This window comes from Cibotium barometz, chromosome 17 (assembly GCF_041138505.1).
Source record: "Cibotium barometz isolate CiBa-2024 chromosome 17, ASM4113850v1, whole genome shotgun sequence".
Taxonomy (NCBI): Eukaryota; Viridiplantae; Streptophyta; class Polypodiopsida; order Cyatheales; family Cibotiaceae; genus Cibotium; species Cibotium barometz.
In genome coordinates, this window is record NC_141062.1 from 5439660 (window position 1) to 5583838 (window position 144179).

General features: G+C 43.0%; 2 protein-coding genes across 3 annotated transcripts; one reads left to right on the plus strand and one right to left on the minus strand.

Moving 5' to 3' along the window:
- Positions 1-14685: 14685 nt before the first annotated feature.
- On the plus strand, positions 14686-61900 carry LOC147629612 (uncharacterized). The gene is made up of 4 exons (XM_086811101.1): positions 14686-15822; positions 16373-16581; positions 60983-61129; positions 61281-61900. Exons 1-4 carry the CDS (start codon positions 14916-14918, stop codon positions 61707-61709), a joined length of 1692 nt encoding a protein of 563 aa, XP_086667227.1. The 5' UTR covers positions 14686-14915; the 3' UTR covers positions 61710-61900.
- A 63625-nt stretch (positions 61901-125525) lies between these two features.
- Positions 125526-142498, minus strand: LOC147629613 (BEL1-like homeodomain protein 1). 2 transcript variants are annotated; one of them, XM_086811102.1, is made up of 6 exons: positions 142061-142498; positions 141499-141547; positions 128448-129968; positions 127956-128326; positions 127292-127352; positions 125526-127186 (listed from the first exon to the last, which is right to left on the minus strand). In XM_086811102.1, the coding sequence occupies exons 3-6, from the start codon at positions 129636-129638 to the stop codon at positions 126332-126334; spliced, it is 2478 nt and encodes an 825-aa protein (XP_086667228.1). In that variant the 5' UTR covers positions 129639-129968; positions 141499-141547; positions 142061-142498; the 3' UTR covers positions 125526-126331. The 2 variants fall into 2 exon arrangements, with proteins under 2 accessions (XP_086667228.1, XP_086667229.1); XM_086811103.1 differs by having other exon boundaries at positions 140589-141547.
- Between the last annotated feature and the right edge of the window lie 1681 nt (positions 142499-144179).

Sequence of the window (144179 nt, forward strand, 5' to 3'; positions counted from 1 at the left end):
GGAGCATTTGAGTTGCTTGCTAAGACCCTTCATGAAGTAAGAATTTAGGATTTCTTCCGTGGGTCGATTGGTTGCATCCATCTGGCGGAGAAGATTCCTGAGTTTTGCAGCATAATCTTCCACTGTCATGCTCTTATGGTTCATCCTGCACAACTTATCCAGCACACGCATAGATGTCTTGTCTTCCTTGAACCATTGAAGGAAGGCATCACAAGTGGGGAAATGGTTGTACTCATACTGAGCAACCTAGAGAGTGGCACTCTTCTGGAGTGTCGGGACAAAAGCGGCCTTTTGAGGTGATGGTCCATCGAGCCAAGTACATTCACACGCCAAGCACTATTAAATAGCAGGATGTGAGCATCCGCATCCTCTAAGGATTTTCCAGAGATCTTAGGATACTTCACCAGTGACACCTAGTCACTGCAGCATGTTGTAGTCAAGGGGACGGGGCTGTGGGGGTGGTGGTAGTGGAGGTGGTATGAACAGTGGTGGGGTGGGATAGTAGGGGTGACTGGTTCTTCTTCTGATTGGGAGTTGGGTTGTTCTGGTTTGGATGCGGTGAGTTGCTCTTCGGGTCTGGCGAAAAGGAATTCCCGAGCTTGGTCGCATACTAGGTGTGATAAGGTGCACCAACTTGGTGTTAAGGAAGCGCCGTTCTTGTAATAAAGTACTCTAGCTAACATTCGCCTGCCCTGAGAACCTGGCCCTGATAATTGGCAGTACTGATATGCGGCTCTATGGCAAGGCAGCTGCCTAATTGCTTTGTGGCGGCTTTGGCCCGTGGCACAGGCTAGCCTACGGCCAACAAAGGTCTCCAAAAGATAAGTGAAAAACCAACATAGGTACTAGAGTACTATATATACAAGTGGTTCATAATGTTAACACACTATGTAGGTGAGATGGCAAGATAAGTATACCTTAACTCGGTTGGACTATAGGTAAGTGTAGTCTAGCTGTAGAATCACTGGCAACAATTTATCATGTTAGCCTACCAAATGCATTAGTGGTATAAAGATGGAACAATCACCCATGCATGTCATAAGTTTCAGCTTGTGTTGATCTTGACATCTCAACACTCCTCAAGATCAAATCCATCTCCAAGACTCCTAATTGTACTCACTCATCATCTCATGAGCACTCTTAAGCTCCATCCACCTTAGGCTTTGCTCTTGCTTGACTTATTCAACTCACTCCCTATCTCTTCCTTGTGCTCTTTGGCACCGCATGTCTTAAGACCCCCCCTTGGTACCAAATCTATGGGCTACTCAAGGTGGTTGGATGTCGGCTTTGCAACATATTTTCACCCCCCTCCATTCCTAACTTGGCTTTGTGAGGTGCTTGATTTCCCAGGTGTGTAACCCTTAATGAACCTTCCCATATTTAATGTCATGAGAGAGGGTCTTACCATGAGCTTGTGATAAGTCTTTATGGAGTGTCTATACCTCTCTTACAATAATAAGCTCTCATTTTTTGTACAATGACTGATGTGAAGCTAATGCAGATGATTTAGATGCAAACTATGTACTAAAATTGAATTGAATGTAGTGAAAAATGCTCAAATTGAGTAATGCAAATGGATGAGATGGACTTGGATGCAAGCGAGGGCTTCCCACTGTAGATTTACACCCTAATTTTATAATTTTGAACCTTAATTAACCTAATTTTTACTAATAATATACTAATGATAATGATTAGCCCCTAATCAAGGTGATTAGAGGTAACAAAATTTGGAGGCTAAAATTGAGCTTGTAGATGCAAGAATTGAAGGGGATTTTAGTATACCTTTCTCACCCTTGATGGATTGAAAAGATTTTAGCCCAAAGACCTAGCTCAAATTGCCCGAAAATTGTGAAATTTGGCTGGGAATCCCGACTGGTTTTTTCGCTCCAGGTGTCACATTACATGCACCAAATGCTCTAAGATTTAGTTTTTGGAGTCTACAAGTAGTAGGGAAGACTCCCTTAAGAGGGTTTATCCTATTATGAAGCAGACGTGATGAATTGTGAAATTTGGCTGGGAATCCCGACTGGTTTTTTTGCTCCAGCGTCAGATTGCATGCACCAAATGCTCTAAGATTTAGTTTTTGGAGTCTACAAGTAGTAGGGAAGACTCCTTTAAGAGGGTGTCACGTAGGCAGTAATGCCTTGACCGACGGCGGCAGACCGGATGGCCATATCCGGGGTTCAGTGGGGGAGAGGACGCCCATGCGGAGTCATGGGCGGCCAGGCTAGTGTGGACGGCAGGCCACACACTATATAGCCTGGGGGATGAGGGGCAATCCTCATTCTTCCTCTATGGCTGGGTGGTGAGCCAGAGGCCGTCCCCTCTCGTGGTAACGCCCGTAAGCGGCGTTACGGATATCTAACACTCCGTCCCCTCTCGTGGTAACGCCCGTAGTAGCGGTGTTAGGATATCTAACACTGGTATCAAAATGTCACGTAGGCTGTAATGCCTTGACCGACGGCAGACCGGATGGCCATATCCGGGGTTCAGTGGGAGAGGACGCCCATGCGGAGTCATGGGCGGCCAGGCTAGTGTGGACGGCAGGCCACACTAGCCTGGGCGGCCAGGCTAGTGTGGATGGCAGGCCACACACTATATAGCCTGGGGGATGAGGGGCAATCCTCATTCTGCCTCTATGGCTGGGTGGTGAGCCAGAGGCCGTCCCCTCTCGTGGTAACGCCCGTAGCGGCGTTACGGATATCTAACACTCCGTCCCCTCTCGTGGTAACGCCCGTAGCGGATATCTAACACTCCGTCCCCTCTCGTGGTAACGCCCGTAGCGGCGTTACGGATATCTAACACTGGTATCAGAGCATGGTTCGAGGGGATCGTGAGAGTCCGCGCGCGAACGGGGGACCCGAGCCCACTCGGTGGTTTTCATCCACAATCTCCTCACCCTTATCTCCACAAGGGAATGTGTGGAGGAAGGAGAGCCAAGACTTTTGAAGGGAAGAACTCTTTCTCTCTCTCTCTCTCATTCTCTCTCCCCGTCACACACAGCATCGAGGTAAGCAAAATTTGTTTTGTTTTCATTTTTCTTGTGTTTTTCTGCGTTGAATCGCTTCGCAATATTCTGCGTTGAAGGTTTTCAAAAGAAAAGCCTGTGTGGAGGTGGGGGGGCGCAGACCAACCCCCACAAAAAAAACCGTATGCATTAAGGGAGGCGCAGACCACCCCCACGACTAGGCCGTGTGTGTGTGGGGGCGAAGCTGCAACTCCGTGTGCAGAAGCGGCGAAGCACATATCTAGAGGGGATTCCCCACGACATGTGTAGAGGGCATTCCCCACGACGTGTGTAGAGGGGGGGAAGGCGCAGGCCGGCTCTGTAATGTCGCATAATGCGTGGAGGTGTGGGGGCGAACATTCTCAGCTCGCACCTCTCAAGCTATTTTTGTCTGCTCTCGATGCGCCGTGGCTATGGCGTTTCAAAGCAAGGAAAGGCCAAGCGCCTAGTAACTGAAAATGCGTGAGCGAAGAGGCGTACCTGTTGAAGTGGGGACGTGTAAAGGTGAGCGAGCTTGGGTGGTTGCAGCTCCTCCACGCAGTGGCTTAGGCGGCCAGCCCAAGCACCCAGGCCAGCCAGGCGGCGGCGCCGGCCAGCCAGGGGTGGCGGCCACCAAATCACAGCAGCCGGCGACAGACGCCCACCAGCGGCCCAGAAAAAAACATTTTAAAAAAATAAATTTCATTATTCATTTCTTAAAAATTAAAAATGAAAAATTCAAAGACTCTTTCTCTCTCGGCTAGGGAGGAGAATCATTCTCGCAAGAAATAATCCCGGCAAGGGATAAGTGTTTCCGGAGATTAATTTTTGTTATGAGTTACATGCATATTTTCTCGTGGATCGGAGCATCCCGAAAGCGTCCTTGTAGGGGCTCGCAACGCAACAAATCGACAGGCGACCGTAAAGGGGGGTGACTATTATTCTCTCTCCACCATTGCTCATTTTTATTAGCGTTTTTTTTAGTAATTTCTGAGTTCTCGCATTAATTTTTTTGCAAGAATTAAAAATGTCTGCTAGGCGTAGTGTGTCCCCACCGCCTTCTACTTCTCTAGGTTTTTCCAGTCTCTTGTCCTCGATCGCGGGTTTGACCCCGACCGAATTGTCAGGCCGTACACGCCCGACCGTTGTTCGGTCCGGAGCGCGCTTATCGATCACTCGTGATCCGCCAGCGCCCTCCTCGTCTATTGACCCTGCCTTAGGACCCAGTGAGCCTGCAGCAGCGGCCGCATTGGCTGATGACCCCTTTCTGGACGATGAGCCAGAGGACATGAACACTGACGTCGCCGAGGGGACCGAGGAGGACCTCTTGGATTATGACGACGATGACTATGACCTACTGGACCCTGCTGATGTCCTGACTGAGACGGAGCTCTCTAGTGGACTGTTTAAATATCTTAATGCCAAATTAAATACTATGGATAAAGTCCAGGCTGATTTAGTCACGATGCTACAGAGCATCTCCACACGGTTAGATGCACTGACAGCCGCCTCGGCTAATACTCCGACTCCTCGTGGTAGCCGAGCTCCAGCGGTAAGGGTGAGCGTAGCCTCGCCAGTGGTTGCAGGAGTACAGGCCGATGCGCCTGCGGGGCCGTCCGTAGCGACAGCTTTGTCGTTGTTAAAAGACTTAAAGCCGCCTAGTTTTGGTGGCGAGGAAAAGGAGAGAAACAAGGACTCAGTCAATATGCTTCTAGCGAAGTGGTCAGATTTGCATGTGCTGCGACAGCAGCCTAGCCGTATACAGCCCGTAGAGGCTAGCCTCTCTTTAACCGGCAAAGCGTACAAGTGGTGGATGAGTCTGACAACTCGCCCTGCCACTTGGACGGAATTTGAAACAATGTTTCGAAAAGAATTTTTGCCTGTTAATGAGGCAGAGAGAAGATGGGAGTTATGGGACAAGTGCTTGATGGAGAACAAATCCCTAACTCAGTACATCTCAAACTACAGGGAGATAGTACTCAAGTTAAAGGGAATCGATGCATTCCAGACATTGCGAGGCTTTAAGAGAGGCCTCAAAGATGATTACCTTGAGTACGTAGAACCTCTACAGCCTAAAGACTTAGCAGAGGCAATTCAATATGCACAGATATTCGATGACATCAAGCGCCGTAGTGCGCGTGGTGGTTCTAGCAGGGTCGAGGGTAGTGAAAAGAGGAGGTCAGGCCTCAAAAGAAAAGGGTTCCGCAGTGAGAAACAAGGGGATAGGACGGACCAGGAAGGACAGGGTGGTCATTGGTCTAAAAAACCGCGACCATCCAGAAAAAAAAGAGACACCGAAAACCAAAAGAAAGAGCAATATATTAAAGCGCGAAAGGAAAATCGCTGCTTTAATTGCAATGAAGTAGGACACACGAAGGCTGAGTGTCCAAAGCCTAAAGCCAGCACGAGTGGCAACGAGCCCAAAAAAGATGGTAAATCTTCTAGGCAGTTGCATACAGTGCAAAGACTCCCTCTCAGTTCCGCAGAGTTCAGAGAGGTGACAGTGTGTCATTGTGATGAGCATCACGCTTGTTCAGTGACACCAGCGATGTGGCAGCCTACTGTAGGTCCGCATGACATGGTGCGCATGTATGGCACCATAGGTGGCCGTAGAGTCACAGTTTTTATTGATGATGGAGCTAGTCACAACTTCTTGAACTACCGTTAGTCAAGAAATTGGGATTGACTGAGACCCGGAGTGATCATGAGTATACTGTTGGCCTAGCCAACGGATATGACAAAACGGTATGAAATACCGTAGTATTGGGGGTCCCATTATCTATGCAGGACTACAAGGCTCCGCTTGACTTTCAGGTCATGCACTTAGCCAGAGCAGACGTATATCTAGGCAGGGAGTGGCTGTATGGCTTGGGCCCTAGTCTAGCTCGGAATTACTTACATAATACGCTATGTTTTGAGCATGGAGGTAGAGTCATCACCCTGCAGGGCGACCGTACTGTCCCTGCCACACCACTTATTTCCTCCATGGAGCTGTGTACAGTGGTCCGCAGAGACCAGATAGCAGAGGTATATGCTTGTTACCCTCTTTTGAATTCTGTTTCCGTAGATGAAACGATAAATGATGTTTGCGTAGACAAACAAGAAAAACAAAATAACCTTGGACGAGACCCACTGTTTGAAAACCCTGTTTGGCATGCATGTGATTCAAACAAGAAAAAATCCAAGGTGAATGAGACATTAAAGAAAAAGTACGTAGATAATTTAACGAATTTATTAGAGGAATTTCAGGATGTTTTTCCTGATGATTTACCAGATGGTTTACCACCATCTAGGGAAGTAGACCATGGCATCGAAGTTATGCCAGGATCAAAACCTATAAGCAAACCTGCTTATAGATTAAGCCACTCCGAGGCACAGGAGGTGGAAAAACAATTAACAGAATATTTGAACAAAGGCTTTATTCAGCCTAGTTCAAGTCCGTGGGCATCGCCTATTCTTCTGGTAAAGAAGAAAGACGGATCTATGCGGATGTGCATAGACTATAGGGCTCTTAATCAAATAACAATTAAGAACAAGTATCCGATGCCACGCATGGATGAGTTGTTTGATCAACTCTATGGATCGAGATACTTCACAAAAATAGACCTGAGATCTGGGTATCATCAGGTTAGAATAAAAGCAGAAGATGTTGCGAAGACAGCATTTAGGACCCGTTTCAGGCATTTTGAGTTTTTGGTTATGCCATTTGGGCTAACCAATGCTCCAGCGACGTTTATGACGCTGATGGACAGTATTTTACGTCCATATCTGGGAAAATTCGTAGTAGTTTTCCTAGATGATATTCTTGTGTACAGTAAGACACAGAAAGAACACATAGAGCATTTGCGTCTAGTGTTCGAGTTGTTGCGAGAGCACAAACTATTTGCAAAGAAGAGCAAATGTGAATTTTTTGAAACAGAAATTCACTATCTTGGCCATATTATATCCACCGATGGTACGCGGATGGAGCCAGAAAAAGTAGAGGCTATTCTTAAATGGCCAGCGCCGAAGAATCTCGAGGAACTGCAGATTTTTCTTGGCATGTCGGGGTTCTACCGACAGTATGTGAAGGACTACACGATGATCGCAGTCCCGTTGTAGACTGACCAGTTACGGTCAAAAACAAAAAACATTAGTTGGGGGGACGCCCAACAGAAGAGCTTTGACAAGCTCAAGGTGACCATAGCAGCTGCACCTGTTTTGACAATTGTCGATCCAAATGAGCCGTTTGTTTTGGAAACAGACGCTAGTAATGAGGCCATTGGGGCCGTACTTATGCAAAGGGGACGCCCAATTGCATTTGAAAGTAAAAAGTTAGATCGTGCGCAGCGTAACTACTCGGCTTACGAGCGAGAGTTACTAGCGATAATTCATGCACTGAAAAAGTGGAGACACTATTTATATGGTGCCACTTTTGAGGTCCGGACGGACCATGAAAGTCTGAAATGGCTTTCAAGTCAAAATGAACTGAAGGGTAGAAAAGCTCGGTGGGCGGAGTTTCTACAGGAGTTTGACCTTCAGATACGTTACCAGAAAGGTAAGTATAACGTGGTGGCAGATGCACTTAGTCGCATGCCACAGATTAATGAACTTAGTTTCACAGTCTTCAAGAATGATTTCTTGAAGTCCCTACGTGGTTTATGTGAGCACGATCCATCTTTTACAGAGGTCTGGCGCGCTGTACGCGTACGCACTTCTTCACAGACGCGACCACCTCCCTCGTTGGCACGTATGGCTAGTCCGGAGAGACTGGCCGAAGGTGCAACGGGAAGGGAAGCGAGAGTTAGTCCGGAGAGACTAACCGTGTCTTCTGGGTATAGTTTGGAACCGGAGAGTTCTGACGTAGGCCCTTCATCACCTTTGACTGCCACGGCTTCAAAGGGGAGTGATAAACTTCGTCGGGGGGAGAAATATGCTAATTACTCCATTGACGACGAGTACTTACTCTACAAGGGTAGAATATGTGTACCAACTATTGGTGACTTTCGGGCCCAAATTCTTAAAGAAAGTCATGATAGTCCAAGTGCGGGTCATCCCGGGATTCAGAAGACCTATGCACTAGTAAAAAGACAGTTTTATTGGCCTAGTTTGTTTAAGGACGTCCAGACTTATGTGCTGAAATGCAATAAGTGCCAAGTCAATAAACATGAACGTCTTAAGGTTGGAGGACTACTCCATCCGCTGGAGATTCCTCAAGGGAAATGGGAAAGCATTTCCATGGATTTCATTACTGGTTTACCCACGAGTCGAGGGAATGACTCGGTGTGGGTGGTAGTGGACAGGTTAACTAAAATGGCAAAGTTTATTGCCACGAAGAAAACTGTTAAAACGCCAGAGTTGGCAAAACTCTTTATTGAACATCTCTACAAGCTATATGGCCTGCCCGCAGATATAGTGTCATATAGAGATAGAAAGTTCAACAGTCATTTTTGGAGGGAAGTCTTCAAAAAGCTGGATACTACTCTGAGTATGAGTACGGCAGATCATCCGGAGTCTGATGGTCAAACTGAAAGAGTTAACCAAATTCTAGAGGATATGTTGCGTTCTTATGTTAGTAAGAAGCAATCTAATTGGGAAGAGTACTTGCCCTTATTGGAGTTTGCCTATAACAGCTCCAAACACTCAGCGACGACTGGATTTACACCATTCATGTTAATGTATGGATTCCAGCCGAGATCTCCGATGGCTGTAGGCCTAGAAAAGGAGAAGATTCAATCTGTCAAGGATTTCCTTGAAGATATGAATGATATGCTCAAAGCCGCACGTGAGAGCATTCGTAGCGCTCAGGATCGCGCTAAAACTTATGCGGATAAAGGACGAAGAAAGGTGACCTTTGCAGAAGGTGACTTTGTATTCCTCAAGGTTCCTGCACAGTCAGAAACCATGAAAACGGGAAAGTGTGATAAACTTTCTCCGAGATATTGTGGTCCTTTTAAAATCCTTAAGAAGATTGGGGACGTAGCATATAAACTTGAGTTACCGGAGAGTTCTCAAGTCCATCCTGTCTTCCATGTCAGTAAACTGAAGAAATCAGTTCACGGGTTAGAGAACGCAGTTTCTCCAGAGATTTTGGTGGACTTGATAGAACCACCAAAGATACCACATAAACCTAAAAAGATTCTACAGTATCGTGATAGACAGACTCGACATAAAGTGTACCAGGAGGTACTTGTTAAATGGACAGATAGGGATGAGGAGGTAGCTACCTGGGAACGCCGTAGTGCAATTTCCAAAAGGTTTCCCCAATTTGTTTTCGAGGACGAAAACTCTTCTTAAGGGGGGGTAATGTCACGTAGGCTGTAATGCCTTGACCGACGGCGGCAGACCGGCGGATGGCCATATCCGGGGTTCAGTGGGAGAGGACGCCCATGCGGAGTCATGGGCGGCCAGGCTAGTGTGGACGGCAGGCCACACACTATATAGCCTGGGGGATGAGGGGCAATCCTCATTCTTCCTCTATGGCTGGGTGGTGAGCCAGAGGCCGTCCCCTCTCGTGGTAACGCCCGTAGCGGCGTTACGGATATCTAACACTCCGTCCCCTCTCGTGGTAACGCCCGTAGCGGCGTTACAGATATCTAACAGAGGGTTTATCCTATTGTGAAGCAGACGCGATGAATGTTTCAAAAGACCAGTCATGAGGGTGACGTCAAATTCATGCTGTAGAGGTGACTGTTTTTTCCCAAGATATTTGAGATGAAGGATCGTCTGTAGGAGAGGGAGAAGTTCCTAAGAAATATATAACAATGGTGCTATGTGTGAGGCGAATGAGCAGTTACAAATCTTGTCCACAAGAGGAGTGTGAGGATAAGGTTGAGATTAGTGGGTTAATTTGCATTAATGAGCATGAGTTAGCTAATGAATTTGAGAGGGATGAACTAAGTTTATAATGGAGCATCTCATGAGAAGAGGAGAGGCTCTGATACCATGTTAAGATTCATGATATCTCCTACACATAGTTATGGAGATTAAGGTTTATCTAATGACCTACTAATGACATATGATTAAGTTGATCTATGATGGATGGTACCTAAGTACACTTATGATGATGAGTGTATGCATGCAATAGACTCAAGCACAATTAGGTTACAAGATTAATAATTGTACTCATAAAGAGGCTTAAGATGTGTGCAAGTGCTATATTTTCATTGCTTAAACTGCTGCCCCCCTTTAAAATGAGGAGGTACACCCTTGGGCTTGTACATCAATGTGGGATAATTCCCTTTGTTCATGTGGCTTCATGCTAGACTTCGCTCTTTCTTGACTTAACTCACTCCCTATCTCTTTCTTCTGCTCTTTGGCACCACATTTCTCAACACAGTCCACACACAGCCCCAAATCTCCAAGTAACTGCTACCTGACATGCTACCATTGTCGCAACACCCCTCTACTTTGCCTCTGTACTACTTGACAAGGCAACTGCTTCTTGTTGCTCTATGTAATAGCACCACTCCCAAAGAAAAACATAAACCTGCTAGTTGATCTTATGTCCAAGATGCTATCAGCCCAATCTACATCACTATATCCATACACCTATAACTCTATACCAGCCTCATAGAAGAGGTCATAATCAACTGTGGACCTCACGTATAACATAGTGTGCACCTCACACTATCCAAATGTGTCTTCTAAGAAACCTGCATAAATTGGCTCTCCAACCCGATTGTGTAGTTTATATCTAGCATGGTGATCATCTTTGTTTGGTTATAGGCACTGAAAAGGCCGGATTTCACTTAAATGGTTATGTATTATATATTTTACATGAGCACTCACTAATTATCTATGAAAGACATGCCACGAGATAGCTTAATGAAGGCTAGGACTTAATTTTTAACTTTGACCACCTAAATGGTGTAAACCTAGAAACAAAAGAGATAAGGCAAAAGGAAAGCCAACCCCTCATTCTCTTGTATTCTCTTATTAAAAATCTAATTGTGCTCTTGCTCTCTACTCTCTCCCTCTTGCCTCTTTCTTGTTTGTATGCATGATTTAATCTCTCTAGCTACTTGTCTACGTGTGTGAGTGAGTAAGTTTTTATTTTTTAAGAATGGAGTAGAAATGAAATCCCAAAAAAGAATGTTTTTAATTTTACTGCATTGTTCTTTTTGTATGTTGCATTTTCTTGTTATGTTAAGAAATCTATGTTTAGTTTTCCTTGTTACCCTTAAACTGTGTCTTTTAATTTCTTCAATTCCTATTTTGGTCAATTTTTACGTTTTCTGTTTTTGTTCATTTTTTAATTTTGCACAAAAAAAAACAATAATGTGGGATTGAAATCAAATCAATTTGGTTAAATACACCTAAAAATTGGTTTCCAATTTATCACAATTTTGACTCCTTGTATGGAGAAATAGAGATGAAAACAAGGATTTGGGTAGGATTTGCAAAAAGGATTAATTTTTGTGTTTTGCATGTTTTTTACATTTTTACAGTAGTGCTAGTAACACATTTTATCCCCTTGTAATTTGGGCCACTAGTTGTTAGCCTTAGTTGGCTCGCTTCATTTAATGCATGTAGGCTTTTAGGTCCCAAGTCAAAGAGGGATTTTAGGAAAAAATCTGAAAATCTTGACAAAAAATCTTAAAAACTGAAACCAAAATCATAAAAAATAAAAAGCAAAAAGTAAAAAAGTAGTTTTTTTAAAGGAAAAGAAATAGTTATTGCTTATTGGCATGGCCAAACATAAAAAAGGTTATCGCACCCCTGCAAAACAGCCAAATCGTATGGGAAATTTTGGAAAAGCGCACGCATAAAATCTCTAGATACCCACTTTAGGATGTGGGGATCACGTTTGTACAACTTGTACACCCCCAAAATTTTTAAATTTGCTTAGAACTTACTATACAAACTAGCGCTTGGGCACCCCAAAAAAAAGTGCATGCAAAACCCTTCCCAAAGTGTTCAGAACTGTGTAAAACCCACTTTGGACAAGTTTCCCTAACACCAACAAAAAAAATAAAAAATTGATCAATCAATTCCTTGGCCCTCGACCAGCCCTAAGTCACGTGCACTTACGAGTTTAGAGGACAATGCATCCATTGACGTAGGGACATACTAGCCTACTCTAGACTCTAGACCTTCGGTTGGAACCCAATTTAGCATAGTACAGGGTCTTAGACTTGCCACCAGTGACACATCGTCTCTAAACTTGACACAATGAAAGGTTCTCAAGATTTAGGGAGAGAAATCCCTACCCTAACCACGTCAGCCTAGACTAGCTTCCAGCCTGTTTGGTCGTATGGTGAGTTATCTTAGAGGTTCGACTTTGGCTTCGACTGCCTACTACCTCTAAACCACTCTACAACACATACTAGCCCATCAATAGAGGAGTTGATGTTGACTTATAAGCATCCACGTTGATATTCCTAGCAAAGCAACTCCTATTGCACCTGCTGTTACTCTACCCATTGACCCACCTCCTGCACAAGTGCTTATGCTTGATGGCAGAACATTGGAAGAAGTATCCAAGGTCTTTTGCGGCATTACACTAAGTCCATTCAGAACGATGTTGAGTCCCCAATAGCCTTGCTTATGGCCTACACGGGAAAGACTACATTCAACATAGGTGGAACAACAATCCATTCAGTGTTACACTTACCATTGCTCACAAATACACCTACAAGTCTATCTTCAAAAAAACTCGATATGTTATCTACACATTACAAGAGTCTCAAATTGGATGTATTTGATGAGATTTCCCTTATTGGATCTATAACTCTTAGCCTTGTTGATAGTCGACTACGTTATATCAAGCACGTGCATAATAAACCATTTGGTGGCATTGATGTCATTATGTGTGGTGACCTTTTCCAAGCAAGTCATGTTCGTGATTCATGGATCTTCAAGCCATAATCACAATTGTTAGAAGCAATCGTGCATATGTATTGGCAAACAACACCAAAGTGCTATGAGCTAAAAACCACTATGAGACAACGCGATCCAACGTTCATTAAAATTCTCAATAGAATAAGAACAAAGCACTCATGTGGACACAGACTTACATTACCTAAATGCTTCATTTTGTAGAACACCTCCTCAACAAAATGATATAGCCCACCTCTTCTACACCAATGACGACAAAAATAAGCATAATGACAAAGTGTATCATCAAAATTTAGGAGAGCCTCATGTCCTTGTGGCAATCGACATACGACACCAAACATGCAATAGAAAAGTACAAATACCCCATGAACCTCAAGCAACTATAGGACTCCACCAAGTCCTCCAATTGAAGCTAAATATGACCATTGAGTTGTGTGCCAGAACCATGACATTGCAGATGGCCTTGTCAATGGTGCGGAGGGAAATTTCATGAGCTCAAACTTGCAAGCTTCACACCTACTTGTTTGGATTAAGTTCTCCTTTCGACAAATAGGACAAAAAGCGAGGTACGAGCCGAGCCACTTATACACACATGCAATACCTCCTACATGGACACCATTGCATGTTGCAAAAGAATTCCAAATAGGTGAAAATGCATTGAATGCAATCACAAGAAAGCAATTCCCAATATAGCTTGCATCAGCAAAGGACGATACACAGGTCTCAAGGGCTCACGATGGAAAGCTTGGCATTTAACCCCAAAAAAATTCACGGCCATGGATTGGTATACATAGCTCTCTCAAGAATCAAAGACCCAAGCAACTTATTCTTGTTAAAACTTATACAAGCCACACACATAAAGATTGACGAGAGCGTCTGGCTAGAAACTCAACGTTTGCAAGCCGAAAGAAGATGGGAATGCTTCTAGAATCAGTTGGACCTTTGTAAAGACATGCACATAATCATCCAATCCTTGAACACAGTCTCCTTAAGACAACATACTTTGCAACAAATCGTTGATGTCATCACACATTCTATGCTTCCAAGGAACAAGATTGCACGCAGGTGAAAGAATCAAGCTTGGAAATTTCAATGTAATCACCTCAACCGGTAGCCACGATCTTGCAATTTATTATGATCCAGTTTAGAAAAGTGAAATCATCCCATAACCAGGAACAAGACAACATCGAGGCACTTGGTGCTCATTTCATTGACCATACCAACAAACACTTTCAAATAGCAACAATTTACTGATCACCGACCTCATCTTCTCGCGCTCTTCATCGACCACTACAACCCATTCTCCAAAAATTTAGCACGCAGCACCAAATTGTCCTCACGGGCACTAAAGCCAACAAACACATATGCATCTCTCACATCTTTCTTGGCTTCTCACAACATGACACAACACATTACATTGCCAACCACATTGCACCAATCAACTATAGACCATATATGGACAAATAATAAGAGCATGAATGCAAACTTTGGAACCAACTACTGTCACTGGTCAGATCATTCAATTCTCTACATGCTCACACCAAATGAATTAGCACCCTCCTTGTAAACTTCATCCTACTACACTTGATTGGGCCTGCCATTCATCGCGTTGCAACTTCGCCATCCACCCCCCCCACCCTCAATCCCCAGCCCACCACCGGCCCTTCACCCCTTCGTGTAAGCCTACCCATCAGCCTCCAACAATCCTACAAGAAACACAATCGAGCCAACACAATCCTTTTTCCAAGCCCATCCACCATACCATGTAACTTCCCTTATAAAAACTCCTCTTCTAATATAATCTCATTTTTCTTTGGTCCATTTCCAAAACATTCTCATTTTACATGTTATGCCTTACATTCAGCACAAAGTGGTGGACGGCATTTAACACTAGTAGGACTTACGGGAAAGGGTTTAGCCGTCACTAGGGTTTTCACCTTCTCCGAGTTTTACCATAAACTCGAGCTCCTGTGCTATTCCTTTCTAGCTATGATCTTGTAAGCTTCCTTTTGATTTATTAAACCCCCCTTTTTCCAGCGCTACTTGAATCAGCTCTCCTCTGCCATAGCTCCGTCAGCCTCCAGTTAGGGTTTTTTGGTTCAGTTTGAGCATGGCGGGGAATGATGGCTCTGTTGCAGGGAATGATGGCTCTGTTGCAGAGACCGAACGGTTTGCGCCATCGATGGCCTGCAAGGAAGGTCCCGTGTTGAACATGATGAGTAAGCGCCTGCGGGCACTGAAGAAGAAGTACAACAAGATTCTGCAAATCGAGGAGAGCAAGGCGCAGGGAAAAATCATCAATAGGGAGCAGGAGGAGGTGATGAAAACGAAGATCGCTGTGGCTGCGCTTATCGACGAGTACGAGAAGCTGCGGCAGCCCCTGCTGGTGGCCGTGAAGGAGGAGCTAGCAGAGCGGGAGAAGGAACTCATGGCCGCGACCTTGCGCAGAGATGATGGAGAAGAAGAAAGCGCGATGGCCGCAGAGAAGGACGCAGAAGCTGACGAGGTAAGCAAACAGAAAATCCTAGCTGAGGTTCGCAAGGACTCAGAGTCTCAGGATTCAGCTGTCTGCAGCAGTGAAAACCCTAATCCTAACCCTAGCCCTAACCCTGAAAACCCTAAGCCAAGTCTGGAGCTTGCGCTTTCCCATGATACCAGCCATGGCTATGATCATCATCCACAGACAAGCAATGGCGCTGCTGGCAGAAACATAGCAGACCTTTTGACGTTTCTGTACTTTGCACAGCTCTTTGATGTTAGATCACATGGTGAAACTTCTTGGACCAAGGTCCACGAACGAAGCTCCTGCCTTTCCTATGACTGTGTGACAGAAGACTCTCCCAGCCCCCTCTTGGAGACTGACCTGGATGACCTTTCCCTCTTTGGTTTGCTGCTTACCTCCCGATCGCCCAATGCAACATTGTCGCACAGAGACGCCCTTCAACATTGTATCAAGCATGCTAACCTTTGGCTGCAGAATTCAGACGCTCTCATCACAGAGGACCTGGACCTAACCTGTATCCTTTTTTGATGCTCAGGAAATGTTTTCCTGCTTTACTTCAAGTGCCTTAGGTTTGTGAAGGCATGTACGATCCTTAACCAAGCCCAGTGTCCATTTTAAATCTCCATTTTAATCCACACGGGCATGCAACCTTTCTATGACCTGAGTAGGATACATAGCCAGCTGGAAGGTGGCTCATTCTGGAACGTGTATGTTAGTCCTCCTTTACACATAGCATTTCAATCTTCAATGTAGGCAGGAAAGAGGGACTTGAGGCAAATTTTAAATAATCTTGCTTAGGGTACTTACGAATGAGAGGGGTGCTAGTAGAGGAGAGTGGGAAGAGAAGGGGGCAGGCAGCTTGGCTCTAGTTAAAGTTGATGTTGCCTTTAGTCATAGTGATGGACAACTAGCATGATCAGCTTTGGAGGTCAAAGTAATCAAAGTCTACAAGCAGTCCTCGAGTTTAGGAGTATCAAAGCCTTATTCACATTGGCTATCTATGTGTTGGGTGCCTGCTGTGAACATCACTTTTATTTTTCTTCTTCTTTAAAGACCAATTACAGACTCCCATTTGAGGGAAAGATTAAACAGGATTTTGTCCTCGGAGTATTTTACCATGATTCCAGAATTGCAAACAGTCAGTCAACAAAAAGCAGCAGCTGCAGCCACTGCAACAGGGCAATATGCTTCGCAATTACTTATTCACGAAGCATCAATTGGTGGAGATGGTGTGCTAGGGCTGGAAGTTGCCCCAGTTTATTTCTCGCTGCAGGTAACTCATAAATGTGATGTGTTGAGCAGCTAGTTTTAGAATACTTAGTTAGTTGTAAAGGTTGAATGGGTGAGCTATATATGAACTGGCTTTGAGAAAGTGTTACTAGGTTGCCATGGTGGCCAATATTTCAAATGCATGGTCATAATATGCATGATGGTGAGCTGTGGCATATTGTTATGGTATGTACTTTTAGCCGTAGTTATTGCATAAATATCAAGGTCTCTCTTGTTGAGTTATACATTGAATTATCGCATTTGTGTGAGGAATTGGCCTTAATAAGATGTTGGTGATATCAGCTATTGTTGTTAGTGGCTAAAGGGTTTTTGAATGATAAAGCCCATGGTCTCATACTAGGGAAAGGGGTTACCTATGTCCATTGAGGGAAAAGCTGTGTGGAAACTACAATAAGACGGGATGGATCCTCTTGAGCTTAGGAAAGAGTATAATTTTACTTTTTAGCTGGGCTATCCTCTTTGCATTCCAGCCTACGTTATTGAATTAGTGTGCTTTACTTGCAGCCATTTCCATGCCATTCAACTGTCAAAATATGCAGCGGAAATGATAACCAAATCTGAGACCACAAGAGCAAGTAGAGTGCAGAAAATAGACAGCACAAGAGAAGGAGAGAGATAGGCGTATAACTCTTCTCTATACACAAGATCCCGAGGAAAACTGAATGAATACAATGTGGGGCAATGGGGCCTATTTATATGGCCCCATCATGCAGTCGGCCAGCGCTAGCATGCGCCGCCAGCCCTCACGACTGGGCACATCCAGTCAGCCAGCAGAAAAAAAACTCCACGACTACTTCTGATCAGGTCGGCCAGCCCACGTGTCCAAGAGTGCAGTCGGCCAGCATCAGAAGCTCCTGCCAGCCTGTGGCAGCCACCCACACCATGGAAAAAAATGGGGAAAAAATATGGGGAGTGAGGAAAAATGATAAAACACCTATACAGGGTGGGCACACCCACAACAGAGGCCTTGGTGTCTGATAAAGACAGGAGATGACTTCTAACACCCCCTCTCAGCTCCTGGCTGTGAAATCAACCCAAGGGAGTTGGAGTGCCGCCTGAGCGTAGCCTGAGGTAGAGACTTCGTGAAGAGGTGTGCCGCATTGTCCTCCGTCCAACAATAAAGTACCAAGATGTCACCAGCCAAGATCTTCTCATGTGCAAAGTGATATTGTATCTCTATGTGCTTGGTCCGGGCATGGAAGACCGGGTTTCGAGCAATAGCTATACAACTCTGGTTATCGCACTAGAGTGGAAACCCAATCTCGCATAGCAGTCTCCGCAACCACACAACCTCGCAAGCAGCACCACAAGCAGCATGGTACTCTGCCTCTGTCGAAGATAGGGCAATAGTTGGCTGCCTCTTACTGCTCCAAGAAACTGCTCTTGAGCCGAGGGTAAAACTGTAACCTGAAGTAGATCTCCTCGTGTTTGGATCTCCTCCCCAATCTGAGTCACTCCAACCTTGGAGTCTGACTTCATCCCCTCTTGTGTAAAAGAGTCCTAGATCCTTTGTACTTTGCAAATACCGCAAGATCCTCAATCCTGCGTCCCACAGAGGGCTTCCTTTACGAAAGTTGTCCCGCATAATGCGAGACATCAGAGCATAGTTTACGTGAAGAAGCTTCGCTGTATTGCTTTTGTCTCGGACTCTGTGTGATCTTCGAGGGCCGTCCTTTGTGGTCCACTCGGAGAGTAACTCCGTGACACCCGACTCCCGAAGGGTGTCCAACAACCACCTGGGTACTCGAACAGATCGAGAAGCCTCCTGTCGTTGCAGGGACTCCACTCCAGCTGAGGGCTCAACCTCCTGAACTGACTGAGGTTGATCAACTGGAGCAATGGTCAGGGAATCATCATCAGACTCCTCTGGATCTCCAAGAAGTGGCGGCTCCTCGACAGTGGATACTGGAACATGCTCATCAAAGACCACATCCCGGCTGACAACAATCTCGTTCTTGTCTGGATCATACAATCTGTATCCCTTGGAAAGAGAATTATACCCCACAAATATAAGCTTGTGGGACTTGGAGTCAAGCTTCCCCCTCTGCTTCTTCGGAATATGTACGTACGCATCACTCCCAAAAACACGGAAGTGCGAGACATCAGGTTTCCTGCCAAAGTATGCTTCAAACGGAGTCATATTAGGTACTGAAGTCGTTGGAGACCTGTTGAGGGTATGGACAGTCGTTGCCATAGCCTCTCCCCAAAGTTTACAAGGAAGATCACGATGCTCGAGCATGGTCCTCGCCATCTCCACCACAGTCCTGTTTTTGCGTTCTACAACTCCATTCCCTGAAGGCGATCTTGTATTGGCCAGTTTCCTCTCGATGCCATGATCTGCACAAAATCTGAGAAATACAGTTGAGGAGAATTCACCCCCTTTGTCAGCCTTGAGAGTCTTTACGTGCAATCCAGACTCTTTTTCCACCATCACATGCCAATCCTTGAACCGTGCAAAAGCTTGGTCCTTCTATGAAAGAAAGTAGACCCACATGAATCTGGTACAGTCATCAACAAGCAGCATAAAATAGAGAGATCCTCCCAATGATGGTGTCTGCTGAGGTCCACACAAGACAGTGTAAATCAACTCCAACGGTTTTGAAGCCCGCCTGGAAGCCTGCTTCGGAAAGGATTCCCTGTGCTGCTTACCACGTATGCAAGAACTGCAACGTCCTTGCCTACTACCAACATCTGGCAAGCCGACCACCATCTGGTCTCGGAAAGCTCGCCGCAGTGCATCCACATTTAAGTGGCCAAAACGAAAGTGCCACACATCTCCGACCCGAGAACCTGTCAACGAGGAGAGTGCAGAGAGCTTGTAGATACCATTCTCCACACCGCCTTCCCAAACAACCTGGCCAGTCTCACGGTCCTGTAGAGCAACTGAATGCTCCTCAAATTCCACCCGAAAGCCAGTCTTGCATACTTCATGCACTGGCAGAAGATGAAAACCCAGAGCAGGGATGTAAAGAACACGGGAAGCATGCTTGCCCCCCTTGCCGTCGGGAATAATCTCCATCCGGCCCTCACTGTGTATCGGAGTTGTCGCCAATAAAAATGCGACCTGACTGCCGTTTCAGATCCAAAAAGAAGTCACGGGACGGAGTCACCACTGTCAAGAATCCATTCTCGGGTATCCTTCGCGGTGAAGCCAACTGCCTCCTTGCTCGAAGACGATGAAGCATCGGAGTCCATCATCTCTAAGCGCACAAATGCAGGAGTCTTTGCAGTTGAGGCTGAAGAATCAACACTCTTCCCAGTCCGCTTAGGACACTTCCTCCAATAGTGGCCTTTCTCGCCACAATCATTGCAGGATCGTTCGGCCTTCAGCTTCTCTCGTTCTGTGTTGGGCTTCTTCTCAGAAGACTTCTCCGGTGAAGCCTTCCCTTTGCCCTTGTTATTCCGGCCTTTTGATCGTTGGGCAGTTAAGGCCTCCGAACGTCCGTTGTGAGGAGGGTTCGTGAAACGTTCCTCCTGGTCCAAGACCATGGGCACAAGCTCCTCCCAGGTAATGGTGCTGAGCTTGCCACTCGTAATCAAAGAGGAGTAGAAAGCGGAACACTGAGCAGGCAAGTGGGACAGTAAAGTAATGGCCATGTCTTCAGATGATAGCCTGGAGGACTTCATGCTGAAGGGCATGTAGCTTGTTAATGTGCTCCCGCATCGTCGATGACTTTGCAGGGTTCATAACCTGCATTTGCACTTCCAAGGAGATCCTCTTCATGGGTGATACCCTGTTATAAAGAGAAGCCAAGTGTTGCCATATGCCTTTGGCCAGCGTCATATGCTTTACGTGATTGATTACTTGTGGTGTGCAATTGAAGAAAATAAATGACCGGACCCTGGCGTTGACACGATCCCACATCTGTGCCTGTGCCTGTGCCTGTGCCTTGCGGTCCTTCTTCATTGACAGTAACTCCCCTTCCTCTGCTTCCGGCCGTGGAACCCCTAATGATGAAATCAGCAAGTCATATGGCTCCAGCACAGACTCCATCATAACCTTCCAGATGCCGTAATTGTTCCTGTCTAATTGACGGTCCACTGGGAATGTGGGGAGAGTCGGGATCTTCACATGCTTCTTAGCCATCTCTAACAAATCGGGATGTAATTGAAAAAGGGTGGGTGGGTGGGAAAAAAAAACTCTAAACTTGCAAGTGGCTGTCTAGCACCTTAGCCCGCCTTCCTCTTGCAACTTCTCTTCCCGAACAGTCCAAACAGTCCACCAATCAGCAACGTAACTATCCCCCTCTTGCTCAAAAAACTCCCAAGATCTTTTAAGAGCATAGGGCTCTGATACCATGTCAAAATATGTAGCGGAAATGATAACCAAATCTGAGACCACAAGAGGAAGTAGAGTGCAGAAAATAGGCAGCACAAGAGAAGGAGAGAGATAGGTGTATAACTCTTCTCTATACACAAGATCCGGAGGAAAACTGAATGAATACAATGTGGGGCAATGGGGCCTATTTATATGGCCCCATCATGTAGTCGACCAGCGCTAGCATGTGCCGCCAGCCCTCACGATTGGGCACATCCAGTCGGCCAGCAGAAAAAAAACTCCACGACTACTGATCAGGTCGGCCAGCCCACGTGTCCAAGATTGCAGTCGGCCAGCATCAGAAGCTCCTGCCAGCCTGTGGTAGCCACCCACACCATGGAAAAAATGGGGAAAAAATACGAGGAGTGAGGAAAAATGATAAAACACCTATACAAGGCGGGCACACCCACAACAGAGGCCTTGGTGTCTGATAAAGACAGGAGATGACTTCTAACATCAACTTGTCCAAATGGGCTATCATCATTGCATTCCAGCCTACCTTATTGAATTAGTGTGCTCTACTTGCAGTCATTTCCCATTCAACTTGTCCAGATGTCAGTAATCCTCTGTATAGGGAACAGATTATTCTTGATGGTAATCTTGTTAAGGGCTTTGTAATTCACACACTTAATCTTGTTAAGGGCTTTGTAATTCACACGCTTCAACAGTGCCAGGATGAAACTGGCCTTCAGAAATCTGACGGGCGGTGAAACAAACACTCGTACACAAAACACTTCATCACCCATGGGCACTTGGAAAAGGAAACAAACAGGGGGAGCTAGAGTGCTCCTGCAAATAGTACAAGGACACCGATTGGCCCCAAAACACAGTGGCGCCCCTTGCGGTATTTCTTTACTTGATCAAAATTTGAGTACAAAGTACAACTTGTCGAATCCTCTACCAATAGGATCCCTTTTAGCTTTTCACCCAGGACTTCCGAATAAGAACTCTCGTTATTACAGCAAAGCATTCCATAGAGAAAGCACACTTGTACGACACCTCCCTGCTTGAAAAGGTCTTCTCCATCGCTATAATGGATCCCACAACCCTTTCCCAAACAGCAGTAGGGCTGTACCAAACCACATGTCCTTCCTTATAGTCTCAGCTTGCATGTAACCTCGAGAAAACTATAACCTGTTTACATGAATCCAAAGACATGCTCTCCATATGAAACCAAAGACCTGTATCTGATAAACCATAGACCTGTATCCATAAACCATAAGCCTGTTCCTCGATACCAAAGTCCTGTTTCCTCTTGAAAACTAATGTCATGTTTCCATGACAGATAAACCCACATATGCACCATCCAATCACGGCGCCAAAAACCTAGAGAGAGAAAGATTGAGGACGTGTCAAGCCATCCCTGAATACACAAGTCCAAGATGAAAAGCAATAACACATCTCTTCCAAGAACATCATCCTGTGCATATGTAGCTTGATCCTTTGCATCCTAATCTCAAAAACAAAACCTGCTTGCGAAGAGAGAGAGAGAAAGAAAGAAAGAAAGAAAACTATATTAACGTCCTTTAGAGGCCACATCTGACCTATAGGACTAATCAGATACATCCATGTGATTACATTCCACTTCGGGGGCAACAAAATGAAAATAGAGATAAAACTAAAAATAGTTCAAATTCCCTACATGACCGTAGGAGAATCCTAGATAACATGAAGGATTTCTCTAGCAGCTACTCTTGTTTGGTTGTCCTGAAATCTGCAATAACAGCTCTACCTCTATGGTAGACTGCCCATTTTCCTTGTTTCCTTGCTTCGTATACTTTATTGAGTTCTTGTTTCCTGTTTTTTAGTTGTGGGGCTGGGAGTTCATCCGCCATCCACACCTTCGTTCCCTTCAGTGACCTTGTTTGCTTTATGACTTTAATTTTGTCTTTCATATCTGCGTACCTCAAAACCACATGTTTTCCTTTGATTGCCACTGAGGGATCTCCAATGTCGATGAAAGGGATAGCTCTGCATAGCTTTCTTTGTAGAATCTCGCATTCCGGGACATAAGTATCATTCGCAATCTCCTCGTCCTCCAATACCTCTACCTGTTCCCAACCCTCTGATAAACCACCCACCCTAATTTCTTTTGCAATCCATTGTTGCTCGTTCTCTTCATTAATCTGTGATATTACTTCTTTAATGAGAATTTCTTTAGGCTGTGGATCAAGTAAATTTACCTGTGTGATTTCCTCCCTGTTTTCTTTTTCGTGTTGTTGTTCCTTAATCTGTTTCTCCAGGGTTGAAAGATGTTGTTTTGTCTGATGTAGTTCATTTTGCAAGGCTGAATTTGTTTGCTGAAGATGTTGAATCATGCTCAGGAGGTACCGCTCCCATGGTGATGGTTTTTCATTGGGTTTGGTAGGAGGGGAGATAAGGGTTTCGGAGAAGGTTTTCTTGCTGGCCATGTCAAACTGCTGGACTGTTTGAGAGGTTGCTCTTCACGAACCCCACCCCCATGAGGTGCAAGCCCTTACCTGCTTGGAGGTGGGTTACAACCCTACCCTGCAACTAAGGTGCGTAGGTGGGCAATAGGTGCACAGGTGCGTATGTGAGTAGCAGGAGAGACGGGCAACGGGAAAGAGAGAGAGAGAGAGGGAGAGTTATGCTGCTGCCTTGGGGGCCTGAGCAAGCGCGGGTGGGAAAAGGGGGCCGAAGAGAGAGAGAGAGAGAGAGGCGAAAAGGGGGCGGGTGGGAAAAGGGGGCGAAGAGAGAGATGCGCACAGGTTCGAAATGGGGCAGGAGGCGGCGAACAGCGAAGCGAACAGTGAAGCGGGCGAGAGAGAGAGAGAGAGAGAGAGAGAGAGAGAGAGGGAGAGAGAAGCGAACAGGGGCGGGTGGGATACAGGGGCGCAGAGAGAGAGCGAGAGAGAGAGAGAGTCAAACGTGCTGTTCAGCCCTTGCGCCTCTGTGGCCGCCTGCAGTCCTTCTGGCTGCCCGACTGGCTGTAGAGAGTCTCCCGCCTTGCGCTCGTTGCTGGCTGAAGCCCATACGTGCAACCACCTGGCGTAGAGAGCCTCCACCTGATACCCGCCTGGCTGCCCTGACTGGCTGCAGCCCACCTGGCGCCCGTTAGCTGCCTGTAGCCCATGCGCACAGCAGCACCCTGTAGCCCATGCGCGCAGCAGCACCCTGTAGCCCATGTGCGCAGCACCTTTGCCTCCCTGTGTGCAGCAGCCGCCTGGTCTCCCTGTGTGCAGCAGCTGCCTGGCCCATGCGCGCAGCAGCCGCCTGGCCTCCCTGTGTGCAACAGCCTGCAGCCCATGCGCAGCAGCAGCACCCTGTAGCCTATGGGCAGCAGCCTGTAGTCCATGCGCAGCAAGGCCAGCCGCCTGTAGCCCAAGCGCTGCAGCACCCGCCGCCTGTAGACCATCCAGCAGCAGCGCTCAGCTGTGGCCCATGTGCGCAGCAGCGCCCTGGTAGGCGCACGCTCAGCAGCACCCGACTCCACATGGCGACCACCCCAAGGGGATGCGCCCTGTCACACGATGATGATCCACACATCAACCTTCGGCTTTTATAAACATGCGATTCAAATCGCTTTTCTCAAAAAGCGGAAAGCAGATGGCAAAAACGCATGCCATAAATATGTTATTATTATTTTTAAGCTACGCATGCCATAAATATGTTATTATTATTTTTAAGCTTTCCAAGGTTATTAAACCTTATAACTTTAAAATCCTTTTGTCCCCTTTCCCACTTGGGCTGGCCACCATATATGGGTTTCCTTTTCACATTCAATTGATGCCTGTACACACTGTCCATCCCGTGCCCGTGCCCACCTGCTTGTTGTCCAGAGGGAAAAACACAAGGTCGTAACACTGCAAGTGTTTTAACAATAAGAAAATGATGGTTAACACTTACTGAAAACTGAATATGCACAGAGTAGGGTTGAAAAGATATGCCAAGGAGAGTATTTGGTCCCATCTAACCCAAGGGCCCCCGCTGCTGTCTGGAGTATTTGCTTGATATATTGCTTGCAAGAGAATGTAGTACGATGAGTCATGACTTACTTGCCCCACAGGACTGCACTTGACTGAGATCTGTGGGGGACTTAATGGACCTGATTTTGGACTGAATTGACCATCCCTTCGCTGTGGGTTTTGCTGACCTGTGGACTATGCTGGCAGGACTGTGTGCCTTGTTGTGAGCCTCATTTGGGTGCCCTAAAGTTGCTGGTTGCTCCTGGATTCTGGCTGCCCTAAAGCTCTGTCAAATTCCCACCGGATCTCCTCGTGGAACGCTCCTGGTACGAGATTCGAAACCTGCAAACAAACAAACAACAAGGGGGTGCAGGCCTGACTCACCTCCCAACCATGACAGCCGTGGGCTAGCCCACAGTCTTGGTTGTCCCCACCGAGCCTCGAGCTGAGCTAACTAGGTTGACGTACCGACCAATCTCCTCCTCGTGACGTCCCATACCGCCACGAAGCTACCCTCGCGGGCCTCGAGATTGCTGCCGGCCTTGGTTGCATAAAGTAGGTGCACGTCTGCACTAGATCCAGGCTCCAGACCATAGAGCTCTCACAAATCACACGAGACTCTATATGACTAATGACTAGCCTTGGCCACCCTTTTATAGGCTCTTGGCCGGTCATCAGGCGTCCACACGTGGGCGCCCGTCCGTCCATACTTGAGTGCCCGCCCGTTAGTCTATCCCTACGCCAATCAGCCTGCCTAGCTCCAAGCTTCCCCAAAAACCTCGAAGCTAGTCTTGTGTGCGTGTAGCACACGGTAGATACACACTGTGCACATGACATACATGTCAAATCCCCACCGGATCTCCTCGTGGAACGCTCCTGGTACGAGACTAGAAACCTGCAAACAAACAAACAACAAGGGGGTGTAGGCCTGACTCACCTCCCAACCATGACAGCCGTGGGCTAGCTCACAGTCTTGGCTGTCCCCACCGAGCCACGAGCTGAGCTAACTAGGTTGACGTACCGACCAATCTCCTCCTCGCGACGTCCCATACCGCCACGAAGCTACCCTCGCGTGCCTCGAGATTGCTGCCGGCCTTGGCTGCGTAAAGTAGGTGCAGGTCTGCACTACATCCAGGCTCCAGACCATAGAGCTCTCACAAATCACGCGAGACTCTATATGACTAATGACTAACCTTGGCCACCCTTTTCGCCTAGCTCTAAGCTTCCCCAAAAACCTCGAAGCTAGTCTTGTGTGCGTGTAGCACCCGGTAGATACACACTGTGCACATGACATACATGTCAAATCCCCACCGGATCTCCTCGTGGAACGCTCCTGGTACGAGACTCGAAACCTGCAAACAAACAAACAACAAGGGGGTGCAGGCTTGACTCACCTCCCAACCATGACAGCCGTGGGCTAGCCCACAGTCTTGGCTGTCCCCACCGAGCCACGAGCTGAGCTAACTAGGTTGACGTACCGACCAATCTCCTCCTCGCGATGTCCCATACCGCCTCGCGGGCCTCGAGATTGCTGCCGGCCTCGGCTGCGTAAAGCAGGTGCACGTCTGCATTAGATCCAGGCTCCAGACCATAGAGCTCTCACAAATCACGCGAGACTCTATATGACTAATGACTAACCTTGGCCACCCTTTTATAGGCTCTTGGCCGGTCATCGAGCGTCCACACTTGGGCGCCCACCCATCCATACTTGGGTGCTTGCCCGTTAGTCTATCCCTAACTCAGCTCGCTAATCAGCCTGCCTAGCTCCAAGCTTTCCCAAACCTCAAAGCTAGTCTTGTGTGCGTGTAGCACACGGTAGATACACACTGTGCGCATGACAAGCTCATGAGATGTGCACCCCTTCCATTGTGCGTTTTGCTGAGGAGAGGGTTGCCCTTGATGCGTTTTCTTCAGCATGCTCATAGGCTAAATCTGGCTGCAGAATAGCAACTACATGATGTGTTAAAATCTCCTGATGGTTGCCCTCTTCACCCTTGTCCTGGTTGTCCCTTGATTGATGGTAATTTGGCTCTTCTTGCTTGAGAGTTGAAGTCCTTAGGGTTGTATGGCTGTTGTCACTAGCTTTTGTAACTTCTCCACTATACCAACTTCTTGGACTTGCGCATGTGTATTGATGGATTCTTTTGGAACAAGATGACATGGCAAGATTGTCTCTGAGGGATACGTATGACATGAATATTTGTCTCTGAGGGTATAGATGACAGGAATACTTGTCTCTGTGGATACAGATTCAGGAATGCTTCCTTGATATACATATATTTTTGATATCTTTAGGATTAGCATATTTTGTGCACACGGAACTCATCTAATGGATTAGTGTTACGTCTAGGACAGGGGCACACTAGCACGGGATCAAGCTGGAGGCCATGGGGAAGTGGGGAGATATCCCCAACATGGGAAGAGGCCTATAAGTGGAGGCATTGTAACGGGGAGGCGGACGCGTGTATTGGAATCGTATAAATGTGAACAAGATTCTGAGCACTTAACACTTGAGCATTACAACCACAAAGCTGAAAATGACAGTACACCACATACAGGGGCCGATGATAGGCTGACCCCCCCCCTTTAGGTTATATTACCAAAAGAGTCTGCAAAGTACAAGATTACGGGTGCCTGGGGATTCACCACCAGCCTGCACCTGATTCTTCCAAATACATCATGAATGAATACATTTCAAACAAGATAATCTGCAGGTACATCCGCCCTACACAAGCCTCTTCACAGGTACATCCGCCCTGCACAAGAGTATCACAATCCTCACAGGTACTCCGCCCTGCATAAGATGTAAATGGATCTTTAGGCCCTGTTTCCACGCGAGAAACTGATCCAGAAACCTGTGTTCTCCGCGAGCAAGTGTCCCCAATGCTTGCCCTAAGCACCTGTTATACCAGGAATCCTTGAGACACATCCATGCTCACATATTCCATTGCTGTCCGGCCTGTTTTGTGCAATAACCAGTCCAAAACAGTAACTTTCTATCGCGAGAAATCCACTTGTAAGGGGTCCTACAGCCCTGTGGAGGTCCCTAGAGCTGTCCTGTACTGTCCAAGTTGACTTTGGACACCTGTAACCAGAAATTACAGGTCTGAAATTTACCAACCAGCCCTTTAGAAGAGTGTGGGGATCGATTTCCAAGCTTGTGTGAGTCCGGGAAGCAAGCAACCAGCCCTGTAGCAACTCCCAAAGCTTCAACCAGCTCTCCAATGTGTTGAGTTATGAATAAAACAGCCCAAAAGGCCTCTTGAAGGAGGCGCCTTTCTCCAGTGCCACCTAAGGGGCTTGGTGGGTACACATACAGGCTGACAAGTGTCCCCATAAGGTGTCCAGCCCATAGTGCTCCATTTGTCCTGTTTGTATAAGTTTAGGTCCAACCAAATGGGAAATGGCCATAAGTTGTCCGGACTTCATTAATTTGGTCCAGCCAAATGCGAACGCATTATAAGTTGTCCGGCCACTTATTAATGAGTGTGGACCTGCAAACCAATAAACTTTAGTAGTAAATGAAATAAGCTGTAAATTGAGTGTGGACGCACTTACCACCTGCAAAACCCATAAGCCCACAGTTTTAGGCCCAAACAGGAGTGCACACACGCGTCCACAAGGTGCCCGGGCGTCCCCGGTCCCTCGAACTTCACAAGCCAAAATAACAAGCATTGTCCAGGCAGCAAGACAATGTCACACAAAGTAAAATAAAGTTATGGCATGCATCATTTATGCATTGTGCACATGTAAACTTGGAGAACCACCTATCATCATTCTTGTACTTGAAAATATTCCGCCTGCCATCATAACACACCATGTGTGCATGGCCGGAATCCACACGGGCACCGCCCGAAAGTCCACAAATATCCTGCCATGTCCTTGGACTCATATGCATCCACTCATATGATCCATACACATGCCCAGGTATAATACATACATGCATCCGCATGTTTCTAGGCCTGACACGCATCCGCATGTCCCTAGAATATTGGGATTTGTGACATCCCCGCGGCTTCTAATCAGTTGACCGCAACTGAAAAGCCTCCAGATAGGCCTTCAAAAGATCTGGGTAATCCTCGAAGTAGGCCTCATCCATCCATTTCGCATCCAAAGCTGAATAATTCTTGAACTTCACAAGGTACCTACGAACAAGTTTGCCTCCCGCAAGCTTTCGTTCCTTGTGAAAAACAATCTGTTCAGTTTGAAGAATCTCTTCCAGCTCATCCACCTCGGGTGGGTCTTCCAAAACCGGCTCAAACGGTGTCGGTCCCACATAAGGCCTCAATAGGCTCACATGAAAAGCATTATGCATGTTCCAATGATCTGGGAGTACAAGCCGAAATGCAACATCATTGATCTTCTCCAAGATCTGAAAAGGTCCATAATACCTGTTGGAAAGTTTAGGGTACTTTCCCTCTTTCCTTGGCCTCTTCCGAAGGCGTGCCTTTTCAAATTTCAGCAAGACCCAATCACCTTGTTTGAATTGTACATCCTTTCTATGCTTATCAGCTGCCTTTTTAATCTTGGTTTGAGACCTCTCTATGGCTGTCCGTACCTGTGCAAATGCAGTATCCAAGTCTCTGACATACTCATCTGCTGCAAAAATCTCATCCTTTGTACGAAGGATGGGTGGTAGTGCTACCTTGCCATAGATAATCTCAAAGGGCGCCTTGCCCGTAGAAGTATGTACCGTATTGTTGTAGGCAAACTCCACAAGTGGTAAATATTTCTCCCAATCCGATTTGCGGTCAGATACATAAGATTTCAGCAAGTCGAGGACGGCTGAATTTGCTATTTCACTTTGCCCATCTGTCTGTGGATGGTAAGCTGATGAGAAGTTCAGCTTTGTACCCATATTGTCAAACAATGCGCGCCAAAATAAGCTTGTGGTTCTAGGATCTCTATCCCCCACAATAGATTTAGGCATGCCATGGTGTTTGAATATCTGTGCCAAAAACATCCTAGCCATATGATCTGGCTTTATTGTCTTGCACACGGGAATGAAATGTGCCTGCTTGCTAAACCTGTCAATGATGGTCCAAATAGCATCATTTCCCTGTGGCGTCCTTGGCAAATCCATAATGAAATCCATAGCAATGCTTTCCCATGGTTCATTTAGTATAGGCAAGGGCTGAAGCGATCCAGGTGCTTTATGTCGATCAAACTTGACCTTTTGACACACCATACATTCACGTACATATGCTTCAATATCCTTGCGAATATGTGGCCAAAAGAAATACCTCTCCAAAGCTTGTGCTGTGGCCAAAATGCCTCTATGACCTGCATATGGAGGAGCATGGCACTCATCCATAACCTTATGGCGAAGGTTCTTTACCACACACATACGATTTTGCATCATGAGATATCCATCTCTTATGACATAAGATGGGACAGCAATACCCTCTTGCAAATCAGCCCATACATGTGCAAAATCCTCATCCAGATGATAAGTATTACGCATATCCGATAAGTCCTCATGGTATGCAACTGTAATAGCATGAACCTGTGGTCGTCTAGATAAGGCATCCGCCACCACATTCTTTTTCCCTGGAGTGTGTAAAATCTGAAAATGAAACATTGAGAGGAAATTGGCCCATCTCATATGCTTCTCTGAGAGCTTACTTTGAGTCAAAAAGTATCTCAAACTTTGATGATCAGTTTTGACCATAAAATCAGCCCCTAAAAGATAGTGTTTCCAAATAGTAAGGGCATGAATTACAGCCAACAATTCCTTCTCATAAACCTGTAAGTGAAGCTCTGCATGTTGCAAGCGTCTGCTCTCATAGGCAATGGCATGTCCTTCTTGGTTCAAAACAGCCCCTATGCAGTCCCCACATGCATCACATTCCACCACAAAAGGTTTGTGCAAATCCGGAATAATGAGTACCGGTCCCGAGATGATTGCACTCTTCAACTTTTGAAAGGCATCTCTCTCTTCTTGTGTCCATTTAAAGATTGCTTTCTTCTTCGTTAAGTCATGTAACGGAGCGGCAATGAAAGCAAAATGCTTGACGAACCTCCTGTAGTAAGCACATAAACCAAGGAAGCTCCTCACTTCATGGACTGATTTCAGCTCTGGCCATTCTTGCATGGCTTGTATCTTTGCGGGATCCATGCGCACACCATCCTTTGATACAATGTGACCAAGATAGTGAATCTCTGGGAGAAAGAATTCACTCTTTTTTGCATTTATGTAGAGCTGATTTTCCTTAAGCTCTTTAAACACAATAGCCGGGTGCTCACGATGTTGGGCTTCATTCTTTGAGAATACAATAATGTCATCAAAGAATATACCTGTGAACTTTCTATGTTTTCTGAACACCTTGTCCATCATCCTGTTGAAGGTAGCGGGTGCATTTGTAAGGCCAAAAGGTACCACCAAAAACTCATAAAGACCAAAGGCTGTCCTGAATGCAGTCTTGTGTACATCTTGAGGTGCCACTCTCACTTGATGATACCCACTCTTGAGGTCTATTCGGCTGAAACATGCCGAACCTTCAAGTTTGTCCAAGATGTCATCAATACGCGGAATGGGAAACCGATTCTTGATGGTTATCTTATTGAGGGCACGGTAATCAACACACATCCTGTAAGTACCATCCTTCTTTTGAACAAGAAGTACCGGCGAGCAATATGGCGAGGAGCTAGGCCGAACCAAACCCTTTTCCAAAAGTTCATTCACCTGTGCCATAATCTCTTCTTGTTGACTAGCACTCACCCTGTATGGTGGCCTATTAGGTGGAGAGCTACCGGGAATTAGATCTATGCAATGATCTTCCGGTCTCTCTGGTGGCAACCTTGCTGGCAAAGCATTTGCAAAACAATCTTTGAACTCATTCAAAAAGTTAAGCTTGTCTTGATCTAATGTACTAACATCAACACTAGAATGCTCAATGGTATCACGTACAAAAACCAAGTAAGAACAAGCTGATTTCTTTATTGCCTTATTAATTTGTACATGGCTTACAAGAGGTATGGTACTTCGAGTAGTACCAGCATCTATAGAGTGCTCACGGCCTCTATGTACAAAGCTGATTTTCTTCTCTTTGTAAGCCTTAACAAGCTCTAAACGGTGATGCCAGGGCATCCCCAACAAAACATCACAACCTGTAAGAGTAGCCACTAGAAAGCTCTCATAGTCGAGGTAGTCCTGTATTTGTACACGGAGCTTACCAATGACCGGAGCTACATCAACCTGTTTGCCCTCAAAGGCGGCATCTGCATTCATTTGCATTCCCATGTCTTCCACATTGAGACCTATGGCGGCAGCCATCTGTACGGATATAAGGTTATCTGTGGAAGCATCATCAAAAAGAAACAAAGCGGGCTGATCCTTCAATTTGCCCCAAGCCTTGCATATGACTCTACTCTTGGGCTCATGCCCTGTATTACCTTGCACATCGGGTACAACATTCACAAGAGGCTTTTGCACATTAGGCTCGCATTCTTAGGATTCTGTGGGCATTTAGGATATATATGATCTTTACTGCCACACTTAAAGCATTTTCCAGCCTTCCTGTACTCTTCCAATTGCTGTTTTGAGAGCCCAAAATTGTGGCGTTTACCCCCCGGCTTCTTTTCGGAGTCATCCTTTGCATCTCGGCCATCTTTGGGAGCATTCTTAGGTGGCTGTCCACCCTTTTTCTGGTCATAACCAGCCCTGAATTTGCTCTTGTTTTGACCTGCAAATGGCTTATTTGTGGGTGCTTTTATGTGCAAGTTCTCCGCAATCATAGCTGAGTGTATAAGCTCTTGTATGGTCTTATTTGGGTACACTCCCAAGCTTTGTTGGATGATGTGATGGAGCCCCGATTCAAACTTTCTCTTCTTCTCGTCCTCTCCAATCTTCATGAAGGGAGTAACCTTGAGAAGGACTTTCCAAAACTTTGCTATGTAAGAAGCAACGGACTCTCCCTCATCTTGGGACAGCCAATCCCACTCCTTGCGTACATCCTTTGCAAAGTTTGGTGGTAGGAATTGATCATAAAACTGAATTTTGAAAGAAGACCAAGTTGGGGCAACACTTCCATCAAGTATTTTTGCAAGCCACCAATCACTTGCCGTATCCTTGAGATGCATTCCCACATGCCTGAGCATAGACTTTTCCGAAAAGTCTTCATTGCAAAAAGCTATCTCAAACTGTCTGATGAAAGCAAGTGCTTTGGTAGAGTCCATCCGTCCCTGAAAGTTTTCAAACTTTACATCCTTGTCACCGGACTTGAACTCTCGAGGCTTCTTCCTTCTATATGCATCCCTATGTACATCCTGTTCATCTGCATGATGATGATGCTGCGATGAAGATTCACGATCCCTCTTCGTTCTCTCTTGAGCCACACTCTCCAGATGAGTTGAAAGCTCAACACGAGAACGGATATGTCTTCTTGGAGTAAAGCGGGAATGAGTAGAGGATCCCTCATCCTTACTCTTCTCTTGACCTGCATCAAGCCTAGCACCAGGGACTCTTGTCCTTTCAGCATTTGGCACTTGCTGTGCTCTTTCTGCTTGTTGTGCATCATATGCATCACCACGGGCCAAAACTACCATCTGCTTCAGTGTATACATCACCCTTAACCATTAGGTATGCAAGTGCAAGCTCTCGGGGTTTCTCAACATCCATTTCCTTTGCAATTGCTTCAAAGTGACTTCATGAACCGAAGCCTTTGCCTTCGCAGCCAACACCCTTTGTACATCCGGGTCATTTTTCAATGACCTAAGCTCTTCGGTTTCAGCCCTATAGCGTCGCACTTGACGCCTCAAAGATTCCAAATCAGAATGCATAGTGTCATGAGTACCTGCAGCTCCATAGACATCATTGCCTGCAGCATCTTTTGCATCCTTTGTACCATGAAATTCACGGTCCTGTGTGTTCTCCACACTGTCAGAAATGTGGCTGTCCATGACACTCAAATCAGGTCACCACTTATGATTCCAAGCCTCAGACCGTTTTCCAATGAGGAGAAAAACTGAGCTCTGATACCAATGTAACGGGGAGGCGGACGCGTGTATTGGAATCATATAAATGTGAACAAGATTTTGAGCACTTAACACTTGAGCATTACAACCACAAAGCTGAAAATGACAGTACACCACATAAAGGGGCCGATGATAGGCTGACCCCCCCCTTTAGGTTATATTACCAAAAGAGTCTGCAAAGTACAAGATTACGGGTGCCTGGGGATTCACCACCAGCCTGCACCTGATTCTTCCAAATACATCATGAATGAATACATTTCAAACAAGAGAATCTGTAGGTACATCCGCCCTACACAAGCCTCTTCACAGGTACATCTGCCCTGCACAAGAGTATCACAATCCTCACAGGTACTCCGCCCTGCACAAGATGTAAATGGATCTTTAGGCCCTGTTTCCACGCGAGAAACTGATCCAGAAACCTGTGTTCTCCGCGAGCAAGTGTCCCCAATGCTTGCCCTAAGCACCTGTTATACCAGGAATCCTTGAGACACATCCATGCTCACATATTCCATTGCTGTCCGGCCTGTTTTGTGCAATAACCAGTCCAAAACAGGAACTTTCTATCGCGAGAAATCCACCTGTAAGGGGTCCTACAGCCCTGTGGAGGTCCCTAGAGCTGTCCTGTACTGTCCAAGTTGACTTTGGACACCTGTAACCAGCCCAAAACTCGCAATAACCAGAAATTACAGGTCTGAAATTTACCAACCAGCCCTTTAGAAGAGTGTGGGGATCGATTTCCAAGCTTGTGTGAGTCCGGGAAGCAAGCAACCAGCCCTGTAGCAACTCCCAAAGCTTCAACCAGCTCTCCAATGTGTTGAGTTATGAATAAAACAGCCCAAAAGGCCTCTTGAAGGAGGCGCCTTTCTCCAGTGCCACCTAAGGGACTTGGTGGGTACACATACAGGCTGACAAGTGTCCCCATAAGGTGTCCAGGTAGGTGTCTAGCCCATAGTGCTCCATTTGTCCTGTTTGTATAAGTTTAGGTCCAACCAAATGGGAAATGGCCATAAGTTGTCCGGACTTCATTAATTTTGGTCCAACCAAATGCGAACGCATTATAAGTTGTCCGGCCACTTATTAATGAGTGTGGACCTGCAAACCAATAAACTTTAGTAGTAAATGAAATAAGCTGTAAATTGAGTGTGGACGCACTTACCACTTGCAAAACCCATAAGCCCACAGTTTTAGGCCCAAACAGGAGTGCACACACGCGTCCACAAGGTGCCCGGGCGTCCCCGGTCCCTCGGACTTCACAAGCCAAAATAACAAGCATTGTCCAGGCAGCAAGACAATGTCACACAAAGTAAAATAAAGTTATGGCATGCATCATTTATGCATTGTGCACATGTAAACTTGGAGAACCACCTATCATCATTCTTGTACTTGAAAATATTCCGCCTGCCATCATAACACACCATGTGTGCATGGTCGGAATCCACACGGGCACCGCCCGAAAGTCCACAAATATCCTGCCATGTCCTTGGACTCATATGCATCCACTCATATGATCCATACACATGCCCAGGTATAATACATACATGCATCCGCGTGTTTCTAGGCCTGACACGCATCCACATGTCCCTAGAATATAGGGATTTGTGACAGGCATAGTTATAAGTAATTATAGGGTTAAAAGCTTATAAAAGCATAAAGCCCAGTGGCCTATATAAGTGAAACTCTAGTGGCCTATATAAGTCAAACCTAGGCGCATAAGTTATTACAATCGTTCGGTTTGACATTGTTGAGCATGGCCCATTGGGGATGTTCATCGCGAAGACACGTGTATGGTGTGGCCTGGTGATATGGGACGCTAGGTCTTATCGCGGGGGAGGTTCTCCAAGGACGTGGCTATGGCTTGGAGAGTTCGGAGGACTCTATGGTTAGGAGGTGAGCCTTAAGCCTCGCTCCTATGTGGTTTCTTGTCAGATAGTTCTAGGGCTTGGTCAAGGAGGACCTTACGAGCCGGATGATGGGTGCAGGGTCTAGCTATCCCTAGCACATTTAACTTTTGAGTACATGGAATTGGAATATATGATTTATCTTCTGGAACATCTATTCATTCGTGCTTGGCTGGAATTTTTTATTTGCGTGCACATGTTTTAATGCTTGCGTGTGCATGGTTTTAAATGGAGACACCTCAGAAAGCCCAAGTATGGGAGTGCTGCATTAATCTTATGTTAGCGGGTGACTTTTATGAGTTTCGCAAGCTTAAGTATGATCCATGGTTAATATCATGCGTGTTCACATGTATGTGTAAGTGGGGCTAAACTTTAAAAAGCCGGACAAAGGGGCCTAACCTTTATAAAAGAGCCTGGCATTATTAAAGCATGTGAAGGAAAGCATGATATAAAAATTTCTATCAGAAAGCAAATTAAAAAAAAAGCAACTTGACCCATATAAACATGTGGCTTGGGTTATTACGGAATCATCAAGAGCAAGAAGCTCTCCACACCATTGTTGTATGGAGTGTTTCATTCTCTGCCTGATTACCTGTGCCATCACTGTACGGACAGTGGCCGCGTGATGCCATTGCTGTACTTTACAATCGCCTGTGTCATCATCGCCGTATGATTGCAGGTTAGCGATATTGTATTAAAGCTCCACGATCTACCCGGATGGCCAGTCCTTTTGATGCCTACTTGATGTTGCATGCGTGAAGCCTTTTGATACAGCCGTAAGTCTACTGATTAGAAACACTGATGCAAACGCAAAAAAGATGATTATGTCTATACAACTTTCATGGACTTTGGCCTTCCAAAAGAGGATTGAATTGTACACCGATTTTTTTTTTCGAAGGATTGACTATGAGCTGCTCCAAGAGTGGGATGATTGAATTGTGCCTTTCTATTTATAGGCTCTGGGAATTATCCCTGCAAACAGGCTGACTGTTGTCGGTCAGCAGAAACGAGAACAAAAATTCACAAAATATTATTAAATGCTGTTGAATGTGTCTGTTTGATGCTCTTGACTTGGTCGACTGATGTACTTACTGGAGCCTTTATTATGCATTGTACCTTGTTGCCTAATCAAGAGATTAGCTATGGGATTAGCCATGTCCATGGCTGTGCACGTGACATTCCCTCTGCTCAACTTGATGATGGGTTACTTGTTGTCATTCCTCCTTGGACTACGGACTCATAACACTAGTTAGGTGTGAACTGAAAGTATACAGCTCTGCACAAGATAACATTGCAAAGATAAGAGATTGCACAATATGCCACCATTGGGGCCGTGAATGGGCTGACCCCCCCCCCCATCAACACTGTTGTATATTATTGGAGTATTTAATCTGTGTACAAAGTTCCAAGGGCTTTCTAGCTGGATATTCCATGCAATGCAAATAAATACATGCTACCCAAACAATAGTGTGTCGGAGTCAAATGTCGATGCAATTTGACTCGTCAAAAGAGTCAAAGTGACCAGACCACCAACATCATGCACGTAGAGTGGAGTGAACATGAAACCACGCACGAACAAGCACTCTCGTACTATAGCTTGGCTCACTCCCTCATAGAGGCTGTTGTGTAGATCCTAGAAGCACAAGTACACGAACAGGTACTCATACTTGATAGGTACTCGTAGAAGAGCAAGTACTCAAGCAGGTACTAGGTGCTGCAGGTAGGAGCAGCTACTGTAGTGGATACAAAGGTGGTCCAGACTTGAACGCCCAAAGTGCCCAATAATCAAAAGGGCTAAACAAGATACTTACCAATGCCACAGACCCTATCAGAATACAGGGCATTCGCATGGTTCATGGATGGGTGTCCCTTGACTGTGAACTTGACACATCATAGCAAGCAGTCACACGAAAACACGTCATGCAAAATCAGTTTCAAGCAATCAGAGATGCTTGCACATGCATTATGCAAAGGATATATATCTTGTTCTTGGAACCTGGAGATAGTAGGTACGAAATTGGCTTAGTGGGAATCCTAAACACGGATCCTTGGCGATGGGTTTCACATCTTGGCCACACTACGGGTGATGTGAGGCTTGGCCTTCCGTAGGTGACGAGTCTTGGCCTTAGGTACGGGTGACACAAAGTTCTCTGGCCTCCTGCACCTTGGCACGAAATAGGGAAAGTCCATATGGGCGGTCAAATGATGACATCTCTCTTGGCACTGATGACGCTAGTGGGGATGTCGTAGTATCGAGTCCATACTATGCATAATGGAGTTGATAGTTATATAGTCTTGTGGGTTGACTACCATGAGTATATAACATGCATGTTCTTGAAAGGTGAATTTGGGCATGTTCTTGGATTCATCTAGGTATATATCTAAATATTGTTCTCAACTAAAAAGCCTCTAAATACGCCTGAAGAAGCTGTGGATAATTTATGGTTTAATCTTCATCAACCCATTTCGCGCTGATAGGCAAGTAGTTCTTGAACTTCACAAGGTATCGCTTGGAAAGCTTACCACTAGGTAGCTTTCTCTCTTATGAAACACAATTTGTTCAGGTTGGAGAACTTCATCTAGCTCATCAACCTTTGGTGACTCTTCAGTGACATGCTCTTCTAGCTTTGGCCTCACATACTTTTGCAATAGACTCATATGAAAGGCATTGTGAATCCTCCAATGATGATGCAACGCAATTTGGAAAGCAACCTCATTAATATGCTTGATCACCTTAAAAGGTCCATAATACTTGGTAGAGAGCTTAGGGCATGCTTCCTTCTTTCGTGGCCTTCTATGGAGTCTTGCTTTCTCATATTTCAGCAATACTCAATCAATCTCCACCTGTCTTCTATGCTCATCGGCAGCCCTCTTATGTTTATTCTGTGACGAGTAATGGCTGTCTGCACTTATGCAAAGGCAACATCAATATCTTTGACATACTCATCTGCTGCAAAGATCTCATCCTTAGTGCGAAGGATGTGTGGCAATATCACTTTGCCATATATAATCCCAAACGGGGCTTTCTCGTGGAAGCATGCACTATGTTGTTATATGCAAACTCTACTAGTGGTAGATACTTCTCCCAAGTTGTTTTCTGATCTGCAACACAGCATTTGAGAAGATCTAACATAGCTGAATTTGCAGCCTCACTTTGGCCATCCATCTAGGATAAGCTGGCGAGAAGTCCAGCTTAGTGCCCATATTGTCAAATAGAGCTCTCCAAAAGAGGTTCATAATCTTGGGATCTCTATCTCCCACAATGGACTTAGGCATACCATGGTGTTTGAACACTTGTGCTCCAAATATCTTGACCATATGTTCAGGTTTAATGGTTTTTCTGACTAGAAAGAAGAGTGCTTTCTTGTAAACTTGTCAATAATGGTCCAAATAGCATCATTGCCTTGCTGAGTTAGAGGTAAATCCATGAAAAGTCCATTGCAATACTTTTCCATGGATGTGAGGGAATAGGCAATGACTGAAGCAAATATGGTGTCAAAAGTGCGCAACGGAAAGCGTGAGACATAGGCATAGAGGGAAAGAAAACGAATATGCATAATGATGAAGAAGCAATGATACAAACAGCCCTGTGCAAGGGGTGGTCCTCGTAAGTGAGGGCATGATGAGCTACTCCCCTGAGGGAGGACCCGGGCGTGGAAGCCCTTGTCAAGATGTCTACAAATGAGTAAGAGCCTGACCCTATTGGAGCTGGCCGACTTGCTCTAAAAAAGACCCACGACTGGACAAAATAAACATGTGAAAAATGGGAGGCCAACCCTACAACCAAGGGCCATCTCCTCCGGTTGGGTTTTTGGGCCGAGGGGGCAACGGCTAGGAGTTGGGAGCCCAGCCACCGATGTTGCTCAGTGTCCTAGGGTGGTGTGCGTGTTGGTGCTGCGTGACTTTGACAATACATGCACGTACATTTGCCTCAATATCCATGCACATACTTGGCCAAAAGAAATAGTGCTCAATCATGCGTGTTGTAGGTATGATACCTCTACGTCTTGCATACGAAGGAGCATGGCACTCATCAATGACCTTTTGCCTCATGTTTGACACAATGCTTAGGCATTTATCTTTCACGAGATAGTCATCTTTGATCACATATGAGGGAGTTATCTTTCACGAGATAGTCATCGTTGATCACATACGAGGCATGTATACGACCAGCCATCAAATCAGCCCATATATGCCCAAATTCAACATCTATATGATACATTTCATGCATGGCAGATAAGTCTCCATGTCTGACATTGTAGCCACATATGGCTTTCTGGACAATGCATCTGCCACTACATTCTTCTTTCCCGTAGTATGCATAGTCTGAAAATGAAACATAGACAAGAAGTTTTCCATCCTCACATGCTTCTTTGAAAGCTTTGTTTGTGTTAGAAAGTACCTTAGGCTTTGATGATTTGTCTTGACCATAAATATAGCCCCAAGAAGATAGTGTTTCCATGTTACATGTGGAAGCTCTTAGAGTCTTCTTTCAGCCCTAAACACCATCTCGAACATGCTGATGCAAAAACGCAAAATAGAATGGAGAGAGAGAGAGAGAGAGAGAGAGAGAGAGAGAGAGAGAGAGAGAGAGCTGGAAATTCAGTATATCATATGGTACAGAAAGGTACATGAATCCTTGTAGCCATGGGCTGCCTTCTGGAAAAGGTAGAAAACCCTAACTCTAGTCCTATATCTAGACCCACACCCAAGAAGGAGTGAATGATCAAAACAATGAGCAAAGTGCCTTTTATAAGCCTTGGACCAACTAGAGAACTGGCCGAGTGTTGGTCGGCCAACCGCGTGGACACCAGTTTCATCATTGAAGTACCCGACCTGTTTTATTGCAGCCGACAGCCTCTTCATGCATTCCACTCAGCCGACAGGTCTTCTTGTCCACTCCAGTCCATCCCTTACCATAACTTGCACATCAATGCTCCAAAATCTTGGTTCTTAGTCCTTCTTTATTTGGCTGCACTCTAGGATTAGTTCTGAGATTAGCATGTACATTGTGAAGTTTTCGTCCAAGTTGCGGCCAGTTGATATTGTGCTTATTCTTTCTATCTTTAGCGGTGCATTTGCGCTTTGTGAGGTGGTTTGTCATCCTTCTTGAGTTTGATTTTGAAGTGGCAGTCCGAAAAGGAACAACTCATCTGAGGGCAGATCATTTGTCTCGAATCACCTCTGGAGAAACTCTTGTGGGTGTGGATGATGATATGTTAGATTCAACACTTTTCCTTGTAGAGACAGCTCCAAAATTGCCGTGCATCTCTGGAGGTTTGACAGAAACTCAGTACGAAGGGCTTTGTGTGAATATATGCTCGTGTGTGTGTGTGTGTGTGTGTGTGTGTGGAGTGTGTGTGTGAGAGCATATCTTGATATAGAGTTCTACACCTACTATTGGGCACTGATGACGTTAGTGGGGATGTCGTAGTATCTAGTCCATACTATGCATAATGGAGTTGATAGTTATATAGTCTTGTGGGTTGACTACCATGAGTATATAACATGCACGTTCCTAAAAGGTGAATTTGGGCATGTTCCTGGATTCATCTCGGTATATATATATGTACATGTGCATGCACATGACATCCCCCTCTACTAAACTTGATGATGGGATTCCAATTTGTCTTTCTTGGATGACTGTCATCATCCCATTCTATTCCCGGAGTCCCCTTGTCATCCTTTCTACACTGGCAACCTTTTCACTGAATACCCGGCCCAGTCTCCAAATGCACTCTAACTCTGAAGAAGATCTATGCATCTGTTCCATCCAGTCCCCATTCCATTCTTGCCCCGTCTCTGAACACTGTCTTGGTCTTCATTCTTGAGAAATGAGTCTGGCACTCTCACTCCACCCCTTGGAGGATCGTCCTCCCTTGGAACCGTTGCTTGAGAGCCTTTCCCGACTCACAAGATTGCCATTCCCTTTGGGCTTTGTGGAATACCACCAACCAACCTCTTGGGAGTTCTTCCCGGTCTTGTATACCTTGCCTTGGGCCTTGTACTTGTGCACTTTCCTGTACCTTGGACCTGTACACCTTCGTATGGGACTGAATTTGATGCTCTGATACCAACGTTACATGCGGAAGCTTTGAGAGTCTTCTTTCAGCCCTAAACACCATCTAGAACATGTTGATGCAAAAACGCAAACAGAATGGAGAGAGAGAGAGAGAGAGAGAGAGAGAGAGAGAGAGAGCTGGAAATTCAGTATATCATATGGTACAAAAAGGTACATGAATCCTTGTAGCCATGGGCTACGTTCTGGAAAAGGTAGAAAACCCTCACTCTAGTCGTATATCTAGGCCCACACCCAAGAGGGAGTGAATGATCAAAACAATGAGCAAAAGTGCCTTTTATAGGCCTTGGACCAACTAGAGAACTGGCCGACTGCTGGTCGGCCAGCTGCCTGGACACGAGTTTCATCATTGAAGTACCCGACCTGTTTTAGTGCAGCCGACAGCCTCTTCGTGCATTCCACTCAGCTGATAGGTCTTCTTGTCTACTCCAGTCCATCCCTGGACCCTTACCATAACTTGCACATCAATGCTCCAAAATCCTGGTTCTATTTGGTTCTTAATTCTTCTTTATCTGGCTGCACTCTAGGATTAGTCATGAGATTAGCATGTACATGTGCATGCACATGACATTCCGTATGGTCAAGGCATGAATTACTGTAACATGTGGAAGCTTATAGATAGGATTATAATTTCATCTTGGTTCTTGACGATTGCTCAATGTAGCATAGATAAGAGTGCAAGAAAGAAAGAAAGATATATTAAGCGTCTACTAAAGACCCAATGGACCTAGGAGACCAAAGTGATACAATAATGTCCATGGCATATCTCATCATGGAACAGAAAATAAAATAGAGACAAAACAAAGCTATCTCAATGGGGTGATACAAAACTGTCTACGTAATCTCATCATGGAATACTAGGTGTCATCATTTGGCCATTTATATGGTTTCTCCCAGTTTCTTGCACCCAAATGTGGCTAGTGTGTGGATCCGAGTGTTCTGGGTCCCAGTTTTCCGCTTTTCGATGCCAGATTCGTGCTTGGAAATGACAACGATGTACATGTTCCATGACCAAGAGATATGTCCATAAATCAAGTGCACATGCACACATGTTCGCATGCTTGACATTGTTTTCGTGTGACCTGTATTCGTGTGGTCGCTTGCAATGAATGTCCAGTTCACGGGCTTGGGATGCCTACCTGTGAACCGTGCGAGTGCTTTGTATTGTGACGTGTTTTGTGGCTTGTGAATAGGTGGTAAGTATGTCCAAAACCTTTGTTTATTTCATTTAAACCTCTTTGTAATGTTACAACCTTGGCAGGTTCACATTGGGAGTAAGTGAGTGCACATTTAATAAAATGTGTCCGAGTGTCAAATCCCCACGGATCTCCTCGTGATCGTTCTCGGTTCGAGACTCGAATCCTGCAAACAAACGAATAAACAAACAACAAGGGGGTGTAGGCCTGACTCACCTCCCAACCATGACAGCCGTGGGCAAGCCCACAGTCTTGGCTGTCCCCACCGAGCCACGAGCTGAGCTAACTAGGATGACGTACCGACCAATCTCCTCCTCGCGACGTCCCATACCGCTACGAAGCTGCCCTCACGGGCCTCGAGATCGTTGCCGGCCTCGGCTGCGTAAAGCAGGTGCACATCTGCACTAGATCCAGGCTCCAAGACCATAGAGCTCTCACAAACTCGCGAGACTCTCTATATCCTAATAACTAACCTTGGCCACCCTTTTATAGGCTCTTGGCCGGTCATCGGGCGTCCACACTTGGGCGCCCGCCCGTCCATACTTGGTTGCCCGCCCGTTAGTATATCCCTAATTCAGCTCGTCAATCAGCCTACCTAGTTCCAAGCTTCCCCAAGCCTCGAAACTAGTCTTGCGTGCGTGTAGTACACGGTAGATACACACTGTGTACATGACATACTCCCCTTCCTCTAAGAGCTCACTCCTGAGCTCACTAAAAAGCCAGGGTAATCTCTCTGAAGAGTAGTCAATGTCTCCCATGTAGCGTCCTCCTCAACACGATCCTTCCACTTGATCTTGTATTCCGTGATAAGCGTATTACACAATCTTCTTTCACGAAATCCAAGAATCTTTTCAGGTTCGTGCGGAACAAATGTCATGTCCTTGATATCTATAATTTCATGAGGAGTAACTAACTGATCTGCTCCACCCAGTACTTCCTTAAGTCTACTGACATGAAATACATGATGAACTTTCACATGAGAAGACAAATCCAATTCATATGCAACTGAACCAATCCGTCGTGTAACACGAAATGGTCCACAGTATCTAGGGGATAATTTCGGAGATCGACCTGTCCGTAAAGTCTCGGAATCTTTCGGAACTCGCAAATACACCATCGTTCCTTCAGAGAACTCTCTAGGTGAACGATGTCTATTAGAATAAAACCTGTCTCGATCTTGAGCACTTCTAATAGATTCCTTCGCAACTTGTAACATTTCCTGCATATCTTGCAAAAAATTACGTGCTGCATCATGCTGAAGTCCTGAGAATCCTACTGTAACAGGTGATCTAGGTTGAAAACCATACATAAGCATGAAAGGACTAAACCCTGTACTCGTATGCTTAGTACTATTATATGCAAATTCTAACATAGAAAGATAATCCTCCCATGAACTCTGTCTTTTGGATACATATGCCCGAAGCATATCCTCCAAAATCTGATTCACTCTTTCAGTCTGGCCATCAGATTGAGGATGATCTGAGGAACTCAAATTCAAAGTTGTTTTCAACTTCTCAAAAACAAGTTTCCCAAAATCCCTCGTAAACTTAGAGTCCCTATCACTGACTATGTCCTGCGGTAACCCGTACAGTCTAATCAATTGCTCGATAAACTGTCGAGCTAATTGCGTAGCTGTAATAGTCTTCCAGGTCGAGAAAAATCTAGCCATTTTTGTCAAGCGATCTACCACAACCCAAAAAGAATCGTGGCCTTGATGTGTTCTTGGTAATCCGGTAATAAAATACATGGAAATACTTTCCCATTTATTACCTGGGATTTGCAAAGGATGCAACAACCCAGCCTGTCTAAAGCATTCAGCTTTATTTGCCTGACAAATTTGACACTTGAGAACATAATCTTCTACATACCCTTTCATCTTTGGCCAATAAAAAGTGTGTTTCACTAACGATAGTGTCCTGTGTACCCTAGGGTGTCCAGCAGAAGGGGCGTCGTGACACTCCTTAAGAATCTTGGACCTAATGTCCGGGATCTGTGGTACACAAATTTTGTCATAACGGAATAGTAAACCATTCCGAATCATCCACTGGCCTCTTGCAGCCTGAATAGTAGACTGCTCAGTCATTGAGTCTTGGTCAATCAATGAGCTCCCGTGTCACCAATCGGCCGACCATTTGGTCCATCTCCAGTTTTTGCGTCTCGTTCACTTGAGGCCAGGCCGGTGTCTCATGTGAAGAGGCCAGTATTTTGCTGACATGGACGGGAGCCAGACTGGTGCCACCCGTGTGTTAGCAGGATGGTGTCGTATGGACGGGAGCCAGACTGGTGCCACCCGTGTGTTAGCAGGATGGTGTCGTATGGACGGGAGCCAGACCAGTGCCACCCGCTGGACTGTGTTCGACCCATGGGACTGTCACGCCATGGAAGAGCCAGTATTCGTGTCGTGTTTTGCCTATGGGACTGTCACACCATAGGGAAACTCGTGCCTGGAACTGTGTCTTACCTATGGGACTGTCACTCCATAGGAAGACCAGGTTTTTATGTTTTTATGTCATGCCAGTTTTGTGCCGACAGATATTTTGTACTTGTTCCATGAACGGGAGATATGTCCATGTTACTATTTGCACATGCACACATATTTTGCATGTTTGAAACTGTTTTCGCATGACATGTATTTGTGTGTTTGCCTGCTTGACGTGTTACTTACCGAGCGGGGACGCCTGCCAGTGAGTCGTGAAGTCTGCTCTGTATTCTGACGAGTCTTGGTGCATGTGAACAGGTGGTAAGTGTGTTACACATGTTGTTTTTAATATTTTATTCTAACCCCCTTTGTTTTATAAGGTTAGGTGTTCACATTCACTTAAATGTGGGCACTCCCTTTGGGCACCCACTTAGGGGCCAAGGTGGGGAGCCCCACTTAAGTGAGTGTGGGGGTGGGCATGGGCACCTACCCAAACTCCCCCACCCACATGCTCGCGTGGAGTAAACTCCACATTAATTTTATTAAAAAAAGGCTTCATCCATGAAGCGTAAGGGATCAATCGTTTCTCTCCTTCAAGCGTAAAAACATCATCGCTTCATCTTACGTAAAGGAACCGGCGACCACCTCTTCGCTGCTGCCTCCTCCAAGCAAAGCTGTGCATGCTGCTGTACGGCTGCTTCTCCCTCCTCTACCAGGCGACTGATATACTGCTGCACCCACAGGCGGCCATCTCTTCCATCGTGGCTGGTGGCTGTACACGCCTCAAGTGACTGCACGTATCCTCCAGCCGGCTGCTCCTCCAATAGGCGGCTGCCTTCCCTGCACGACGACTGCAGTACCCTCTGCTCTGCTGGCTGCGCCTACCTCTCTACAGGCGGTTGATTTTGCTGCAGGTGGGCTGCGCCTGTTTTCCAGCAGGTTGCCCTGGCTACAGCAGGCGCCTGCATCACTTCCTCTCCTACAGGTGGGCTGCACAGCGTAACTGAAGTACACATCCAGCAGGCTGCCCATCCTCTACCGGCTGCACCTCCCCATGCTCCCCTGCAAGCGACAGGCTACTATTCATGCTTTTCTACTGTCTATGCAAACTGCTGGCTGCGCATAAATTTCTACAAGGCGACTGTGCACACCATCTCCAATAAGGCAGGAGGCTGTGTGCTCTAACTCCAGCAAACTGCTCATTCTCCCCACGTTGCAGCCAGGCCGCTCCTCCCTTGCAAGTGGGCACTCCTACTCTCATAGCAGGCGGCTGTGCTTTTTGCGGGTGTACTTATCTTGGTGGCAGCACTAAGTTCACCACGAGGCAATTGTTTCTTCAACAAGGGTGGCTTCAGCATACCACAAGTATTGGTTTTCTATCAACCATCTACAAGTAAGTGATTTTCAGATTTGAGTAAAGTATTTTATGTTTAAATCTGATAAAGGATTCATCCCGCTCGGCCAACACCCGTTCGGTGCCGGGTTGTCCAAGCTATATTGGCGAACCTCGGTCCAAAGGTGCTGAGATCGGGAGAGCCAGGCGTTAGTACGAGAGTGCCTGTTTGTGCGTGGTCTCGGAACACCAGTGAGGCGCTCTCCGCGGAGTCTAGTGAAAGCAGAGGACCATAGAGATTGGACTACACTAGTGGTCGTTCTGCTTCGAGCTTCATCATCGAAATTCGAGCCTATTTGTTTGGTACTGTTTTCATAGGTACATGGACATTATCTGGTTCTTGGAACCCATGGAGCATTGTATTTATTAAATACTCCCAATAAATATATCATATATTGAGGGGGGGGGTCGGCCCGTTCCGGCCCCAGTGCTGGTGTCCATCTTTCCATTTCATTTCATTTAAATTTCAAGTTGTTTTAAGTTGTCCATTTCAAATTTGTGGTTTTAAAGTTGTGCTATTAAGCGTGTGGGTGTCCAACGGAGTCTTTCCCACTTGACGGGATCGGTTCCATCGGTATCAGAGCACGGTTGTTTCCCTCTTCCTAGTGGGGAAACGAACCTGTGTACTGGACATCCCGCTTTTAGCAAACTTAAAACACAATGGACAGCCAAGGCAACCCTTTGGAAGTGCCTAATTCGAGGGGTCCATCTAGTGCTTCTCGTGGGTCTGATGCCCTGCGTGGTAGGCACAAGCTCCTTGAAAGGGTTATGGATAGTGAATCCAAGGGTAAACTGTCTCCAGGAAAGACAGTTATGCTTGAACAAGAGCCTGATGCTATGAGGGCTGAAATGGAACATATGAGAAAACTTTTGCAGGCTCAAGAGCAAGAGTTAAAGTTTTTACATGAAGATCCCCATCTACAAAGTGCTATTAAAGCCAGGAAGGCTGATGCTATGGTTGATGTAACTTTTGAATCAATGGCTCGTGAAGTGGGCAAGAAACCAAGGGAGTTGGCACTTGCCTATCTCCTTCGCAAAGGTGATATCAAAGAGGGGGATGACGGAGAGCTGAAATTCAGAAATCCACCTCGTTTGAAGCATGGAGATCCCGCATCCCAAAGGCTGAAATCTTTTATGCAAAAGGAAGAGGTGACTGTCACCTCTCGACATGCATCCTCTCCCCAAGGCACTAAGCCTGACAGATATATGTATGCCAGTGCTCATGGAGGGCATGAAAGTCACATGCATGCAGGACATGTATCTCATGGTGACAGGTCTACTTCCAAAAAAATTTTGCCTTCTGAGTTGTCTCATGGAGAGACAATGAATGCCATATGCAGGTAAGTCACATGCATCTGAGTTTCGAGTTCGTGGAGCACATGCCACCGTGCCCCATGAAGCTTCTATGACGGCCCATGGAGCCCATGCAGACAGGGCTACCCCGTTGGATAAGGGAAAAAGAAAAAGAGAAGATCATGAGCCTCATGCTAGGAAGCTCAAGGAATTCAAAGCAGGTGATAAATCTGTCAAATTTGATGTCTTTCATGGTGAACATGATGCTTCTAAGGTGTTAGCATTTGTGGCACAGTTCGACATTGCTTTTAGCGATGAGGACTTTACAGAAAAATCAAAGGTGTGCCATGCTAGCATGTTTTTGAAAGGGATCGCTGCTCATTGGTGGATCACCGAAAAGATCACCAAGGATCCCATCTCTAATTGAAGGAATTCAAAGATAGATTTTATGCTCAGTTCTTGCCACCCAGTGCGGAGCAAACTCTCACTCAAAAGTGGGACAGGCTGGAACAAAAAGATAATGAGAGTGTGCAACAGTATGTTAACAAATTCTGGAAAGTGTTGCTGGAAGTCACTCCCTTCATGCAAATCACAGAGGATGAAAGAAAGAGGAAGTTTCGTTCTGGATTGCAACCAGCATATAGATCGGGTATTGAATTGCACTCGAAACATACGTTGCAACAACTCACAGCTTCTGCTCTTGCTACGGAGCAATTGGTGCTCAAGATCAAGCAGGATCAAGGAGGTTCCAAGGGGAAGGACAAGGCTGTCCCAAATCAGCAAAAGGGTGGACAGCCACCTAAAAAGAACTTCCGGGAGCCTTACAAGGGTGGTAAAGCTGAAAATAACACATCTAAAGAACAGGGCCCAAGAAAGAACAAATTCGGCTTAACCCCGGAACAAAGAGAGCAATATGCTAAGGATGGAAAATGCTTTTCTTGTGGTAGCAAAGACCACATGTTTCGGCAATGCCCAGATCGCAAATCAAAGCACGAGGACAAGCACACCAAAGCTAATGTACATGCAGTTTCTGATGTGCAAGGAAATACAGGTCATGATGCAAAAGAGCGAATGGTTTGCAAGGCTTGGGGGCAAATCAAGGATCAGCCCGCACTCTTCATGTTTGATGACTGTGCAACTGACAATTTCATCTCTATGCAAATGGCAGCTGCATTGGGTATTGAGGTTGAAAACATGGGACCTCAGATTGAAGCCGAAGCTGCATTTATTGGTAAAGAGGTGCAGGTTACCCCTTTGATAGGGAAGTTGCGCATCCATATACAGGGCTACCTTGATAATGAGCATTTTCTAGTTGCTCCACTGAATGGATGTGATGTATTGTTGGGCAAGCCGTGGCATCATAGGCTTGAGCCCCGTAAAGATTACAAGTCCAATATGATTTCTTTTATGCATAAAGGCCGCATGCATTTTATTGATGTTGGCAAAGAAGGGGATTCCATCCCAGTTGTATCACACATCCACATTAATAAAGCAATGAAAAAGAGTCTTTCAGCGTACTTGATTTTTGTGCGTGATAGTCTTGTGCCAAATCATCAAAATGTGGATGCTATATATAATGATAGGCTGAATTTTCTTAATGCATTCAACGATTGTTTTGCTGACTCATTGCCAGGTGAATTACCTCCCCAAAGGCCCGAAGATCACCGTATAGATCTTGTGCCAGGTAGTTCTCCACCTAACAAACCCGCATACCGAGTGAGTGCTGCACAACAAGAAGAAATTATGAAGCAGGTAAACGAGCTTTTAGAGAAAGGTTTGGTTCAGCCCAGTTCCTCACCTTACTGCTCTCCTGTGCTTCTTGTTCAAAAGAAGGACGGATCATTCCGTATGTGTGTGGACTATAGAGCTTTGAACAAGCTTACCATCAAGAACAGATTCCCAATTCCACGTATTGATGATATCTTAGATAAGCTTGATGGTTCAGCTTGCTTTAGAAGACTTGATTTAAAGAGTGGTTATCACCAGATACGCGTGGTGCCACAAGATGTCCATAAGGCTGCATTCAGGACAGCCTTCGGATTATATGAATTCTTGGTAATGCCTTTTGGTCTCACCAATGCTCTTGCTACTTTTAATCGTATGATGGATAGGATATTCCGACCCCATCGCAAGTTTACAGGAGTCTTCTTTGATGATATCTTGGTTTTCTCCAAGAATGAGCAGGAACACAGAACTCATTTGATCACAGTGTTCGAAGAGTTGCGGAAGCATAAACTTTTCGTCAATGCCAAGAAAAGTGAGTTTTTCCTTTCAGAGATTCATTATCTGGGTCATATTGTATCCAAAGATGGAGTTACAATGGATCCTGCAAAGATAGAGACTATTCGGAATTGGCCCGAATTGCAAAATGTACATCAAGTACGTAGTTTTCTGGGATTATGTTCGTATTACAGGCGTTTCATAAGGCATTTTGCTATGATTGCCACTCCTCTACATGATCTCACAAAGAAGAAAACTGCTTTCAAATGGACTTCAAAGGAACAGGATGCTTTCTTGCAGCTCAAGCATGCGATCATATGTGGTCCAGTATTGATTGTTCCTGACTTGCACAAGTCATTCGTGGTTGAATGTGATGCTTGTGGTGATTGCATAGGAGCTGTCCTAAATCAAGAAGGGCATGCAGTTGCATACGAGAGCCGTCGTTTGCATGATGCTGAGCTTCATATGGATATTTATGAGAAAGAGCTCTTGGCTGTAATTCACGCCTTAAAGATTTGGAAACATTACCTTCTTGGGGCTGAATTTGTAGTCAAGACAGATCATCAAAGCTTGAGATACTTTCTATCTCAAACCAAGCTTTCAGAGAAGCAGATGAGAATGGCAAACTTTCTTTCCATGTTTCATTTTCAGATTGTGCATACTCCAGGAAAGAAAAATGTGGTGGCCGATGCACTATCTAGGAGGCCTTATGTTGCTGCAGTCTCAGTGGCCTCTCATGGAGATCTATCTGCTATGAGAGATTTGTATCATTCGGATGCTGATTTTTGCCATATATGGACTGATTTGACGGCTGGTCATTCACATGCCTCTTATGTTATCAACGAGGGTTATCTAATGAAGGATAATTGCCTATGTGTGGTGAAGGATTTGCGTCCAAAGGTTATGGACGAATGTCACGCTCCACCTTATGCTGGTCATAGAGGTATTATGCCTACTACTCGCATGATTCAGAGGTATTTCTTTTGGCCAAGCATGCGTAAAGACATTGAGGCTTATGTGCGTGCATGTATTACTTGCCAAAAGGTGAAATTTGATAGGCAAAAGCCTCCAGGTTTGCTTCAGCCATTGCCTATTCCCTCGCAACCTTGGGAAAGTATCACGATGGATTTTATTATGGATTTGCCTAGATCCCAGCATGGGAATGATGCTATTTGGACTATTGTGGACAGGTTTAGCAAGCAAGCTCACTTCTTGTCCGTCAAGAAAACCATTAAAGCTGATCATATGGTAAAGCTTTTTCTTGCTAATATTTTCAAGCATCATGGTATGCCTAAATCCATTGTTGGGGATAGAGATCCCAGGACTACAAGCCTATTTTGGAGGGCTTTGTTTGATAATATGGGTACTAAGCTTGAGTTTTCATCAGCTTATCATCCCCAAACGGATGGCCAAAGTGAAGTTGCAAATTCAGCCGTGTTGGATTTATTGAAATGTTATGTGGCAGATCAAAAGAGTGCATGGGAGAAGTATCTTCCACTTGTTGAGTTTGCCTACAACAATATGATCCATGCTTCCACAGGAAAGGCTCCGTTTGAGATTATTTATGGCAGAGTGGTATTGCCACCCATCCTTCGTACTAAGGATGAGATTTTTGCAGCTGATGAATATGTTCGTGACTTGGATATTGCCTTTGGTCAGGTGCGGACAGCCATTGCAAGATCTCAGGATAAGTATAAAATGGCTGCTGACAAGCATAGAAGGGACATGGAAGTCAAAGAAGGTGATTGGGTATTGCTGAAATTTGAGAAGGCTAGGCTTCGGAAGAGGCCAGGACGAGAAGGATCATACCCTAAGCTTTCTCCTCGCTATTATGGACCCTTCAAGGTGATTCAGAAGATCAATGAAGTGTCCTACAGGCTTGCTCTACCTAGTCATTGGAAGATTCACAATGCTTTTCATGTGAGTCTATTTCGGAAATATGTGGGGTCAGATCCTGATGAGCCTGTCACACAGAAGATCCGCCAGAGATTGAAGAGCTTGAGGAGATCCTCCAGCCAGAACAGATTGTTTTTCACAAGGAGAGAGCCACCTGCAGGAAAGCTTTCCAGGAGATACCTTGTGAAGTTTAAGAATTATTTGCCTATTGATGCCAAGTGGGTAAATGAGGATTATTTTGCAGATTATCCGCAATTGTTGCAGGCATATCTTGAGGCTTTTCAGTTGAGGTCAACTCTTTAGAAGCCCGGGGGGATGTCACCAATTGGTCGACCATTTGGTCCATCTCCAGTTTTTGCGTCTCGTTCACTTGAGGCCAGGCCGGTGTCTCATGTGAAGAGGCCAGTATTTTGCTGACATGGACGGGAGCCAGACTGGTGCCACCCGTGTGTTAGCAGGATGGTGTCGTATGGACGGGAGCCAGACTGGTGCCACCCGTGTGTTAGCAGGATGGTGTCGTATGGACGGGAGCTAGACCAGTGCCACCCGTGTATGACCTGGATTGTGTTCGACCCATGGGACTGTCACGCCACGGAAGAGCTAGTATTCGTGCCGTGTTTTGCCTATGGGACTGTCACACCATAGGGAAACTCGTGCCTGGAACTGTGTCTTACCTATGGGACTGTCACTCCATAGGAAGACCAGGTTTTTATGTTTTTATGTCGTGCCAGTTTTGTGCCGACAGATATTTTGTACTTGTTCCATGAACGGGAGATATGTCCATGTTACTATTTGCACATGCACACATATTTTGCATGTTTGAAACTGTTTTCGCATGACATGTATTTGTGTGTTTGCCTGCTTGACGTGTTACTTACCGAGCGGGGCTGCCTGCCAGTGAGTCGTGAAGTCTGCTCTGTATTGTGACGAGTCTTGGTGCATGTGAACAGGTGGTAAGTATGTTACACATGTTGTTTTTAATATTTTATTCTAACCCCCTTTGTTTTATAAGGTTAGGTGTTCACATTCACTTAAATGTGGGCACTCCCTTTGGGCACCCACTTAGGGGCCAAGGTGGGGAGCCCCACTTAAGTGAGTGTGGGGGTGGGCATGGGCACCTACCCAAACTCCCCCACCCACATGCAAGCGTGGAGTAAACTCCACATTAATTTTATTAAAAAAAGGCTTCATCCATGAAGCGTAAGGGATCAATCGTTTCTCTCCTTCAAGCGTAAAAACATCATCGCTTCATCTTACGTAAAGGAACCGGCGACCACCTCTTCGCTGCTGCCTCCTCCAAGCAAAGCTGTGCATGCTGCTGTACGGCTGCTTCTCCCTCCTCTACCAGGCGACTGATATACTGCTGCACCCACAGGCGGCCATCTCTTCCATCGTGGCTGGTGGCTGTACACGCCTCAAGTGACTGCACGTATCCTCCAGCCGGCTGCTCCTCCAATAGGCGGCTGCCTTCCCTGCACGACGACTGCAGTACCCTCTGCTCTGCTGGCTGCGCCTACCTCTCTACAGGCGGTTGATTTTGCTGCAGGTGGCTGCGCCTGTTTTCCAGCAGGTTGCCCTGGCTACAGCAGGCGCCTGCATCACTTCCTCTCCTACAGGTGGGCTGCACAGCGTAACTGAAGTACACATCCAGCAGGCTGCCCATCCTCTACCGGCTGCACCTCCCCATGCTCCCCTGCAAGCGACAGGCTACTATTCATGCTTTTCTACTGTCTATGCAAACTGCTGGCTGCGCATAAATTTCTACAAGGCGACTGTGCACACCATCTCCAATAAGGCAGGAGGCTGTGTGCTCTAACTCCAGCAAACTGCTCATTCTCCCCACGTTGCAGCGATGCCACTCCTCCCTTGCAAGTGGGCACTCCTACTCTCATAGCAGGCGGCTGTGCTTTTTGCGGGTGTACTTATCTTGGTGGCAGCACTAAGTTCACCACGAGACAATTGTTTCTTCAACAAGGGTGGCTTCAGCATACCACAAGTATTGGTTTTCTATCAACCATCTACAAGTAAGTGATTTTCAGATTTGAGTAAAGTATTTTATGTTTAAATCTGATAAAGGATTCATCCCGCTCGGCCAACACCCGTTCGGTGCCGGGTTGTCCAAGCTATATTGGCGAACCTCGGTCCAAAGGTGCTGAGATCGGGAGAGCCAGGCGTTAGTACGAGAGTGCCTGTTTGTGCGTGGTCTCGGAACACCAGTGAGGCGCTCTCCGCGGAGTCCAGTGAAAGCACAGGACCGTAGAGATTGGACTACACTAGTGGTCGTTCTGCTTCGAGCTTCATCATCGAAATTCGAGCCTATTTGTTTGGTACTGTTTTCATATGTACATGGACATTATCTGGTTCTTGGAATCCATGGAGCATTGTATTTATTAAATACTCCCAATAAATATATCATATATTGAGGGGGGGGGTCGGCCCGTTCCGGCCCCAGTGCTGGTGTCCATCTTTCCATTTCATTTCATTTAAATTTCAAGTTGTTTTAAGTTGTCCATTTCAAATTTGTGGTTTTAAAGTTGTGCTATTAAGCGTGTGGGTGTCCAACGGAGTCTTTCCCACTTGACGGGATCGGTTTCACCCCGTCCTAGATCTTTTGCCAAAATGGACCAAAATAACTATCAGTTCTGCAAAGCCCTCTCAATGATTGAAATAAGTCAGTAGAAATCTCGGTGAATGACAAAGTATTCACCTCTCTAATCCGACTAAGTGCATCTGCAATACTATTCATGGACCCTTTCCGATAACGGATCTCGAAATCAAAATCTTGCATTAACTCTGCCCAACGAGCTTTCCTTCCTCTCAAATCGTATGCATCACACACATACTTGATTGACTGATGATCAGTCAATACCACAAACTTGGAGCCATATAAATAATGTCTCCAAACCTTGAGAGCATGAATCACAGCATAAAGCTCCTTCTCAAGGGTTGGCCAAGGAGATTGAGTGTCGTCTAGCTTTTTACTTTCAAAAGCAACCGGAAATAGAGTAGCCCCGATAGCATAGTCGCTGGCATCAGTTTCAAGAACATAAGGCCGACTAGGATCAGGTAATGCTAAGATAGGTGCTTCCTTGACTTTATCTTTCAAAAGTCTGAAGACCATATCCAAATCGTTATTCCAAGTGATAGGCTGATTTGACTTACGTCCACGACCTTTCAATAAGTCGGTTATCGGTAGTGTGAGCTGAGAGTACTCCCGTACAGATTTCTGAAGAAAAACTACAAAACCGAGAAAAGAACGAAGTTGTTTCACTGTTCGTGGTATAGGTCAGTCCAGAACCTTTTGAACTCGGTCATAGTCAATGCTCAATCCATCTCTAGTGATCTTGTGTCCCAAGTAAATGATGTCGGTCATAAAGAACTCACATTTACTTAACTTAGCATATTGTTGATTCTGTCTTAAAATAGATAAGACAATCGTGAGGTGTCTGACATGATCCTCAAGAGTACGACTATAAATCAAAATATCATCCAGGAACACCACCACAAATTTTCCCAAATGTTCACGAAAAAGATCGTTCATCATTTGCTAGAAAGTGGCTGGAGCATTGGTTAACCCAAAAGGTAATACGAGAAACTCGTAATGGCCATACCTAGTCCGAAAGGCGGTTCTTTCGACATGCCTTTCATGAATATGTATTTGGTGGTAGCTAGTACGTAAATCTATCTTCGTGAAATATTTCGCTCCTGCTAAGCGGTCAATCAGGTCATCTAATCTAGGGAGAGGATAACGGTTCTTAATGGTCAGCTTGTTCAATCACTTGGAATCTATACACATTCTCCAGGTATTGTCCTTCTTTCTCCTAAGCAACACAGGTGCACCCCAAGGTGATTTACTTGGACGGATCTGGTCCATCCTTAAATAATCTTCGAGTTGTTTAGCCAACTCATCTTTCTCGGCTTGGCTCATCCTGTAAGATGGAATACTAACAGGATGAGCACCAGGGATCAAGTCAATACGATGATCTACTGCCCGTTCATGTTGTAAACGTTCCTTAGGAAATACATCTTGAAACGAATCAAGTATCTTCTGTAATTCTTTGCTTTCAAACACACTTAATTCATTTACATCCATGGAAGGGATGAGAAAAGAAGAAAGTGGAATCAATACACAATGGAAAGCGGTATACAAAGAAGAATCCATTATATTTCCAAAATCAATTGTATTTACAAGAGGTCCCTTAGAGGAATGAATACAATTACCTAAAATACTTTACTTGGTGTCCTTATGCTGAAAAGAAAAAATATGACTAGACCAATCTATCTGGACTTCAAGAGTCTTAAACCACTCAATCCCTAATAACAAGTCTACATTTTCCAGATGCATTTCATAGCATTCCAGAGTATCTTTGTAGTCCTGAATCTGGATTGGAAGCATCTCCACCTTGCGATCCCAAACTTGTCTTCCCGCAGGTAGATGTACCTCATAGGTATGGTCGCTTAGTGTCGTATCAAGACTCAATTTCTGCACAAGTTTGTAGTTAACAAAGTTATGCGAACTGCCAGGGCCTAAAAGATGTGAACCTTCTGGCCATTCACTTCTCCATAAACTCGGAGAAGATCATGCAAGCCAAATACTTTAGAATTGAACAGACAATCAGAACAAGTACTAGGGCGAGAAAGTACAGTAATTGACGTACTTGTCAAAGACAACTGATGAGCTGCCTTTGGCTTGGGTCCTGCGTTTGTCTTGGTACCCTTTTGCTTTGGGCACTCGTTACGCATGTGTCCTTTTTCTTCGCAAATAAAACAACGTCCTTCCTTCTTGAGCTTTAAAGCCCTAAGGAGTCGTTTCTTCTTCGTTGGTGTCGTGAACTGGAACTCTTCGAAGGTTGGTCCGAAGACTTTCCTTCTGTCGTGTTAGCCATAGGTGTGGATAACTTTCTTTTATGCTTGTTCCCCTACTCGGTAACGGGTTTCGACTTGGAAGAGACCATTGTATCATCATGGATACGAGCTGAACGAAAAACCCCAAAGAGTAGTGGGATCCATCTTTGTAGCTTTCATCTGCAAGTCACGAAACTTCTGGAGGTAGACCTCATAAGTGAGGTGCTGCGAGGTCATGGTCAAAGCTGAAAACCGGGCAACAACATCATAATCATCCTCTTTCTTGAGGAATCCTTTCTTGAAAACGTCTTCAAATTGTGCCCAAGTTGTTGGCTTAGGGTTGAGTTCCTTCCACCAAAGCAAAGCTTTGCCGGACAGGAAACCTGCTGCTAACTGTATCTTCTTTCCATCATCATATGGATGAAACTGAAAGTGAACTTGCCACTTATGTAGCCACGTGTCCGCGATCTCCTTGGTTCGCTGCTTTTGCTCGCCCCAGAACGGTTCCGGAGTAATGTTGGGGCCTAAAGCTGAAGCCAAGGTATCCATACCCGAGAAAGTAGAGAGGGTAGTGGTCAATAGAGCGATGGAGTTCTGCAAAGCTTGCATCTGGGCTGCGATTTGTGCCTGACGTTCCGACGAAGAAGCTTCGAGAGCTACTTTGAACTCTTGGAAATCTGATTTTGACACAAAATCGTCAAAAAGATCGGCATCGGTACCTTCCGTAGCCGGCAAGCCTTCGCGTTCCACAAGGGGCTTCAACTCCGATTCTTGGGTCGACATCGTGAAGAGGGTACGTGGAGAGAGAATTCGATCTTTACACAACAAAAGTGTGAGTGAACTTGAGAGCTTGAGAGCTTGAAAACTTGAGAGATGCGAGGCAAGAAGCCCTCTTGAGGGGGTTTATAAAGGTTTCCCAAAAGCCAAAAATCTCCAAAAGCTAGGCTTAGCTTTTGCTTTGCTTTTGTGTTTTTTTTCTTGAATATATATATATAATATATATATATATAATATATAATATATATATATATATATATATATATATATATGGATATATATATTTTTTACTCTTAAAAAAAATTTAAAAAAAATAAACACTTTGAAACCTTGGAGGAGTTTTTAAACCTTAAAAAAAAATTTAAAACTCCAAAAAAAACGAAAGCCCAAAAAAACGTGGCTTTCCTTGTTTTTTTTCTCCTCCTCTTGGATTAGCTGCTGGTGTGCTACTGTTTGCCGACGTCAATGCTGCCGGCTGCTTTCTTGCCGTCGCTTGCTCGCTTGCCGTCGGATACTGAAAACCGGCATCTTCTCGCCAGCCTGCGCCTGCGATAGTCGATGTAAGTGTGGCCATAAGGCCACGTGGGCCTGGGCGCCTGCCTGCGTGGCCTGGGCCGCCTGCACTAGGCTGTGTAGGCTTGGCTATGTAGGCCTGGCCGCCTTGCTACGCAGGCCTGGCCGCCTTGCTACGCAGGCCTGGCCGCCTGTAGCTGCTGGTAGTCCACGCCTGCGCATACCTCAATACCCAGCCACCAGTACAACCGGCGTTCTCTCACGATCTCTCTCTTACGCGTTCAACCGAAAGCAAACCTGCTTTTTTTCTTTTTCTCTCTCTACAGTACATGCGACTGCACAAACGATTCAGGCCTCTTCTTCATGCAAATCAACGACCCTACTTAGACTACCACCTCCCATCAACATGGGTTTCTTTGATGAAGAAAAACACATACTGAAACTGAAAACTGCAGTATGCACAGAAAAAACAGCAAGCTTTTTAACACATACCTTTCTTCGACCTCTTCTTCTCTACCTACCGACTTGCTTGTTCACGAGGTATGCTCTGATACCACTGTCAAATCCCCACGGATCTCCTCGTGATCGTTCTCGGTTCGAGACTCGAATCCTGCAAACAAACGAACAAACAAACAACAAGGGGGTGCAGGCTTGACTCACCTCCCAACCATGACAGCCGTGGGCAAGCCCACAGTCTTGGCTGTCCCCACCGAGCCACGAGTTGAGCTAACTAGGATGACGTACCGACCAATCTCCTCCTCGCGACGTCCCAGCCCTTGCGGGCCTCGAGATCGCTGCCGGCCTCGGCTGCGTAAAGCAGGTGCACGTCTGCACTAGATCCAGGCTCCAAGACCATGGAGCTCTCACAAACTCGCGAGACTCTACTTGGGTGCCTGCCCGTTAGTATATCCCTAACTCAGCTCGTCAATCAGCCTGCCTAGTTCCAAGCTTCCCCAAGCCTCGAAACTAGTCTTGCGTGCGTGTAGCACACGGTAGATACACACGCACATGACACCGAGGCCCAAGCTGGTGGGCACCCCTTGGGCACTCAAACCATCAAGGCATATGGAGGAAGATTTTTACCACTATATTATCTGAACAATTTACGTGTAGGAAAGTTTGGCTGACGTTCGGGGCCGGGGTAGGGGCCGTCGGGCATGCTGGAATGTAGAGGCCTACTAGTCCGAGGTAACTCCTCTCGGGTGAGGTAGGTGCGGAGCTACCCAAGGTGGGTCCATAGGATCCACTGTATAGGTGTCCACGTCCTCATGGGTCCGGAAGAAGCTGGTGATGGTTGGCTGGTGAGGGAGGGGTTGGGGTGGTTGGGGCCGAAGCTCTCTCAAGAAAGTGCCACCGTGTCTGCGGAGCTCAAGTAGGAAGAGCCCTAGGCAATGTTGAAGGCCAAGTAGAGTTCATTTGTAGAGCATCTTCTCCCGGATGGGGCAGGTCATAGATAGGCTTTAGTTTATCTCTTTTGGAAGGCCAAAGGCTTTAGTTTATCTCTTTTGGAAGGCCAAAGGCCATACAATCTTTACACTTTTTTGTACCATATGAATATACTGAATACACAGCCATCTCTCTCTCCTCTGTGTATTTGTTGGTGATTTGCATCAGGGTTCCTATTCAGTTACTTAGGGTTGAAAGAAGGCACATAGAGCTTCTGCACATGTGACATTGGTATCAAAGATTCACGTTGATTCTGAGGCGGTGTTGCTGCCCATGTCCCACTCACCCTTACTGCATTGTGCATGGATGAAACCATCGCTGGTGTCTTGATCTCTTGGTGGTCTGCTGACCATGCAACATTGTATCAGCATCAGACTCAGCAATGCTAAGTGTTGAAAGTGTCCTAGAAGAAGGCAGGTCCAAGGAAAGCAACTCAGCATGTGTGAAGACCCCGAGAAGCTGGTTGGTGTCAGTCAAGACCCAAGGGAAGGGTTTCATAGAAGTGGGCAGTCATTTGGGGCTGCCAAGGAAGGCTTAAATGGAGCACAACTCCAAGGGATTGCTATCTCCCTCTCCATTCGTGTATGCTTTTTTTCTTTTTACATTATTGAATTAATAATTAGTAGTCAAATATTTTAACGTCCAAAAATTGCGTTAGTATTAATATAGGTAATTTAGTTACATGATGTACTTCATACTACAACAACTATCAATAAAACCGTAATGTATCGTGTTAATGAAATAAGTACAAAGAAAATCTATACTGATGTGTACAATTTTAAGAATTTAATAACATATATCACACTAATTACAAACACTAACATCGTACTGTCACATACATCTGATCCAACTTTAACATAATAAATTACAACAAGTTGATAAAATTATCCAGAGGCAGGCCTATGGTGAATCCTCCACTTGTTTCAATCAACGTTAATCATTGAGATCTAAGGGTGGAGCCTGTTACAGCTACTGGAGATAATAGACAGAAGGGATATCTATCATATTTTTGTTGTAGGTGTTCTTTCAAAGTTTGAAATGTTGTGCATTGAGCAGGAAGACCTTTTAGACAAAAATGAATTGGATTCAAAGTTTGAAATGTTGTGCATTCAGCAGTAAGACTTTAAAGACTTTTTGGACAAACAAGAAATGGATTCATCTTTGGAATGTATTCTGTGTAAAATGACAGGAGCAAGCAACAGCTCAACAACTGCCCTTTCAAATCGGGGAGCATTACATTGCCCAGCCAATGACAGCCAATGCCACTGCAGAGGCATCAGGAGCTGATTCCACAGTGATTTCATCTGAGATGAGTACTGGAGAAGAGATACTTAAGGTGTGACTTAAATTATTCTTGCTTTTTCCTGTGCAATGCCTTAAACAAATTAAGGATGTAAAGAAAACCACCAAGAAGCATTGGCACTTGTGTTCTTTTGAAGCTGTTTGTTGCAAGCTTTAGAGATTTATTGCCGTTGGTTTGTGACTAGGTTGATGCTCATGCAACACCTGGTGCTACACAGCCCTTCTCCGATGAAGTTCAACAGGAGCAGGAGATTGCTGCATCAGCAGATCCTTTACAGCAGGAGGAACTGCAGGAACCACAAGAGCAACAACAGCAATTACATGTTCCTAATGTAAGTGTAGGTCCAAGAGGCTATCAGGTTCCCAAGGGTGGTGGGCGGGTTTATAATCATGGAACAGGTGGCAGAGGAAGAGGCTATACAAATGGACGTGGTGGTGGCCGTAGTGGCTATGGAAATGGTCGCGGTGGCCACTATTATGATCAGGGAGGATATTACCCCAGAAACTACCATGGAAGAGGGGGTGGTGGTCGTGGTATGAGGGGTGGTAGCTCGACATATAATGGGCATATGAATGGGCAGGCTACTAGAGCCACAGGTAACATGCATGCTTGACTTACAATGGCTCTTAATCCCTAGTTTTTAGTGAAGGTGCGCATTACGGAGCTGATGGAAGCTTGAAGCCCATAGTTTTTGGAATTCGATTTGTACATCCTTTAAAAGGACTGTTTTTGTCATTTGGATGAAACGTCTTGTGATGGACTGTACAAGATTTTTATTTTTGGATGAAAGCCAATGTTTCCTTCTGTTCCGAGGTCATTCGAGTACAGCTGGCATCACAAAGTTGCCATTCCAAGTGGAGTAAATGAATTTATAGGAGCAGTTCTCAGCATAGTAGACCACCACTGTGCTTGCAAATCCCCAATTGTGTACTTTGACCACCATGATTGCACATTCTGTGGATGTGGCAATCTCTGTACAGTGTATTCATGGAATTATTGCATTTTCTGTGGATGTGGGCATCGCTGTACATTGTATTCATGGAATTATTGCCACTCGCACAGGTGGTAGTAAATGGTTTGCACTATGCTTTAGATGTAGCTGTGGGCTTGATGCATGCAAAAGCTTGTATCCCTTTTGTGGCTTGAAACGGCAGAAAATGTGACGTAGGGACAGAAGTGAGGCTTTAGTCTCTAACTATGAAACTCTTCAATTCCTTGAAAAAGAATTTAAGTCTAGCGAATGATCATGTGACCTAGACATTCGCTCCTTTACCCCTAAACTGGTCGAACACCAAGTATGCACCACCTGGGTTGTTGACTAACATGCAGAGCTTTGTGTAATGCATTTGCACAATTTAAAGTATATGACATCTGCCTTCCCTATGAGAACAGGATTTCTTGCCAATAATCATGCAATTTGTATCACATGTTTAAGGCCACATTTATATCTCTTATTGTGAGGGAAAAAAGATACAGAATATGTCTGTATACAAGGATGTGTGCACTTTCGGTCTAGCCACGAACTCAGCTCAATTGACCACCATCATGCAATATAGCTAGCACAAAGTAAGGTTCGCATTGCCGAGTGGAATGCTATGACGGGGTTTGAAAGGTTTACAATTACATGGCATACGAGACAATTGTTGCAAAGGCACGCTCAAAGAAAATGTGTCAAGTGGAGTTTTTTTGGAATTATACTTTGCTTGGATGTAAGTGAAAGAAAGCGAAGCAAATATAAAACACAGATGTAGGCCCAGGTACAAGACCTGTAAATGCTGGAAATTGATGTTTATTGCTGAAATCTGAGCACGAGGGAAGCCCATAGGTGGTGTACAATGATAAGCAGTAGCAGTTGCTAATGACCTCAATTGAATGCTGAAAAATGAGATGGACTGAGGGAAAGGGAGCTAGTTCTTATATACTACCTCAAGATGTTGGTCGGTCAGTTGTAACAAGCTGACAGCATGGTTGTAGCATTAAATGTTACATAAAATGCATAAAAAAATACAAAAATGGTAGAAAAATGTTGAATAATCTTTGCTAAGGTATGCCAATGCATAAATGGCCAATATAAGCATGAAAAAGATGTAGACCCTTTGGAGATGATATAATCCAACACCTCCTCTTCAGCGCCAGAGGGGCGATCCAATACCAGCACGTTGACGTAACACTTTCATAGTAGCTCTCAGAAGTGGTTTGGTGAAGAGATTAGCCACGTTGTCCTTGGTAGAACAATAGGCCAGTTGAAGAAGACCCAACATGATCTAGTCGCGTGCAAAATGATAATGCACTTCAGCATGCTTGGATTGTCCTTGTATCATAGGATTTTGTGCTAGAGCAATAGCACTTTGAGAATCCAAGAAAATAGTAACCGGGGGAGTATCGGCATAGCACAAATGCTCCAGAATCTAATGAATCCAAAGTGCCTCAGTAGAGGAGACAAGGTAGGATTTATACTCGGCCTCGGTGAAAGAAGCAAAATCAGTCCTCTGCTTTTGAGACCAAGAAACCAATCCAGAACCAAGCATAAAGTAATATCCAGATGTAGACATCTGAGTATCAATACAGCCTGCCTAATTAGAATTTGTGAAGCCAACCAAATCAGCACCACAAGAGTAGGTGATGCCATAATTTGAAGTACCTCCAAGATAACGAAGAACTCTCAAAGTTGCTTGCCAATGAGACCTTTGAGCGGCTGACGAGAACTGGTTGAGGACACTCATAGCATAGGAGATGTTTGGACGGGTGTTGGCAAGGTAAAGCAATGAGCCAACAATCTCTTTGTATTCTATGGAATCCACCAAGGCCTTGGATAACTTAGCATTGGGATCCATGGGACAAGAGAGTGGTGTACAATTTGACAACCCATGAAGTGTGAGCAGTTTTCTCACATACTTCTGCTGAGAAATGAAGATACAATCATCTTTTTGCCAAACCTCTAGTCCAAGAAAAATAATGTAGAAGGCCAAGTTCAGTCATCTTAAATGTCTCTGAAAGCTTGGATTGAACTTGTGTGACCAACCCAGTATTTGAACCAGACACAATGAGGTCATCAACATACAAAACAATGACAAATATCTCCATCAGAAAGAAGCACATAGAGATTGTTGTCAGCATATGCCCTCTCAAAGACGAGATAACAAGAAGGCATCAATCTTGTGATACCAAGCATGGGGTGCCTGTTTGAGACCATAAAGAGCCTTCTGCAGAAGATAAACATGAGTGTCCTGTCTCCTTGAATCACAAAACCAGGAGGTTGCTCAACATAAACTTCCTCCTCTAAATCTCCATTCAGAAAAGCGGATTTGACATCCATCTGGAACACGGGCCATCTGAAGTGTGCAGCCGGAGCCAAAATAATCCTGATGGTCGTATACCTAGTTGTAGGAGCAAATGTCTCATCAAAGTCTTCACCTGTCTTTTGAGCATATCTTCGTGCAATAAGGTGGGCTTTGTACTTGTCCAAAGTATCATTTGCATGAAATTTGACTTTGAAAATCCATTTCACCAATAACACGACGATAAGAAGGCCGTGGTACCAAAGACCAAGTGTTATTCCTCTCAATAGAGGCCATCTCTGCTTCCATGGCTTACCGCCACTACGGCTATGAAAGAGCCTCCTCTGGACTCTCATGCTCATCAATCTCCTAGAGAGCTCATGAGAGCATAATTCACTGTGATGAGATGTGGAAGCCCCAGATGAACGGCGATGTCCAAGGGTGGTGGTAGAGATCTGGTTATGGAGCTGTGCATCAGTGAGACCAAGATCTCTAAAGAGTTGCTAAACCCACTGAGGTAGGCCAGCCTTCCTCTCAAAGCGTGAAGAAGAAGATCTAGCTACAGTAGAGGACTCATCCGATACTGTTGGGAGTGGTGATGAGGTAAGCACTGGAAAGGGTAATCCCGGAGTCAAAGCAAGACTCGTAGAGGGACTGGGAACTGTAGAAGCTGATGCAACGGGAATGGGTGACTTAAAATGAGCAATTGGCACTAGGGTTGCAATAGGGGGAGGAGGAGGAGCTAGACGTGGAAGAGGTAAAAGATCACTAGCATCTGTCGGAAATGGATTATCCAGAAAGTGAAAACATGCATTAGGTGGAGAGGAATCAATGCCAAACAAGCTCTTGTCAAATTGAGCATCAGGAGAAATGATGATGTCATCAACCTTCGGATCCCAGAAGTGGTACCCTTTGGATCTAAGACTATAGCCTGTGAAGATCATCCTCTTTGACTTCGAGGTGAGTGTGGTCCTTTTCTTATTTGGGACATGCACATAAGCAACACAGCCGAAAACACGAGGATGAGATATAGAAGGCTTGTGTCCTGTAAAGGCCTCCTCCAGAGTCATCCCCTCAATCGCTTTTATGAGAGAGCGGTTAATAAGATAAACTGAAGTAGCCATAGCTTCACCCAAGAAAGCAGGAGGGAGACCTGCATGATGCAACAAAGCACGAGCCATCTCTTTGACGGTCCGGTTCTTTCGTTCCACAACTCCAATCCGTTGAGGAGTGTAAGGAATTGAAGTCTGTCAGTGAATGCCCTTTGAAGCAAGGAAGTCATCAAATGGTACAAACTCGCCACCATTATCAGTCCGGAGGAATGAAACTCTACCCCTAGATTGATTTTCCACCATCGCGATCCAAGTCCTAAAACTGGCAAAAGCATCTGACTTGCGAGCCAGAAAACATACCCAAACTCTGCGAGTGAATTCATCCACAAGAAGAAAATATCGAGCCCTCCCCCAAGAGACTCAACCTCCATAGGTTTTGCAAGATTTTCATGTATAAGCTCTAGTCTTCGGGTTGCTCAATGAGTGGCCTCCTCTGGAAATGCATCTCGATGATGCTTGCCCATGATGCAGGATGAGCAGATGTGTGAGAGAGACTTGAGTTGAGGTAGTCCGTTTTGACAACTTGCTTAGAATGGAACTTTTGTAAGGCAGCAATGGGTACATGATCGAAGCGAGAATGCCACAAAGAAGTATTTGCCTCAGAAACTAAAGCTAACACGAGTGAGAAAAGCTGATGAATATTGGAATCAGTGTGAGGGATCTGGGAAGAAAAATTGGTGATCTTGTACAGACCCCCATCATGGACTCCATTGGCAACAACCAAGAGAGTCATCTTGTTGATTACTTCGATGACCTCATCATCAAAGTACACACCAACTCCCTTCTGAGAAGCTTTGTATACTGAAAATAGATTTTTGAAAATTCGGGGTACATGCAGAACATCATGAAAGGTGGCAGAGGAACCCAAAGAAACATTACCAACACCGGTGATAGGAAGCGAAGAGTTGTCGTCGATACGAATTGAAGAAGAGATAGTCTGGTAGTCTTCCAAGATATGGGCCTGATTGGTCATGTGGGCAGAAGCACCACTATCACCAACCCATTCCACCGCTCTAGGTGTGACACTAACCTCTTCACAGGAGAAGTCATATCTATGATCACGAGGAATGAATCCTTTGAAGAAGTGAATGAATCTGTGACTGCCATGTATGCAACTTTGGCAAATACCTCCTCTGAAACGTTACCATGTATGCAACTTTGGCAAATACCTCCTCTGAAACTTTGCCTTTACCTTTGCTGTTGTTCTTGTCAGATGCTTTAGAAGCATCCTGGGCTTTATACTTGGCTTTTGCTGTTTGAGAATCATCACGACGAGCAAAGCAACGAGCCTCAGTATGACTTGTCCTGCCACAATAATCACATTGATTGCTCTTGTCCTTGGATTCCTTAGAATCTTGTTTACCCTTGCCTTTGCCTTTGTTTTTGTTTTTATTGTTGTTGTTGTTGAAGTTCCCTTTTTCGCCTTTGTCTTTGCCCTTGTTAGAGGCAACAAAAGAAGATTCCGACTTGCCTTTTCCCCGCAAAGCATGCACTTGTCGTGGAGATAACTCACGACTTCCTCAAAAGGGGGGAGAGGATCACATAAATAAATATTATCCCTGAAAGAATCAATAAGACGAGCCCGAGCATCTAATATGCTTCTCAAAGCAGGGTTCACCAAGTGAGGTGTGGAGATAACCATCCACACACCGGCTCCTTCCAACAACAATTGAGTGTAGAAAGACCAAGTATGATAGGTGGTTGCGGAAAGCTTCACGAAGTCACTGACTTGGGGAGGATTGTAGGATGGTATGTGGGTAGGGGTGGGAGCAAGACCTGGATGAGAGAAACTCAGAGAGGAAAGATTGGGAATAGGAACCACCTGTGGAGCAGTGGGAGCAGGAAATCCAGGCTGTGATGGTGCTGGAGAATCAACAGGAGAAGGAGCAGCAGTAGAGAAATCGTGTGAAGCCATGTTCTCTAACAAGAAACCTTCTCTGAAGAAAAGGGGCTGAAAAAAATCAGCAAGTCCTCCTCTCAAGCTGTGCACAGTAAGAAGAAAGGGAGGGAGGGTGGGAAACTGAAAGGAGAGGGAGAAGATCTCTCCAAGATGTAGTTCCCTGTCTTTAGCACCTAGAAGAGGGCTTCAGCAATCAGAAAAATCAGCAATCTTTGCTAAAAATTTAAAAATACAACAGTCCAAGTGTTAGATGAAGAAAACGCAGCACTCTTGAGGAAGCCTCTGCTCCTGGAAGAAAACACAGCACCTTCTACGCTGAAATCTGTAGAAAACACAGCAAACTATCGAAGCCTTTGCTCCAAAATAGAAAACACAGCTTTCTTCTACTCACAGGTTAGCATTTTTCTCTGATACCATGAAAGTAAGTGAAGCAAATATAAAACACAGATGTAAGCCCAGGTACAAGACCTGTAAATGCTAAAAACTGATGTTTCTTGCTAAAATATGAGCACGAGGGAAGACTGTAGGTGCTGTACAATGATGAGAAGCAGCAGCAACTGCTAATGACCTCAACTGAATGCTGAAAAATGAGATGGACTGAAGGAAAGGGAGCCAGCCCTTATATACTACCTCAGGATGCTGGTTGGCCAGCTGTAATAGGCCGACAACATGGCTGTAGCATTAAATGCTACATAATATGCCTAAAAATACCAAAAAATGGTAGAAAAATGCTGAATAATCTCTGCTAAGGTATGCCAATGCAGGGCCTTATAAATGGCCAATACAAGCATGAAAAAGATGATGTAGACCCTCTGGAGATGATATAATCCAATAGGAAGTCGCTCATTTCTTTTCATATGGGAACCTCATTAAACTTGAAGGTGATGGGAAAATTGATGGCAAAGGGCCAATTCCTTAGCTACACACCAAATGAAAGGGAGCTTGTTCAATGTACTGAAAACAAAGAAATCTAGTGCAAGGTTGATGCAAAAGCATCTTCATCAACAAGAATTTAGAAGGAGAGTAATCGTCTCTTCCTCATCATTCCTTACTTCACTCTCGTTCTCCAGACAAGGACTTTGTGGTTATGCCACATGGATAGACCCTATTCTCAAGCTCCATGTTCCTAGACCAGATCTAGAATGAAAGGCTTCCTAGATCCAAGTCCTTCTACTCTTAGGCTTGTTGGATTGAAGTCTCCAGATCTAGAATGAAAGGCTTCCTAGATCCAAGTCCTTCTACTCTTAGGCTTGTTGGATTGAAGTCTCCACATGGATAGACCCTATTCTCAAGCTCCATGTTCCTAGACCAGATCTAGAATGAAAGGCTTCCTAGATCCAAGTCCTTCTACTCTTAGGCTTGTTGGATTGTACATGGGCAATTGGATGAGTAGTGTCATCCCCAATTTCCACAAAACCTGGTCATTCCGGATTTTTCATCTCCTTGAACCACTCCCCATGACTTGTCATGTGGTTCGAAGTGCCTGAATCCACATACCATACATTATCTTTTTGTGCTGCGTCAACATTTTCAGACATGGCATTCACGACATGCTGCATAACAAACAACCTTTCATTATCCTCATTATTTCTGCGTGAGGAGGATGCATAGTTGTTTTGCTGCACTTTTCCATTTTGCATGTTAGCCTGTATTTTATAACATTCTGCCTGCACATGTCCAGGCTTACCACAATAATAGCATTCACGTGCATCATTATATTGCCTTTGCCAATTGCCACGGCCTCTTTGACTCCCCTTGCCTCTGAATTTGCCTCTTCCACCTGCGTGTTGTTGTTGTTGTTGATTCTGGGACTGTTGTTGTTGTTGCTGCTGCTGGCCATAATTCTGATTACCTGTTCGGCCACCTCCTTGACCGCGTTCACGGCCTCCTCTACCTCGTCCTCTTCCTGAACTCGTGTAGAAGGCCTGTTGCTCTGAACTGTTTTTGCTTTGTGAAGACTGTTGGTCTTCACCCAAGTTCTTCTCTTCGATAATCAGCAGACACCAAATCTATAAAGTTGGGAATGTTTTCCCGAGTCTGAATAGACGTCTTGAACGCCTTGTATTGTGGCTCGAGACCACGTAGACAGAGTTCCACCTTGTCATCATCATCTACTGACACACCAATAGATGCAAGAGATTCCACAATACCCTTTATCTTCAACGCCGCATAGTCATTCACAGACATGCTCTTTTTCTCCACAGTATGAAGTTCATTCTTCAACTGTATCTTACGTGCCTTGGTATTTGTTTCATAGAGCTTTACCAAGGTGTCCCACACCTCCTTGGGGGACTTGGCATCCTGAATGTGCCCAATCATGGTGTCCTGTATACTAATGGATAGCCAATACATAACCTTCCTGGCTCCTTGGTTCCAGTCTTTAAACTCTTTCACATCTGCAGCAGTCGGATTTATATCCGGTATCTCCGGTGCCTCTTCATGCTCACCTTCTATGTAGTCCCAATAGCCTTTTCCCATCAGGAAATTCGTCAACCTGAACCTCCAAGCATGGAAGTTATTGCCAATACATTCCCATTTGCCAGATACATGATTCTTTGTCAAATTTGTAACTATTTGCATCATACATTCACCACACTCAAGCTTCAAATGGAGAGCTTGCAAAACAAAAATTTATCTTTGCTCAAATCTGGCGTTGTTTGTGTTTTTGCACCTGCAATCCGCTCATGGATGTTTAGTAGTCCTTACCCAGTAGGCCAAGCTCTGAAATTTGATGGAAATTGGTGTGCTCCAAGCTTCACAGCTCCAATGGCAAGATTCACAGGATTTCTTCACAGCTTCTTCTCCCTCTTCTCTCACTCACTCATAAACCCTAATAGAGAGCACTAGGCTCTGATACCATGATGAAAAACAAGTAGAGGGAGAGAAGACACACACACAGGAGCAAACCCTAATGTATATTGCAAACCCTAACCATAGAGGGAAGCCATCTCCCTTCTCACACAATGCATAAAGCCATAATCCATAATCTACAACACACACTATGTGTTGTGTCCACACACTACTAACCCTAGCTAATGTCCACACAACTATGACCAGCTGGACGCGGTCATTTATGTCTCACACATGTTACTACCTAACATGCCAGCACATAGTGCAACTGGCACAAGCTGACATCAAGCTTGAATCTCAACAAATAAGAGCTAAGGCAAACGAATCTAAGGTGGTGATGACTCCAATTGATGGTCAAGACTCACCAAAAAGCCACAAAAAGAACAGTTGTGGATTAGGAACAATAGGAAAAAGTGAGAATCCAAACTGTAAAGGAAATAGAAAAAAGGGCAAGGCAAGCCAAAGGAGGATGACACAAGAGAAATCCCTGCAGATATTCCAGAAACAAGTGGAAGCAAGCATACAAAGCACTTTAACAAGGAATTCTGAGAAGAGAACCAGAGAGATACTGATTGGCTGCAATTAAATGTGGTATTTTGGATTATTTTATCCAAAGGGGGGTAAGTCACAGCTGCATGCTTTCAGTGATTCAGATTAGGCTGGATGTTATGACACACGAGTGTCCACTAATGGGTTTTGCTTTCGCCTTGGTGATTCATGTATATCATGGCTCAGCAAGAAAGCAACCTACAGTGGCCACTTCCTGTGAAGCTGAGTACCGGGTAGCTTTTACAGCTGCAGTTTAATTTTGTGGCTTAGACATCTTATGGCTAATTTGGGTGTTGGACAGTTGTCTAGTACTATGATTTTCACTGATAGAGCCAGATCACATTAGTAATTGCGAGAAACCCAGTGTTCATGCTCGCACTAAGCACATTGAGGTGCGTTGCCACTTTGTTGGGAAAAGACTCTCTGCAGCAGGCAGAGATCAGCTTGGTCTATTTGCCTACACATGACAACATAGCAGATTTATTCATGAATGTTGTTCCTCTCATGAAAAGTTTAAAGCTTTTCGTAAAGCTTTGGACTTACTGCCTTTTCAGGATTGATCGGCCATATCATGTACATGTTCACATCATCACTCCACGGGGGATTTGTAGCATTATATGGTAGTGATGTGTGTGAACACACTTAGGACTGCCGAGGCACTTTTTCTCTCACTAGGAGGTTTTTTCCCCCGTGAGTATGTACACCCTCTTATCTACTCATTTTGGGGTGTGTACTTATTTTTTGTATCTGGCACACATTTGTTCATTCTAATCTAGTGAGTTTGTGTGCTCTCAAGCTTCTCTATCTTAAGTGTATGCATTGTTGCAACCCTAACCCTAATTATAACCCTAACCCTAATTCCAACAGGACGAAGAAACACTACATAACAAAAAATTGTAAGAACAATCAACTTTTCAAGGAAAGTGCCTCCAAATGAAATGGTGCAAGTCCTAAGCATCCTCAAGAGGTGAGTTCGCCATTCCAGGTCCATTCATTGGCACTTATTTGAGTCACACCATCTTGGTGTTTGAGGATTCCAACTAAAGCAAAGACACTAGCACAGGTTAGGATGCCCCTGACTATTGTAAACCTACAAAGGCGAATCCTTAGATGGTCAGCCCATCGAGACTCATGCTCCAAACTCCCTAATCACATCACACAAAAGCTTTACTTCTCAATTCAAAGACTTTATCCTAGGGGGTACGTTTGCAATATCTTCAAAACCTAAGCCAGTGGGCAGAATGTTTACATTGAATAAAGACATGCCTAAAATGAGTGCTGCGATGTTTGCAAATGGTTCAGGAGTTGTTGCAGACACAGACATATGGCATAAAAGAATTGGACATGTAAATGTGCAGAGATTGAAGTCTATGCAGACAAAAGGAATTGTGACAGGGCTGCCAAAATTTAAAGTGGAAGGTATGCAGAAAATATGTGAAGCATGCCAATTTGGGAAGCAAACAAAGCATGTGTTTCCACGTAACATATATGTGAGCAGAAATGCACTAGATGTTGTGCATTCAGATGTATGGGGTCCTATGAAGACCATATCTATGGGAGGCTGTAGGTATTATGTGACTTTCATTGATGACCACACAAGGAAAGTGTGGGTATATTTCATGAAAGAGAAGAGTGAGGTGTTCACTCACTTTCAGAATTTCAGAGTTTTGGTTGAAAAGCAAACAGGGAAATATGTCAAGTGCCTAAGGTCATATGGAGGGGGAGAATGCTTCTCCAATGAGTTCTCTGAATTTTTGAAGAAGAATGGTATTTGGAGACAGTTTCTCTATAAAGACATGTATTTCGATGTTTTTACTGACATTTTCTTAGTGACATTTTTTTTTGACACGAGTATAGATGCTCGTGGGTTTTAAAGTGTAAGTGTTTTACGAAACGAAAAAAACATCGGTATTTTATTATCCTGTATTAGTGTAAGTGGAGGTTGGTGTACGGCCGTGGTGGCAACCGTGATGTTCTGAATGATACAGCCATGGGGCAAAGACAAAGGAGAATGGTACATCTGTGTGGTAAATAATTTTTAAATTTTAATAAAACATTTGGGCACCCTACAAATAGGTTTTGTACTCGTGGGGCTGTTGCTAGCACCCCATTGCGAGTTTTGTACTAACTACATGCCCAATTTGCCAAATGGAAGAGACGAGTTCCAATTAGGTGATGGTGAGGTTGGGATTTCCTTGGGGAGTTCAGAGGCTGGTAATGAGGGAGTATCAGAGAATGGAGAGGTTAAGGGCTAATTGGGAGTACTTCGAGGTAGCCTGACAATGACGGGTGGAGGAGTAGCCGACATTGAGGGTATATCTTTGGTATGGACTGTGGGCTGCTGTTGGGGGGGAAGGGTTCATCATGAAGCTTTTTCTTCCCTTTCTCCTGTGTAGTATTGGTGGCGGAGGCCACTTTGGGCGATTTCCCTTATAGTAATGTTGAGCCTAAAGTAGAGGTTTGGGGATCCACCGCTGGAAGGTTATTGTTGGGCAAGGTGTAGGGTGTGAGTGAGGATAGTTTGTGGCCTTGGTGTGCATTTTGGTCAGTGTTTAGCTTGTACCTTGTGGGCTTGGGGTTGTTGAATTGGTTTCTTGAAAGAAGGACGAGGAGCTTGGGTTGCCGGTATATGAGAATGGGAGGTGGATTGTCAGGGGATCCATAGAGTGGAAGTACCTTCATAATACCCTTGCACTGTTAGAAGCCTTTTAGGTGCCCATTGAAGGCGTACCTTGTGTGCATTTGTTAGTGTTGTTAGGAGGGTTAGTGTGGTTAGTTTTTTGTGGGGGGTCAACATCTTGGGTGGGTCAACATCTTGTGTGGTTAGTTTTTTGTGGGGGGGTCAACATCTTGGGTGGCAATTGTGAGTTGAAATAGGGCTGCTGCCAAGTGGGGTAGTGGAAACGATGGGGGAGGCAGTGGTGTGTTCATTAGGAATTTTTTGGACCCAAAAAGGGCCTCCGAAGGATTCCTAATTTTAAGGGATTAGAGCTTCAAAAGCTAGGCTTAAGGGAGACAAAGGCTATGATGACCCCTATTTTTTGCCTTGCCACATCAGCCATACCCCCTAGTTTCACTTTTTAAAGGGAATATTCTCATACTCTCTCTCTTACTTTTTGACTTTTCTCATACTTTCTCTCATACTTTTTAAATTTTTTTAATCTTCACTCTCTATAAATTGAATCTTTCTTGTCAGTTTGAAATCTCCTTTCTCATTAACTCCCACCATATCTCCCTTCCACACATCAGCAAAACATTCTCGTATTTAGGTGGGTCCCAAAAAGTGAAAATTTTTATTTATTTTTATTTTTTTACATTTTGAGGTGGAAAAACACCACCCAACCAATATGTATGATGAAAATAAAATTTTCCCTCCAAAAAGCTTGTAGTTCAAGGGTCATGTCAGAAGCCTGTCAGGAGCCACTACATCCATAACTAAATGTCAGGTCCCCACAACCCCATAAACATAACTAACTGTCAGATCCCGAAATTGTGGAGACCCCAAAAATTATTATTTTTTAATTTTTCTCATAAATGTAATTTGTTGAATGTTAGTATATTTGTATATCAAAAATATCATTTTCTACTTAGAAAAACGGATTTGTGTTAAACCTGCAACAACAGCAAAGTTTTAACAGTCTCTCTCACTCACTCACTCTCTCTCTTTCTCTCTCTCTGCTTAGCTATGGAGCCTTTGCAAGCTATGTGTATAGCCCCTTGTGAAGCTAGAAAACGGAAGGTTGATTTACACATTCGTATTCCTGAAGAGTATGGCAGCTCTAAAAAAACCCATCCTACTGATGCACAATCTGTCCAAGCTCGTAGGATAGCTAAGGAGAAAAATGTAGATCTTTGGGTTGATGTGGGCATCTTCATCCAGTTGACCCTCCATTAAGAGCAAACCCTCCTTTCCGTAATTTATCATCTTTTATGCAATTTGTTGGTGAATGAGAGCTTGGCTTGTTAGGATACTCCAATCTCAATTGCAAGCATCATAATTCAACCTTTTACAATGTCAAGAAGGACTTAAAACATCATCAGATAAAATGAAAGAGATCCTCGCAGAGAATGTGGAGAAGGATGCAAAGATTCAAAGGCTAGAGAAACTTATCAAACGACTCAAAGAAGAAACGCCAAATGGTGCTCGTGAATGCCTCTTGCGTTTAAAGGTGGAGCACGGAAGAAAAGGATTCGTACAACAAAGTAAGTAACATAAACTTTCATTATGCACTCAGTGATTTAAACAAAATAGTCATGATTTGTGTTCTGCCAGGAATTTTCTACAAGAGGTGTGTGGTTCTAATGAAGAGGAATGGAAGGATTTGGTCAAAGCCATTATGAATACCAAGGATATTCTCTCAATTATTACTGACCCTCATCATCCTAAAATATGCCAAGCTGTTGTTAGCAATGTAGTGAGCGAGATTACCACCTCCATCGATTCTTCATTAATTCAACATGCTTGTGATGCGGCTGGAATTAGCATGAAAGGGTACCAAGCAATCCGTTAGGTTGTAAAAGATGCATTTCTAAGACAAGGAATCACTGGCACTTTATTTCCTACACTCAAGGTGATTCACAATGTCAAGCATATCAACAATGATGACGTGAAGTGAGCTATAGGATAGTTTTATCACGTTGAGGGCACACTAACATTAGACACATGGTCGAGTAGAAAGAAAATCAAGACAAGTACAGAATTTCACTATGATGTTTACAATAACATCTTTGTTCATATTGAGAGACTACAACAAGTTGTGGTGAAGTTCTATGGTCTTTCACCAGAAGGTGAGAACTTGCAATTGCTACTATTCATGTTTTTCAGTAGAAAATGAAGACGATTATTTTGTTTTGAATATTGTAAATTACCGTCTATTTGCAGTTTTGGGGAGCGCACTTTCATTTGTGCTCAAGCTAGATGAGTGCCAAATTGTGAAAGGTCAGAAGCTAGAACGTATGAGCATTACGCTCATGAATGAGGCTATGATTTGTGCATGGGCAAAGACTACCAAACCAAGTTTTAGTGTGCAATCTGAGAAAGAGGTCTGGTGGCTTGGTGCATTCGAGGTACCGAAGGAGACACATGAGGTATTGACATGGATGTTTGAAAGGACTCCCTGGATAACAGATGTAATCAAAAAGCAAGTTGATGGTCAACTTTTAAATGTAGAAAACATAGGAAAGTTCAAGGTGGATTGGCATCTTGGGGGAGATTTGAAGAGCATGATGGGTTGTGCTCAAGGCGCGACATCAAGATGGCCTTGTCCATACTGCAATGCTCAGATTGATATTCCTAGGCAGAAAAAGACAAATGGAAAAGGTATACAGAAGGTTGGTTTTGTTGGGAAGGATGCCTCGAAAGGTCCCAAGAAAGGGAAGAAGCAACAAGAAGATGCAGCAGTAGATCCAACCGAGTCAACTGATGATGAAGATGAGGAACAACCAAATGCAAGATGGGTGGAAGGTGTCATGTCTCGTGATGTGCTAGGAGAACCACACAGGAATTCAACTTGGAGTCCCATCATTAATTTTCCACTAAAGAATATTCACTTTTTCACACTTCATGCATGCATGAGAATCTTTGATCGATTGCTTAAGTGCCATATCGATTATGCATGAGAATCTTTGATCGATTGCTTAAGTGCCATATCGATTATGCATGAGAATCTTTGATCGATTACTTAAGTGCCATATCGATTATGCATTCACAATGCCTACACAAGAGAGGAAAGTTGCAGCCCTTGACAAATTAGAGCATCTTTTGAATTCTCTGGGCTGCCATGGCAGAAACGTGAAAATTGGAGTGAATAAGCAGGCCTCTGGTATGTCATACGAGGTTGCTCAAAAGGTCTCCATGACTGGATCAAAGGCAAGGACATTTTTGGAGAAGCTAGCAAACATAGAGAATTCAAAGAAGACTTGGGGACTCTGGAGAGACCTGTGTTCAATCACCACAAATGTAGATTGTCCAATGCCAGCTCTTGTAAATATGCGCAAATAGCTTTGGATAAATTTCAATAACATGGTTCGCATTATGAATCAAAGTAGCACAACTGCCCAAGAACGAGCATCATTCCAACAACATATCATAGAATTCACCAAAAGTGTGCCAGGTGCTTGGGGAGAGAGTAAAGTAACACACTATATGGTAAGTTGTACAGTAAAAAAATATACTGGTGTTTTAACCTTGACTTTTTCTAATTCAATTCTATTGTCATGTATACAGCACATAGTTTATGCGCATGGTGCGTATTTCATGAACAAGTATGGATCGCTCGACATGTGGAGTACCCAAGGGATGGAGAAATCACATTATAAAGCAAGAGGGGTTTATTTCAAAAATACAAGACATGGAGGTGGAGCTTCTATAGGAGGAACACGTACAAACTATCTACAAGAGATGTTCAATTGGTTTTATCGTACAACCTTTGGAAGGGTGTTGGTTAGGGAGCGTGCCCAACAATCTAAGCTTGCACAAGAGGCATGCAAGGCTGCAAAAAGTCATGCTCGGCTTGAATGGTTGTAGACCAATGCTCCCCATAGGCATGGTGCTTGGCATGCACGAAGAATGAGGAGACAAGGGAGGCATTGGGTTGTGCACGCACCAGCATAAATCTAGATGTAATAAGGCTAAGAAAATAAGTTTAGTTAGGTTTTTTTTTCCCCTTAAAAAAACTATTAATAGTTCCTTCTTTCACTTCATTTTCATTTCACTTTTTTGGAGAGCTTAAGCTCAAGATCTACGTAGACACTCATGTAAGGACACCAGCACATCACCATGTTAGCATAGTCGTACATAGATAGGCACGCACCAAGAACACCGCACGTGTTACCATGCCTTCACAAAACACAGTGCAAGGCACCCAACGACCACATACTGGCGACACCACAGAAGAGAGTGACCCCTTGGATTCTAGGACACGCCCAATGGGATCAGTAGAGTCCAACCCTCCTCCCACAGCAACACCAACGCACACACATGCAGGCCCTTCTAGTAGGAGCAAGCATGTGAAGAAGACCCCACAATGCAGCCACCCCAGAGATCACCCCAGAGATCAAGAGAGAGAGGCCAATGATGAGCAGTTCTACTGGGTTGGTGAAAACATTCCTACATTGCGCAGCACCATAGGTGGCAAGACCCTACTACTAGGACAGGGTGCCCTACCTACCCGGGGAGGAACTTGATACACAAGTACCACAGCAATAGGAGGAGGAGGATTTAGACTATGAGAGAGACCAAGAGGAGGTTCCTGCAAGTGCGCGCAAGCGTGGAAAGGTCAAGCTCTTCAAGCCAAGGAAGTCCCAACCTCACCAACGCACTAACACAACATAGAGAGCTCCAAGGAGAAGGATGCGCCAAGGGCATAGGGCTCTACAAGAAATCAAGTTTTATCATAGGAACACTGAGTTGCTGAGAAGAGCCCCTTTTGCTTGCACTGTGAAGGAGATTCTCCAACGATATAGAACACAGTTCCACGTGCAAGGGATTGCCCTTGAAGCATTGCAAGAAGCCTCCGAGGCTTACATTGTTGGGCTTTTGAAGACACCAACCTCCTTGCAATACATGCAAAGAGGATTACCATATTTGCCAAGGACATGCAACTAGCAAGGACATGCAACTAGCTCGGCGCATTCGAGGCGAGCAAGACACGATCTAGAGATCTTAGATGTTAACCTTTTTTTTGAAGCAACTCTTTTGTTTCAAACCCCCCTTTGTAACAAGCCTATCTGGCTTTCATTTGTAACCTTTTAATAGTTAAAATTTTAAGTTTCTCTTACAATGTCTCGGTGTCATCATGTTTGTTTAACATGGAGTGTCTATCATGTGCCAGTTTGTCACCCAAGGCATCAGAAATACTCCTGGAGGACTGAGGAAGCTGTGCCAGAATAGTGCGAATTTGGCCTCTGCAACAACGGCGATGTAGGCTCAAAATTTGCACTATTCTGGCACCTCCCCTAGCCACTCAGGATCATTTCTGATGCATTTATAATGAAGTTAAGCACACTAACTGTGAGAAACAGTAGTTTATAAGATAAAAACACCTTTAATCATATGTAAAAATATAGTGTTTATCATCCAATATATCAAAATTGCTCTTGGAGGACTGGGGAAGTTATGCCTGAACAGTGCGAATTTAGGCTCTGCATCGGCGGTGCACGCTCAAAATTCGCACTGTTCTGGCACTGCTCCCCCAGTCACTCAGGATCATTTCTGATGCATTTATAATGAAGTTGAGCACACTAATTGTGAGAAATAGTAGTTTATAAGACAAAAATACCTTTAATCATGTATAAAAATATAGTGTTTATCATCTAATGCATCAGAATTACTCCTGGAGGACTAAGGAAGCTATGCTAGAACAGTGTAAATTTAGGCTCTGCAGCGGCGGTGCAGGCTCAAAATTCGCATTGTTCTGGCACTGCTCCCCTAGCCACTCAGGATCATTTCTGATGCATTTATAATGAAGTTGAGCACACTAATTGTGAGAAATAGTAGTTTATAAGATAAAAACACCTTTAATCATGTGTAAAAATATAGTGTTTAACATCTAATGCATCAGAATTACTCCTGGAGGACTGGGAAAGCTATGCCAGAACAATGCAAATTTAGGCTCTGCATAGCGGCGGTGTAGGCTCAAAATTCGCATTGTTCTGGCACTGCTCCTTCAACCACTCAAGATCATTTCTGATGCATTTATAATGAAGTTGAGTACACAAATTGTGAGAAACAATTTGAGTACATAAATTGTGAGAAACAATAGTTTGTAAGATAAAAACAGCTTTAATCATGTGTAAAAATATAGTGTTTATCATCCAATGCATCAGAATTGCTCTTGGAGGACTGGGGAAGCTATGCCAGAACAGTGTAAATTTAGGCTCTACAGCGCGGCGGTGCAGGCTCAAAATTTGCACTATTCTGGCACTGCTCCCCCAACCACTCAGGATCATTTCTGATGCATTTATTATGAAGTTGAGTACATTAATTGTGAGAATTAATAGTTTATAAGATAAAAACAGCTTTAATCATGTGTAAAATTACATTATTTGTTATCCAATGCATCATAATTGCTCCTGGAGGGCTGGGGAAGCTATGCCAGAACAGTGCGAATTTGGGCTCTATAGCAACAGTGCTGCAAAAAGGCTCAAAATTCGCACTGTTCTGGCAATGCTCCCCCAGCCACTCAAAATCATTTTTGATGCATTTATAATCAAGTTGAGTACATTGATTATGAGAAACAGTAATTTACAAGGCAGCGGAAGCAGCGTCAGCCTCTTGCACGGGGCAGGGATCCACACTCTAGGCCTCACCCGTGGATGTTCGGACAAGGGACTAGCCCGACGGTTCCTCTGAAACCGAGTCCGAAAATACTTCCCTCGCCCAGACGGCATAGGCGATTCCTCCACAGGGAAAATCTTCTAAACGAGAGAATTAATCTAGCGAGTCAAAGTCTTAACTAGTTAAACTGATCCAACTGAACCTTAAGTCACATGGTCAGATCAAAGAAGAGACTTGCACTTGGTCCATAGAATCACCGGTTTTTTCCTTCTTTAACGAGGCACAGCCGGCTGATTCCCTCCCCCACAGAACAAGGGTCTTCTTAGGACTTAATCTAACTAAACCAACTAATCGTATCTTACTTGTTGCGTAGGAATCCCCTGATCCAGCCTAATCCCAATCGGCCCCCCATCCATGGGTTAGCCAACCACTCGCCAACCACCCAACCAATGTATTAGTGGGATTCCTTTATAAAGATTTGGTTGTGTTTTGCCCGAGTATCAAGGAAAAGAGTTCCCAGGCCCCCTAGATAGTGTTTCATGCAAAAATTAAGGTAGGCATTCCATATACACACCCAATATGAAATTGCCATTTATAACAGATTTAGTTATCTTTAAAACAATCCTTCAATAGAAATCATAATACTACTGATCATCATCCTCCAAAATTTTGAGTGTAAAAATACATTTTTTATCATCCAATGCATCAGAATTTCTCCTGAAGGGCTGGGGAGGCTGTGCCAAAATAGTACGAATTTGGGCTCTACAGCGACAGCAGTGCAGGCTCAAAGTTCGCACTGTTCTGGCACTACTCCCCCAGGCTCCCAGGGTCATTTTTGATGCATTCACAAAAACATTAATGGTACAAACTAGAAAAAACAATGATATACTTGATGAAAATAAGTTTGTAAAATTTTTATTATATTCATAATAATAAGAAATGATACATCATCTTTACAAAAGCTTTCTTACAATATTGAGCTTCCTTCTCTTGTTATTGGGCAGAGTGTGCTCAAGGAGTGATTGGGCTATTTCTTGAGGATCCTCTATGCCTATGCTTTTGGCTATACCTATACGAGCAAGAAGCTTACCCCTACATCCAGAACCAAAAACATCGAAGGCAAGGGATTTTTTAATCAGAACTATACATTTGATGCTCTGTGCCATAGAGACTACACAGAGCACCTTAGAGAGGGCTTTCAAAAAGAAGAGATTGAAGGCAGATTAAAAGGGGTGTAGTCCCTGTGGATAATGGCAATGCAATCCATAGGAAGTCGACCAAGATAGTACGCCAACACAGCATCATGTCCATGGACCTTGGCCTGGTCTCTGCTGCTGCCACCTCTCCCAGCAAATGCATCAATTTCAACCACCCTGTGCAATCAAAGGAAAAATCAAAATATTTTCCTATACATAATTACAAATGTTTCTAGGTTGTAAAAGGCTGATTATTACCTCTTGCTCAATGTCTTCTTTTCCAAAGTGCTGGTGGGGGTAGAGAGGTCAATCGAGGACTTAGCCTCATCCTTTTTTGGTGCTTTAGTCTCCTCCATTACTCCAGCGGTATCCTTTTTTTAGCCTCTAGCTTGCCTTGTAAGCTTGTGAATTCCTCCTCTGGAACTAGGGCTTGCTCCGTGATCTCAACCATAGTTTCCTTGACCAAAGTAACTGTCTCTACGATAGATTCTCCAAGGGGTAATATAGCACTATCTAGGTGAGGACTGAGGTTGGACGTATCAAGGTCCACCTCACATCGTGTGCATATAATGCCCAAGCATTCATCCATTCTCAAGCCAGCTGTCTTTTCAAGGTCATGAAGAAATAAGTATTCTTCACCTTCCACCACAATGGTGCTCAAGAGATTGATCTCAAGCTCTGGCAGCACCTTGCTCTCCTTGTGTGGGAAAGATGGCCCTACATCTTCTACTACAGTGGGCTGTTCAGCTGCAAATTGTGCACCCTTTGGAAAGTGCTCTGATGCAAGCTGCTCTTCTACACCAGCACTCGTTCCTACTGCCTTCACTTCCTTGTCATCCCTCAAATACCCTGCCAACTGCAATGCAGGCATCTCTACCTCCTCATCTCGCTGATGATGAGGAACGCAAAAGTGGCGAGCCACGAGAGGAACCTAGTTCCTAAATTGCCCTTCCCCAACCTCTTCTCACCTCCTGCTTATTGAAAAGGTACAGTAAGCTCCTGCGGGGATGCAGATGTCGATGAAGCGTTCAAGGCGCTAGATGTAGGGGCGAGCATATTGTTGAATGTACTTAAGCAGCTCAACAGGTACCCATCGATCATTGGGACAATGGGGAAAGGAGATGGAGTGGGGAGCCAAGTATTGCTCCATGTATGCAATCTGCATCTCATAATGTTGGAACGCAAGGGCGAGCGACTTTTCAAAGTCGACTTCATGAGAGAACATGACAAAGAGCTCGCTCTTGCCCACCCATGGGGTGGTGGAGAGGAACTCACAGAAGTTGTCAGAGTGGGTAGCCATGTGAATGCAAAGAGATAGTGTGAGCTCATGCTTGGTTTCTATCGCGTGAAAATGAGAACGAAGGTACCTTTGGCTATTTATGGTTAAAATTTAAAGTTTGGCCTTTTCACACTAGACCGCTAGACAAAAAAATTACAGTTTGTAAAATATTAAGATTTTAATTAAATAAAGATTGGTTAAAAAGAGCCTGCTACAAAATTACAAGCATGTCATCTAATCTAAAATTGTTATAATGTCTTCATTTTTTGCCCCTCTTGTGACATTTACCTCATGTTGATCTCCATCTCCTTGTTGACTTGAAAGCTTGTCATTGCCTTCACCTCGATCTTGAAACTCTTGCCCCTCGTGTGCATCAAAACAGAGGCTATTTTCCCATATACTCAGTTCATCTTCAAGCTCTTCCACATGCCTACTATGTGTTGGTAGGGCTATGTACCTTGCTGCTGAAAATTCAAGGTCCCCCATTTACCATGATTCTGAGACCATGGTTGTCCCCTCCTTATGCTTCCCAATCTGTAAAAATATAGAAAGTGGCACAATAACCAGAAAGTGTAAGGGTTAACTCTAGACATGTAGTGGAATCAGATATACCTTTCTTCATCAACTTGAAACTTGACTCTTCCACATTGTCAAAGCCCATGATGCTAAAGGGTTGACGCAGGTCTGTTAGGCTCCAATGCTTGCTTACTGTCGCTCGCTCAATCCATCCATTCTGCATCATCACAACTACCTCAATAGGCATAATTTCTTCTTCTAAGGCTTGAAGTGGGATCCGTGTCCCGTGCTTTTGCATCCATCTTTGGTAGTGCAGACGCATGTACAAAATAGAGCGTGCCTTCAAGAACCTGAAAGACACTATAGAATCTATTACATTGCACTTGTACACATCACCTTGATGTGACCCCTCATTAACCTCCCAACCCTCTCCTAGTAATCCTTGAATATACATTAATTGTGTTTGGTGCATTGACATGGAATTGAACGTGTGCACAAAAACATGTAAAGGACAAAACCAATTTAGCCCTACTGACCTAGATGCCTTTGAAAACTTGAGTGATGTCTTGATATCACATACCATCTTAAACTTTAAGCATAAGATGGTCCAAGCATCAGGTTTGGGCCATTCGGGATTGTTAAGAGGGGGGTTGGGGATCTCTTCTAGCTTGCCAAATAAACTTGGTTTTTTATCTACAAAATATGAGTGAGAAGAGAAAAAGATATTGTTCTGTACAAGATCACTTGGGCTTTGAGATACAAACATTGCCTCTCCAATGGATGCATGCATAGCATAGCAAACTCCAGTGAGGCTTTGGAGTGGTTGTTCCTCAACATAATTAGAGGGGAAAATATCTACAGAGAGACATAAGAAAATGGAGAATCATAAGAAAATTTGAAACAAAAAATTCCAATATTAGCATGTTGTTAAAGCTCTGTTTATGTCACACTGACAATTTGAAGAAAACCTTGGTCGTTGACCTTGAATGTACAAGTCTCCAAGGGTATACACATGTTGCACTATGGCAACCAGTCCTTCCTTCTTAATATGCTTGAAGCCTTGTAGCCGCCCCTTCCAATGATGTAGCATATTTCCCAGTTGACACACTCGATGTGATCCCTTAGAGCTTGGCTGCATGTAGACCCAAGCCCCAACCCTGAATCTTGTTGCAGCCCAAACTCCATTCTCATCTCTTGTGTTATGCAGCACAAGCTCTTCCACCTTCTCCCTAGGTCTTCTCACATTACTGGAAGAGGCCATGGTGGTAAGAAAAGAGAAGAAGGGAATAGAAAAGCTTGTTTTACAACAGAAGAGTGGAGAGGAGAGAAAGTTTAGGGTTTTCAGTGCAGCAATGGAAAGCTTAAAAGAGGGTTAGAGTTTGAGAATAGGCTTCCTCAACCTAGAGTAGACTAAAGAGGGATAGAGTTTCTGCAGCAACGGAGAGGGAGGGAGCTTGAGAGAGAGAGAGAGAGGGAGATTGAGAGGGAGGGAGCTTGAGAAGGAGGGAGATCTTGAGAGGGATGGAGTTTTTGCAGCAATGGAGAGCTTAAAAAAGGAAGAAAGCAGGAGAGGGAGCTTGAGACTGAGGGAGCTTGACAAGGAGGGAGAGCTTGAGAGGTATGGAGTTTCTGCAGCAATGGAGAGCTTAGAACAAGAAGAAAGAGTTTCAAAATGATCTTTCCAAACCTAAAGTATGTTGGGGGGAAGTTTGAGAGGCAAAACACACTTTTGGGAAAAAATTAAAAATTTTCAATTTTTAGGGTTTTTCATCTGCACGATTCTAGGTGGGGGGACCTCTAAGTTTGGGCCCAAGAGGTAGGGGGACAAGAGTAGTAATTAGGCCCCATTAGCAACCAAAGCCTAGTCCCCCTAGGGTCAAAGAAGTCAAAAATGTGCACCCAGCTCTCTTCCTATTGGTCCATTCCTATTCAAAAGTTAATCCAAGAGGCCCTCTTTGGGTCCAAAAAATTCCTAAGGTAGGAGTGGGGAGTGACCTCTTTTTGAGCAGTATGGAGCTGTGTGGATTGGAGGGTAAAATGATAGTAATGAGTGGAGGGGTAACTTCTTAGCATGAGGGAGTAGTGGCTATGGGTTTTTCATCCATCATGAGGACTGTAACTTGGCCTGAGGCTTTGGCCTGAGGCTAGTTGTAGGGTAATCGTCCTTTCATCCTAGTCTGTGTTGCACCGGTTGTGTCCCATCCAACCTCTATCCGAGAAGTATCTCTTGCCGCATGGTTCCTACAGGCATCACATGAAACTTCCCTTCTAAGGGATTATTTGCAATGTTGAATAAAAGTGTGACTATGCCTAAATAGTGAACTTCTTGAGATGCCACTATTGTGACCGTGGCACGAGTCTCTTTCAATGGGTGTTGCGCGAGGGAAAGCCATGTCTCATAAAGACATTAGGTTGTAATTAGCCCCTATATCAACAAGAGCTAAGTTTTGGGTGAAGCTTGTTGGGGGTCATCATTCCTAACCATAACCAAGCAGGCTTCACCTCCCAATCTTCTTCTTCAAGGTCTACAACTTGGGCCATGTTGACCACTATATTTTTTTTTGCCTAAGTTTGGCTTGTCTTGCTTTAGCCTCTTGTTGGGCTATTTGTTTCATTTCTTCATGGTCATTTTTTCTTTGTTTTTTTATCATGAATGGCCCTTAGGGTAGTTTCAGTTAGTGGGCCATAGTTGACCACTATATTTTTTTTTGCCTAAGTTTGGCTTGTCTTGCTTTAGCCTCTTGTTGGGCTATTTGTTTCATTTCTTCATGGTCATTTTTTCTTTGTTTTTTTTAATCATGAATGGCCCTTAGGGTGGTTTCAGTTAGTGGGCCATAGTAGCGTTTTAATTTACCACCGTTAAAATATCTTGCCATTTCAACACCGTCGAGTGTCTCTATGCGCATAGTGCCTTGGGGGTTATCTTAGTGAGATGATTAGGAAAGGTCCTAAGCCCCTGAAATTAAGTTTTTTTTTATGTGATTTCGTGCTAAAGAGGAGGACCATGTCATCCTCATTTATTTTCCTATCCTTCCACTAGTCACATTGAACCATTGTTTACACCTTAGCTTTTCTACAATCATGGAATATACAACTAGGAGGCGTGTTTCATCAAGATTTTCAAGCTCTAACATGCGACAACCCAAAGACATTCCTCGTGAGTTTTTCTTGTACAACAATGCATAAGATTGGGACCAAGAACTCCATTGGCATAACCGCTTTTAGTACCATAGGTTAAACTGGAGGGTGTCGCATTGGTTGCAGCCTTATAGGAAGTTCAATAGGCCTAGAGTGTTGTTGGCAACTTTTTTTTCCAATCATTCGGCTGGCCTCAATAGTTTTGGTGAGAATGGCACATAGGACTTTGTTTGTGCTTTTTGCTTGGCCACATTAGCTTGGAGGTAATATGGGAAAGATTTTCTATGAGTGACAAGGAATTCTTGTAAGAGGAATTGGATTAGCTCATTAATAACGTGTGTTCCATTGTTGTTCACAAGCTCAAGGGGGAAACCGAAGCATGTGATTACTGACTCATACATGAATTTTGTGGTAGAGTGTGCATCAGCTTTATGGGTAGTCCGAGCTCCAACCCATTTTTTGTGCAATAGTCTGTGGCAACAATGATATATCGGTCTTGAGTGTATCTAGCTATGAGACTAATGGGCCTAATGAAATCAATGCCCCACTTTTCAAATGGTTGTAAAGGACATAAAAGGGGCATGTTGTTCTTAAAGCGGGGAATTGCACTCATTGGCATTCATCACACCACTTAACGTATTCTGCTACATAGCCATTAAGGGGGGCCACCATAACCTACAAGGACTTTGCGTGTAGTAATATCTATCGTGAAGTGCCCCCCAAGACACAGGCAAAGTGAGTTTGTTTTAAATGGAAGACATATTCATTTTAATAGACACAACGTCTGATAATCTTGCCTTTCTCCTACCTGTAGAATTGGCCTGCAACAATGAGTTGGTAGGGGGTTGCCCGTTTAATGAGGCATCGGGCACGGTCCTTGTTTTTAGGAGGGGGTCAACTAGTAAGCCATTGGCTAGAAAGTGTGCTACCTCCTTGTCCTACTCAAGAATTAAACATAATTGGAATAGGGAGGCATCTAGTAAATCATCATCAACTCCCATGGGCGGCTCACCATTGGGGATTCTTGACATGTGGTTTACCAAGACATGGTGTAAGCCCTTTTGCATTGTGCCAATGAAGTCGAACTCAAGCAAGATCAGCAAACCATTTGGTGATTCTTCCTGTTGTACAGGCCGTTTTCACCAGGTATAGAAGATCTTGATGGCCCACAAAGAAGATAAATTTGCTCGCTACAAGAAGATAATGGCAAAACTTCTTAACAGTGTAAACCATGGCCAACCCTTCCCTTTCAATCGTGGTATAATTTCTTTTGGCCTTGTTTAGTTGGTCGGCAAAACTGATGGGAAAATCTATCTTATGTTCATCAGGTTGGGCCAGCACACATCTGACAGCAAAGGCAAAGGCGTCAATCTATACTACATGAAAGATAATGTCCTAGTTGGGGGGACCTTAGATTAGGAGCACTTTCCAAGGCTTTCTTGAGGGTGGTATAAGCTTGTTGGCATTCCTCCATCCATAAAAAAATGATCAAGAGTCCGTAAAGGGGTCACGCTATATCAACACACATAAAAATAAAATGCCGATAATAGCCAACATACATAAAAATAAAATGCCGATAATAGCCAACATGTCCCATGAAACATTGTACTCCCTTAAAATTGGTGGGTGGGGGCAGCACAAGGATGAGCCACACCTTGCTATCATCCATGGATATTCCCTATCATCATCGGGAGACATTGTGTCCCAGGATAAGTCCATGCCTAACCCAAAACCGGCATTTGAGTGGGTTCAATGAAATGCGATACAACCTGCATCTTTCTAGCACCTTACATAAACAGTCAAGGTGTACCTTCCATGAGTAGTTGATATAGCTCGGTCATCCATAAAGACCTCAAATAATTTTCGAAGATATTCCTTATAGGATGTGCACATAAGTCATTTTGGAAGGTACCAGGGGCACTGGTCAGCCCAAAGGGCATGACACGGTATGCGTAAGTTTCCCATTTTATATAGCAAAGGCTATTTTGTATTGATCCTTGGGGTCAATCAACACCTCATTATAGCCAAGAAATCACTACAAGAGCTTGAGGGCATACCGACGCTAAAATACCGACGTAAATGTCGAATGTCGGTATGCCCGTCGTAATGTTGGAGGAGACAAGTCGGGCGGGGTATTTTCAAATTTTCGTATACCGACGCGTATACCGACGCGTATACCGACGCTTATTCCGACATATATACCGACGCACATTCCGTAGTATATACCGACGCATATGCCGACGCACATTCCGTAGTATATACCGACGCTCGTAAGTTTTTTACAGCTGAGAGCCTATTTTCTGATTTTTTCGCAGAGAACGGCGCGTTACAACTAGAGAAGGTCTCTTTCTCTCCCTCTCCTCTTTTTTCCTCTCTCCTCTTTTCTCCTTCTTTCTTCTTTTCTCCTCTTCTCCTTCTCCTAATATGTTCTTGCAATTGCTTTTACTTTTTAATTTAAGAATTAGGACGTTTAGGGTTTTGTGTTTTTTTGGCTCTCTATGCATGTTGAGAGCTCTCTATGTATGCATAGATCTCCTAATGCATGCATAGAGATTTTAGGGTTTTGTATTAGTTCTTATTCTTGTGTTTAATTTACTAATTATTTTGTTTAATATTTTGTTTTGCAGCTCTTTCACCTCACCAATCTTTCACCAATCCTCTCCTTCAGCTTCGCAAAAAAGAGGTAGATCCTCGTTCGATTTTTCTTGTTTATGCTATTTTCTATGAATTATTGCATCCCTTTTTTATGGTTTAGGGTTAGTTTTGGGTTCTTGTAAGCTTATACATAGGATTAATTTAATATCTATGCATAAAACCTATCATAAGCTTGCAATCTCTATGCATAGCCTTCTTGCAAGCTTTATGCATAAGCTCTATTCATAGAGCTTGCGAGCTTGTGAAATCTCTATGCATAAGCTCTATGCATAGGCTTTATGCATAGAGTTTGCAAGCTTATAAAATCTCTATGCATAGGTTTCTTACAAGCTTATAAAATCTCTATGCATAGGTTTCTTGAAAGCTTGCATGGACATTGTACATAGAGCTTGCGTAGCCTTCTTATTGAAAGCTCTATGCATAGCCTTCTTGTAAAAGCTCAATGCATATGCTCTATGTATAGGCTTTATACATAGAGGTTGTAAGATTATGAAAGCTCTATACATAGGGCTTGTAAGCTTATGCAAGCTCTATACATAGAGTTTATGCATAGAGCTATATGAATCTAGCTGAATGCATGAATTAAGATCTATGCATAAAGCTTAATACATAATGTTTTATGTATAAATCTTATGGATGAGCTCTATGCATAAGGCTTCACATGCGTTATGTTTTTTTGCATAAACCTTTTTTGACGTAGAGTGCCTTGCATGGATGGAAAGCATAAGCTTTTTGAATGTTTATACTCTCTTATACATATAACATATAAGTCTTATGCTCTGTTTTTCTATGCATAAGGTATTCTCTTTATTCATAGAGTTTATATATGTTATCAAGGTAAGATCTATTATCCATGTAAAACAAGATCATGTTTATTACACCATTGGTGGGTGATGGGATTAAGGGTTAGCATAGTGCATAAGGCTTATAGCATAGAGCTTATGCATAAGTCTTGCATAGAGCTTATGCATAAGACCATTGCATAGAGCGTATGCATAAGACTTATGCATATGGCTTATGCATAGAGCGTATGCATAAGACTTATGCATAGAGCTTATGCATAAGACTTATGCATATGGCTTATGCATAGAGCGTATGCATAAGACTTATGCATAGAGCTTATGCATAAGGCTTATGCATAGAGCGTATGCATATGGCTTATGCATAGAGCTTATGCATAAGACTTATGCATAGAGCGTGTGCATAAGGCTTATGCATATGACTTATGCATAGAGCTTATGCATATGGCTTATGCATAGAGCATGTGCATAAGGCTTATGCATATGGCTTATGCATAGAGCGTATGCATAAGGCTTATGCATAGAGCTTATGCATAAGGCTTATGCATATGGCTTATGCATAGAGCTTATGCATGATAAGGCTTATGCAGTTGGCTTATGCATAAGGCTTATGCAGTTGGCTTATGCATAGAGCTTATGCATAAGTCTTGCAGCCTTATTATGCAAGCTTATACTTATACTATGCATTTAGATTTTTGCATAAAGCCTTTATAAATAGCTATTTATGAATAGAGATAGCTTCTCTCTCCATCCTTGTTCAAATTCGAGTTAATTTTGTATGGAGAGGAGATAAGCTAATGTATGAGTTATTTTTAAAATCTCCCTCAACGACTGGGGAAAAGAAGCCCGTTTGACGCTTTTTTAAATATTTGTCAAGTCTCCCTCAACGGGGCTGGGGAAAAGAAGCCCGTTTGACGCTTTAAATGTTATTTTTTAAAATCTCCCTCGCGGGCTGGGGAAAAGAAGCCATGTTTTATGGTTTGCATAGTGCTTTGTGTAATGCATAATGATTTGTGTTTAATGAGCTGCATATACATGTTATCCTGCTAGATGGAGCCTCTCAATCTTGAAGAGAGAATAGCGTGTCCATGCATGCGATGTAAGTACCAAATCTTTCGAAAATGAAGGATTTGCAACCAGCATGTTCATGACGCTGGCATATTTCCAATGGAGCGCTTGCAAAATTTACGGTTTCAATCGTACAACCAAGCAAGTGTGCAGCCGCATCTTGATAACATTGCGCTTGTGAATTCTCGTCCCCAACAAAGGATGAGGATATCGCAGGAGGGAGTGACAGATGGAGCTCAATTAACAGCACCCGAGGGAATGGAAGAAGGTCAGGAAATGGAAGAAGGTCCAATGGAAGAACTATTGGATGCCTTCATCGAGCAACAAGAAGCTCTCTTCGAGGAGCATGAACATGAAGATCATCAACCCACGACATTCTCATCGGTCAAATTGAAGAGGCCATGCGTAAACTTGCACGCCTTCCATTATACAATGGTGCCAACATATCTGTATTGCGTGCATCTCTTACGATGCTAAATTTGTAGTCAATTTTTGGATGGTCTAATACAAGTGTCACTGAACTATTCAAGTAAGGACTTTTTTTGGAGATTACACCTACTGTTGAAATGATAAATTATCAACTTGTATTTGAGAAAATCTTAATAGTAACGATCAGATATTGCCATACTTGCAGGCTTTTGAAAGATCAGATATTTCCCCCTGGCAACGAGATGCCTCCATCTCGTGCAGATGCGAAGAAGTTATTGAAATCCATAGGCATGGATTACAATAATATTCATGCTTGTCGCAATGATTGTTGCCTCTTCCGCCATGAATATGAGCATTTGTAAGAATGTCCCCATTGTGGCTCTAACAGATATAGAGAAGATGTTCAGGGGGAAGCTGTCCCGGTAAAGGTTCTCAGGCACTTTCCAATCATCCCAAGAATAAAAAGCATGTTCAGGTGCAAATCTATAGATGACATGGCATGCCACAACTCGATCCACAGATGAAGTGATGCGTGTGCCTGTTGACTCACCCGCATGGAGACACATTGAAGAGAAATGGCCGGCTTTTAAGGAAGAACCTCGAAACCTCCATCTTGGCCTAGCAATGGATGGTGTAAACCCTTTTGGTTTAAGGAGCTCTTCATGGAGCACATGGCCTGTTTGCCTTGTGAATTATAATCTTCCGCCATGGTTGGCAATAAAGAAAGGTCATTTGTTGCTCTCATTAATAGTTCCAGGAAAGTACAAGGTGAAGAACATGGATGTATATTTGGCACCACTTATTGATGAGTTACGCATCTTGTGGAACGGAATTGAAGTGAAGGACATGTCAAAGCAGCAGAGTGGCCAAAGACTTACAACTGTGCAAGGTATTCTCATGTGGACAATGCATGATTGGCCTGGCTATGGAGAATGCTCAGGTTTGTCTATATCGGGTTACAATGCATATCCTGTATGTGGTCCTTGACTTGATTCAAGATACTCAAAAGCATTACGAAAGAATGTCTACCAAGGACATGTTAGGTATCTTCCAGAAAATCATGAATTGCGGGATGGTAATCTAGGAAGACCTCCTCCAAGTGCATTGAAGGCAAGCGATTGGAAGATCAAATGGGAGGAATGTGGCAACTTGGCATGTCCTGGGATGAAGAGGCTCTCTATCTTTCACCAACTCCCCTATTGGGGTGATCTCCTTATAAACCATTTGCTTGACCCGATGCATATTTTCAAGAATGTAGCTGACATTCTGTGGAAGACCATGACAGGAAAAAAGGAGACTAAAGGCCAAAGGGAAAAAACAAGTTGAGGAAGAAGACATAGATGATGAAGACATCCTTCATCAAGGGACTTTTAATGATGAGGATGCTGAAATGTACATAGACATAGATCTCTTTGGGGCTACTGATCTTAATGAGGATGATAGAATAGATAATGATTTTTAAAATGATGTATCTTAATGATTATGCAAATAGTTATGACATATTTGTAATGGTTTTATGACATTGAAGGTCCTTTCATTGTTTACCATTGTTAATGTTTACCATCTTCACTACTGTAGGAGCAAGTTGATATAGTTTTACCAATGTTGTTTATCATTGTTAATGTTTGTCATATGGTTCTTTCATTCATTGTTTACCGTGTAATTTTCATTTCGCACAAGTTTGTCATATGGTTTTTTGTCCAACAGGCCATGGGTGACTCACCGCCCTACGACTACAGTCCAGATTTCTCATTTAATCCTACACCGCAGGGCATGAGTCCCCAGCAGTTATATGGTTTTCTTTCATCCATGACTCCAGAGCAGAGAGCCATGGCTCAGAGTTATTGGGGTTCTGGAGCAGGGACATCTGCCTCACCATCTGGCTTCCCGACGCCAGTTCCCACACCCGTGGGTACGACAGCAGCTCCCACACCTCATACCACACAGCCTTCCACTCCTCTTACAGCTCGATCTACCACCTCTTCACATAGACGGTGCTCACGTAGTAGGTCTTTCAAGGGGGGAGGTTGTTGTGGTGGTAGTGCCACAGATGCTGTGACACCACCACCACGTGAGCGTCGTCCTTCGCTCTCATCTGTTGATAGCACACCCATAGGGTCACCTTCCACTCCCTGGGGTGCACATGACCATGACAACAGCAAGATTTACACAATTAGGGATGGGGCACCAATAATGGATAGTGCAGGGAAGGCAATGAAGACACGCATTCGACAATTGTGCACTATACAGTTTCATGACTCTGTCATGACTAAATGGGATCAGCAAGACAAGGGGAAGAAAAATTATATAAATACAAAGATAAAGCAAGAGTTTCAGCCATCTGACCCTATGAATGTCATCTCTAATGAGTGGATACAGTATACAGCTCGCATTTTGATGGGGCATCGTAGGTCAGAGGCGAGGGACGCATTTAGAGAGGGGAAAGAGAAACCTGTTTGGCTAGATGACAAGGAGTGGGCAGCCATTGCTCAGGAGCTCACCGAGACACCAGAGAGGTTTCAACAACAAAGAGAGGCGGCAAGGGCAAGACTCCAAACAGTAGGGGCTTCTCATCTTGGGAGTGGTGGTTACGAAACCATGCGCCATGAATTCGTAAGTGTTTGTAGCAATTTTATTTATGTAAATGTATGTATGTGGGCTAAATGTTGATTTCTAAAAGTTATAATTGTTAATCGTTTGTGCAGGAGTTAGCCATGAATCGCCCACCAAGTAGGCGAGAGGAGAAGTACGCTCACAAACATGGCCTTGTGGCCTTGTTTGAGATGCTTGAAGAAGAAGGAGAGACCGTCAATTGGGAGGCATTACCATGATGTAAGATGACCTTCAAACTAATGAAATATGATCAAAACATTCTTGAGTATTAATGTTTAATTTAATTTCTTGTTTGTCGATCAGGAAAATAAAGAAACGAGCACGGTTGTTTTTTGTGCTCTATTTTAGACAGAACGGTGCTGTCTGTTTGCTGTTGTTGATCCTGCTCATTGCAGGCAGCTAGGCAACAGCCAGGCAGCACTATTCTGCTCAAAAAAAAAATTCTGCTACAGCGTCGGTATATTCCTCGGTACTGACGTCGATAAATGCATTGGTATATATCTCGGTATTTATGTCGGTATACGCCTCGGTATACACCCCGGTATGTGACACGGTATATGCACCGATATAGACGCCGGTTTACCCGTCGGTATTACCCCCGGTGAGCGTCGGTATAGATAACGGTATAGGCACCGGTATTGTTACCCGACGCTTATACCGACGCTGTGGTTCCGGCGCTTATACCGGCGTTTATACCGATGACGGGGCTTTTTTAGACCCCGTTAAATAGCGCCGGTATAAGCTCCGGTATTAGGCTAACATGTAGTAGTGAATCCACCAAGGGAGCTATATGCTTTCTTTCTCGTGACTCGTTTGAGTACATGCTTAGTGAAGGGTAAGGGGGATAATTATCCCGTATGGTGGCATTGACCTTTTTGAGGTCCACGCACACTGTAAGATTCCTCCCTCAAACTTTTGATGATGTAAAGATGTAAGAACCTCCCCTTCAGTCTCCTGTAATCATCCCCCCTTTCAGAATGGAAAAAGATCTTGTTTGACCCTGTTTTGGTCTAGAGAGAGAAAATATTCTAGAGAGAGATAATATAATTTTGAGATATTTTTGGATACAAAGTTACCTTTTAATTTTAAGATGAATTTCCCTAAAATAGAAGTTTAAAAAGAGTTTTCCAATGTGCATTAGAAATTAACTGAATATGTGCACTGAACACCTTAACCTAGGGGCACCTATTTTCAGAAAAATTGGATTAAGGTTCAAAGAGTGTTCTAATGGGCCTATAGGATTAATCCAAGTGTTGGGATAAGAAAAATGCAAGAAGAAAAGAAAATCCACAAAAAATCAGTAAATTCTCACATAAGATGAAGAGTTGACTAGTATTGGTATCTAGTAATATAAAAATGTGAATTTTGACACCTCATGGGGGTGGGAGGAGGCCATAAAGGAGGCGCATAGAATCTCCATAATTACTCCAATTTTTAATTCAAAAAAATGAGAAAATGAATTCATTTTTAATCTCTCCTCTTTCAAACTAGATTTAAAAAGTGGGCCTAACTAGTCTGAAACTTGTCCAAATTGGATCAAACTGAAGTTGGAAGCCTCTAGATCCCAGTTGGGCTTGCTTGGTGGCCTCCCTCACCTATAAAGAGAACCTCATTCCTTTGTATTTTCATCTTAGAGTATTTACATGCTAGTGTAATTTTCATTTTAGTGTATTTTCTTCTTTCCTCTCCATTGCCTCTCCATTGTGAAGCTTTGGTGCTTCACTAAACCTCTTCTTCTCTTGAATATTACCCTCTTCTCTTGGTGGCCAAGCCTCTTCCTTGAGGGCTACACATCTCCTTGCAAGGTAAAGAATCAAGCACACCAAGGATAAGCCTAAACAATGATGTTTACTCTCTTTTTAGATATTAATCTTCTTCCCAACCTCTCTACATGCTTGGGAAGCATTTTATCTCATGGTTTCCTCTAAAAACCATGTCCTTCTTGATTTATGTTATTGTTTAGATGAAGTAATATTTATGTCTATGCAAAAACTAATTTTTATATTAAAAGTGAAATTTTGAGCATTCTCATTTCATATAAAATGCGGGGAAACTATGGCAAAAATTTTATCATTAGAAAATGAATTTAAATTTATGCATAATAAATTTTATGCTAAAAGTGGATTTTTGAGCATTATTCATTTGCTAGAAAAATAAAGAAGGTTATGCACAAATTTTTCTAGATTCATTATGAGATAAAAATATCACATTATTTTTGAGTTTAAAACTCATTCAAGCATGTGAAATATGCACCTCCTTTAAAAAACTCCCCTTCCTTACATATGTGTCAAAATGGAATGATTATACCCAAAATATCTCATATTTTTAATATTGCTCATAGTTTTTTACTAATAAACCTTGTACATTTTCAACTCTTCATCTTATGTGAGCATTTACTCATTTTTGGATACTCAATTTATCTCATTTTTTTGATATTACTCATAGTTTTTTACTAATAAACCTTGTACATTTTCAACTCTTCATCTTATGTGAGCATTTACTCATTTTTGGATACTCAATTTATCTCATTTTTTTGATATTACTCATAGTTTTTTACTAGTAAACCTTGTACATTTTCAACTCTTCATCTTATGTGAGCATTTTTTTGGGTATCTTCTTTTACAAATAGGATTTATCTCCTCCCTACACATGGATTGATGCTATTGGCTCATAGGAACCTTAATTGGGCTATAATCCTAAAATTTCTGAAAATCTAGACCCTTAGACTAAGGTCCTTTATACCCATTTCCAATTAATTCCAATTGCACATTGAAAAATTCTTTTTGAATTTCTGTTTCAGGGGAACTTATTTTAATAAGATGAGTTATTTTTCTATCCAAAAGTATTCATAATCTGAATATTCTCTCTCTAGAATATTTTCTCTCTCTAAGTTAAAACAGTTAGAAACAAGGTCTTTATATTTCTGAAGAGGGATTGATTACAGGGAAAGATACTAGAAATCAAAAGGGGGTTGGGGGAGGAATCTTACATTCTATCCCACTTAAAAAACGCGAGATGTCCTCATCTCGCAACTTGGGATAATTTCGCAAGATGCACGAATAAAGATTAACCACCGAGAAAAGTCTCAAAGAGAGTAAGATTCAAGACAAGAATAAGATTTAAACTTTATTCATTCTCGGAACATATACAGTAAAGATAGAAGAACTCTTTACACTTCCATAAGCCCGTCCATCATATGGTCACAAAAGCAGCACTCACAAGCTGCGCACATATAAGGTAACTCATCTATGGAAATAATTCTGTTGGTTATTGCCGCACCTATCTCAGTGGTATGAGGTGATCTAACAAAAGGACCTCTGAGAGGCAAGCCAAAAACGGGGTAAAGGCATATCTTCTAATGAGAAAGAAAACACGCCAGTAAGAAGACCCGCTCAGAAAACCCAAGATGTCTTGATCTCATGACGCAGTAGTATCGGGGACCCAAACCCAAAGCTTCAATAACCATGGCCAAGCGGACATTGTTACGAAAGTGCTGCTGACCCCAGGGTGTTACCCTAGTTATGTCTTGATAGGAACGCCATTTAGTCTGAGCTACAGAAGTTCCTAGGTGAGGAAAAAGTGAGCGCTCATACTGTTCTATAAAATCTTTCTTCACAGACTTGCTTGCATCTTGAAGGTGAGAAATCATCATGGATAAAACTAGTTCTTGCTGCCAAGCCATGAAGGAGATTAAGAAAGAAAGGAGATTGATGGAAGTAAGATTACTGTGAGCGATAAGTAAAAGTTACGACTTATATAAAGGAAAGAGCTAGCGTAACCTAGAAGCCAACAGTATCTTGCTACTGAAGTTTTATCGTCTTTCCATGATTTGGGTTTGGCACATATATCTATAGAAGGCTTACATGAATACATTATGAACTTTTAGATGAGGAGGTAAAAGAAGCTCGTAAATAAGTTAAGTCACTTACTTTCTTTGAATTCAGATAAGGCTCACAATATCTGGGGGATAACTTCTTAAACTCCCCAATAGATAAAGAACTTCTTTTGGGCCATACTCGAATGAAGACCAAAACCTTGGTATCCAAAACACCGATTTTTACTTCTGAATTCATTGTTCTGAATCCTTAAAACAGGTGGACTCCTAAGAAGTATTCTAGGGAAAGGGTCTTCCTTTTTTAAACAGAATCTTTCTTTTATTTTAGAGAGGGAATAATTATAAGATCAAAAAGGGAGATTCTTACTCCTGTATACCTCGAAGGCTGGGGAGGAACACAATCATAGTGATTTGCTGAATTCATTATCATCATCCCAGTTATGAATATCATCACAGGGACTCGTCCCATTCACCCTCATTGTGGTTTCATTATATTTCAACTAAATTTTAAAAATCATCATTTTTCAATCAGAATCCAAATCAATTCATCAATTCTCAAACAGAATTAAAAATCATATCCACCACATTCGAAATCATCATCTGGATAGCATTAACGCTTATAATTTCAAGTCTTAGATTTACTCGTATATACTGTCAGTAAAGAGCTGCAGTTATACTCTCGGTATATACGATAGTCACGGCCCTTGGAATTATAAGGTAAATACCATCATGTCTAGGCCTCAAGCAAGTCAGGGATTCTATATAATTGCGGTACTTCCATCTGAAGACCCAATTACCAAATTACGAATTTCAGTTTGAATATCAAATTGTATAAATTATATCACACAATTATAACCTTTTTGTGTTTCTTGATAAATTTTTGACATATTTGTCTTCTCAGTTGATCTTTATTAACCAAATGCTTTGATACCAACTGTAAGATTCCTGTCCCCACCGAGCAACAGATTCGGGAAACTGGCAGCGAAAGTAGCACTTCTCGCGCGCGGGACAGGGGTCCCACATTCGGGGCCTAGCCCACGGATATCCGGATAAGAGACTAATCCATCGGTTGTTCCAAAACCGAACCCGAAAAAACTCCCTTTACCGAAAAGCACGGGCGATTCCACCAGGATAACTTTTTACTCTAACGTAGTCAAGATCATTTCTGATCAAGCTGATCCAATTACATCTATAAGATACTTGGTCAGATCAAGGAAGAAACTCGCACTTGGATCATTTGGGACCAACGCTTTTTTCCCCATTCAAGAGGCACAGCCGCCGTTGATTCCTATCCATAGAATAATTACTATCCGAGATTTACTTTATCTATCGTAATAATAGAATTTTTGAGTCTCGAATTACGGATCCATCAGTCCAGCCTAACCCCATCCAGTCCCATGGGTTAGCCAACCGCCCAACCACTGTAGTGATGGGATCCAATTTAGAATTTGATTTTTGTCCCCGGGTACCAGGGAAAAGAGTTCCCAGGCTCCCTAGCCGGATGTTCATGCAAAAATAAAACTAGTCACACCACTCACACACCAATATGAAATTGCCCTTTTCACAGATTCAACCAGTTTTAAAACAATCTTTTAATAAAACCATAGTATCACTGATCACCATCTTCCAATTTATCTGGTTGATTCTTAATTTCCCCATCATTCCTTCATCAGAGTATCTATAACATCATTGGCAACTAGGACGCTCACCACCTGTCCACTCAGGGGCCGTTTCCTAATTCCTAGCCCATAATACTCGGCAATATAATCACTTATCAGGATGCACTCTCGTTGAAGATCAGCAAGATCAACCAACAGATCCATATAAAGAGTCATGGACTCATCCGTTGATGAGGACCAGCAAGGTCAGTCAACGAGATCCATGCCCGGTTTCAGAAAACAACTCTTACTCCTTGTTCCAATATCTTCCTCGACGCACGGGTGGGTATCCTAGGCGACCCAGAGCCCGAGCACCGTATGGTCAGCACCCTCTAGGATCCTTCGCAAGTGACCTAGCGCTTCACTCATAGGCCGCTTCCTTGGCCCCTCATCCACCGTACCGGAAGCTCACCATTTTAATCGCACCGAGGCTGGTCAAGACCTCGGCCGACCTTGCTACGCGAGACGTCCTCCATTGACTCTCCGTCAGCAGTTGCAACTTTATCAATTAGGTCCACGACCTTAATCACAAGACGGTCAAAATGCTTCCCCAGCATTCTTGACATAAAACAATCATTTACAAACAGCATTTACAAACAGTTTACAAATACAGTTTCTATATTAACTCTCATTTTTCCACATTATCCCTCATCAACCCACATTACTTATTCCACATTCCATTTATATGTGTACTCATCCAATCACATCATTTTCCATCTCCTCACTTTAGATTCTTTCACATCACATATCATATATTCACATCCATACATCTACGTCTACATGCATACACCCACCTCCACATTCTCATCCACATCTATACATCTACATCTACATGCATACATCCACATCTCCATTCACATCCACATCTATACATCTACATCTATATGCATACATCCACATCTCCATTCACATCCACATCTATACATCTACATCTACATGCATACATCCACATCTCCATGCATACATCCACATCCACATTCACGCTCACATCCATACATCTACATCTACATGCATACATCTATATCTCCATGCATACATCCACATCCACATCTATATATCTACATCTACATGCATACATCCACATCTCCATTCACATCCACATCTATACATCTAAATGCATACATCCATATCTCCATTCACATCCACATCTATACATCTACATCTACATGCATACATCCACACCTCCATTCACATCCACATCTATACATCTACATCTACATGCATACATCCACACCTCCATTCACATCCACATCTACATCTACATGCATACATCCACATCTCCATTCACATCCATATCTATACATCTACATCTACATGCATACATCCACATCTCCAATCACATCCATATCTATACATCTACATCTACATGCATACATCCACATCTCCATGAATACATCCACGAGAAATAGTTTCATCATATACTTCAAAGATAAACTCTATCTTATTTCCACTTTGGTATTCAAGAAAATGGTAATGGAGGAAATGGTCTCATATACTTCAAAGATAAAGTCTATCTTATTTCCACTTTGGCATTCAAGCAAAAGGCGATGGATGAAATGCATTCTTTTCCCATGCAGATCATTTGGGACTCTAGAAAACATATAACATTGTGAGAAAGAGTATCCATGGATAGGGATTTGGAAGGATGTGCATGCTTGTGTGTCTAAGTGCTTACCATGTTAAATGAAGAAAGAACCTACACATAAAGAGTGTGCTTCCGAACATTTGCCTATTTTGGAAGGTAAATAGACACATACTGCGATGAACTTTGTTTCATCGGTCTTCCTATCACCAAGAAGGGTGAAAGCATGATAAGGTGGACTAAAAACTTGTATCCTGGACAATGGTTTACAACTGGTTATGAAACACTTTTATGCAAAGTTAGAGAATTAGAACATGGTTGTTTAATCTTGTTTCACATTTATTATATTTAAAAAGCACTAGAAAAAATGCTAAATACATCTTAGGATGATATTAAATCCACTAACATTGGTTGTCTTCAAGTGTGGTAGCAACCAATGCAAGTGGTAGAAAGTGTACCACCTTATCATGCTTTCACCCAGAAAGGATGGGATAGTTTTTATGTGCTGGTGGATAGGTTGACAAAGGAAGCCCACTTTATGCCAAAAAAGGTGAGATATTCAACATCACAAGCGGTATATCAATTCATGGAGAATGTGTTTAGATTACATGCAGTGCTACAACAAATTGTAAGCAATAGAGATTTGAAGTCCATGAATAACTTTTAGCACATTGAGCATGAGAACAAAATTGACACCAAGCACTACCTATCATCCCGAGATGGATGGCCAAACTAAGACGGTGAACAAATGGTGCGATACTTATTTGAGGCATTGCCCAACATGCTTGGAATGAGTTGTTTTGCATATGAAAAAGTTTGCATATATAGTAGTACATATCACTCTAGAATTGGGATGTCACCATTTGAGGCTATGCATGTATACAAAGTGAATTTGGTAATGGTGATTTTCAAGCAAGATGGTGTGAATTTAAATTCAAGAGATGAAGTAGAAAAGATGCAAGCTATACTCCGAGAATGAAAGGATAATATCAAGAAGTATCAAGAATGAAAGGTCAATATCAAGAACTATCAAGAGAGAATGAAGCACTATGAGGATGCTTATAGAAGGCTATTGTCTTTCATCGAAAGGGGTTTGGGTGTTTTAGAATTCCCAAGAGAGAGTATGTCTCACTTAAAGCCAACACATGCACAAAGCTTACCCTTTTTTATTATGGACCATTTAAAGTGTTGAGGAAAGTTGGGAAAGTTACTTATCAATTGTTGCTTCCTCCTACTACTATGATACACAATGCCTTCCATATATCACATTTGAAGGCTTACTTGGGTTTGAGTGTGGAAGCGGATGAGCTACCTCCCATGGATGAGGCGGGTATGATTGGGTACGTGCTAGAGAGTATAGTGGAAAGTAATTGTCTGGTTCTACCAATTCCAATGGTTGGGTGGTGGTGGCCACTGGCTAACCCATGGGCCGGATGGGGTTAGGCTGGAATCAGTGGAGTTTCAATAATGAAATTGAATAACAGGAATACACTTAGAACTCGAGTGGTTAAATAAAAACTTGAAGACTTCTCTAATGAGTAGATCAACGGTTGTGCTTGATTTTGGTTAGGAAAAAAGTGTTGATTTCTTCAAGTTAAGTCTGTAATAGTTTTCCTTCTATCTGGTTTAATTAGATGAAGGATAGTTTAGTTTTCTTGACCTCATTAGAAAATTTGTTTAAGAAAATCAAAAAGGTGGAATCGTCCCCATTTTCTGGGCAAGGGAGTTTTTCTCGGTTTTGGTTTCGAAATGACCACCTGATTAGTCTCGTGCCGGACATTCGAGGGCGAGGCCCCGAGTGGGAAACCTTGCCCCGCGCAAGAGGAAGCTACTTTCGCTGCTAGTAACCGCCGGGAATCCGATGCACGGAGGGGGCAGAGGGGTCTCACAGTGTGTGTAAGTTATTGAGAAGTATGGTGCCATTGAGAATAAGGAAGAGGTAGGGAGTGAGTATGAGTAGCCCAAACAAAGTACAAGCCTAGGGCAAAGGTGGAATTATCCCACATAAGCTAGAAAAGCCAATGTTGTACTCACCCATATAAAAGGGGACCATTTTTAAGAAATAAACATATCACTTACACTTATCTTAAGCCTCTTTATGTATCTAAGCTAATTCATCTTGGTGTCTAATTGTACTTGAGTGCATCTTAATTAGCACACACTCTCATGATGAGTTTTCTTCATTTCTATCCACCTTAGATTAATGTAAGGTTAGTGTCCAATTAGGTAATTATCTTGTCAATAGGAGAGCTCAATCCATGCTTTCAACATGGTATTAGAGCTTAGGTCTAGCTCTCCTAGCTTAGGTCCAAGTCACTAAGAACTCATAGCTAGTGATCTAGAAGATCAAATTTTTTGTCATTAGTTTTCAATTAGAGAGATTAAGGATCATGAGTTAAATTAGTGTCTTATTAAGTTCTTATTGAGAGATGTAATTATGGTGTTGTGTGTATGTAAGAAAGCACCCTAGAGGTGCAAGATATTGTGGTAAGATAAGAATGCCACATGTGATATTGTATGGTATGTGAGTGTTGACCAAAAGAGTAGAAAAAGAGTTGCCACGTGGATGATGACATGTAAAGTAAGATAAGGCTAGAAAGCCTATATCATTGTATGGTTCAATTGAGATATGTAATAGAGCTTGCGACTTGAGTGTGCAATCTCTCTCTTTCTCTTATGGAGTTCTTAGTGTGGTTTAATCTACCTTAATTATGCTGCTTAATCTATGTCTATCACCATGATCAATCCCATTTTAGGATTGTTTAACATGTGGTAAGATAAGAATGCCACATGTGATATTGTATGGTGTGTGAGTGTTGAACAAAAGAGTGAAAAAAGAGTTATCACACAGATGATGACATGTAAAGTGGGATAAGGCTAGAAAGCCTATATCATTGTATGGTTCAATTGAGATATGTAATAGAGCTTGTGTCTTGAGTGTGCAATCTCTCTCTCTCTCTCTCTCTCTCTCTCTCTCTCTCTCTTATAGAGTTCTTAGTGTGGTTTAATCCATCTTAATTATATTTCTTAATCTATGTTTATCACCATGATCAATCCCATTTTAGGATAGTTTAACATGGTATCAGAGCTTGGATGGGCTCTTGGTCATGGTTGGTGAATATCTATGTATAGTTATTCTTGGTTATGAGTTCATTGATTAAGCATTATTTTCAATTTATTATGAAAAAAAATTAAGCACAGTCATATTATCATTTGGATTTGCATTTGTGAGTATTTGAGAGAGGTTTGGAGCTGCCATTCTCAAGTTTGAGAGGAGATTTGCAACAAGGAGGTTGCATAGCCAAGAGAGTTGCAAATGAAAGTTTTGCAACATGGAAAGCCTGCTCTCATCATCATGGAAGCTGAAAATGGAGATTTCAACAAGTATGAAGGCCGAGACAAAGGTATCTGAAGAAGGTTGGTTTTGTGAGTTTTGCCTCATGAAATTTTAAAGAAGGGTTGTTGATTAATGGGATGAGAAGATCCCATGGTTCTCCCTGCATTTGGGCAAAGAGTGCAAGAGGTGCAATGCTTGTCTAAGAAGGGACAAGCGGTTATGGGCTTGGAAGAAGTCCATGGTTGAGCACATTGGAAAGATTGATGCTCATGGTTTTGCTCATGGAAGATGGGCAATGTTTGGTGGAATCCTTTGGAGCTTTCACATTTGTTTGCACTTTGGTTTCTTGAGAGAAACCACAATGGAGAAGAACCCTTGAGTGGTGCACACAAAGGAGAAGGATGCAGTTTTTGGAGCTCATGAAGGCCATGTCAATGGTCATGGAAGACCTCAACTTGGAGGTCTTAGAGAGGCAAATTAGTAAAGGGAGATGCTATGGAATTTTGAAGCTCATATGAGAACTTATTGGTATTGTGGCCATGCTAATGATGGCCAAGTTGAAACGTCTGAGAAGGTTGAGAAGCAGGTGATGGAAATCCTGTAAGTATTCTTCAAGGGAAACAAACCCTTGCCAAGTGCTGATGGAAATAGAGGCTACGGCTATAAGGATAATGAGAGAACAAGGCAGAAGGTATTATAGTTGGAGAAACCTCGGAGGAGCGTTATGCAAAGTAGTTATGGTGGGATATTGATGTGCAAAATAAGCACTACGAGACAGTCGATATAACATAAAAGAAGCTCACAAATCAAAGAAGGCAATAAAACCCATGGAGGCCAACAAGCGGTTGCAGTGTAGTGTGTTGATAGTAATAAAATAGTCACGTTTGAAAATCGTGGAGGCAGCCATGGAAGCTGGCAGTCCACCAGCAAAATTGAAGTTCATCATCTACGGAAAAGAGAAGAAGTGGCCAGTGTAGGTAGATTGGCAAGTCAAACTAGCCCCAGTGAAGGTGTGGCTGGAGCAACAGGGAGAGAGAGACGACCAGAAATATGTCACTAGCTCTAGGAGTAGCCCGGAGAAAAGAAGGGGCTTCCGTGGTGCTAGTCCTCAAACAACAAGCAGCAGCAGCAGCATAGGAGAGACAACATGCAATACAGAAGAGACCTTCGCTTCAGATCTGTGTGCAAAAAGGGTTGAGCAGCAATATGGAAGGGCCTGCCTAAGAGAGAGAGAGAGAGAGAGAGAAACGACAGAGTGAAAGTTTATGATTGTTGATGGAGAGATGCACTGGCCAAAATAGGTTGTAAAAATGAAAAGATTTGGCAATTACCTGCAGCAAACAGTTGATTAAAAAAAAACAAATTGTAGCAGACACAGCATGCCACCATTGCTTAGCAGAGCAATAAAGGAGCGCAAAACTGCAAAATGAAAGCCCATTTATTTTTCTTGGCGTTTGGCGTAGTAGTTTTGCAGAGCACTCGTGGCCGGGTGACAGGTGTGAAGAACCACGTTGCAAAGGCAAATTGGATTTTCCTTTATGAGTCTTGGGAAAAATAATGATAAGATATTCCTACAATTTTTAAGCAACCTTGAAAAGCTTCGAACCATTTTTAATACATGGTTGTAAGCCACATATATCAAAGGATATATTAGCACACAACTGAATTTTCAGAACCTTTTAAAAGAAGATGTTCATGCACACATGAGCGTCCACTTCCCGGCTTTGGCCAAAATGTTTTGTAATTGGATTTTCACCCAATGTATGATGATGGGTAACTGTACCCGAGCTTGCGTGCTCAAAACGAGATGTGTATTCACCCATTGGTATGAGGGTTACCCTACTCGACCTCACCGAGAAGCTCAAAATGGTTGTCGTGATATGTGCATGAGCAATGCACGTGAGGTGCATGCACATGGCCCATGGTTCCCATCCGAACTTCTATGTTCAAATCGGACTCAGTAGTTGTGAGCGAGTCGGCTCAAAATGGACTAGGTGTCTAAGATGGTAGACACGCGCACACATGTTTGGTTGATGGACACTCCAATGTATCATTGAGGGGGAGTGTTAGCGATTGCGGTTGTGCAATGCTACATTGAGATGGATGATGGGTGAGTTGTGGAACACCTCGATTAAGAGGGGGTGTTGAGAGATTTAAAAAATGTGTTCTTGCATGGTGACTTGCAAGAAGAAGTGTATATGGATCAGTCACTTGGTTTTGAGGATACAGGTCACTCGGAGTATGTGGGTAAGCTTCGTAAGGCTTTGTATGGGGGGCTGAAGCAAGCTCCACGAGCATGGCATGACAAGATTACTGAGTATCTTGTCACCATTGGTTTTCATATGGCAGATGCAGATCACTCTTTGTATGTGCGCAAGAGTGATAAGGGTATTGTGATCATCACCATCTATGTAGATGATCTTATTGTTGGGGGTGACAACTTGGATGAGATTGAGCACATGTGAAGAGTATTCTCAAAAGGAAGTTTGAGATGAAGGATTTGGGAGATCAGCGCTACTTTTTGGGAATTGAGGTCATTCGCACACCTGAGGATATTTGGCTATCACAGAGACAATATGTATTGGACATGTTGTCCAAGTATGGGATGGCTGATTGTAAGTAAATCTCGATGCCATTAGATCAAAATGGCAAAGCTTAGTGGTGCGGATGCAGGTTATGTGTTGGAGGATCCCACTATGTATAGGAAGATTGTGGGAAGTTTGATTTATGTCACGACCAGTAGGCTAAATTTGAGTTATACTATTGGCTTAGAGAGGTAGTTTATGCAGGTTCCACATAAACCACATCTTGACAGTGTGCGATGTACACTTCGGTATTTGAGGGCCACTGTTGATTATGCATTGTTTGAGTTATATGGGTACACAGATGCAGATTGTGCAAGTAGCATCTCAGACAGGAGATCTACCAGTGGATTTATGTTTTCAATGGGGAGTGCTGATGTGACATGGAGCAGCAAGAAGCAGCCCATAGTTTCCTTGTCAAGTACAGAGGCAGAGTATAGAGGAGTTGCGGTGGCAACGTGTGAAGAAGCTTGGTTACGCAAGAAGCTACTTGTTGATTTGGGTTTGCATGTGGAGAGAAAGGTTGTCATATATTGTGATAATCTTAGCAATATACAGTTGGCCAGGAAAGTTTTCCATGCGCGGATGAAACACATTGAGGTACATTACCACTTCATTAGGGAGAGAGTCTTGGTGGCAGGTGACATTGACTTAGCCTGAAAGATCCGTGCCCCCACTGCGTATCGAATTCGGGGGTGCTAGCAGCGGAAGTAGCACTTCTTGCGCAGCACAGAGCCTCTCACTCGGGGCCTCGCCCACGAATATCCGGACAAGAGACTAATCCCTCGGTTATTCCTAAACCGAACCCGGAAAAAACTTCCCTCGCCCAGAAAGCACGGGTAATTCCTCCAGGAAAATTTATTCTAACGTAGTAAAGAGCCTTAAATTTTACCCATTGACATTCCGACCAAACCCATAGGCCACATGGCCGGGTCAAGGGAGGAACTTGCACTTGGATCATAGAGACCAACGCTTTTTTCCTCATCAACAAGAGGCACAACCGTTGATTATTTTCCATAGAACAAGGATTATCCGTTATTTTACTTCAACTATCATAACATAACAGAATTGAGTCTTATTTTAGGGATCCATCAGTCCAGCCTAACCCCATCCAATCCCATGGGTTAGCCAACCACCCATAGCCAACCGCCCAACCACTGTATTGATAGAATCTATTTAGAAATTTGGTTATGTTTTGCCCCGGGTACCAGGGAAAAGAGTTCCCAGGCCCCCTATTTGGCACTTCAAGCAAAATTTAAGATAGTCCACCACTTACACACCCAATATGAAATTGCCTTTTTCACAGATTCAGTTGTCTTTAAAACAATCTTTTAATGAAACCATAGTATCATTGATCATAATCCTCTAAAATATCTAGCTTGAATTCCAATTTCCAATCATTCCTTCATCGGTGTATCTATGGCATCATTGGCAACCAGAACGCTCACCACCTGCTCACTCAGGGGCCTGTTCAATAGTTCCTAGCTCATAGTACCCGAAAATATGATCACATAAGAAAAATCTAGATGGACTCTCTGTTTTTGAAGATCAGCTAGATCAATCAACAAGATCCATATAAAAGGGTCATGAACTCATCTGTTGAAGACCAGCAAGGCCAATCAACCAGATCCATGCTCGTGTTCATAAAACAACTCCAACTCATTTTCTTCCGCCGTGACGCACGTGTGGGTATCCTCGACGACACAGAGTGCAAGCACTGCATGGTCAGCACCCTCTAGGCTCCTTCGTAAGTCACCTAAAAGGGTCATGAACTCATCTGTTGAAGACCAGCAAGGCCAATCAACCAGATCCATGCTCGTGTTCATAAAACAACTCCAACTCATTTTCTTCCCTGACGCACGTGTGGGTATCCTCGACGACACAAAGTGCAAGCACCGTATGGTCAGCACCCTCTAGGCTCCTTCGTAAGTCACCTAGTGCTTCACTCATAGGTCGCTTCCTTGGTCCCTCATCCATCATATACCGGAAGCTCACAATTTTAATCGAACCGAGGTTGGTCAAGACCTCGGCTGGCTGTTGCAACTTTCACTTAGGTCGTCGTGATGACCATAATCGACAAGATAGTCAAAATGCTTTCGAGCATTCTTGACATAAAATAGTCTTTTAAAAACAGGTTTCATAAGTACAGTTTCTAACGAACTCTTATCTTTCCACATTGTTCCAAATCATTTCTCGTTGTTCTACATTCTTCTACATCAATTCACATTGCTTACATCCATTCACATCTATTCCCATCGTCCTTCATCCATTCTTATCCATTCACATCATATTACATCTCATCACATCTATCCTCATCACATCACATCCATCCACATCACATCTCATCACATCCATCCACATCACATCCATTTACATCTATCCAGATCACATCTCATCACATCCATTTACATCTATCCAGATCACATCTCATCACATCCATCCACATCACATCTCATCACATCCATTTACATTCATTCAGATCCATTTACATCTCATCACATCCATTTACATCCCATCACATCCATTTACATTCATTCAGATCCACATCACATCTTATCACATCCATTCACATCACATCACATCACATCTCATCACATCTATCCACATCACATCTCATCCATTTACATCTACCCAAATCCACATCACATCACATCCATTCATATCTCATCACATCACATTCACATCCATTTACATCCATTCACATATCATCACATCACATTCATATCCATTCACATATCATCACATCACATTCACATCCATCCACATCTCATCACATCCATTCACATCTCATCATATCACATTCGCATCTATTTCCATCCATCCACATCTCATCACATCACATTCGCATCTATTTACATCCATCCACATCTCATCACATCCATTCACATCACATTCACATCTATTTACATCCATCCACATCTCATCGCATCACATTCGCATCTATTACATCCATCCACATCTCATCGCATCACATTCGCATCTATTTACATCCATCCACATCTCATCACATCACATTCACATCTATTTACATCCATCTCATCACATCATATTCACATCCATTTACATCCATTCACATCTATTTACATCCATCTCATCACATCATTCTCACATCCATTTACATCCATCTCATCACATCATTCTCACATCCATTCACATATCATCACATCACATTCACAGTTTCTCTACTTTCGATACTGATAGAACTTTTCTAAGTTTCTACCAATTGCTTGGCTTAGTTAAAGGCAACGTTTTCTCGATCCCATATCGAAGTATTAGAGTGTTGTTGAAGGTTTAGAAAGGAGAAATGATCCTAATCAACATTTTATAGTAAAAACTCAAAAAGAGCATTTACGTATTGTGTTTTCATTCCTTAAGTTTCATTAATGAGGACTAATTCTAAACTTCCGTTTACTCATTCGATCCTTGATCCTCCCAGGGATTCCAGATTCCCTTTTCTGATTAAGAATCATCCAAGTTTTCTCGATGGATATTTTCACATTCTTTCTGAAATTTCTCAAATAAGATAAATTCAATATTCTTATTTTTGAATAAAAGATTCATGGGATTTACAAAAATCAATTCTACCCATATTTCTCAATAAAAATAATAATATTCAGAATTTCACTTTTGATAAATACTCTTTTTTTAATTATGCCAAAAATTCCTCTTTTAACATTTAATTGTTTGGATCTCGAATATCATGGGAATTCCTCTTTTTGCATAAAAATAAATTTATCAAAAATTACTCTTTTCTCTTAATTAAATATTTATGCATAAATACTAAAAAACATTTCCCATGAATATGATGAAAATCATTCTTTTTGCATAAGATGTCTAATCCTAGAATATGGTAGGAATTCCTCTTTTTGTATTATGCATAAAAATAAGATATGTATTATTTTCTGAAAAATTTACCATAGCTGCGCTACTATTATACTGATAATTCTCACTTTTCTAAAAGAATAAAAGCTTGTAATGAAAATATGATAGAAGTTCTTCTTTTAAGCTTAAAATCAAACTATGTATACATATCATAATTTTAACCATAATTATAAGCATAATTATGATTATTCCCTTTGATTAGGCTAACTTAAACATTCCTCTTTTCCCAATTTATTGGGATAATCCTTTTCTCATTTAGAATGAGTTAAATTAACTTTTTCTCTACTCATAAACAATTTAAAAAGAAATAGCCATATTTTTACTAACTCAAAATCATGAAAATATCAATTCTTATTCTCTAGCTAATCGAGCCTAGAGTTTAGACTTCAAATAAGAGACTATCATTGAGAAGCATCCTTTTCCAAAAGATTTAGCCATAAAGATGACTACTCTTTTAAGAGAGAGATTTACTTAAGGAAAGCATTACAAATAAGCATAAAGATTAAATTAACTCTAATTAGACATTAAGAATCTTTGGGAAAGCTTGATTTGAATAAAAACCATCATTTTGAAAGCTTCTCAAGCTTGAGAGGGGTTGAGAAGAAGAAAATCATTGAGATAAAAGAAAAACCATAAAAAATAGTTTTACCTCCAAGTTTGGCTTGATTCTTAATTAGTAGTGAAGCCCCCAACCAATCAATTGGTCCACCAAGAGGAGAAGAGCAAACTTTAAGAGTTGTTGGAGAGAGAGAAAAGCTCCAAGCTCCCAAGAGAGAGAAAAATTTAAGGAATAATAGAATTATGGTTATTTTAAGATAATACTAGCATGGTATAGCTCTAATATGAAAATACAAAGGAATGAGAGTCTATTTATAGGTGAGGGAGGCCACTAACCAAGTCCAACTGGGTTCTAGAATTTTTCAGCTTCAGTTTGACTCAATTTGGACAAGATTTGGACCAGTTTGGCTCCCTTTTTTATCTAGTTTGTTCCAGGAGAGAGGAGAGATTTAAAAAAATCACATTTTTTTGAATTAAAAAACCCAACCACATGTGAAAAAGGCACCTATCTCAAAGGTCTCCCTCTCCCTACCAAGGTGTCAAAAATATATTATTTCTCTAAAATATCTCATTTTTAATAATATCTCTTATTTTTTACTAATAAACCTTATACTCAGTCAACTCTTCATCTTATGTGAGAATTTACTCATTTTTGGGTATTTTTTTAATTCTTTAGATTTATCTCATCCCAACACTTGGATTAATCCAATTGGCCCATTGGAACCTTAATTGGACCATAATCTAAAAATTTCTGAAAATGTAGACCCTTAGGCTAAGGTCCTTTATACCATTTTCAATTAATTCCTAATGCACATTGGATAGTTCATTTTGAACTTCTGTTTCAGGGGAATCCATTTTAGACACTAGGAGAATTTTTGTATCCAAAGATATCTCAATTTTGAATTATCTCTCTCTAGATATTTTCTCTCTCTTGGCCAAAACAAAATCTTTCTTCTATTTCAGAGAGGAGATGATTACAAGAACAGAAGGGGAGGTTCTTACACCTTTACATCTCAAAAGTTGGAGGGAGGAATCTTACATAGCCTATGTTAGCACACATTATCAGATTGGTGGCATCTTCATCACGAAGGCCTTGGGAGCTGAGAAGCTCCACAGATTTCGAGATATGCTTGGAGTTCATGAGCTGGAGTTGAGCTTAAGGGGGAGTGTTGATATGCCAAGCTCAACATAAACTGACACTCATGAGGCGCCTGCATGACCGTTCGACATTTACATCACTGGCGGGTTTGATAGCTGGCACTGACATATCTTCGCTAGAGATTCTACAGCTGGACTACACTGACTAGTCCACACCTACCCACTCCTCTTAGCGTGTTCACATTATGGATCGCCTGTATATAGTCTATTATGTAAGTTAGTCACTTTATCTTCATCGTAGACCTCTTTTGTTATGCGAAGAAGAAGAAGAACTTTCAGCCTCTCACCTTGTGTGTTCTCTTCTAGGGTTTGTGGTTGTGTGTGTGTGTGCTTGCAAGAGCTCAAGCTCTCTTATCCCCTTCATATTTTCACTATGTCTATCACCATGATCAATCCCATTTTAGAATTGTTTATAACACAATGGATAGTATAGTTGCCCCCTGTAGCTCTGCTCCTGCAAAGAAAGCTCCTCAATCGGTGAGTTGTGGAACACCTCAATTAAGAGGGGGTGTTGAGAGATGTAATCGTGGTGTTGTGTGTATGTGGGAAAGCACCCTAGAGGTGCAAGATATTGTGGTAAGATAAGAATATCACACGTGATATTGTATGGTGTGCGAGTGTTGACCTGCCCAAGCTCACCAAGAAGCTCAAAATGGTTGTCGTGATGTGTGCATGAGCGATGCACATGTGAGGTGCATGCACATGGGTTGGTTTCCACCCGAACTTCTATGTTTAAATCGGACTCAGTGGTTTTGCTAATGAGCGAGTTGGCTCAAAATGAACTAGGTGTCTAAGATGGTAGACACACGCACACATGTTTGGTTGATGGACACTCCAATGTATCATTGAGGGGAGTGTTGAGAGGTAGCAATTGCGGTTGTGTAATGCTAGATTGAGATGGGTGATGGGTGAGTTGTGGAACATCTCGATTAAGAGGGGGTATTGAGAGATGTAATCGCAGTGTTGTGTGTATGTGGGAAAGCACCCTAGAGGTGCAATATATTATGATAAGATAAGAATGCCACATGTGATATTGTATGGTGTGTGAGTGTTGAGACCAAAAGAGGGGAAAAAGCGTTGCCACATTGAGGATAATATGTAAAGTGCGATAAGGCTAGAAAGCCTATATCATTGTATGGTTCAATTGAGATATATAATAGAGCTTGTGTCTTGATTGAACCATACAATGACATAGGCTTTCTAACCAAGAGTCAAGCCAAAGAGAAAAGCCTAAAAGCCAAGAAGCATTCAACAATGCAAAGAAGAAAATAAGGTCACGACATCGAGATTAATCATTAAGGAAGAAACAAGGGATCTTTAAGAAAAAACAAGGAGATCTCAAGCCAACAACAACACTGGAGCTACCAACAACCACTGCCCTAACCTAAATCGTATGTTTTGAAAGTCACCAAATCAGTAATAAGAAAATTGATATGTTTTGAGCACACTTGACCACCTATGAGTATCCATACTGCATCTAGGGGAAGTGATGCAAATGTAAAACTCTCCTAAAACCACCTGAGAGTAGCTAGTTAGGCACCCAAGGGGGAGATGCTCTATGTCCAAATCCAAATGTCAATAAACCTACCACCTCCATTAAGGGGGGTGAAGTATTTGTAAACCTCACATCTAACCACCTTGTTGTAGACTTTAAAAAAAATATAGCACCAAAGGGGAGTGTTGAGAATTGTGGTGCCATTGAGCGCACAAGGAAGAGGTAGGGAGTGAGTATGAGTAGTCCAAATGAAGTACATGCCTAGAGCAAAAGTGGAATTATCCCACATGAGCTAGCAAAGCCAATGTTGTACTCACCCATATAAAAAGGTACCACTTTCAAGCAACAATGAACATATCACTCACACTTTTCTTGAGTCTCTTTATGTATCCAAACTAATTTATCTTGGTGTCTAATTAGCACACACTCATAATGAGTTTTCTTCATTGCTATCCACCTTAGGGGTTAGTGTCCAATTAGGTAATTGTCTTATCAATAGGAGAGCTCCATCCATGTTTTTAACATAAGAGTAAGTGTGTGTGTGTGTGTGTGTGTGTGTGTGTGTGTGTGTGTGTGTGTGAGAGAGAGAGAGAGAGAGAGAGAGAGAGAGAGAGAGAGAGAGAGAGAGAGAGAGAGAACAATGAATCAAGATGCTATATTCACTATATTTAATATTACTATTGTAGTTTTGGTGGTCCCTAAGCTATCCCAAACCAAGACTTCTGTGCCAAAGCAACTCCAAGGTTTCTTTTCTTCTTAAGCATGAGGAGAGGTTCACCAAATGCCCCTTTTTGCTTCACAAGGGCTAACAAGCTTGTATCTCATATATTTTGTGTTGAAAATTTACCAATAAAGAGGATTCACTATCCTAGTAGATCAAAGAATTCCTTGTGAAAACATGAAATGGTCTTCATGACAAAACTTAAGATACACACAAAGCTCCCTCCAACTCAAAACATAGTCTCTTGTGATAATGTGTACCCTCTTTCTGTTGGAGTGGAGGTCAAGGTAGCAACACACACATAGATGTAACAAGCAAGGAGAGATAGATGGAGCATGACACTCAAAGTAGATTTATTAGAATAAGTGAAGTACAAGTGAAGTGCCATGATAAGGTCACTTACACACACTAAGAGTGCATACATATACTCAGGGAGAAAAAACCTCCTAAAGAGGGAAAAAAAGAACTGACCTATTTGACAGATATGTCCACACATTATTATCATATAAATGGCTACAAATCCTCCTTGTAGTTATGATGATGTGAACATGTACAAGGATCATGTGGCTAATAAATTCCCAAATAGCAATAAGCCCAAATATTTACCGACAAAAAGCTTCAAAATTCTCTCACGTGAGAGAACCTTTGTGAACATATCTGCCACATTGCTATATGTAGAGACATTAGCCATGCTAATTTCTCTCTTTTATTAACGACCCTCTCCCTGGCATAATGATAATACACCTTAATGTGCTTTGTATGAGCATGCATGTGAGCTATAAACACTCGACAATCACTATAAAAGCTACCCTATACTCAGCTTCATAGCTCAAAGTGGCCTTTGTGTGTCTGATGCTTCTTACTGTGAGCCATGATATACATGAATCACCAAGGTGAGCGGCGACAAAAGACATTAGTGTTATAACACTCATGTGTTATAACATCTAGCCCAATCAGAATCACTGAAAGCATGCACAGATGAATATCACTCCGATTAACATAGAATAAGCTAAAGACTAAGTGTCCTTTAAGTATTTGAATACTTGCTTGGAAATCTACCAATGCGTACTTACGGGACTGTGCATAAACGTACTCAACTAGGAGACCCCAAACTGAATGTATGGCCTCATATCACATAGATAGATGAGGCACCCAACAGTCTACTAATAAAGTGAAGCATTAAATGGTTTACTTGCATCCTAAAGACTAAGCCTTGCATATGTCTACTAGTGTAGCAATAGGCTTATAGTCTCAATACCAAACAATGTAATAGCCTCTGTTTATACTTTGATTGCAACATCACAATACCATTATCATGCTGTGTAATATGTATGATCAAATAATAATACAACAAGCCCAACCTGTCATCTCAAATGAAACATGTAATTCAGCCTTGAAGGTTGAAATCTTCTCCTCATTAGGGTATGTGAGCAGTATGTCATCAACGTATAGAAAGATAACCAAAAATAATCTTTACTCCTTTTCACATAGAGGATACTCTCAGTTGGACTGTTGAAAAAACCATTATAACCAAGTACGCATTTATCTTCTCATACCATGCTCTGGAAGCCTTCTTAAGACATATAAAGCTTTTGTTGATCAGTATACTTTAGATTCATGACCCTTGTCAACAAATCATGAGGTTGAGATACATAAACCTCCTCATGCAAATCACCAATCAACAAGGTAGTCTTGATATCCAATTGATGTACATTCCAACCACGATTCTCTACTAATGTGATAATATACATGCATAGTCATATGAGACTGGGTGCAAAGGTCTCATCATAATATATACCCTTTCTTGAGCATAACCTTTTGCAACAAGCCAACAATCAAGCTACTATCAGTTTTATGCTTAAGCTTATAAACCCACTTTGTACTAATGGCATTTTTACCATAAGGTAAATCTGCTAAATACCAAGTCTCATTTTTTGAGGATTGAGTCGTACTCATCCTACATGGCTTGAATCCAATGATCATTTTCATGTGAAACAAGTTCCCCTTCATTACATATACTAACAATGGGAGCATGATAACAACCTGCATGATGAGAACAACCTGCACGTGTCTTGATAGGTAGAGGAGTACCTTAATTGTTGTCTCGCATTGTTTGCACCAGGCATTTTGCCATATTCATGCCTATATGGCTTCTCTTTCCTCATCCACTACATCATCCACGATTGCCTCATGAATAGGTTGACTTGTGGACTAAAATTTACACTAATCTCGCTAATTTTTAACCGGCATAGGCTAATTTGTAGCACCTTTTTTTAGCAATCATTTACTCCACATATTATTGCTAGTGCCTTTTTGAGCATTCATTTACTCCACACATGGTTTTCCATCATTGTACAAAGGTACGAGTACATAAAAGATGTCCTTTGAGCATACATTTTCTTGTTTTTTATATTAAATCACGAGCTGAACTAAGTTCTCAACAAAGACAACATCTCTACACCAAAATCCACTTTGTCCGGATGGTAGAGTTTATACCCTTTGCTTTCTGAGATGTATCCCACAAAAAATAAATTTTATTTCCTTATCATCTAGCTTATTGTGTTTTTACTTCTCAGGCACAATAGCATAAGTAAGAAAACCAAAAACACATAAATGAGCCATAGAGGGCTTCCTACCACCATGACAAGCTTCAGAAGCAGTAACTGTCTACAAGGCCTTGGTGGAGCACATAAGTGGCACACATAACTACCTCTAACCAAAAAACATGAGGCTAACCATGTCCTTTAAGCATATAACATGCCATTTCCAACCATGAACTATATCAGTGCTGCCTACCATTTTAGCTTGCACATAACTAATCTTTGACACAGAATGCAAATGTCCCAGTTACTTGGTTGTTGCAAGTACTGTCAATGCCCACTGAATGCAACCAAGATGACTGCCTGCCAATAGATCACTAATGATGAAGGAAACGTGCGCAACTATATGAAAATTTGTAAACTGTAGAGTGTGGAAATGATAATAGGAATGTAAAAATTGATGATAATGTTGACAATGTTGTTGAAGCTATTGAAGACGAGCTCAAAGATGTGACGTTGAAGATGACGACAACCCTATTTGCACATCAAATGTTGCTCCTACTAATTCTGTAGTGCAGAAAGCCCAAAATCAAGTAAAGGCAGTTCAAACTAACACTCCCCTGGGATGTTTATGAAAACCTTACAACATGCAAACAAGCCCCAAAATGCTCCGAAATGCTTTAAAAAATATAATAACATAGATAACAATGTAGTTAATAACACACCATAGGATATACCTTCTTCACCTCAAAGGATAGCCTCAAAACACTTCAAAACACGTAAAAAAAATATGTTAACGTAGTTAACAACACATATAGAATATACCTTCTCCACCTCTAGCTCAATCTAAGACAATCAAAAGAGCAACTCAAGGAGAAGATGACAAGGGGATGGGCACCAAGAGAACCTACTCTAATACCAATCGTTGGATGGAGATCAAGGTATCAACACACATATAGATGCAGCAAAGCAAGGAGAGATAGATGGAAGCACAACACTCAAAGTAGATTCATTAGAATGAGTGAAATACAATTGAAGTGACATGATTCACTTACACACACTCATAAGAGTACATACATACGCTTGGTGGAAAAACCTCCTAAAGAGAGAAAAAGTACCCCAATTCATTAGTAGCCTATGTCCACACCACTACCATATAAAGGGCTACACTTTCAATATCTAAATGAGGAGATTAAAACACACAATGCACTATTCTTCCGGATTGTTAACTAGTTAACTGGAAAGCTCAAAAAGACTTAGGTTCCAAAGAAGAACACATACATTCTCATGTGGCTCAACCTCCTTATGTAAGCTTGGGCCTTCTTTTAAAGGGTGTCTCCATATAAGACTATGAAGGTAAAGAAGAAGTTATGAATTATTTATTCATATCTTTATGCACAAAGCTTCAATAATATAACATGGGAACTTGCGAAAGCGTGTTTAGAATTGATTGATTGTAAGAACCTAATCATAGACTTAAACCCATACACAAATTTCTTCTTTATGTTGCTCAATACACAATATAGAGAGGTGACCTAACCTACATTTATTACTAACATGAAATATATACAATGCTAAAAAGAGACACTCAATGGTAGTAGTGCTCCGCCATGAGTTCTCAATGACTCAATGATGATGCAGGCCTAGACTATTGTTATAGTGTCTAATGTTGGTGAGTTGACTAACCCTACTAACCCTAATAATAATCTCCAGCTAAGTGTGTTCACACAATAACATGGTAACTCTTTCTTTACTGGGTTGCTCATTAAGTGCCTGGATAATATTACACACTTAAAACAAATGAATCCGGCCATGTACTCGACCTCTTGAGTTGGCCAATGCATAGAAGAATATCCATGACACACTTAGAAGAGTGAGCACGTCGCAAATAAATTAATACCCTTCAACAAGCAATAAGCTATAAAGTTGGCCAAGGGTTTTCAAAGCACAACCAATAATCAAAATCACATGAATTCCCTAAAATAGTGCCAACTAGAAATTCATGCAAAATGGGGGAAAGACAAAGACGTACTCTGCTCCTTGACTAAATGATGAGCCTCCAAACACCCCACTTAATTATAAGCCTTTAAAAGTATGCATCTCAAGAGGAGGAAGCAAGTGAATAGGTAGGTGTAGACGTTATTGCTCAAAGGTGGTGGCGCATGCACTAGTACTACTTCAGGTGTAGTACGGCTACTGCAAGCACATGCTTGGCGCATGCATGTTGCAAGAGGATGGCAGACGATTGGGAACAACTGGAGGAATCAGGAGAGGGTGGATGGGGAGAATGGGAGTCAGAAGACGAGATGAAGAGATTAAGGGAAGATCAAGGAGATGATGAGGTTGCAAAGAGGCGACAATAGGATTGGCTATCTTCTTGCTTTTGCAAGCTCAGCAATGCTAGGAAATCCTATGCAATGGAAAGGTATGTATTAACACCTTGTTAGAGTTGGTCAAAAGGCAGGTCGATCTTTTTTCCATGTGCAACACAATAGTGTTTTGTCTCGAAAAACTGCCTAGCAAGGCAGAGATGGGTAGATGGCTTCAAGACAAAGTGTTTCATGAGAGGGTTGTATCTCAAATCTTCTATCTTGGGAAAGGGTTGTTTAATATTCTGTTTGGTGGTTGATCTTTTTGCAAAAGCTCCATTATTTATGGGTACAAAACTAGTACATGCTATGTCGTTTGATCCCACATTTGATGTGAATCGGAGCCTCAGGGAATCGTGCCCAATTTGGGTCGATATAATAGGCCTTCCGCCCTGGTTGAGGAATGAAATGAAGGAATTGGCAAGTGCCTTAGGCCTTGTATTATCTTCCAAGTGATGAAGATAACAACTGCCACTTGAATAAAGTCAACGTATCTTGGAACACGCTGATTGAAACACCGAAATCACTTAGGAGAGCTGGGGAAAATGGAGCTGAAGTTAAAGTTTGGAAGCTTCCTAGGAGCATTCTTAGATGCGGGAACTTTGATCGTATTGCTAGGAACTGTGGATTAGGCAACAATATGGAAATAAATGAAGAAGGGAAGAAGGAAGAGGGTTCAATTGGGGGGGGGAACAAAGTTGAAACCCCCAACATGCAGGCTAATAAAGGAGATATGGGAAAGGGGAAGATGGGTATGGAGGAAAAAGAAATTGAAGACCAAGGATGGATCGGGGTTAGGGATAGATCCAAAGGGGGGAATAGCCTTAGACAAATCACAGGTGAAGCCAGGAACAATCAATCTAAAACAAGGGAGAAAGGGGTAAGAATAGGCAAGCTCTTGGAAGGGCTGAGTCCTCCTACTTATTCTAATCCTTTTAGCCCTCTAGGGGAGGATAGTGAAACGGCTTCCATGGGGAGGTTTAACTGGCAAGTGGATACTGCATGGAGGGAGATTCAAATAGGAGCTGGGGAACTGAGGGTAGAGATAGTGGGGAAGAAGGGCTGGAGGTAGTGATGGTACCTACTAGTACTTTAGAATGACTAAGGGAAACAAGATTAGGGGGGCTGCACTTGGAATGTTAAGGGGTTGAGGGATAAGAAGAAAAATGAAGCCTTTTGGGGGGTGGTGAAAGATTGGGATTTGTCGATAATCGCTATTCAAGAACATAATCTTTTTGATATTAAAGGGGGGAGGAGAGAAAGCTTCAAAGATTGGGTAGTATTGTATGGGGGATAAAATCAGGCTTTAGTGGGGTTCTTACTATCATTAAGAAAATTTAAATCCTATTACTATTGCTAACCATCCTAATGGTAGGATATTAGTTATTGAGATTCAATTATATAAAGAGAAGTTATGGGTAATCAACCTATATGGGGCTCATAATCACAAAGTAAAAGGGGAAATGTGGGAGTGGATCTATAAATTGGATATTCAATGTACTTGTATTCTGATGGGGGACTCAATGTGGTTGAGAAGCAACTAGATAGATGTGGAGGAAATACATTTATGATGGGACGAGAAGACATGGGATAATCTTAGAGGAAAGCTGGGGTTGACAGATGGTTGAAAATTGGGACCTTGGGGCTCTGATTTTAGCCACACCTACTGTAGTCTTCAATATCTAGGGTCATCTTCTAGACTTGATAGGGTTTTATCTAGCCATCAAGCCTCTTGAGTGCCACACACACTATCTGCTAAAGTGGAAACCTCTTTAGTGCAATAGCTTGCTCAAGGATGATATGTTCATACTCCTTACTTATTACAGAAGAGGCCATTAACAGGCTAAAGAACACAGGGATCTTGGAGGCAGTTTACAAATGAGATGCAAGGCATCATTATAAGGGTGGATAAATTGAGAGCTCAGCAAAAAAGACATGAAAGGAAATATTGGGGGAACTTGTTGTATACATTACAAATAAAGAGGAAGCTAAGAGGTTTGTCCAGGATGGAGATTAATCCGTATTTGGAATGTCAGGCTCATTTAAAGGAGGAGAATGACAAACTTGCCAAAGAGAGAAAAAGGGGGATAGATGGATAGTTTACAATAACAAGCGAAAACCAGTTAGATGTTTGTTTGGGCTAGCCAAAGAGAGAGGGAGTAGGGAAATACAAGGACAAATCAGAGATGGGAATGGGCAGGAACTAGGGGATATTCAACAGATTGCTCTAAAGTGGGTAGAGTTCTTGGGTACTACTTTGAGGAGTCTTAAGGAAGATGCCTCTCAACCAAATTATTGGATTTGGTCAATAAAAGCATTCAAGTTGATAGAGCTAGATGGTTGGATAGGGATATTGAGATTGAGGAATACCAGGAGGCTCTTAATAAATTGGGCAAGGAGAAATCCACAAGATGGGATAGGCTTTCAGTAGAATTTTTTATAGCCTTCTAGGAATCTTTGAAGGATTGGGTATGGGCTACATGCAAGAAGGCATTTTCCATAAGAGAGATGGACAATGATTTGGGGGAAGGGATGGTAAAGTTAATCCCCAAACAACATGATTATAGTCACTTTAACCATTGGAGGCCTATTATTTTACTCACATTAATTTACAAGATATTAGCCAAGGTGATAGCATTGAGAATCAGCCCATCCTTAGAAGAGGTGATCTCTAACAAACATCATGAGCTTATCAAGGGAAGATCTATCTATGATAACATCTTTGTAGCAATGATAGGTGAAGATATAGATCAAAGGACAAGCTAGGAATGTGTTATCTTCCAACTAGATCTAGAGAAAGCCTATGAGATAGAATACATTGGTCCTTTGTGGAAAGAGTGAAGGAGAAACTAGGCTAACAAGCTGGAGCACACTCTAGGTTGTTATTAAATGGGAGACTAGTTGGAGGATTTGAGATCAGAAGGTCTGTGAGACAAAGCTATCCTCTGGCCCCTTTGTTGTTTGCTATGGCTTCTCATCCTTTGTTAGTAACCTTAGGAGATACTGGTGGGAAAGGGTTAATATCAAGGCTAAAACTTAAAAATGGGGAACATCTAGTTATCCAATGCTTTGCTGATGATTCTTGTTATTTTTGAAAGTCGGCAATGAGAATGTGAGAAATGCTCTGCAAATAGTACAGCTTTTTGCTAAAGCTTCAAGTGCAACATCCATAAATATAGAATTATAAGCTTGACTGAGGAGGACAATTTTGATATGGAAAGATGGGGTTGTGAAGTCATAAAAAAGGAATGGATTATTAGACATCTGAGGGTGCCTTTTGGGATGGGAGTGAGTAACAAGGAGCTGACCAATTGGGCTGTTGAAGGATTATGTGACAAACTTAGAAAATGGGAAGGGATCAAAGTGTCATTTGATGATAGGATAGCTATTGTGAATATAGTCCTTAGTGATTATATCATGTACCTATGCCCTCTGATAGAATTTAAGAAATGTCATTGGAAAAGGATTATAGCTATTATAGCTCCTATCAGAGACTTTTTGTAGAGGAATGACAATAATGGCAAAAAGGCTTCTGCTTGGCTGGCGTGGGACAAAGTTGCCCTACCCAAAAATTTGGAAGGATTGAAATGCTCCCTTGAGATGTATGTACATGTCCATATCATCCAAAACCTGCACAATATCTTAGTTTAGAGTTACAGTGGGCATCGATTCACGTGTCAAGGCTTGTGTAAATTTGAAATCTATTTGACTCATAATTATCGAAAGAAAGTTAATCAAGAGAAGATAGTAACAAGATTACTAGTAAGTAAAGAACATCATCAAGATTCCTAATTAGGGTGAATGAATGCTTCAGGGTACATGTATCATAGATCTGATAGATCCTCCGCAGCTGTAGTACCTGAACAAAGAAGATATCTATTAATTGAACGGGAAAATTTTAGTGCGTAAGCAAGGGTTAATTAGGAGATGAGAGGAAGAGAGGATGGGATCATTGGCAGTAGAGAAAAGAGATTGTCAGGGGTGGGTCGGGGAAGGAGGAGGTGGAGGTGGCAAGGGAAAGCATGCTCAATAACACGGATGGGCAGGGAAGAGAAACTAGGTGATAAGATTGACAGTGGGATGGTACTGGTGGTGGTGATAATGAATCATGATGATTTATGATTTACTGGTGGTGGTGGCAAAGGCGATGATACATTTGCCTACTCATGCCTATGCCAGAGTGGTAGTTAGCCTCCCCAAATTCGTTCAGGAAGAAAGAATTTGGACTAACACCAGAAAGAGGCGGTAGAAGATTCAGAAGTGCAACTTAAAGGCAAGTGGACTAGGCTAGATTGGAAGGACAAACTATTATCATATATGCCCCTTTGAAAATGTTGAATTCCTCCTTTTGTAAATTTCTATGTTTGAATTGGATCTAAAAGATATATTATTGAATTCTAAGTATGAATCTCTTCCAAAGAACTATCTAAATGTGGAAGAAGGGTTGGCCAAATCTAATGATGGGCATGATTAGTTGGAATGGGTGTACCAGAGCTTCTAGGAACTCTTTAAGCCTGAGCATCTGGTGGACCCATACCCCTCTTGCTCACCTTGATACAAGGGCTTCTAGAAGATTGAATAACAGAGGTTTAAGGAGATTAGGGGACCTTTGGGACTTACTCTCAGGTTGGCTGGAAAGAGCTACAAGAAGTTGAGATGGAGTTTAGATTACAACAAAGTATGGTTTAGATGTTGAGCTATGTGTTAGAAGAGGTTGAGAAAAATTGGTCCTCCACAACTTCCAATGAAGCCTCCTCGACTGGACCTGGTTCAATGGGGCCAGAGTAGATAGAATCACTAGCAAGACACTATAAGAAGAGATAAGGAAAAGTGTGGCTAATGTGAAATATTGTAGCAAAATCTAAAAGAGGAAGAGGTGGAATCTGATTTGGGAATCACATGTCCCAATGAAAGCTCAAACTTTCCTTTGGAGAGTATGTTTGTTGGCTTTACCTCTTAGCTTTAAACTACTTCAAAGAAACTTCACTGCTAGGACATGCCCTAGATGCAAATCAACAATTAAAGAGGGAAAACATGCTATTTGGGATTGTCTTGCAATAAGAGGGTTCTAGGGGAAAATAGATAAATAGGTGGAAGGCAACTTGGGGTTGAAAGGGTATTGGGGGGACTGACTTCTGGGGAGAATAGTCAAGGTGGCAAATGAGATAGATCTAATATTTTGTATTATAAGATATTGCTACTTATGGGAGATTTGGGTCTCTAGGAATTTGTTGATATTCAATAAAAGGGCTACTCAAGGGGTAGATGTGACAGAGATGATGTTCAAATGTGTGCACTTATGTTGGTTTGTATACTATTTTAATAAGATGAATAATAATATGTTTGCTAAGGCAGTTTAGGCATTACAAGCAGGCATTAGGTGATTCAAGTCTCTGATGATGAGATGTTATTACATACTAGGGTACCTTAATGTTGATTGATTGGTGGCAAGTACACACTTGGAAAGATGTCAGAACCAAATGCCCCAAATTTGGGCCCAGATCTAAAAGGTGGTGCCTGAAGGAAAAGCAACCAGTGGACATCTTTATGGCCTTGATTGAAAATCCTCTAAGGAGAAGACCTGCGGGGAAGATCTGGACAAAAGGGGATTATTTTGAAGAGCAAACTCCCAAGAGGTTCACTTCTTTAGTCTTGTTGATTGCCTGTAGCTAGGATTCCATTTTTCTTGGGAATGTCCTCTTTTGTGTGGGAAGATGAGAAATGGGAACTAATATGTTATTTCTTAATAGGGATTGGGACTAGAGGGAATATGCAATTGGCTGAAAGCCTTTTGTAAAGGACTATTTTAAGTTTGTAGATATTTAATATATTAATATATTTTTGTTCCCCAAAAAAAAAAGGTATGCATCTCACAAATGATGTACCTTATCTCGTTAAACATCAAAACTTAAAAGAAAGACCTTGATATAAATCTTCAAAAGAAAAATAGATAATTTAATGCAAAAATGCATCATTAGGAGTAATTGCAATTCGATGGTGGGTGAGACAGATCTTTCTCACCTCCTTCCAACATACTGATTTAGAATGGCTCTTACTTGAAACCTTGGGCCTCTATTATGAATTCACTGCCAGAAGTTATGATAAAGGTACCGGTTTTAAGCTTCATCTGCATTTACAAGAGCTCATAAGCTCACAAAGAATGAACAAACCTAAGGTCATTCAGCTCAATAATTTTACAATCTCGCCTTTGTACATTCATTGCCACAACCCTGCGTTTATGCCTGGTCCAGAGTACCTTGATTTGTACAAGGATCCAGGAGGAACAAGACAGATTGAAGCCCAGTTCACAGCCACTCCATGGCTGAATAGAGAACCATACATATTGACGTGGATGGAGTGAATGCCCTTTCTATAAAGGTCACAGGAAAGGGGGAAGAAGTATGCTTACATCCTCTACAGTAGCAGGCATTGGTTGAATAAAACCTAGAGGCATTTGAAAAGCACATGCCTTGGAACACCTCCATCAGTTCTGAAGGAAGGTAGAGAACCTCTACACTCAATCTATGGCATATACTATATATGTATAGATGCTTAACACTAAGTTTGGGGTTGATAAGAGGCCACCACTAAGGGTTAGAAGTGCTTCATTAGAAACAAGCATCTTGATTGGTTTGAAGAAGTTCAAGGAGTCAAGGTCCCTATATTGAAGGCTTAGATAGTAGAAACAAGCTTTGATTGGGCAGAGGGAGCAATAATACACCTGTCAGTAGGAACAAGCTTTGATTGGGCAAGGAGTCGAGGTCCCTATATTGAAGGCTTAGATTAGTAGAAACAAGCTTTGATTGGGCACAGGGAGCAATAATGCACCTGTCAGTTTAGAAAGACAACACAGTCTGCTCAGGTGAAGTCATGCTGTAGGATGTGGCTGGCAAATCTCTTCCTATCTTGTAGATTCATAGTCTCATAACTACCAGTGTGCCCAGATGCAATGCCATGCATGCCATAGTAATTGATTGTACCAACCTCGCCTTCCTGTCTTCTCGCCATCTGTAGGCCCTGCCCTTGCATATACTGCTGCTGGGTCCCTGACAAAGACAACCCCTCGCTATGCTGCAGGCCTAATGTTAGAGAAACACCGGCATTAGTACCATAGCTTGCAGCAGCAAGGCCTTCATTTGGATACCTGTTTAAGCCACTCAACTGAAACATGCCATACCCTCCAACGTTTTGATTATCTTCCTGAACAAGGCTATCATGAGGGATGCTGTAATTGTCCAAATGTCTGTCCTCCGTTCTCAGTTTTGCCAACACCTCTGCACCATGAAGCTCATGAGATTTGTACTCCAGACCGGTACTCAAATTGGGTGACAAGAAAGAAGCATCCTCGACACTGCTTCGAGCTTTCTTCACTCCTTGACCCATATTTTCCTTCTCATGAAACAGAAAACTGTCCGGTACAGAGCCTGTCAAGGTCTTGCTCTGGAGCATATCAGAAGTCTGTTCTGCAGCATTTTTCACTTCAAGAAACCCTTCATTCTTAGATTCGGACACCTTTACTTGCTTCAACACTTTGTTTGTTTCGCTGTTTCCTGCACCATCTATCATGCCAATTCCTTTGCTTGTGTTTTCTCCACCCCCAGCTGGTTTATCGGCATCTTCTGTATCCTCCTCCTCCCTCATTTCTTCTGAATACATCTCCTCCACCATAGGTTTCCAAAGGCGAACTCGTGCATTGATAAACCAGTTTGAGACCTATCAAAACAAGTCAACACAACATCAGGTCTCAATTCTGCATACACATAAATGACCTATTGATATTAACATAACCATCATTCATTCATATCAAAAATGATCTACCTGATTTCGGGTGAGCCCAGTTTGCCTGGCTAACATGACTTTATCAGAATCCTTTGGGTACCTGTGAAGGTCATACCTTGTCAATTACAACTCATCCAGTTTCAAGATATTTATACCATGTGAAATTAGATCAGCTATTCTTTCAGTGGGACCGAAAGGAGGTGTAGCCACCATGTCCACTACCGAGCACCAACTTCCACAAACTTTGCAGCCCATGACAGCAGTCACAGCAAGCCACCCAAAGGCAACAGAAGTCGATCAGCAGCAACAGACAGGAAGGCAAGCCACGCCCACTTGGAGCTTGAGCCTCTTCCTTTAGATAACAAAGGAGTGAGGGGCTCCTTCGTGGTCATCACGTGTGCAACCCACGAGCCCTCTACATGAGGGCCCCATCAAGCCGCTGTCCAAGGACAGAAGGGGACCGGTGCCAAAGGACAGTGACAGCAGCCCAAGCCTCTCTCTTTTATCCTTGAGACAACAGGGGCTCATTTGTGGGCATTAAGCCATGAAAAATGGGGCACCACCTAACAGCTGTGACTCCCCCCCAGTGTATTTCATTTTGTTGTTCTTCTTCTGGCAAAATAGCATGCTATACTAGGGTACCCTAGGTGCATGACAAAACTCTGTACATAGCAACAAAACTAAATTCAAGCAAAGAACTTACGGGTGAAGGAAATGCTCAAACAACCAAGCTCTAAGAACAGACACCGAACGTTCAGGAAGACCCCTCTGTGGTCGCCAAGGATGTTGTTGCATCATCCCCAACTGCTGTAGTGCACGCTGCTGGCGCAACTGTTGGTCAATGAAGCGTAACCTCAAAGTCTCTCCTCTCCCTTGCCCTTCTTCTTCACCAAGTCCTTTGCAAGCAACACGAATCTGACCCCTGATTGCATCTTTGAGACAGCGAAACTGCTTAGAAATCGTCTGCAGTGCAAGCGCTGTGTACGGACGGGCTGCACCCAAACCTGCTGTGGATTCAAAAGATGCCACAACAATTTGCATTTGATGGTAGTACAGTTTGTATCTCTGATCAACCTGCAGATGCAAAGAAGCTTCTAGAAGTTAAGGGCTTTCAAAGAAATAGTCTTATAACAATTTGATTTATCTAACAGTGTCACAATATCATGCTTATAAACTTTTGCATAGACATTACTACCTCCTCAAGCATGGCCATTAGCTTTGCTTTCTTCATCTGAAGCTCTTGCCTTTCTGCCGTTGTAAGATCAACAACGTTTTCAGTGTTTTGCTCTGGAATACCTGCAGTATTGGTGGGCATAGACGACACCATAGGAACCCCATCTTTTTCATTGAGCCAGCTAATCACAGCTGCTCCATCTTTTCCACTTGTTTCTGCCAGGTTTTTGTCTTGACCAAAAGAGCCATTGCCAAATGAGCTAGATGCAGCCCAAGATTGCATCTTTGCATGGTTAGTGGAGCTACTCTTGGCACCTCTTCCAACACTCACTACCTCATTGAGCAGCTGTTGTGCAGGTTTGAGATATTTCGAGCTGTAGAGTTCGACTTTGGGGGAGCTTGATAACATATTGACTTGCCTATTGTTTGCTGCACCAATAAGATCTTGGAATCCAGCGCCCAAAATGTTAGGGGATGCTCCGAAGGAGTTCGAATTCCCTCCAATCCACTGATTAGAAAACCGGTCTCCTTTGCTTGGATAACTCTCAGCACCTGTGTTAGTAAACCCAGGACCATTATTTACACCCAGTTCTGGGTGTTGGTGGATAGGGAAGGACTGCAAATGGCTCAGTGAAGGTCGCTGTGGAGAAAGGGAAAGAGAGAGAATCTGACCAGCACCTGTGGATGCCTGCAAATCAAGTGCAACACCACTTGGAATGAATGGCGCCTGCTCCTGGAAAGATGATTGAGAAAGGCTCCTTACACCAAAGTGAGACATGCCAGAATTTGGCTGTTGACCTGGATTCATCGAGTTCAATCGAGCTGCCAAAGAGTGACCATCTTCTCTCATGTCACTAGCAGGCAAAAACAACAACTCATTCCCTCCGTTCCAGCTGTAACCTTGGCTATTTACACGATTTGCGAAGATTTCTGGTGAAGCATTTTGATGTCCCATGTTTGTGTTTGACATGGCAGCAATATGAGATTGCTGAGACACGGGCGGAGGAAGAGAAAATCCGTCATACTGCTGCTGCAGCTGCTGACCAGGGTTGCCAAGGGGGCTTCCTTGCCTTGCAACTCCTGTGGTGGGGCTAACTAGAACCATATTGCCAGAATTGGGAGAATCATTGTATCCTGTATAGCTAGGGTTCATGAGGTATAGCGTCTGCATTGTTTCTCCTTTAACATTAGATCCAGAACGGTAAGTCGCCATGTCAAAAGTGTGATTTAGCCAGAAGCTCGATGGCTCGAAACAACAACAGCAGCTGATTACTTGTATGTGTGACAACTGATGATCTAATCTTCAGAGTGTTGGAGCATTGAACTGTTCATATCCATAGCATGGAGCCTGTGCCATCCTCTTGTTTGTGTTGTAACTCTTATGGTGAAAGCTATTACCAGTTAGATGTCCTTTAAAAGACTTGACTCAATTATGGACCAGATAAACAATTCATTTTTAAGTCGCCATGATGTTTCTGACAAAATACATCTTGCTTCCCCTCAAGCAGCAGTCAAAACTGCATGGGCTTTCTGAAAGCAACACCTGTTACATGTTTCCAACATTTTCAGTAACTATTCCTGCTTTTTAAAGGTAACATGCAAAGTTTAAAAAAAAGGACAGATTGTAATGACTTTCCAATATGTCTCAAGGTTTCCTTCATTCCATGCAATTATACGACTTCCCACTTGCTTACTATTCACACGATGAACAGATGCCCGGTGTACCATGAGATAAGGGGGAGGCTACACTATCTCTTCAGGTAGGGGTTTGCTACCTCACATCAGTGGTGCATTAAAGAGATCAGAGACGCTTGGGCCTTTATTTGCTAGAGTTGCGTCACCACCAAGAGGCCTTCCTGAGGCTAAGAATCGAGTGTCAAGATCAGCAGGATCCCATTCAGTTATACATCAGTAACTTCTTTGAACCTCACTAGATGGATGTGACAGATTCTCAGCACCACCGATCCCCAAGAAGTTTGAGAGACCATGGATGGGACACTTGTGCCTGCCAAGAGAGTGCCTCCCGGACCAGAGACCCCGCTAGCACCTGCACATGTAGAGTTATCTAGGATCGAGGATAGTGTAAAGAATCCTCCCCACAAAGGATCACCTAATACGCAGGTATAAACAAGGATAGTACAAACAACATAGAAGGGTGCAAGCAAGCTCACCACCCAACCGTAGAACGAACCACAACCACCCTCAAGGCAAGGGCTAAGGTTCCATTCCCATAGGCCAAGCCAGTCAGCCCTAGCATCCAATACCACCAGAGCCTGTCCTAAGGGACCCACAGCCACACCTCGCGGAATCAGGGTTTAACCCAAATCCTACCAAACATAATCTAGCTATTTCCATAACTATATGCTCAGTAGTATCATAAGGCGAACTCGACAATAGAGATGTACCTCTCCCAACAAAATGGTCGCTTGGAGCCGTATGCAAAAAGCATAACCTCCAAAACTTGATTTACCCTCTCCGTCTGCCCATCAGACCGAGGATGATCAAAGAAACTACAAGTCCGCCAATCCTCTGGGTGACCTGTTGTAGGAGCATCGCGACGATCATAAGGAATTCCTCTCCTAGTCCTAGCACAAGACTCTATCATCCCGGAACAACCACCCATTCCGAATGTGGTACCGACTACCACCATAACACGTGGATGACCCTTGAGTCCTAATCTGAAACAATGGAGCTTCCCACCTAGACCTGTTTGCCAATACCGACTGGAATGCCCATCGGTCCAACATAGCCCTCTCAAGGAATCATCTAAGTCAGCACTAATCTCGGTGACAGACTCACCTCTCCAATCCTACACAGAATCTGTAAACCCACCCAAACTACCCTTTTGATTTCCTACATAACCTCTAGTCACCGACTCTTCCATCCCATGACCTAGGTTAACTTTCCCCATAAGGATAGGACATGCCCAGGTTAGAAATATAGACACACCCATAAACTCTACATGTTGCAGATCCTAGTGTACCATACCACTAGGATACAATCAATATGAAATCTCGTTGTGACTTAACATTGGTGCAAGGTGATCAATCCTTCCCCAACTTGGTCTTTGTGCTACTACACCTCCACCTCATGTCCTAGTCCAACCTGCAAGTAGGCCTCTGAAAGAAACAATCAAAGAATCTACACATCCAATAACTTTCTTCCTACAAGAGCTCCGATGTCCTCAACAATGAACGTGGGGAACTCGGCCTTCAAATTTCGAACGGATTCCCACGTAGCTTCTCTCTAAGATCTTCCCCTCCTCATCATAAGAACTTAGTCTTGAATGTTTAGTATGTTGATTAAGAATCATTTCTGGTTCTTTAGGAATATATTTAGTTTGCTCTTCTCGGATTAGTTCTTGTAAACAAACCATCTCATCCGAGTCACCTAGCTTCTCTTTCAGTCTACAACCATTCTAGAGACTAGCATAGTTATAGCGCCAGCTCATTTAGTTGGGTTCACACTATAGAGAACCCTAGTATGTATTTGGTTGAGTACCTTTTCATATGTGTGTACTCTTATCTTTGTATATGGTGTGTTGAGTGTTGAGTGAAGGAGAAAAAGATTTTCAGCCTCTCACCTTGTGTGTTCTCTTTTAGGGTTTTGTGAGTGTGTGTGTGCTTGCAAGAGCTCAAGCTCTCTTCTCCCCTGCATCTTTTCATGGTATCAGAGCCTGGTTCATGCTAAGGGCTGAGCTGCAAGCAAGAGAAGCACAAGAAGCGGTACGAGGGTAAGAGCTTCAACTACTCTTCCCTATTTGTGTTGGCGACTACACCCTTGTCGGGAGCTCTACGGGAGGCACCGGCAAACAATCTCTGATTGAGGAGCTTTCTTCGCGGAAGTAAAGCTATAGGGCAACTATAATGTCCTATCAGACGATTGGACAGAATTTTTCTGGCCGAAAACATGTTTTGGACGCGTTAAGACCTCCATTTTTCAAAAAGCAGGCGATTTCGAGCAGATGTGAAAGAGTTCAAGGATTGGAACCAAGGAGCCAGAAAAGTTATGTATTGGCTCTCTATCAGTATACAGGACACCATGATTGGGCACATACATGATGCCAAGTCCCCCAAGGAGACGTGGGACACCTTGGTAAAACTCTATAAAACAAATACCAAGGCACGAAAGATACAGTTGAAAAATGAACTTCATACTGTGGAGAAAAAGAGTATGTCTGTGAATGACTATGCATTGAAGATAAAGGGTATTGTGGAATCTCTTGCATCTATTGGTGTTTTAGTAGATGATGATGATAAGGTGGAAGTCTGTCTACGTAGTCTCGGGCCACAATACAAGGTGTTCAAGATGTCTATTCAGACTTGGGAAAACATTTCCAATTTTACAAATTTGGTGTCTATGTTGATTATAGAAGAGAAGAGCTTGGGTGAAGACCAACAGTCTTCACAAAACAAAAACAGTTCAAAGCAACAGGCCTTCTACACAAGTTCAGGAAGAGCACGAGGTCAAGGAGGCCGTGGACGAGGTCAAGGAGGTGGCCAAACAGGTAATCAGAATTATGGCCAGCAGCAGCAACAACAACAGTCCCAGAATTCACAACAACAACAACAACAGCACGCAGGTGGAAGAGGCCAATTCAGAGGCAGGGGGAGTCAAAGAGGTCGTGGAAATTGGCAAAGGCAGTATGATGATACACATGGATTCTTTTATTGTGGTAAGCCTGGACATGTGCAGGCAGATTGTTATAAGAAGCAGGCTAACATGCAAAATGGGAAATTACAGCAAAACAACTATGCATCCTTAAGCAGAAATAATGAGGATAATGAAAGGTTGTTTGTTATGCAGCATGTCGTTAATGCCATGTCTGAAAATGTTGATGCAGCACATAAAGATGATGTATGGTACGTTGATTCAGGTGCTTCGAACCACATGACAAGTCATGGGGAGTGGTTCAAGGAGATGAAAAACCTTGAAAGACCAGGTTTTGTGGAAACAGGGGATGACACTGCTCATCCAATTGCCCATATTGGAGATGTGCCATTGTCTATGCAGAATGGCAAAGTGAGGTATCTTGCAGATGTACTTCATGTTCCGAACATAACAAAGAATCTGGTTTCAGTTGGCCAGATGATTGAGCAGGGTTTGCAAGTTCGGTTTAATCCTGATGGTTGTTATGTTGAAGACTTTAAAGACAAGTGCAGGTTGGTTGCAAAAGGCAACAGAGTGGGCAGAATGTTTACATTGAATGTAAACATGCCTGAAGTTAGTGCTGCGATGTTTGCAAATGGTTCAGGAATTGTTACAGACACAAACATTTAGCATAAAAGAATTGGAAATATGAATGTGCAGAGAATGAAGTCTATGCAGACTAAAGGAATTGTGACAAACCTGCCAAAATTTAAAGTTGAAGGTATGCAGAGAATATGTGAAGCATGCTAATTTGGAAAGCAAACAAAGCATGTATTTCCACGTAACAGAAATGTGAGCAGAAATGCACTAGATGTTGTGCATTCAGATGTATGGGGTCCTACGAAGACCCGGTCTATGGGAGACTGCAGGTATTATGTGACATTTATTGATGACCACACAAGAAAAGTGTGGGTATACTTCATGAAGGAGAAGGGTGAGGTGTTCACTCACTTTCAGAATTTCAGAGTTATGGTTGAAAAGCAAACATGGAAATATGTAAAGTGCCTAAGGTCAGATGGAGGGCGAGAGTACTTCTCCAATGAGTTCTCTAAATTTTTGAAGAAAAATGGTATTCGGAGACAGTTTACATGCAGATACACTCCGTAATAGCAAATGGAGTTGCTGAGCGGAAAAACAGGCACATTGCTGAGATTGCGCGAGCATTGATGGAAGAGAAGAATATGCCGCATAGCTATTGGGCTGAGGTTGTTTCTACTGCAGTTTACATCATGAACAGGACTCCAACTACAGCCATACATGATGTAACTCCAGAGGAGAGATTCACTGGCAGAAAACCTGATTTGTCTCATCTAAAAGTTTTTGGAAGCATTGCATATGTGCATGTGCCAGATGAGCTGAGAACTAAGCTGGATCCAAAAGCTGAAAAATGTATGTTTACTGGATATTCCCTTGAGCAAAAAGGATACAGGTGTTATAACCCTGCTACACGTGAGTTGAGGGTAAGCAGGGATGTTGTTTTTTATGAGATGAGCACCTGGTATGCTACTGAAAAAGAAGCTGTTGAGGCTGATGTGAGTGGAAATGTGGTTGCACAAAATGCAAGTCAGCAATCGCAGTCTTTGAGTGGACCACGAGAGTCCTCATCTAGTGGTTCAGTTGATAGACCATGGTTAGGCTGCGTCATAATACCAGTTCTACAAATGTGATTAGTACATCACATAAAGGCAAAGAGAAAGTGGTTGAGTCCCTTAGTATGCCTTACATTTCTGCAAAGCATTCTCATGTTGATGCTGAGTCTAGTGGCTCAGAGATGAGCCTTCATGAGGAGCTTGGGATCCCAGCTATGAGAAGGCTATGGAAGCCATGAATGCAAAGCTGCGAAGATCTGGGAGAGTGAAGAATCCTGTGTAGAGGTTTACATATGATGGTTATGTGGCACATCACTATGCATACATGGCAAAGGTTGTGCAGGTTGTAGAGCCCACATGCATTGATGAGGCTGTTGGAAATGTGTGTTGGGAGAAAGCTATGGATGAGGAGATGGATGCACTATATGGAAATGAGACTTGGGATTTAGTGCAATTGCCTGAAGGCAAGAAAGCCATTGGATGCAAGTGGGTGTACAAAGTAAAACATAACAGTGATAGAAGCATAAGCAGGTACAAGGCTAGATTGGTAACCAAAGGATATGCGCAGACATATGGCATTGATTATGAGGAAACTTTCAGCCCAGTTGCCAAGATGGCAACAATGAGAGTTGTGATAGCAATGGCTGCGTCAAAGGAATGATCTTTACATCAGATGGATGTAAAGAATGCATTCTTGCATGGGGATTTGCAGGAAGAGGTGTATATCTTGCAGCCACCTGGTTATGAGGATGTGAGTCACCCCGATAATGTGTGCAGGTTGAAGAAAGCCTTATATGGCTTAAAACAAGTACCAAGAGCATGGTCTGACAAGATTTCTGAATATCTTGTCACTATTGGCTTTCATGTAGCCAATGCAGATTTCTCACTGTATGTGAGACACAATGATAGAGGGGTTGTGCTTGTTGTCATCTATGTAGATGACTTGATCATTACGGGGGACCATGATGCAGAGATCTTTGATGTAAAGATCTTTGATGTAAAGATCTTGCTTAGACAGAAGTTTGAGATGAAGGATCTGGGGGAGCTCAGATATTTCTTGGGCATTGAGGTGATTAGGTCACCACATGGTATTGGATTACTGCAGAGACAGTATGGCTTGGACATGTTGTCCAAGTATGGTATGACAGGCTGTAAGCCTATCTCAGTGCCATTGGATCAGAATGGCAAGTTGAGTGCAGATTCAGGAGAGATTTTGGAGGATCCTACTATGTATAGGCGCATAGTAGGAAGCTTGATCTACATGACGATCACCAGGCCAGATTTGAGCTATGCTGTTTGGTTGGTAAGTCAGTTTATGCAAGTTCCTCGGAAGCCGCATTTGGATGCATTGAGACGCATACTAAGGTATGTGAGGTCTACTTTGCATTGTGGACTATTTTATGAAACTGGGACAGAGATATGTGTACATGGATACACAGATGCTGATTGGGCTGGTAGGATCTCAGATAGAAGATCTACTAGTGGCTTCATGTTTTCTTTGGGGAGTGCTGCTGTGACTTGGAGCAGCAAGAAGCAGCCTACGGTTGCTCTATCCAGTACAGAGGCCGAGTACAGAGGTGCTGCTATGGCAGCATGTGAGGTAGCTTGGTTGAGGAAGCTACTTGCAGATTTGGGTCTATCTGTGGATAGACAAGTTGTCATTTTCTGTGACAACATTAGTAGTATACAATTGGCCAGGAACCCAATTTTTCATGCTTTCACGAAGCATATAGAGGTCCACTACCATTTTGTCAGAGAGAAGGTCTTGGCAGGAGACGTTGACCTTGTTTATGTCAGCACACAGGATCAGGTAGCTGACATCTTCACCAAATCATTGGGTACAGAGAAGCTCCGCAGATTCAGGGCTTCGCTTGGTGTACATGAGATGGAGTTGAGCTCGAGGGGAAATAGAGTGGGATGATGACAGTCATCCAAGAACAGGTTGGAATCCCGTCATCAAGTTTAGTAGAGGGGGATGTCATGTGCATGTTTGCCCATGGACATATCCAGATGCTAGTCCAGAAGAGGCAACCAGTAAAAGATAACTAGAACTAGGATTTTGGAGCACAAAGTGCAGAATAGGCTAGTGTGGACTTGGAGCAAGGCATGGAGGACATGAAGAGGATGCTGTCGGCTGCAAGGAGTGTGTTGTCGGCTGAACCAAAACAAAGGCAGCTACAAGCGCATCAAAATAAATGATTTAATGTCCAGTCAGCTGGCCGACAGCAGTCGACCAGTCTCCAAGTGTCCAAAGCGCCTATACAAGGCACAAGTGCTCATTGTTGTAGTCATTCATTCCCTCATGGAACGGGTCTTAGACTAGGACTGTTTTGGTGATTTACACCTTTTCAAGAAGGCAACCTTTGGCTATAGATTGTAGGTACCTTTTTGTACCATAAGAATATACTATACTGAATTTCCAGCACCTCTCTCTCTCTCTCTCTCTACTCTCCCTTTTATCTACGTTTTTGCATCAGCATGTTCTCAGTAGTGTTTAGGGCTGAAAGAAGACCCCCAGAGCTTCCGCATGTTACATTGTAGGATCCCTTCCAGCTGCATTTGGATCCAAGAACACACAATGCATGACTATTGTTGACCAATTCAGTAAGTTCTACATGTTCATTCCATGCAAGCAAACGGCCACAACAGAAGATATCGCTCGCTTGTTTCTTCACCTTTGGTATCCCATATGTGGCTTGCCAAGGACAATTACATTTGATAGGGATCCAAAGTTTACTTCACATTTTTGGAGAGCATTATTCGACAACTTTGGAACCAAGTTATAGTTATCCAACACATTCCATCCTCAAACAGATAGCTAGACAAAAATATATGATCAGCTGGCATTTGATGTTCTCAAGTCGTATTGCCATAATCAACAGTCGAAGTGGGAACATTATCTTCCTTTTGGCATAGGCAATCCTGAACACTCACTCATCCAGTTACCAGTATTGGTCGGACTTCTTATGAGCCCACATTTGGCTGCCATTTCTCGTCACTTCTTACGAGGATGGTGTCACCTTCCTTGGAGGCAAACAAGACCACGGAAACATTTTCAGAAATCATTGAGCCAATAAAGGAGCGCCTCGCCAAATCACAGGAAGCATACACTAGGTAAGCCAACAAGTCTCGAAAAGATGTTAATTATAAAGAAGGGGATTGGGTGTATCTCCGGATCATGAAGCAAAGATTGAAGGAACTGGACAAGCATTGTCCCAAGCTCTCATTTCGAAGCTTTGGCCCTTTTCCGATCATCCAAAAGATCAATGATGTCTCCATGTGGCATGAAGCTAAAGCTACCAGACACCTGGACTATGTGTAATGTCTTCCATGTTTCTTGGTTGAAGTCCTATGTTGTACCAGCATTGCAGGTGGTCTCTAACGACCAACAGCCTAAGATGGTTGATGAAGCTACAATCATCGAGCTCAAGCAAATTCTCCTCCTCAGATGGAACCGATCGTAGACAAGGACAGTTCTACACAGAAGTTTAAAGGACCGAGACACTCATGAAGCAATATGGCTAGATGAAGAATTGTTCTAGGAGTACCCGCAGATATTGTCAAACTACTTGGAAGCCATGAACCTACAGCCATGCTAATAAGCAGGAGGGAATGTTACACGCACCCTACACTGTGGTGCCATGTGACACACTGCCTAAACATTTTATGTAACATCATACAATATTAATACCCTTTTTTAGGATTATTTGTCATATGTCGTGGTCCCATTGTAAGCCCCAATCCAGGACATGTCAGGCGCACGAGCTGCGTAGGACATTTAGGTCTCAGGGTCAGTCCCTTAACCGACATGGAGAACATAAGCATTTAAGTCGCCTGAGGATAGGGCATATAGGGGTCAATCCTGTAGTTGAGCATATTTAAAGCATGTAAGCATCATCTAAGGGCATGGGCCAGCCCCCACATTGGGGCATGCCTTGTATTTGGTGTTCACACACCATACACCCCCTAAACAGCATGTCAGCAGCCTTTATAGGCCATAAACTGTAAACAGCTAGTTGGCCAGCATATGCTGGTCGGCCAGCTTATGTCCAAGTAGGCAGCAGCCCCAAGTCCACACGTGTGAAAAGTACAGCAATAAATGCTGATTTTTCCTCAGTCGTGGGCATTTGAAACAGGCTGACAGCCTCATTCATGCACCGACTAGCAGCCCTCACTCATATATAAGCAACTCTTGGTCCCTTGCATAAATCACTTCAGAATTCAGAAAAGTAGTTTCAAGAGAACATGTGTGCTTGAGATCCCTCGGGTTCTTGGAGCATACAATAAGCCTCAAGCACTTCGTGCTTCAGTTCAAGGCAGCATAGAAGATCCTCTCATATTCAGCCAGCATATGCGCATATCCTTAGCAGTTTTGGATTTGCATAAGTGGCTTCTTAGAGTCTTCTACAATGCTATTGGTTCAGCATATGGTTCAGCCTGCCCTCGGTCTTCCTCGTCGTTGCGTTGGGCAGTCTTCAGTCATCATTCTCATCATTGTACAAAGTTCTCCAAAGAAATACAAGCAAATACTCCTCCTTGCAGAGGGGGGCCCTTCAGTGGGTGATTGGGACCCAATCTGGTGTCGACTCTCATCTTCTCTCTCTACTCTTCTCTCTTAACGTAAAGTGGACTGCATAAACTCACAAGTTTAAAGAAGGCTTTGTTGCGCATTACGATGGTCAACCTATTACATGCTACACTAGATGCTCAGCCAACGTGGTAGACAGCACTACAGAATCGCTCATCTCATCCTCCTCCTCAATGGATTTGGAGAGAAAAGTCTAAAACTCACTTGATGACTCCTCCCTGTCCTCGGAAACTGGAATGAACTTTAGAGTGGGTTCTGGTTCTCGCACATGCATCTCGCGCAACAACGCCTCCTCAGGAACACCTCCTGTGATCGCATTTCTCAAGAGCTTCTCCTACCTTGGAAGCTCTCCCTTTCTTGGGCCAACACTCTCGATCTTAAGCTACTTCACAACCCTAGGTGATTTCACCTTGGCCTTTGCCGAAGCTGCCATGATCTTTCTCCATTCTGCCATCGGTTTGTCAATGAGAGCCGCAAATTCGCGAAGCTCTGCTTGGCGTGCTTCTTCCTCGCATCGCTGACGGTCCTCTTCCTTGGCCTCTCGTATCTATTTGGTCAGGGCGATAGTTGTTCCATCTCTTCTTGCCTTCGCTGAGACGACTCCTTGCGAATCTCCTCCTCTCACTGATGCCTTTCCTTCATGTCTTCAAAGCTCTCCATCGGTATGAGATTTTTGTTGAGGAAGTGCCCAAAAGCAGCCATTTCCTACCTAGGTTAGACCTAGGCTAAGACTTATGCACTGAATGAGCATTTGACTAGAAAATGTATCTTTTATCCAAGACGTTGAACTGAAATTCTTGCAGAGTGGGAACCTCTTGCTTCACACTCACGATATAACATGTGTAACTTCTTTGCATTCTGCTTCTGATTAGGAACCTAACAGGCACATGAGTTGTTCAATCCACCTTGTTTCCCCAACGATATACTTGATTGTAGGACCTCATCCAGCTACCTGTATACAGTGCGCAGGGAGCACTTATGATTTCCGAGGATGGAGTTCTCATAATACCCCTCTCAAAAGTACACAGGGATTATACACCCTTTCTATGGCTCAAAGAACTTGAGTAATTGAGTAGAAAGATTAAAGATCACATTCAAAACTTTAATATATCATCAGCCACAGCATTTTAAAATTTTTAGAAGCAAGAGTTTGTCACTTGTCTTCACTTCATGAAAGTTGACCCCCGAAACTTCAGACTCGCATTCTGGAGTGTAAACAATACATGAATGCATATATTACTAGCAAGCTACGGGTGACGTGTGTGATACACATTGCGTGCTGAGTTGCCTATGATGCATCCTCAAATTACATTCAGAACAAACTTTATGCCCTTACTGGTGTCCACATTGCCACAAAATAGCGCAAGAGTTTGTCATTTGTCTTCACTTCTTCATGACAGTTGACCCCCAAAACTTCAGACTTGTGTACTGGAGTGTAAACAATACACGAATGCATATATTACTAGCAAGCTGCAGCTGACATGCATAATGCACATTGCATGCTGAGTTGCCTATGATGCATCCTCAAATTACATTTAGAACAAACTTTGTGCCCTTACTGGTTTCCACATTGCCACAAAATAATGAAGGGCTTTCCATTGTTCCCTTGAATGTGTGCCATTGTGCTTCTCCTTGCAGTTCCCAGCAAACGGATTTGAAATTGACACACGCGACCAATTGCAATAACTCGCCATCATCGATACAAATTTGTACACTCATGCATTCTCAAAATTATCTCCTAAAGTGAACATTACATATGGGTGTAATGATTATTTATATTTAACATTGAATATAAGCTTGCAGGTGATACGTACGAAGATGCATCGACATGCAGAAGTACCATCAGAACAAACTTTATACTCTTGCTGGTGTCTATGTTGAACATAATTCCACGGAGCTCTCTATTCTATTGATGTGTGCCATTACCCTTCTACATGAAATTCGCAAGGGGACGGTTTTAAATTTGATACACGCGACCAGCAATGCAGCCATCCACAATAAAAGTGTACAATTTGGGTGCTGACTGTAATCAGGCCCATGTTCCCTTTGTGTCGTAGCTCCTCTTGCATGTGAGAATTCATGAATGATGTAAGGCAATCATCTTTTTTTCAATTCTTATGATTCATAATTTTTTGAATTTATTTTACAAGAGGTGTCGATGACTTTTGGATGTCTTTATTTTGGTGTGTTTCGATAGGGAATGATATGATGTCACGCAATTTATGAAATATTCACATGGGGCAAACCTGGTCATCCGAATATAAAGTCTGTGGCGCCAGCAGTTCTCAAGCCGTCCTGCAATTACAGTAAGTCGGGGTGAAATAACTCTAATTAGCGAGATAACAGTAGCAAAAACCAACAGTTATTTCCTTGAGATCAAATCTGCGTTTATGCTTCCTTGCGATTAAATCTGCGTTCATTAACAGTTGCATTTGACATCTTCTGCACATTATATGACACGATTAAGCCATATATATTCTTCCTAATCGAGTGTTTATCTGAGTCAGGATAGTTTATCTGGTTAGAATGATGTTGGGTGAGCAAAGTGAGGGGGCAAAGCTAAATATAACAATCAAGTACGAGGGAAGATGCTCATAGATTCGCAGCTTTAGAGGCTAAATTCTGCTAATTAATGCAATCGTGATAACCAAGGTCTCCATTCCATAAGTCAGCTTAGTGACTGTATGGTTAATCAAACATCAGTGCAAAAGAAGGCTGAAAGCTTGGGGGTGTTTATCTCGTAATTAAGGGAGTTTAAAGTTAAGGTTTAAGATTTGCTGTAAACAGAAAAGTGGAAAATGAGGGCACCTTATGATACATGGATGGATTAGCCGACGGAGGTGCAGCCGCAGATCATCATCATCATCATTATCATGCAAAGCCAGGCTAGTGATGTTGAAACAGTATGATTAGGGACTTTGCCGTTTGAGAAGGAAAGAGCTCTCTGTTTTGGTGATGATGGTGAACAGTATGATTAAGGACTAGTTGCCATTTAGAAAAAAAGAGAAATAAAAATAATAAGCTTCCATGCAGAAGAGCCTCTCTCTCTCTCTCTCTCTCAGATGTCAAGGTGGTACCATTGTCCCTTTCTCTCTCTCTCTCTCTCTCTCTCTCTCTCTCTCAGAGTGAAGGAACAAAAAGCTCCCTTGGAAAGAGGGACAGAAAGTTTAGAAGCCAAAAAAAGAAAAAAAAGAGGAGAGATTTTGTATAAGGTTTATGCCATCCAAAAAAAAAAATTCACCCAATGAGCAATTCCTAAGGTAGTGATGGTAGTAGTACTAGTAGCAGCAACCTAATGATACTAAAGCAACCCTCTAAGGTACTAAGTTGCAAGCAATAACACTAAGGCCAAGACACCAATGAGGGGGAAGTTTCTCTTGTGCATATGTGTGTGATTTGACTCTCCCCATCATGAGGGGGCACAATGTTCGGAGTATGTCTTGACTTGAGATATGTGCAATGCTTTGGTGCACAAATGGTGGAGAGGAAAAATGTGAGGAAGTGGGGGTGGAGGGTAGAGGGAGGAGATGGGGGGGGAAACCTTGGACGATGGGTCAGGCACAGAGAGAATAATGGGGGACTGTGTCAGAAGAGAAGATGGTGAGTGGAGAAGAAAGAGGACAAGGATAGGGGTCTCCCTCAAAAGAAAAAGAGAGAAAGAGAGAGCTCTCAAAGAAAACAACAAGAGATGGTGTGATACATTTGAGAAGTTCTCTTTTGTGGGTAGAAGAAGAAACAAATTAGGTGATATTGATGGTGGTTAAGTTTTTTGTTGCTCCTTGTTGGTGTCATGATGATGAGGACTATGTGAAGAAAACCCCTTTTTTAAAGCTTGGAAGATGGGGTTTGATAGCACTTTATTATTTTCTCCCCCCTCTCCTAGAACTATACACTTTCTTTTACCTATGAGATTTGATAGCACTTTATTATTTTCCTCCCCTCTCTCCTAGAACTGTACACTTTCTTTTGCCCATGTGTTTCAAAAGATCTCTCTCTCTCTCTCTCTCTCTCTCTCTCTCTCTCTCTCTCTCTCTCAGGACTCTATACCATCAAATCAACCACTCTTTCTTATAAGTTAATTGCATGGTTTGTCTCCTTGGTTGATTGGAAAGACAAAGATACACACAAAGTTTGGAGAGGGAAGAAAGGCCAAAAGATGGATGCTATGGTTGTTCCCTCTTTTGCTATTATGCCACTTTTCTATCCCCATCGCTCCCATTTTTAGTGGCACTATACACCACCAAAACAACCACTCTCTTTAATAAACTGATTGCACACCATAGCATGATGACACTATGAGGCAAGTCATTTTAGATGGTGAGATGCAAAAAGATAGCCGCAAAAACTCAAGCTACACAAAAGATGATGTTAGTGTCCATTCTGTGCTATTATTTATTATCTTATCTATAATATATGTTATGGTATCGCTCATAAAGAAACAAACATGGACAACCTTGTGTCTTATAGGCACTTTGATGCTCCTTCACATGCTATTGCACACTAAAGAATCACATGGTAGACAAAGAAACATATTGTTTCTTCAAATTACCACAAACCAACCTTCGTAAACCTACTTCTTAAAACACGATAACTTCCTACCTCGTTTTCAATGCCAACTTCCTCACCAACTCTCTCTCTCTCTCTCTCTCTCTCTCTCTCTCTCTCTCTCTATATATATATATATATATATATATATATAAGTGTCCACTTTATATGGAAAAAAAATGGAGGTGGTTTATGATTCTAGCTCGCAAAGTTTGTTGGTTAAAAGCTAGCAATTCATGAACTTTATGCCTTCATTTGATTTATGTTCTCCTAGAAAAAGTGTGAATATACCTCACTCATATTTTTTAAAAACCTCATGACTAGCTTTCTAGGTTGTCAAAGCCACTCAAGGAATCCTTTTATTGTTTTCTTTTGATGGAGT

Excerpts from the sequence above, each read along its gene's own strand:
- LOC147629612 (XM_086811101.1), top strand. The coding sequence starts at position 14,916 with ATGGCGGGGAATGATGGCTCTGTTGCAGGGAATGATGGCTCTGTTGCA. Across the intron at positions 15,823-16,372 it reads AGAGGACCTGGACCTAACCT|ACTCCCATTTGAGGGAAAGA; the intron begins GTATCCTTTTTT and ends GACCAATTACAG. Across the intron at positions 61,130-61,280 it reads CTGGAGAAGAGATACTTAAG|GTTGATGCTCATGCAACACC; the intron begins GTGTGACTTAAA and ends GTTTGTGACTAG.
- LOC147629613 (XM_086811102.1), bottom strand. The coding sequence starts at position 129,638 with ATGGCGACTTACCGTTCTGGATCTAATGTTAAAGGAGAAACAATGCAG. Across the intron at positions 127,353-127,955 it reads TTTGAGCATTTCCTTCACCC|GTACCCAAAGGATTCTGATA; the intron begins GTAAGTTCTTTG and ends TGACCTTCACAG. Across the intron at positions 127,187-127,291 it reads CTGGGCTCACCCGAAATCAG|GTCTCAAACTGGTTTATCAA; the intron begins GTAGATCATTTT and ends TTGTTTTGATAG.